We start from the raw sequence: 112,891 nt of genomic DNA, 5'->3' as shown, positions 1-112,891 counted from the left end.
CAGTTGGTGGTCGATTGAGGAATGAGGAAAGCAAAGTAATCGTTTTAGTTTGGCAAGGACAAGGAATCCATGTACTTCAAAGCCACGAAGGAGTCTTACGTTTGTGAGTAAGCATATTGGTCAGCCTGTTCACTACCATCTGCCTTGATGCATATAACAGAGATCATTAGACCCGGTATTAATTGTAATTTGCGTAAAGTGATTGAGCTTGTGCTACAAAAGGAAAAGTGTACCAGTACTAATGTTTAAGTATTGGTCCAGACAGTGTACTTGAGTGCAGATCTGAGACCGGCAGAATGACGGCTTTTATTTTAAGCAAATATTAATGTCGAGCCCTGCATCAAAATATACTTAAATAACTTTTTTATTGTCGTGTGCATGCCTCGATGATGACCCGCCCCAAGTACCTAACGGAGCCACCAGCGGATGTGTCAGCGACGCGCTATTATAACAATATCCTTTAAGCAACTGCTCTTCCGATGCGACCTCCACAGGCGAATATACTCTGACTATTGCCCAGTACTAACCAGAATCACAACCGAACTGAAGAGAAGAAATGATTGGATTTGACTAGAGTTTGAAACATAATAAATCCATGACAATTTCAACTATTAAAGGGTCAATTTTTTAAAGCGGAAATAATTTGAAACAAAATAATTCCATGAAAAGCTCAGCTAATAAAAATTCAATTTTTAAAGTGGAAAAGCTCCTGTAAAAGTAATTGCACGGATGTCACTGAATAGAAGCCCGTGCATACGTGTAGTTTTGCTAAAACCCTTCACATATTAGAAAAAAAGTGAGCTATTATGGTTTTATGCGTTTGGTAAGTCTGGTTGTTGTTAATATTATAAAATAAGGTTATTTTAAATTTCGAGATTAATAAAAAACAAATCGATCTAGGTAAAGTGGCTAATGGGGGTTATCACGGCTGGAAAGTATGTTTGACCGGCCAATCAAATCAAATATTCGCGTCCCGTTGTTTTCACTTCTTTAAAAAAAGTAGAAGGTTGCAAAACACCAGTAAAGGCACGCTGTGTGTGACGGGGTCACACAGCACCTTTCGCTAGAGGAAGCTGGCTTCCGATAGTATACAAACTCTCAGTGAACGGCAGTTCACAGGTCCCCTTTACCTAAAATGTGAAGTGACCAATGTTAGGTAAGTAAACTGAGTATATTTATAGGTAGGCTAAGCTTGAGTTAAATATACAAACTATAAGTCACCTATATAAAAGCAATGTCATCAGCCAATGGTTGGCCTCGGACGACCCTGGTACCGTGTACCAAATATCCCGAAGTATGACGTGTCACACTTGATAGAGGTCACGGGGTTTTAAGCAACGTCGGGCTTGTACGGAGCGAAGGGAAGGGTCACCACTCGGGGAGTAGACCGGAGCGAAGACACTTGAGGGGAAGAAGGGAGATTCCGAAGTGATTGATTTATCGGAGCTTACAGAGTCCTCACTACCCAGGTCATCCAATCAATTGGTGCATCCAATCACCAACACTCTGCACTCGTCCAATCATCCTACTCGTCTAATCAACGTACCGTAATTATCGCGGGATCGTGTTGGACCGGTTTGGCTACCGGTTTATGGGTACTTACCGCCTGAAACTGGTACCCCTCAATACGCCCCCTCAATGCGAACACGCGTTGACTCCGAGCGCCGCCGTAAGGTCCTTGTGACGTGGCCCCGGAAGCGGCTTCGTCATGATGTCCGCCAGCATCACAGAGGTCTCGCAGTACTCCAGCTTGACCTCACGCGCTTGACCTCATCACGAATGTGATGGTACTTGATGTCGATGTGCTTGGTCCGACCATGGTTTACTGGGTTCTTGGTCATCTTGAGGCATGACTGGTTGTCTTCGATGATCTTGAGCTCTGGTCCCGATTCCCCTGCTGCCGTCAAAATCTCGCAAAGTAGGCGGTGATCCCACTTGGCTTCTTGAATAGCTAAACTTAGCGCGATGTATTCTGCCTCGCTTGCTGACAACGACACACTTGACTGCTTTTTGCTCCCCCAACTCATGGGTGCGCTCATAAAAAGAAACGTGTAGCCCGAAGCTGACTTGCGATCGGAGTGGTCACCAGCCCAGTCTGCGTCAGAGTACCCGCGGAAATCCACTTTGTCACCAGGCTTGAAGCAGATTCCATGCGACTTAGTTCCTTGTAGATAGCGAAAGATGCGCTTTACAGCAGCCCAGTGCTCGACTTGTGGGTTCTCCATGAAGCGAGAAACGTATCCCACGGTGTCCGGTCGTGTCGCGGTTATCAAGTGCATGAGTGCACCTACAGCCTCGCGGAACGGAGCGTTCACCTTGGTCGATGCACTGCTTGGGACTAGTCGAGAGCTCAAATCAGCTGGACTCACCACCGCCTTGCACTCATCCATACCAAAACGCTTAAGGATGTCGTCGACATATCGGCGCTGGCACATCGTCACGCTCCCGTCAGCGTTGTACACCAATTCGATTCCCAGTACGAACGCACACTTGCCACTGTCGGTCATCTCGAAGCGCTTCTTGGGATCGCTCTTGGTGGTTGCAATAAGATCGGCCGAGCTACCAGTCACCAAAACGCTGTCTGCGTAGACCAGCAGAAGCACACAGTGACCATCCACAATCTTGATGTAGAGACACGGATCGTATGCTGAAACTTGAAAGCCGATGGAGCACACGTAGTCGTTGAAGGTCTCGTTCCACACGCGCGATGCTTGCTTGAGACCGGAGATCGCCTTCACCAGCTCCAGGCAGTCGAAGTCATCATCAAGTTCGACACCTTCTGGCACCATGCAGAACACCGCCTCTTTCATTATGCCATACAGGAATGATGTTACCACGTCCAGCTGGCCCAGGGCCCAGCCGAGGTACACGACCAAAGCAATGATCATGCGCAGCGTCACATACTTCACCACGGGCGAGAACGTTTCGGTGTAGTCAATGCCATACTTCTACTTGAAGCCTTTCGCCACAAGGCGCGCCTTGTACTTCTCGATTGAACCATCCGCTTTGTGTTTGATCTTGAACACCCACTTCGTACCGATGGCCCGTTGAGCGCTCGGTAACTTGGCAGCTCGGAACACACCGCGAAGTCGCATCGACTTAAGCTCGGCACGGATGGCCTTGCGCCAATGCACTTGATCAGACCCGTTTACCGCTTCTTAGAACGTTGCCGGCTCAGCTAAATCACCAGCTTCCACTGCGTTGGCACATGCTCGCCAAAATACAGGCGGAGTTGCGTCATCGTCGTCTTGATCCTCGACGTCTTTTTCTTCTTCATCGGCCACATCACAGTCATTTCGCACACCTGATCGGCGCTTTGTTTGACGCTCAAACGAGGTTTCTTGAGCATTTGTTTTTTTCCAAACCGGCAGCCTGCTGTGCATCGCGCGATCTCGTAGTCATGCCGTGAGCGTTACTTGTGCGGGACTTGCGTTTCCCCGCCTGCTTGAATTCCGTTGGGCCCGCAGTTTCGGTATCGTTGATACTGAGAGAGTCGAGGTCGAGATCAGAATCTGCGTCGTCGTCGCTTGGACTAGCCGTTGAAAACCCAAAGTTTGATTCGTCGAAATTGACATCGCGACTAATCACCACCTGCCCCGCCTCGATGTCATAAAATCGATACGCCTTTGACACTTCTTCATAGCCCATGAACAGCCCTTCTCGAGCCTTGGGGTCCCACTTGAGTCTCTTTTCCCTCGGAGTTAGGACGTACGTCCGACAATCAAACACACGCATGTGCTTCACACTTGGCTTGGCCTTGTACACGATCTCATATGGAGTCTTGCTTTCGATCTTGGGTGACGGTAGACGGTTCTTAGCGTAGATAGCGGCCATCGCCACTTCGCCCCAGAAACACTTCTCCAACTTGGCATGATGCAACATGCTGCGACCAATCGTGACGATAGTCCTGATAGCTCGTTCTGCAGTGCCGCTCGTCTGGTGCGCGTACGGAACCGTGGTCTGCTGTTCGATGTCTCGATCTTCGTAGAACACCTTGAGTGAGTTTGTCGCGAACTCACGAGCTCCGTCATGGCGTACGAACTTGACCCGCTTGCCCAATTGCGTCTGTACCTTCGTGATATAGCTCTTGAGGCATTCTTCAGCGACCGACTTGGCTCGTAAGCAGAAACCCTTCATGCATCCACTGGCTTCGTCAACGATGAGCAGCAAGTACTTGCTCCCACCCAACGATTCTTCTTCCATGGGGTCGCAGATGTCGAAATGAAGCAACTCGAACGTGTCGTAGCTGCGTTTGTCGCGGTTACTGGGGAACGACTTCTGGACCATTTTCCCTTGCTGACACCCGCGACAGACACTTTGCTCACTTGACTTCAAAGGTGCCTTGGCATCCTTGATCATGCCGTTGTTGACCATCTTGCGTAGCACGTCGATAGGAGCATGGCCCATGCGCGCGTGCAAGTCAACGTTCGACTTCGAAGTCACTGCGTTTATCGAGCATAGTGGTGTGCGCAGCCAGTTAAGACCGTCTACGAGATCTGCTGTAGCCACCACTTCCTTCGAATCCTTGTGCGCAACGTGCATGGTTTCACCGTCGAACACCACTTGAAATTTGCCGCTTTTGTTGATCTGTGGCACTGATAGCAAGCTCTTCTTCATCTTCGACACGTAGAGCGCGTTGTTGATCTCGATCTCGCGCTCATCGCCGTTGGGCAGAACCATGCGCTCGATGATGGTCCCCACACCCTTGATTGCAACGTTCGTGCCATCAGCGACCTTCAGCTCGCCTTCCTCTCGTTCGTTCAGCATGAAAAACTTAATCTTGTCATTGCAGATATGGTGTGTCGCACCGCTGTCGACTGCCCGCAGCCCGGACATACTCTTGCCCGTCAAAACTCCACATTCCAACGAAACCGCAAATGCCACGCGATCATAGCCGTGGTCGTAGTCGTCATTTCGCAACTGGACATTGTTGGCCCCGCGTCCACGACTGTTGCCGCCGCGTCGGCCTCCTCGATTCTCATCCTTCTGCTTGGTCCAGCACTTCTCAATCACGTGCCCCAATTTTCCGCAGTAAGTACACTGGCGAGACTCCGGCTCGGTACTGAATGCCTTCGCCGCGTCTTCAGTCTTCACCGCAGAGGTCTTCTCGCCTTGTCGTTTGATATGCTCTTTCGTGAGCACCTTCACAACGTCTTGCGTCTTCAGCTCAGCAGTACTTATCTCCAGGTGTAGCACGACATTCTCGTAGCTCTTGGGAGACTGCGCAACAAGCAGATCGCAACGTCCTCGTCCTCCATCTTGGCGCCGACGCTACTAAGCTTGGCGCTGATGTTGAGAACTTCATTGCAGTGATGCAATACATTCGCGCCTTCAGACATCTCCATGCTGAAGAGCTGTCGCTTCAGGTAGATACGACTAGCCTTCTGCGATCCACCGTACAACGTCTTCAAGCGCGCCCACGCGGTCCACGCTTCTTCGCAGTTGTCGACCACGTGGTGGTAGTCCGCATCCATGTGGAGCAGCATCAATCCGAACGCGATGTTGCTCGACTTGACATATTCGTCCTTCGTACGAGGTTCCGTGAAGCTTGGAGTCGTTCCTCGGTTCACGACATGCCATACTGACTTGGTCAAGAACACACCACGCATGTAGCGGCTCCACGCCGCGTAGTCGTCACCGCTGAGCTTGTCGATGGAGACCTTAGTTGAAACGTCTTGCACAGAGGACATGTTACTTGGGCTCATAACCTGATAGAGGTCACGGGTTCTTAGGCAATGTTGGGCTTGTACGGAGCGAAGGGAAGAGTCACCACTCGGGGAGTTGACCGGAGCGAAGACACTTAAGGGGAAGAAGGAAGATTCCGAAGTGATTGATTTATCGGAGCTTACAGAGTCCTCACTACCTAGGTCATCCAATCAATTGGTGCATCCAATCACCAACACTCTGCACTCGTCCAATCATCCTACTCGTCTAATCAACGTACCGTAATTATCGCGGGATCGTGTTGGACCGGTTTGGCTACTGGTTTATGGGTACTTATCGCCTGAAATCAGTACCCCTCAATAACACTTCATGTAACTAGGGGTACACTTAGGGCTACGTACCCCGTTACACCCTCCCCCACTTAGATTCGGTTTACCGACCAATCAGAATGAGGAAGTGTACGTCACAAACTTTCATGCTCAATATCGAAATACATCGACTTGGCTGCGCGAGCGCGGCGGAGGCTCACTTTACAGTTAGAGCCTCGAGCAGCGGTTGAACGCTCTTCCTCTAGGTCTCCACATCGACCGTTATCATGCCCCGTGGTACTTCGAAGAGCGGTGCGAAGACACGCTCCAAGGCTGTTGCCGGAAAGTCGCAAGCCAAGAGCGCTAAGCCTCACGGCAAAGTCTCAGGCTACTAAGGTGGCCTCGGAGGGGATCGACTCAGCTGGTGGCGCAGCAGCTGTGGGCAAGCGTGCGAGCAAGCGCTACAGTCCGTCACCCTCGGTCTTCCCAGACAACCGTCCGAGCCCTCGGTTCGCTGAACGTGGGTTCAACTCTGGCAGTGAGGACGAGGCCGAGTCCGGGAGCACTCACGAAGCTCCTGTGGGCTCATTGGGAGGGCACAGTCCAGTGCCCAGCAAGCACAAGGACGCCAGCGTGCAGTCGCTCGCTAGCGATCACGACGAGCACAGTCCCAGGACGGCTGTGCACTCTGAGAGTCCTGCCGTCAAGGCTGAGGGCACACCCAAAGCTGGCGACGACGAGGAGGAAAAACCTCGCAAACATCTCTCGCTTGCCGAGAGTCTTGCGCGTGCTAAGGCCGCTAAAGCCGAAAGCGCCAAGCTCTCTAAGAAGCGTACGGCTTCGAAGTCTCCACTCCGCGAGAAGAAGGAGACTGGGTACTCCTATCGGAACCTTGTCGGTTCCTCGGATGAAGAGGACGAGGGAGGGGGGGGGAGAGGAAGAGGGTGCAATTCCTGAGCCCCGGGAGATCACTAACGACCTCGACCAGCATCAGGAGGACTTCCAAGCTTTCCATTCCAGGATTTGTTTAGGCCATGATCCAGGAGCAGCGCCAGTCCAGTGTAGCCTTTATCACCCAGCTGGCCACAATGACAGCCACGGTTGCCTCCCTGCAGCAACAGGCACGAACCGCTCAGGCCCAGGGCCCGCCGTTCCCTGACCAGCTGAACGCGAGCGTTCTCGCCCGCTTTCCAGCTCACCTGGTGAGTCTCGTGGACGACGCCGGCGCCGATCCCCCACTCGCCACAGATCCGCCCGCTCGGTCAGCGTTCGCGATCTTGAAGCCGGCGGCCAGTCCGTTCCTGCTCTCGTAGCCCAGGGCCACCAGCTCGCCGATCGCGTTCGCGCAGCCCCACTCCTCGGTTTCGGAGACACTATCGTAGACGCCGTAGCCGCTCACGTTCTCGCGGACGCCGTTCTCGTTCCACCGGACGACGGTCCCGATCTCCTGATCCTCCCATATCCCCACTGGAACACATTTGTCTCGGCCCTCACCTAGTGAGGTGTCGGTCCATCAAGCCGCCCACGTCGGCCCGCGCTCCCCGGTTCCCAGTGCAGGTACGAACGATTTCTACTTCCGTTTTTCTAACGCGTCCTGACACGACAGAGTCTGCACCATCCACCACCAGGAAAGCTTTCGGGGACAATATCGTGTCACTAAAGCGATGGCAAAGATGCTATTTTCGGTGGATTTTTCAGTCGCCCATTCGACCATTTCCTGTCTTCCGAGCACACAGGAGGCTACCGCCACGACCGACCGTGATCCACGACGATTCACTGTGGAGCTGCTCTGAGCCGCCGCCCCCCCCATCACGATCCGCCGGGCGGACCAATTGCACCAGGTGCTTTATGTCCTCCAGGAGGCAGCTGCATTACGGTACCCGATCGATCTCACAGCCTTGTTTCGTGTCATACACGGGGACGCGACCCAGAACGTAGCTCTCTCAGCACCCACGCCGATGGTCAATTCCATGTGCCATTTGTACCAGGCTGTGTTTTCCAATTTTCCGACGACATTTTGAATGGCGTCGTTCTCAGCGATCTGAGCAGTCGAACATATCGTGCGCTACGCCGTGATTCCCCCGAGTATGAGCGTTGCGTCTTACGCGTGGTTAATGGTGCGGTCGTCCAGTCCGTCTTCCCGACTCAGATCACCGGGTCAGCCCGTGGACCACGGGCTGAGATACAACTCGACAAGGCAGCCGCCGCGCTGCTCGTCCGGCAGCTTCTACCTCAGGGCGTCCAGGACACGTCTCGACGATGATCCCAGAGAGCATTCGCTCCCAAATTCCCGTCGTTCACGGGGAGCAGGTTTGTATTCGGTTTCAGTCGGTGAAAGGATGCACGTTCACCAAGTGTAAACATCTCCACAAACTCTACCAGTTGCCGCCAGATGTGGTCCACTGGATCAATGCGATGCATATGGGTGTCAAGGCCGCGCACCCCCAACGCGAGTGAAATTGTGGGGGAGGACCGTGTATCACCTCATCCAAGTTTTTACTTAACATGGATCGTGCCGTTTTTTCTCCTCCCGTGCATTCTAATGCGTCTGATGCTTACCCTTTCTTGACACCAATGTCTGAAACTCGAGTCGCCCCTACCATCCGTACGCAGGCTTCGGAAGCCTGCTCATGCTACGTCGTTCCACCTGACGGGGCCATTGCGACGTCGGGCGTCACCATGCTTACCGTGAGGGTCCTTGCGTCAGACGCACACCCACATCGATTTGGTACACCAAATGTTCCTGCTTCGTCACCGGACGCTAGCATGACCGCTCAGAGCGTGTCTACTGAGAGATCCGTTGCGTCAGACGCCACCCACATCAATTTGGTTCACCAAGTGTTCCGACTTCGTCACCGGAGGTTGCTATCACCGATCAGATCGTGTTTAACGTGGGTCACGAGGCGTCAGACGCACACTCAGGTCGTTCTGGCTCACCAAGGTTCCTACTTCGTCACCGGACGTTGCTAGGACTGTTCAGAGCGTGTCTAACGTGGATCACGCGGCGTCAGACGCACATTAACATCGTTTCGGCTCATCAAGTGTTCCCGATCTACCATTCTTCGTTGATATGGCCGCTCAGAGCATGCCTCGTGTGGGCCCATTGGCGTCGGGCGCTGACTCACAACGCCCCAGTCTCCATCATTCCGTCATCTTTGCTTTCTTCGACGGGGGATGCCGGAGATCCGACAATCAAAGTGCTTACGCGTGGTGTGTCTGGTCCCGTTCAGGATCACTCCTCCGTTGGGAAGCTCGCACGTTCTCCACAGCAAGGACCAATAACGTCATGGAGGCCCAGGGTCTTCTTGCGTGTCTACTGTAGCTCCGATCTGCCTTTCAAGGACAGCACACCGTTGGGTTCGGGGACTCCAGTGTCATCATCGACCAGGATCTATAGATCAATGTGTGCCGGACACCTGGTCTCCGGCCCTGGATTTATGCTATTCGTGCCCTCGGCTCGACCAAGTCGTGCACGTTTCTTCAGCATGTCAGTCGTACATACAACATCGCTGCCGACGCCTTTTGCAACTGGATTATGGGTACTCATCCCAGCGAGGTCCTGGTCCTCACGGGCGCACTCTGGCCTTGTCCGACATTGTTTCCGCGAGCTCTGATGCCGGCGTGTATGAGCCAAGTCCCCACATCACCGTCGTTCCAGGAGGCCGCCTCGGAGGCTCACCAGAAGGCGACCTGGTCGCTTGTTCTCTGGGATTTTTAATGTTCACTCTGACCAGGGATTATATATGAGAAGACGGTGGCGCCGACGGCGAACCCGGCTCAAGCAGCACAATGGCTGTCCTGGTTTGATGGAGTGGAGGTAAATGAGCTGAGTGACGGCCAGTGGGCTATGCTCGCTTTTTACGCGACGGTTTTAATCATAGTGATCGCTCTTACACCATCAATGGTGAAGGATATCAACCACCATATGCGTGCTATTTACACGCTTATGCTCACCAGCCTACTGACCAACTGCTTGGTTGGAGCCATCGACCCCGCCGGGAGCTGCAGAGGCTACGCCCGGACAGCCCCTCCCCAGCAGACAGAGAAGTGGTCATGATACTGCTCTTCCAGCATTTCTGCTGAAGAGATCTAGGTCGGTGGATGCTGGGGTGTCCAGCTCGCTCTGGGCAGGCCCGCACGTTTTTCACATCTTTGCTCAGTATCTTCGACAACCCGTCACGGTGTTAGATGTGAGCACAGATGGGGATGCATACGCTCAACTCTACATCTACCAGGATTTTGAGGTTCCTCAGGCTGATGAAACCGAGCGACTCACTCATGAGACAGGCACCTACACTGTCTTGACAGACCAGGAGACGAACAGGTAATGAATGGAGCGGCCAAAGCTCTGCTGCCCGTTTGGAAAAGTCCATGTGGGCTTCGGTCCAAGCTGTCATGGCTGGGGTAGGAGGCTTGGAAACCTGACCGGATCAATTGCATGCGGTGAGGGCTCTGTACCAGTTAGCCACGCCCTTTGGGAACCTCTGCTGTCATTGACATGGCAGTGGACGTAGGGATGACGTCAACGCCAGTGATCTCAGGGCGTCAACGTGGTGGCTAATGGTAAGTACAGAAGCAGTAAAGTGGGTCGACAGTGTCTAGAATGGCTACCATACGCGAACCTGGCAGAGATCCACTTGTTCCACGGGAACCTCGGTCGGTATTTACTCGCTCCGACCATGGGCAGCTCGTCAAAACATGAAAGTGAATGAGGAACATCATTCACTGGAGGGCTCCAGGGAACGGGGTCCTGCACTGTACGGTCCTGATCAGACGGAATCTCCTGACACCTTGGATGCGGTCTCTGGTCGAGCGATTTCTGGTATGCCTGGTGACCAACTTTCCTCAACTGCTGAGAGTTCAGGTGCGCAGCGATGAGCTCAGGCTTCTCGTAGCCCCGACGATACACCCAGTGGTGGTAGAGATGGATCATGGACGGCCACTTAGAGCTGGTCTCTCCACGGAGCTCGGGACACTGGACATGGATCCCAACAGTTCAGAGCTGCAGGCAACTGACGCGACACGCTGCTGATGCTCAAGGGCCACAGGTGCAGGTAAGGGCTGCCCACCCATACTCGCGCGTGTGCCGTTTGGTGTGCCTCTGGATCGACCCGATAAAATGGCAGAGCAACTGGAAGCAGCTGAGAGCGGTATTGCATACTATGGCGGATAGGCGAAGCAACCCCAACTTAGCTCAGCGCCGCGGAAAATAGGCTAAAGCTAGCTCGGAAGCAGCAGCCGGACTGAGTCAGCTCAGCTGGAAGGCACTTTGTCGCATCGTGGGGGTGGGACCATGGATCGAGCAGCTTCTCTATCGGATCAAGATCAGCGCGATTTCGATCGATGACCCAACGACCGGTGTACGGTACACTGTACCTGACTGTTCACACGGGCGTGGAATGCTTCCACATTTTCTGGACCTGTCCCGCGGAGGTGCACCTTTGGTGAGGTTTTCTGCGTCCATGGACACGGGCTAGGCTAGAGCCGGTGTATCCGCGATTTTACACCCAGGTCGCAAAAGACGTCCCGAGATACACCTCTCGACACTTAAATCAGGCGACGCCCGCTTCTGGTCCGTCGCAGAAGTTCTGGAGCAGCGACACTAAATGTGGCAAGAAAATGGATTTTTGTGTGGTTTAATATTTCTATTTGTGGCATTAACAACTAGCGCAAAGATCACATACTGTCTACTGTATCACTAGCGACGTGTCCGTGAAATGCGCCTCGTGCAAGTACACGTAGCTCAGTACTGATCAGCGGGAGCCGTGAAGGATGTACCGGGAGGGCAGCTCTTGTCGAACGCGACGATAGACCACGCCAGCTTCGCGTCGTCCCAATACACCCGAGATCCCTTCATGACGTTGGTGCTTGCCACCCAACGGTACATGAGCACGTACGTGCCAACCGCTGTGGTACCGGGATCTTTGTCTGCCCACGACCACACCTAAGCCGCCATCTGCGGTGTCCAAGGCGATGAGGCCCACGACCCGTCGTTGATACTTGGGAAAACTGTCACCGTTTATATTGCGCGTAAGCCTCCTGTTGCAGCGAGCGAAACGTATTGACGCTATTCTGACCACGACCGGATCCAGTTTGTGTTGCTGTAAACGTGATGTCATTGATCAGACGCTTGGCGTCTTGATGAACTCAACCGTCAGCTGCTTCTTATCCATGCACATGTCGTACAGACTGTATGCAAACCCCCGTCTTGGTGCTTGTGAGGTCCAACACCTGGTGGCCAGCGCTACTAGACTCGTTGATGCTACCGCCTGCCCACATGCCCTTGGTCAGGACGTCGAGCGCCATCACTGGAGCTAGCAAGTCTCCAAATGTGTCGATGGCGTCGAACTTGTCCGATCGCTTGATGTCCGCACCAGTTTCCAAATACACCACTTTGAACTCCGTCGGATGCGCGCTCAGATACGCCTTGATCTCGTCCATGGAATCTTTTGTCAACGGCTGCTCGAACACTTTAATACCGAGATTCGACCGGAAGCGGCCCAACACCTCCGGCCCTCAATGCGTCTTGCCGAACGCTCCGAAGAGCCCCAATCACAGCGTCCGAGCGAAAGTTGCCGCAGTGAGATCGTTGAGGAAGAAGTGTGTGTCGGCCTCGATGAACCCTAATGCCGATATCGAGTTGGTCCGTCATACTCAGCACCTGGTCGTTCGTCTAGACGTAGGGATGCATTAAACTAACACTACGTGAACCTCGAATTGAACCTTTTCCATTTAGCTTGTATCCTCGGCCACGAAGAGAATACCCCTGATCGTGTCATCCTTTAGAGCACCATGTCGCTTGGTTACCGTGTTGCCTGCCGTGGAAAATGCACGTTCGGAAGGTATTGAAGTGGCTATACAACCCAGCCATTTACGAGCAAGAGGAGAAATTGTTGGAAACTGCGTGCGAATTTGTTTCCACCACGAAAGGGTCGACGGCAGCTTCTTCCCCACAGCTCTGCGAGATAGTCCAAAATTTGGACTCCAAATGGCAGTCGACTTGGAGCATGCTGTTGTGGTCTAACTAACTTCAACTTGCCGCAAATTATTGTTTCGATTTGATTGGCAATCCTAACTGATTTTAACAAATCAGCAGTAGCGATTTGTCTGGGTGTCGGCAAAGCATCGGCAGGACGTCCCTCGTAAATTTCGGACGTCCCTCTCGAGCGACGTCGAGTCGACATCCAAGACCGCGACGTCGACAGCTCTAGGCTAGGCTGAGTGGCGGGGACTTACTCCAAGGCATCTTCAGTTTTGCGCTTCCAATGTGCCTGGTGGGATCTGGACGATACTAGAGCAGGACCTTCGGGTACCGACAGGCTCACTTCTCGACCAATTTGACCCGGTCATCACGGCCTTTGCCGAAGGATGCTGGAGCGCCGGGGTGGCACTGAACTTCCATGGTGCTTGGCGCTGGTGGGTGGCCCACTTTACCCACCTGAACAACATCACAGAGGTTCGTCACGAAGCAGCCATTGAGGCTGGGCTCCGCCAAGGATACATTGCTGACAAATTTCATCCGAGGCGTCATCACAGCACTGCAGCCCACGCCATGGCAGCCAAGGTGCTGCGGAAAGTACTGAGCCTGAAGTGGGCTCTCCATCCACGCCACCGCACGCGATCGGTACCTGATATTCTTCGATGGCGGGTCACGTGGAAACCCTGACCCGGGCGGCAGTGGGGCGGTGTTAATGCGCATCGGGGAAGACGTTGCATCTGCATCGATTTTCTGGGTGGATAGTATGTGACTGGCGTCTCGCCGCACCACCAACAATACGGCGGAGCAACTGGGGTTTCTACACGGACTGCGGGCGTGTTGTCCATGGCTGGACATCCCTCCATGTGGTAGGGCACAGTCACCTGGTGGCTCAACAACAGCGACGACGCTGTCCTTCGGCCAAGCTCCTCGTGGGAACATTATGGCAGAGCCACCGGCTTGCGGACCAGCTGCCGGTACCTACGTGGAATTATCACTACAGGGCGCACAGCAAGAAGGCGGATTACCTTGCTAATCTCGCAATGGATATGCGCAAGGGCACACATACACGCATTGACCCAGGGCGTGCGACGGATGCGCGATGAGCTCCTTTACTAGGACTTGCTAAGAACGACGTCGGCCATTGGCTTCGTCAACACATGAATAAGGACCTTTTAGAGGTTCGTAACCTTCACACTTAATTATGGACCTTACTTCATTGATCTAAGGTCGGTCACGCCCATCACTAGCGCTGTTGCGCGCCCGCGATTCGCGCGTCTGACGCCAAAATTATGCATAAAATTGGCGTAAATTTTGTACTGAATTAACAAATAAAATATCAGTGCACCTAATTTGCGTCTGGTTTTTGCTTTACGTTGTGCACTTATGCCCTGGTCCGCCCTGCCGAATTGGAGGTTCACGACTGTACAACCATATTAATCCCGTTCAGCTACAGTTAAACGCCCACCCTGTGTGTTTCTGTTCGATCTAATTTATAGGTGGGAAAGCGCGATATTTCAGCAGAACCGCCTTAACTATCCTTTACCGGTAAGTACTACTCGACTCCCTCCACAATGTTGTCTAAGTCAGATTGTCTTGCACTGATGACTTGCAGCCTGCAGCTTACCATGGCTGACAACGTTAGTGCTATGGACGGCAAGTGCCACGAAGGCGCGTCATTGAAAGCTTTCACAGTGTGATACCGAGTTAGAACCAATTCCTTTGATTTCTTAAGCCCATAGTTTCCCCTCGTATCCGCAAAGATTGTGAATCAGCCACAAAGGCCACAAAAAGACAAACAGAAAAAACGCTCGTACGCGTGAGAAGAGGAAATACGAGAAGAGGAAATACCATCGGTCAGTAGAAAACTACTGATCTGTCCCCAACGCGGCGCTGCCTGCACAACTACTGATTTCACAGCTACTGGAGTGCTGTTAAGTTCGCATTTGCATTTTCTCTTAGTCCTGCCTCGTTTGGTGTTAAGTTCGCATTTGCATTTTCTCTTAGTCCTGCCTCGTTTGGTCTATCAGTCTCTGACTCCGGCGCGTTGGCTGCTCGCGACGCTGGGTTCGTCTTCCCCGCGTAGATTGATAGACCCAGACGAAATTGACTGACTCGTGCTCGAACACCATCTTTAGGCGCGCTGGCACGTTGGCACTTGGCTCCCGCGTCAACTCTGTGTACCCCACCCATTGAATAAGGTAGTATACGAAGTTATTGACCCACCGTTTGGCGAATATTCTTTCTACCTCGAAGAGCTGAGCATTGTCTCCTCTACGAGCTCGGCGCTCGTTTGCAAAAAGACCTCCTCCTCTACTGACAACGTCACGTAACCCACCACCTATGGACGATGCACGCACGGCGTCCAGCTCTCGGTCGACTTCGTTCGGTATGCTAACTTCTCTGCTTAGACAAAGCTGCCAAAAGGAGCCGTCCAAACGGCGCTGGATCGTTCGGGCGTGACGCTGTCGGAGGTTGAGCGGAGGCATCGACCAAAATGGCGAATGCCACCGACGTGCACTCCACAAAAACAACCATATAAATAAAGGCGTTTTGAGCAGCTAAAAAATAGTACACCGAAATAACATGTTGACGTTGAAGTAGCTGAGTACACGACGTATCCAACTGGTTACTCTAAGGGTACGTTAGTAGAGTTCTATCTACTCACAGAGATTGACTCCCCAGTCCGTTTGCTGCTGATATTTATTGAGAGTGAGGATCAGTAAGATAATGTATTGGAAAGAAATACCTTAATTATTAATCAGCAGTCAACGATTGCAATTGTTTGTGTCGTTAGCTTCCTTATTTGTGTTGGAAACTCAGTGTCTGCAATATTGGTTCGCGTCGCGTATGCTCCCCCATACTTTTGGCTAGAGCGGTCTGAGGTATCAACTTCTGCGTCCTCCCTCAAAACACCCATGCTTATAGCTGTAGCGATGTCAGAAAGATCTACCACGAAGGGAGAACTCCCATAATTCGGAGGCGGCTTTCGAGGTATGGTACGCTTAGGGCAAAAGCGGTTTTGCTGAAGGCAGCAGAAATGTAGCTATGATAGAGTTAGGTACGGATCGAACTTTATCATTTTCTACTGATTGCCGTCTTTTCTGCGCCGCGTTGGGGACAGATCAGTAGTTTTCTACTGACCGATGGTATTTCCTCGCGTGAGAAGCGTGATTCTCTCTCAACGGCGTTCTTCATTGATCTAAGGTCGGTCACGCCCATCACTAAATGACAACCATGTTTAAAAAAAAGTGATTCACACGAGCCGCATTTTTCTGGCGATAATTGCTAATTAATCTTGTCATTAGATATTGCAGAAGATTTTGTGATTATCAACATGCGAAACCGGGTATTCAATGGACTACGACACCCTATTTTTTCATCCACTCTGTGACTGTCGGCTGCTTGAGCAGCTCTGCGTGGTACAGCTCCTTATCGTAGCCGTAGTCAAAGAAAAGCTGTAAGATACCCGAGTTGAATGCGTCAGATGCAGAAATAGACCCATACAGTAATGCGGCGTACCTCCGTGTGTGGCTGAATGTCATGGATTGCAAATAACCCGATACGGAAATCACTGCTGACGTTCATTATCTTGCACGCACAGTTCGGATTTTTGGAGTGGTTAATAAACTAAAACCCAATGAGACGAGACGCTCGTTAGAAATGACCAGATCAGCATAAAGCAGGCAACAACACGAGACGTACTCTGGTCTTGTTGCCCTTCCGCGTTGAGTCGATAACCGTCTTGGTGTCCAGATTGAACAGATAACTAGGCACAGAGAACAGACCGTAAGAACATGACGCACATGCTGTTGCAATACTGGTGGGAAATATGTGGGCCGTACCTGCGGTCGACCTTGTCGTAGACAGCTCCACGTCTATCAGCCTCTTCTTGTGACACCATTTCGCCAATATACTCGATGATAAACTCGTCCTTCGCCACAAATTCCTCTACAAAGAGTCCCCAGCCAGCTGCGCTAAGCTTTGAGCGACCCATTCGCACATGTTTCTCCTTAGATAACGCGATACTGCGATTCTGGCAAGACGTTTGCTGCTTTTCGTCTTTGTTCATGTTGTCCGATTTGCCGTCATACGGTGCACCTCTCTCGCGCGCTGCGATTTCGTCTGCGCAGCACAACTTGCACAAGTCGATATCGCACTCACGACCCGCACAGAAGCAGGGACACGCCTTCGTACGACACCGACCACGCTGACACTGGCATCCGGGAAAGAAGATTTTGCAGTGCTCGTGGACGCAGTGGCAGAGCTTTGAGCAGAATATTCCATCTTCTACACAGGAGCAAACACCGGGCTCACAGGGCCCCTCGTGGGAACATGGCTCGATTCTATGGTATCAAGATCCACAGCTCATCAGTTAATCATATACGAAGTACACTGATAACGTGCATGGGGAATTATGTTTGCGTACTTGATTTGGACAGAGTTCACCACACCGTTTTGCGAGCCTGTCGCATCGTTTACAAGACATCGAACAGCAAGGTGAGCAGCGTAGTCAAACACAAGCTCGCAAAGGGTAATGTGCAGCCCAGCCACAGCCCGAGACCGGTGGTCTCTTCCGTCTCAGGAGGATCAAAAGGGGTGTGAGCAATGCTCAGTGTTTGTCACTACATGTGGCCGTGATGCTTTGATCTTGAAGCATCACAGCGTATCTTGGCGACAATTACATGCAGTTGAGCTCTACAGTTCAAACACGCACACGTACTCTGTAGATGGGAAATGGACATTCGTGAATTTTTCTTCTTCCTCGAGCGTCGACTCTTGGGTGGAGGACGAATCTGAGTGGTTGGAAGCACAGCATCAGCACATCGTTAGACCAGGCCTTCTAGCGTATCGTTTCTCACGCGTACGTACCTCTTTCGGCAGGCTGCGATCGTTGATATCGTAATGCGCACACATCTCCGCCACTTCCATGCAAGTTTTATCGCCGAGTATCTTCGCCATTTCACAAAAGTTGCCCGAGCACAGAAAGTAAACGCGCGCACAGAGAACCCGCGCCTTTGTGTTCCACCCAAAAGCGGCCGAGATAGCGCTGGCCTTGGAAAAGCCATTAGAGCTGGACGAGCTCATTTGCCCAAGGAAGCAGTGGTTCCCGCAGTTGCGTCCAGTGTTGATCATTGAATCCTTGCCCTTCAGATTCAGCGCCACAGCATTTTGCGCCGAGATTTTCTATGCGCCACAACAAACGTGTGACATATCAGCGCAATAAAAGGCACATAGTCAACTACTACGTCTCCTTACCAGCTTCGGCTGATCGATGCATCCATGGTAGTCGCAATCGTAGACGCAACAGCGTCGACAGAATAGACCTGAGCGCAGACATTGAGTGTATTAACGCCACAAACCAATAACCCAGCTAGTGACAGGATGCCACGTACTGCGATAGGAGTCCGCGGATTGTTCGTACAGCTCGAAATATTCCTCCATAGAGAGATCAGCAGAGTCCGACTCGCCGTTTATCCGCGTCGAGTTAGTCTGTGCACTTGCAGCAGCCATCGCCTCCGTGCGGCGCTTCTTCTTGGCTGCACGTTGCGACAGACGTAGATTCTTGTGTACCTCCACCAAAACCTCCTCTTCCACATGGATAACGCTGGCCACACGCTTGAGATCGCTCGGCGTGAGATCCCACGTGGACTGAAGGGTCTTGAGCACACCTTCACACATTTCCTTGGTGAATTCCACCTCGCACGCACTGGTTCTCTGCTGTCTAGACAATGACGCGCATCAATTTCGTCAGTCTCAGTCAGTGCCAACCAACCGCCTTCCACAAGCATAAAAATCTCCTCACTTGATCTGGTAGAACTCTGACACGACGTCCTCTTCGTCGTCGTCGCCGAAATACGGCAGAAACTTCAACGTTGGTTCGTCCTCCACCTCGTAGTTTTTGGTCAGTGCCGTCCACATTGTTGCCGTTGGGATTGACGGAATCTTCGGCAGAATCACCGCCCGCTTGTACATTGTCGTGCTGGGATTCGGCAAGCTGAACTTGACGGTGTCTTTCGCGTATAGGTCTGGTTCCACTGGCAGCTCCGATGCTGGCAAGCATAAGCAATAATCGTTAGCTCCTTTTCACTTCAAAATATTATTTTTGCAAATGTGGACGCACTCTGTGTTCTGATGCCTAGCAGCGCTTCGTCTGGCGGTGCCAGGTGCTGTTGTCGTCTACGTCGCTGCTCGACCATGTACAGCGAGCCCTTGAGGCGATTGCGCGCCACTTCAGTCTACTCAATAATTTTACAATAATTGTATCCATGTGACGACCATCGAAAAACAATAAAGTAGTCAACTCGAATCAATTCTGCTGCTTACGCTGGCGGCAATTTGATGCGAGCGGACGACATGATTGAACGCCTCAGCAGCCTGTGCACAAAGTTGCTCCTCCATCTCAGACTCCGAAGGTTCGGTGGCGTCTCCATCATCTGAGTCGTGTGGTAGCTTGTGGCTCTCATTTTGGTCGTCCCGCGGCATATTTGCAATTGCCGCCAAAATCTAATTGCGCTGGTAAAGTTGCGCCAAAGTTGCACAGGAATTGACCCACCATCAAAAATTGTGTTTTGCAACATTAAATTAGAGTGTGGGCTGGTGGCTGGCGGACACAAGCTCATAAGCGGACGAATGGCGGCCGGAGACAAGAAGGCGGCCTTCGCCACGCGCTCGGAGCGCGCGCTGGTGCTGAGCATCGTGCGTGAGGACTTTGGTGATGTAGCAGAGAAGGTGGTCGAGACGCTGCTGCGCGCCGAGGGCCTGAGACTGGCTGAGATCGCGCACAAGTTGCAGCGCCAGACAGCGGCTTCATCCTCGGCGCCTTCAGTGCATCAGGTGCGTAAAATGTGGCGGTTCAATGTCATTTCCTCAAGCGCTAACTTGGTGTTATGCTGCACATATGAAGATCAAGTGCGCGCTGCTCAAGTTGCTGCAACACAATGTGCTGGACGTGACTCCCGTGGCTACACCTCGAGGTGGTGCGCCTTCGGTCGCGTACAATGTGCGAATTGCAGTTATGTAATGTTTGTATTCATGGCAAGCTATTAATCTGCTTTATTTGTGGCAGATTAACGTGCAGGAAGCGCTGTACCGCCTGCGATTCCCGAAGTTTATCGAGTTAGCTAAAGAATTGTTCGGCTTGGAGGGCGAAGTGGTCATGGAAGAAGTGCTGGTGCAGGGGCGTGTGCGTATAGACCAGTCTGTCGAGACAATGGCCTATAGTTTGGCCGAACAGCGACGTCAGCAACAGAAAGTGAAGGCTCAGGAGGACAGAGAGCAGGCTACAGCTACAGAGGAGGAGGAAATCAGCGAGGAAGAACTGGATGAGTGCCGCCATTTGGTGCGTGAAACTTTCGTGGAAATGGCTAAGAAGCGCTACATCTCTCGCGTGCATCCGCTGGACTTAAAGGTGGCAGAACCGGAAGAAACCCCAGACTTCCCTGCCAGTATCATGCGCGGACAGGATAAGGGCCCTACCAGCAACTTGAACAGTAAATCTGCAGCTGCAACGGCTGCTAATGGCGCTACTGTGAACGGAAAAGTCGCAGCTGAGGACGGCATCACAGTGCGCGGTAAGAAGCGGAAGGCTCCGTCGCCGCCGTCTGGAAACGCTGTCCCTGTGGAGCTGCAAATGATGCTGGACGCTGATGAAGCGGCTCGAAAGGAAAAAGACGACTCGGAAGCTGAGTGGGAGCCTAGTTCGGCCTCATCGTCGACGTCTTCGCGTGGCTCCAAGCGCAAGAAAAACTCGAAGCGTGCTAAACTTCCCACACGCGGCACGTCCTCTGGAGACGGAACTACCGGTGGCGAGACCAGCGGCGAAGACGCCCCTGGTGGCTCTGGGGCTCACACGGACGAGCGTTCTTTGGTCTGGCGCTTCGGCGTGACTCAACTGCTACGTGATCTTCGACACAAAGCTTGCATTCGGTTTGCTACAGAGAACGTCAACGCTGTCGCCGGCGTCATTGTGACTGCCATGCTGCAGCACTCGGCCCCACGTGAACGCGAGAAAGACGAACCTACGTCAGCTCCAGTGTCAGCGCGTGATCTGTTCAACATGGAGAGCGTCAAGAACGCGCTGCCTGCTGAGGCGAACAATCCGTGGCGACTCTTACTCAATTACATTATGGTCATGTGTCGTGACAAGTCCGGAATGGTGATGAAGGTCGCTCAGGAGGCGTTCGACCCGACCCAGGCGCGCGCAGGTGACGGCGGCCAGTATGTGGTGCACATGCAGAAGATTATGGAGTTCTTGCAACAAGCCACGACTCACGCGTACATCCAGGACAAGTATGGCGTTGCGAGCGCGCGTATCGTACGTCTACTGGTGGAGAAACGTCAGTTAGAGCAGAAAACTATCGGCGAGCTGGCGCTGCTGCCGTCTAACGATGCGCGGCACCGGCTGTACGAGTTGTATACAGACAAGGTGCTCAAGATGCAGGAGATCCCCAAGCGCGCGGACCATAATCCGGCCTTCACGTTCTTCTGTTGGTCCGTGGACGTGCCGCAGATGCAGGCGCGTATCACGGAGCGCGTGCAGGACTCGCTGTGTCGTCTTCGTCGTCGACGTAAGTTCGAGGCGGAGGAGAACAAAGAGCTCATTGCGCGGTCGGAGCAGCTGGTTGAAGCCAACGATCTGGACAAATTCGACAAGCTCAGCCGCTCGCTCGACCGTCTCGACCGTGCCATTATCCACTTAGACGGTATGCTGATGCTCTACCGCGATTTCTAGATCGCCCAAGCAAGTCAAGAGTTGACACCAACTGCAGCCGGCAGACGTAATATATCCTGGTTTTGCCGTTCGTGCCGTCCCATCCCAGTGCTGCAACTGTGGTGCGGTCCCTGTGTTTGACGTTGTGGTCGTTGCTATGATGACCATATTTAGTAGTCGCCGACGGCTCGCTCCATTCCTTGAAACGATCTCGATCTTCCTGACCGATGGATTACTATGAGCTGCTCCAAGTCCCACGTGGCGCCAATGAGATGGAAATCAAGAAAGCGTAAGTGTGTCAGCTTCTCTGTTGTAAAGTAGCTGCCTCGTGTTGAGTCTTGTGTATTGATGGGCTGCAGCTATCGCAAACTGGCGATGAAATGGCACCCTGACAAGAACAAGAGCAACATGATGGAAGCTCAGTATCGCTTCCAGGAGATCTCCGAGGCTTACGACGTGTTGAGTGATCCGGAACGTCGTGCCATCTTCGACCAGTACGGCTATGACGGACTCAAGAACGGCATGCCGGACGAAAACGGCGACACGCGCGACGGCTACGCCTTCAACGAACGCGCGTCCGAAGACGTGTTCAACAAGTTCTTCGGGACAAATAACCCGTTCGGCGACTTTGGATTTGGCGACACCTTGCCGTTCGCGAGCTCTCTGCGTAAGAAAGGCCCCGAGAAAGCCGAACCCATTGTGTGTGAGCTGGTGTGCACGTTGGAAGAGCTTTTCCTGGGGACAGCCAAGTCCATCGTCATCGCGCGCATAAGGCTGCAGAAGGACGACCTGGTAGACGACGCTAAGACTTTTGTGGTCAAGGTGAAGCCTGGCTGGAAGGCTGGCACCAAGATCACATTCGATCGCGAAGGCAACGAGACTCGAGCCAATGAAGCGGGAGACGTGATCTTCCAAGTGGTGCAGCAAGAACACAATCTGTTCAAACGTGATGGCGCTCACCTGGTGTTCACGGCTAAGTTAAAGCTGAGTGAGGCTCTGGGTGACTACTGCGTGGAAGTGCCGACGCTGGATGGTCGTAAGCTGGCCATTTCGTGCAACGAAGTGGTGAGTCCCAGCTCCGAGAAGCTGGTGAAGAAAGAAGGCATGCCGATCTCCAACCAGCCAGGAGAACGCGGGGATCTGCGCATCAAATTCGACATCACCTTCCCTCGCCATCTCACGACTCTCCAGAAGACAGCGCTAGCAAAAATCTTAGGCTAACGTTAGTTGTCATTAATACACCCAGCTCGTAAGCTAAGCTAATAATTTATTCCTGTCGGAGGATATTTTAAGAGCTCGGATTACTACCGAAGGGTTCATCTGTAAGAGTTGCAAAGGTAATACTACGTAGTAGTACTAGCTTGAAGTTTCTACGTAGTACTACGGTAGTACTACGTAGAAACTTGAGGTATACATGTCAATTTAACCCATATAACCTATTACTTATTCGTGAAACGCGCTTTTGTCGCCAGTCAAAAACACAGAACGAGATGGCATCTGAGGTTGATGCTGCCAAGCCTAATGCCGCTACGGTCAAGGCGCTAGCCGATCTGTCGCGCGAAAAGATGGAGCAGTTCAAGGAGAAGGCGGAGCGCCGAGGAGTGGTGTACATAGCGCGTGTGCCACCCTTTATGAAGCCGGAGAAATTGCGCCACTTGCTGGGTAAGTACGGCGAGCTGAATCGCATCTACCTGGTACCGGAAGACAAGGCGCTGCACAAGAAACGCGTGAGTAGCGGCGGTAATCGCCGGCAAAAATACACGGAGGGATGGATCGAGTTTGAGAACAAGAAGGTGGCCAAACGTGTGGCGAAGATGCTCAACACGACGCAGATCGGTGGACGCAAGCGCGACTACTACCACGACGATATGTGGAATCTCAAGTACCTCAAGGGCTTTAAATGGGACCACTTGACCGAGAAGATAGCGTATGAGAATCGTATCCGCGATCAGAAATTGCGCATGGAGATTGCACAGGCGAAGAAGGAGAATGAGGCTTACTTGGAGCGCGTGGAACAGTCCAAGCAGTTCGAGAAGATGGAGGCACGCAAGGCCGACAAGAAGCAAGATGGACATGCAGCAAAAGATGCTATGCAGCACATACGTCGCACATTCCACCAGAAAGCTCCTGCAAGCAGCAAACAGAACCTGTCCCTTGGAGATGGAGAACTCGAGAAGGTCTTTGTCGCCAGCAGCAAGAACAAGAAACGCCGGGTGGAGTAAAGTACAACAGTAACTCATTCAAATAGATGCACACTTTTCGTAAAGAGGACACACGCAGTACGAACCAAGTTTCTCCTTTCATCTCTATAGTTCGTCCTTCGACTTGACTATCGCTGGCCTTGGCAGCGGTGCTCGCCTTCGGTGGTGCGACAGCATAGTGGGACGGTAACAGACTGCTGTACGCCATCCTCCGCATCGACCAGGTACTCCAGCATGACTTTTTCTCCATCCGTTATTTCCCACTGATGCCCCCCCTGAACCGAGCTGTACTCAATGCTGCCCTCGTTGGCTCCAAGCGTGGTCATAAACATTTAGACCAATACATTTCCACCTCGCGCGACGATTCGTCGTACCAATCGTATCTTTGATTGAATATTTACTACTTCAAGCCCCTAGACCGAAAGTGTTACTTCAAAAGGTCCTTACATGAGTTCACTGTACAATCACAAAAACAACAGACAACAGTCAGTAAGACGTTCTAGCAGCAGCATCCGTCACAGTATCCACTTACTAAGCAGGGCCGCCTCCGCCTTCAGGGACAGTCCAGTTAATGTACTCCTTGGGCATCTTGATAGAGCAGCATTTGCAGTGGACGCAGTTCTGGGCGTTGATCACAAGCTGCGGGACGCCATTGGCTTCGCTGCCGTCAGTGTATTCGTAGACGCGGGCAGGACAAAACCGCTGCTCTAGGCCAGCGTACACCGGGAACGATTCCTTCGAGGGAACCTCCGTGTGCTCCGGTTTAATACGCAGATGAGCTGGCTGGTCGTGGTTGTGGTTGGTACCGCTGCGTTGCAGATTAGAGAGCAGGTCGAATGTCAACTCGCCGTCCGGTTTCGGGTACTCAATGGGTGTGAAATCCTTTGCCGGACGCGTCTTGGCCGAGTCTGGCTCGGTGTTCGGAAGAGTCCACGGCTCCTTTCCTCTGAGGACGTGCGTCGCCACTCCAGCGTGCAGCAGCCCAGGTAGGAACCCCTTGTGGAAACCAGCGTGTACATTACGAACAGCCTTGAGCTCCTCGGCAATCCATGAATCTTCCACTGCAGCTTCGTAGCTCGAGATGTCAATAGCAGGTTCCTCAGCGTTGATCTCCGCCGTCTCAGCGACGGTATCCGCACCAGTGGCGGTTAGAGCCTCATAAGCAGCCTCAGCAGCAAGCATACCCGACTTCATAGCAGTGTGGGTGCCCTTGATCTTCACGCCGTTCAGGAAACCAGCCGAGCAACCAATCAAACCACCACCAGGGAACGTCAGCTTCGGGATAGCGTGGTAGCCGCCTTCGTTCAGGCAACGAGCACCGTACTGGACGCATTCACCGCCCTCCAGATACTTTCGGATCGCTGGATGAGTCTTAAACCGCTGGAACTCCTCGTACGGGTTGATATACGGATTCTCGTAGTCCAGACCAACAACCACACCGATCTGCACCAGATCGTCCTCCATGTGGTACATGAACGAGCCGCCGAAAGTCTTGTCCATCACCGATTGCTGCAACGGCCAGCCGAGTGTGTGCTGAACAAGGCCAGCCTGGTGCTTCTCCTTAGGGATACGCCACACCTCCTTCACGCCGAGACCATACGTCTGGGGCTGCACACCTTCGCGTAAGTTGTACTTCTCCATCACCTCCTCACTGCAAGAGCCACGGCAACCCTCACCAAAGAGCGTCTGTAGCAAACGTACATCAAATACCTGTCAGCACCTGTAGAATAAAACCTCCACCATAGTAATTATGTACGTACAACACGAGCACGGAGTTCCATGCCGCGAGCAAAAGTTCCCTTGGGCTTGCCGTCCTTGCCAACGCCTACATCGCGTGTGGCGATGCCGCCCACAGAGCCATCCTCACGGTACAGCACTTCGGACGCTGAGAAGCCCGGGTAGATCTCGACACCAGCCTCCTCGGCCTGCTCGCCCATCCAGCGAACGAACTTGCTCAGACTGATGATGTAGTTGCCTTCGTTGTGCTAAAAGATTGTCAAATCACAGAGGATATAAACGGTTGACGTCAGGAAAAAAATCTTTATCTCGCCACAACCAGAATTCAATGGAAAAGCCACAGCTCACCTCCTCACGAGGCAATAAGAAGTGCGGCAGACCAAGCGACTTGTCCTCGGTGAGCAGCAGGAACTTGTCTTTGGTCACGGGCGTGTCCAGAGGGGCGCCCAGATCCTTCCAATCGGGCAGCAACTCGTCTAGCGCGCGTGGCTCGAACACATTACCTGACACGATGTGCGAGCCCACCTCGGCGCCCTTCTCGACCACGCACACGGACAGATCCGTGCCCTTCTCGGCCGAGAGCTGCCTCATGCGGATCGCGGCCGCGAGACTCGCAGGACCGGCGCCCACCTGTCGGCAATAGCGCAACCGACCCAATTAGTATGACCATCACTCCGATTCCGCAATGACAATCACTCTGTAAGCTACGTACCAGCAACACGTCGTAGTCCATGGCCTCACGTGGCTCATTGAGCATCTCCTGCTCCTCTGGTGTGAGCCCGACGGACGACAGGAAGCGCGAATGCGCGGCGACCGGTTGCCGCTTGAGCGTCTGTAACTTTGTGCGCAGTGACAGCGAGCGGCGCCACATGATGCAACGCTCTCTACTTCGTTTCTTTGGACACTTGAGCGCAAGCTCGGGTTTTCTGCAATGGCTGTCTACATCGTCTGCACTCACCCGATCCAACCGCCACACCCTACAAAGCCGCGCTCCTGCATGTAGGTTGGCTAATTCCGATTTTAAATTCTCTGGTTGGTGGAAAATCCATTCTGGCATCTTTGTAAGTCGGTTACAAAATTTATAAAACCTAACTAAACTTAGCCTATCAGTTAAATGCTGCCTGACTCGCGTTCACTAAATGTGGGAGCTGTAAAATCTACAGAATTGAGCACCATTAATCAAGCAAATGCTGTAAATACTGCCACCAAACATCTCTTAAAAGGTAGCAGCACCAGTAATAATCGTCCGCGATTATCCAACCGTGTTTGTTTGCCCATCGTCCTCGCTGTGCCGAACTTCGAGCCCACTCTCTTATTATTAAAAGTGATCTCGACTTGAGAATCCCCATCGGTGCTTAGCGGCGCAGCTACGTAAGTTAGGTTGAAGCGGGAGAAGCCACGAGCGCTGCTCATTGTTGCATTCTCGTTTCTTCCAAACTGCAGATTGGATCGTAAGGGTATTGTAAATGCTTTACTGCATCCAATCATCTGATTAGACGAAACCAGGCATCCCGAAAAATAAATAATCTCGGAAAAGTATTCATATTTTGTGTTCCAATAATTTATTTTAGGAAGAAGTCGTAGGTGAACCCGATATTTATGTTCAGTACTCTAAAAAATCAATACCATATTTTCCCTCGTCCATCCAAACCCAGGAGACCCCGTAGCCATTCATCGCATTTATTCCTTACTGAAAGCTCGCTGTCGCATTTTCAAACCTGCTACCAGCCTCCCAACTTCTCCTATTCTCCCAGTCGCCACAATGACCGACAACCTGCTCTCTGCTCCGCCCACAAGGCCCACCTTCTCGCCCAGGCAAATCACCACCTTCTTCTTCTCGTCCTGCGCTGATTGAGAAGGTGTGCCAACGGGTGTGTATGCGTGCAAGTCTTGTGGGAAGTGTCGCAAGCTCACGCCGAAGACGGGCTACTCTAACCTGGTCTCGCATGTTCGGACTGCGCACCCGGACTTCGAGAGCGCCATGCGTGACGCGACTGTGGCCTCGACGGGAGCACTATTGCCCTGGGTGAGCCAAAAGGCATCCAATCGTTATGCCTGGCTGCGTTGGGTCATCACGGGCAACCTGCCGTTCTCATTCTGCGAGTCGAATGAGACCCGACGGTAAGTATTTCGGTATTTTATTTTAACATTTGTATTTGCACTCTAATTATTTTTTTACATAGGTATACAAAGCTTAACCCCATCTCCGAGGAGACACTGACAGCTATCATGGAGGCGGTGACAAAGGCCGTGGAGAAGGCTATTGGGGACGAGATGTCTGAGAACTTTGGTCTCGTTCTCGACGGTTGGACCCACGGTATGGAACACTATTTGGCGGTCTATGCATGCTACAAAACCTCGGCGGGCTTGCAGCTCCCACTATTGTCGCTAGCCCCTGTGATGGACGAGCCCGACGACCAACTCAATGCGGAGGGCCATCTCACGGCAATCAAGCGATTTCTGCCTTTCTTTGGTAAGTCAGTATCCGGCTGTCTATTTTTAGTCGGTGACAATTGCGCGGTAAACAAACGGCTGGCCGATTTGCTTGGTGTGCCGCTTGTCGGTTGCGCAAGTCACCGACTAAATCTTGCCGTGCGGGACTTCTTGGAGCCCAGCGAGGACGACCTCGAGGCGGTACAGCAGCTTATGCGTAAGCCCCGCACTCTTAAGCAGGCGGCGAAATTACGGTATGCTGAGAATCTGACTGTATGAGGCTTTTATGCAGTAATACAAATGTATGTGTAAACCGTTTTGCAAATTTACAAAAATAGCACCAAAACACCACTTCGGGCGGTTCTGGGACAAGATACACGCTGGTCATCGACTTTTTCGGATGCTGAAACGGTACTTTCGCATCGAGGAGTTATTTGCGCGACGATGACGAGCTCGCTGACTATCTACCATCGCGGAAAGCGCACAGAAGCTTGCCGCGCTACTCGCCAGCCTGGAGGACGTGGAAGTGTGACGGGGTCACACAGCACCTTGCACAGAGGAAGTGCTTAAGGGTATTAACTACCCGAGTGAACGCTAGTCCACGTGTTCCCGGCCTCAAAAGGAACGGTTTGCTACTTAGAAGAGTGGATTTAAGACTGATGTATTTATAAGTAAGATAAGCTTGGGTCACATACAAACTAGAGGTTACCTATAGTGGAGCAAAGTAGTCATGCACTGACTGGTTCCGAGAGCACCTGGTGCCGTGTACCAGGTGTCCACAAGACTGACGAGTCACTCTTTATGTAACATGGGGCACACTAGATTGTACCCCGTTACATCCTCCCGCACTTAACTGAGAATCACCTGATTCTCCAATCACAACTGATTCTCCAATCAGAAGTGAGAGAATTAAAACACCAAAAGGTGAATTCTCACACTGAGCAGCCACGAGACTGGCGCGGCTCTCAGTCACACCCACATTGACTTGTGCTACCAAAGCTCACTGGGATTTGCATCCCTATGCTCACAACTGTGTTGGCCGCAAAGCCTACACTCAGAGCTGCCTTAGCTCCTGTGCTAGCGCGCGTACAGTGCTTAGGCACAGGGTGCAATAGCATCCGAACGTGTGGCATTCGCCCACAGTTCGCACCAGAGGACACGACAGTCCTCGTGAACGCGTCCGGAGCATGGTGTCTCCCGCGATGGACGACACCGAGAAGGGCAGCACCTTCCCCAGCACTAGAGGGAGCTCTCAGCTCACTTCGGGCCATGCCTTTGGCTCCAGCAAGGATCCATCCTTGCGGGCGGGATTCTGCCACGCTCTCTTCGCGTCTTGGTAACCATACTAACGGCGCGTAGGTGTCCTTCATCGACACCGTGTACCGTGACGGTACACAACCGTGGTGTAGGTGTCTCCCATCGACACCATGTACCGTACGGTACTAACCTTTGGTGCGGTACACCCACCACAAGGTTGCCATGTTTGGCGGCAACAGCTTCTGCTGTGCTGTCGCCTGAACATATTGATGGCCAGTGCTCGCATCATGCACGACGCATGTGCAAGCACAGTGTACAGGTCCATGGGCCCGTACACGAGGTACGCTGTGTACGACACATACCACAGCTACCATAAGTGCTCCGTGTACGTCATGTGTGTCATGCACGACGAGTTCATTACGTGGAACTCCTGGCAGGCTGCTCGACAGCAGCCAGTGCCGATGCACGGTACGTGCGTTGACTAACAGCGTCCAGAGCGCATCGGGTCGTGGTATGGTGCATATCCTTTGCACCTATACCAGTGTCTTTCACAGACACCATGTACCTTGATGGTACTCGACCGCGGGGGGGCACATCTCACCACTATGCCACTGCGGCATTGGTGTCTGGCACTGACACCGAGTACTCACGGGTACCAACCCATGGTGAGGCAAGCAGCCATCACCACGGTGTCATGCTCGGCGCGGCACCAGTTACGACTGCGTGCGTTGCCTCGACCACCACCTGGTCAGTTGTGTGTGCACACTTGGGTTATGGCTCCACGGCCCATTATACCCGGCGCGTTGCGTACATCACGTACCGCAATCGCTTTGTCGGCGGGTGAGACGTTCCGTTCACCCAACTCGACAGGTCGTTCATGACCAAGGGACCAGTGCGTTGATTGCACTAGGCCCGCGCTTCGCCTCGTGTGTGGTTGCTTGCAACCCCAACACTACTGGTTCGCTCAGCGATTCCGAGGCACCTTGCGCCAGTGGCTTTCTTTGCCACTATGTCTTGTTCGGCTAGAGCTACCGCAGCTCTAGCGCGGCTGTTCGCCTCCAGTCTGCAGTCGATGTACATCGACGCCTGGTTCCGTAAGGAAAGGTATTTCCGAGCCTCTCCCCCGCTTACACTCGAGACTATTGAGTCTCTCGTGGCTTGTGATAGCCACTGGCAGCACGACGGCTACTTGCCTCTTGGAAAGTCAGGGAGGAAAGGTATTTCCGAGCCTCTCCCTCACTTAACCTCGAGACTACTGAGTCTCTCATGGCTTCTAATAGCCACTGGCAGGCGCAACGGCTCTCCGCCATGTGCACTGCGTCGGTATGGTCGACCGCGTCGGCCGTGTCGACCGAAGGCATTCAGCCTTCGCGTCAGCAGTTTGAGTCTGCGCGACTTGACGTCGAGCGAGTTGCTCACGTCTGGCGAGGCCAAGACTCGCGCCTCGAGCCAATGACTCTGTGTGCGGCGCTATGTTACTCGCCTTAGGTGTGGAGCTCTGTTACCCACCTTGGTTGTGTCGAACTCTGTTACCCACACCGGAAGCGCATACAGCGACTTCCTTATCAGCTATGGTCTGAGTAATCTTGCGTGGAACCTTGTTACCCACGCTCGGAGCACCGAATGTCGGTCTCCTTAAGCAGCTTCGCTGCTTGCGGAACTTGTTACCCGCAGTGTGGACCTATGTTACCCACCTGGTGAATGCCCTTCGGCACCACCACTGTCGAAGCGCATACGGCGCGACGACCTTTGGTGTTGGGGTCAGCTGACGTGGCAGACCCGCACACACACCGGACAGAGTTGATGTCCACCGACCGAGTCAGAGGAGTCCGGGCCCTGGACTCCGAGTCGCTTGAAGCGACGTCGGCCTGAACAAGGTTCAGACCCGACTTGCGGCGGCTGACGTGACGTGGCACTTCGTTACCCACGTCATGATGTCTCGTTGACGACATCAGAGGCACTCGAGACCTCGTGTGGCACTGTGTTACCCACACAGGAAGCATGGACAATGCCTTCCTCTTCAGTTATAGTCTGGGCGACTGCGTGTGGTACTGTGTTACCCACACAGGAAGCACGATCATGCCTTCCTCTTCAGTTATAGTCTGGGCGACTGCGTGTAGTACTGTGTTATCCACACAGGAAGCACGGTCATGCCTTCCTCTTCAGCTATAGTCTGGGCGACCGTGTGGTCCTAAGTTACCCACCTGGTTAGCGCTTAAAGGCATAACCACTGTCGAAGCCCGTATGGCGCGACGACCTTCAGCGTTGGACGCTGCTGGTGTAGCAGGTCCACACGCCGGGCAAAAGACCCACGCCCGTGGCATTGCCGCAGCGGAGCATGGTCTTGCTGTACGCAGAGCTGTCGGCGCGTTGACAGCTCCGTGACGCTTCTGCGTCCTGGCGGTCTGTATCAGACGCCCCAGTCATGACGGAGGTGGGAACATGACTCACCAATGCTCCGTCATAGACCTGGGCTGGTAGGCCCTTCTCAGCCTTGCCACACCAAAGTCCGGGCTATGCCTTATGTTCGGCACAGCCATGTTGTTCATGGCGAGAGCTGCGAGCGACACCGCTGTGCGCGAGCTCATCGAGCCGAAACGTTCAGGTCCGTTGAGAACCATTGATACTACCGTACCAAAGGCTAGTCCACCAAGGACCAGCCCACGACCGCCACTCTGACATAGAGTGCAGTCGGATGTCGCTATGCTAAGCGACGTTCCGGCGGCGTATCAACGCCCCAGAACTCATCAAACGCTCAAGGGGTACCGTACCCCCGTACACTGAGTGTACTACCAGCAGCCCATCACTGCCCTTCACCGGTTTGAGAGAACCACGTCTCTCTGGGCTAAATCCCGTGGTGTGCACAACCTGCACACCCATCACGAAGACTTAGCGCTCTTCAGTAGGGCATACTGCCTCTACTGGTGGCCGGGGAGTCTTCGTCCACCTGACCGTGGCCTGCGCCACCGGACTTGGGGCCCACGGGCCGTCTTCTTCCCGAGGACTAGCGAGGGACACACACGTTGGTAGTGTCCATGTCCGCCGCATCCATAGCAGCGGACCAAGCTCTCGGCTGAGCTTAAGTCCATGGGCTCAGGCTCGCTGTACGCACCGGTATCAACGTGCTGCGTAACAGCAGGAGCAACAGCGTCATTGCTGCGATGCTCCGCCTCCCGAGGAACGCCCATCTCATCGTGGCGATGTTCCTCTTCCCGAAGAGTACCAGCCTGTACTCTTCTTGGAGGGCGATTCGGATCGCCTCCTCCATAGTTGTCGCTTGCACCCGGAATAGCTGGGTGCGAGCAGGACCGAGATTCAGGCCGTCCATGAAGACTGTTGTCTTAATGTCACAGGCAGAGGATTCCGTGCCAGAGATGCCACCAACGTGCGCATCTCTAGCGCGTACTCCTGCAGCTCACGTTTACCTTGCTTACACGCGAGAAAGCGTGAGCGCTGGCGGAACGCGCTGTTCGCCGGTAGGAACGCGGCTCGAAGCTGCTCACACAGCTGAGCCCAGGAGGTAAAGCATCCAGGAGATGTCGTCTCTCTGGTGTATTCCCAGTGCTTGGCACGTCCGCCAAGGTTGGACAGGGCAAGCGCCACCCGAACTGGCTCGTCCGAGATGAGACCCGCCTTCATGGCGATCTCCACCTCACGGACCCAGAAGTGAAGGTTCTCTCCTTCCTTCCCCTCAAACGCGGGGACCTTCAGCCACACCGGCTTAGGCCTGGTTGCCTGGGGAGCGGCCATCGTGGCCTCCAAGCTCCCGCGGACGTGAGCGATGAGACCACGCTCGTAGGTCTCAAACGCGGTCACGCGTTCTTGTTGCTCGGCAGGCGTCGCCGCCGCCAAGCTGCGAAGGACATCTTGTCCAAAGCTGCCTCCCATCTTCCGAACAGACTCGTACTGTGAGTCGTTCAAGCGAGGAAACTCGCTTCGGTCCATCTTGGCTCAAACGTTGAGCGCACAGAGGATTCAGGTAGCTCAATCTACCCGCAATGATGTTGGATTGACTACGAGTGCTACCCAGTGTGACGGGGTCACACAGCACCTTTCACAGAGGAAGTGCTTAAGGGTATTAACTACCCGAGTGAACGTTAGTCCACGTGTTCCCGGCCTCAAAGGGAACGGTTTGCTACTTAGAAGAGTAGATTTAAGACTGATGTATTTATAAGTAAGATAAGCTTGGGTCACATACAAACTAGAGGTTACCTATAGTGGAGCAAAGTAGTCATGCACTGACTGGCTCCGAGAGCACCTGGTACCGTGTACCAGGTGTCCACAAGAGTGACGGGTCACTCTTTATGTAACATGGGGCACACTAGATTGTACCCCGTTACATGGAGTCAGTCTCCAAGCGTTTACAAGCTAACGGGCTCACCTTGCTCGATGCACGAGATCTGTTTGACGGTCTGATTGAAATTCAGCCGTCATTTGCGAAGTACATCGGTAAGTTAGCAAGATTTTGCCTCTTTCAACTTTTACCTGACATTTTGTTTCTCTAACTGTTATTTTGTGTGCTTCGTATAGCTCCCGACGCTAATATCGTTCATTCGCCCGACTTTAAGAAGGCTGCGGTAAAAGTTTTGGCAGGCCACACTGCCCTACTCACTGATGCCGAAAACGCCACGTTAGAGCCGTTCAAGCGTCGAGCTAGTATGGCGTTGGTATGTGAGCGTGCTGCGGTGACCAAGGAAGGATTCGCTTAGCGAATTCTCAAGCGCCGCAAAGCTCCTGCTGCACCGGCGACATACATGCTGTTGGGGGCGATTCCGGCGACTTCCAACATTGTAGAGCGATTGTATAGTATGACACGTGCAGTTCTGCGTCACGAGCGCCACCGGCTGTCGCCTATTATGCTTGAGATGATTCTGTTCTTGAAGGTGAACAGCTCTCGCTGGGATGTGACAACTGTCGAGCAGTGCCTTTAGGAAAGCTACTGATGACTAGCATGGCTGCAATAACTTACTGTGCTACTGCTTTGTTTCCAGTTATTTATTTTCTATTTTTTGTCTGTGAGCGCAAATACTTATTTTTCTTTCCAACCTGCAATAGATCTATATCGTATTTTCGGGATGTCTGGACAAAACTGAAGCTCAAAGTGACCGAGTGTACTTCGAAGTATATGTACGTACGTAGCAAAAGCAAGGTGTTTAAGCAAGACTGAGGAAGCAATCTTTCTGGACTCAAAAAAGCTTAAATTCCAGACATTTATTCGCAAACGGCGAATGGTGAATGGTCTTAGGTAGCGTCATGTCGTTACTTCCTCACACGTTATCCGTCGGCATGTGCGACGTTCTTACCACACTCAGACCCGGTCATGTTGTGTCTTATGGCAGCATGGATTGTGTGACGGGGTCACACAGCACCTTGCGCTAGAGGAAGCTATCTTCCGAGAGTATACAAACTCTCAGTGAACGGCAGCTCACAGGTCCCCTCTTTATTTAAAAGAGAGCGAAGTGACCTAAATAAGGTAGATTGTAAGCTGAGTATATTTATAGGTAGATTAAGTTTGGGTTTAATACAAACTATAAGTCACCTATAGAAATGCAATGTCGTTGACCAATGGTTGGCTTTGAACGACCTTGGTACTTTGTACCAAATATCCCGGAGTATAGCGTGTCATACTCCTGAAGTGTGAAGTGTCACACTTCATGTGACCAGGGTACACTTAGGGCTACGTACCCCGTTACATCCTCCCCCACTTAGGTTCGGTTTACCGACCAATCAGAATGAAGAGGTGTTCGTCACAAACTCTCATTCTCAAAGTCGAAAACCATCGACTTGGCTGCGCGAACGCGGCGGAGGCTCACGTCTAAGTTAGAGCCTCGAGCAGCAGTCTGTGCGCTCTTCTTCTGGGTCTCCACTTCGACCGTAAATAATGCCTCGTGGCACTGCTAAGAGCGGTGCTAAGACACGCTCCAAGGCTGCTGCTGGTAAGGCGCAAGCCAAGATCACTAAGCCTCACGGCAAAGGCTCAACACTCAAGGAGGCTACTCAGGTGGCCTCCGAGACGATCGGTTCCTCGGGTGACGCGGCTGTGAGCAAGCGAGCAAGCAAGCGCCGCAGTCCGTCGCCCTCGGCCTTAAACAATCGTCCGAACCCTCGGTTCGTGGAACGTGAGCTCAACTCTGGCAGTGAGGACGAAGCCGAGTCCGAGAGCACGCACGATGCTCCTGCGGGCTCTCATGGAGGGCACAGCCCAGTGTCCAGTGAGCACAAGGATGACAGCGTGCAGTCGCTTGCTAGTGATCAAGGTGATCACAGCCCCAGGACGTCTGTGCGCTCTGAGAGTCCGGCCGTCAAGGCTAAGGGCTCTCCCAAAGCCGGTGGCGATGAGGAAAAGAATCCTCGCAAACGTCTCTCGCTTGCCGAGGGTCTTGCGCGTGCTAAGGCCTCTAAAACCAAAGGCGTCAAGCCCTCAAAGAAGCGTACAGCCTCTAAGTCTCCACTCCGCGAGGAGAAGGAGACTCAACACTCCTATCATAGTATCTTCGACTCCTCGGATGAAGAGGAGGAGAAGGAGGTAGAAGAGGAGGAGGAGGGTGCTATCACTGAGCCCCGGGAGGTCTCGAATGACCTCATTAAGCAGCAGGAGGAATTCCAAGCTGCCCAGCGTGTGCGTGGGGGTTCGGTGGTGGCACCCGTCAGCCAGGGAGCTGCCATCAACTCAAGAGGGTATTGGCCTCCCGAGGAGAGCTCTGGGGCTGACCTCTTCTTAGAGCTTCTCGTCGCTCCTCGTGGTCTTGTGGGCGGCCACACTTCTAGGGGCATCTACGAACGTGCCCTTGTTCAGAAAGAACAGTTGTTTGTTGACAGCTTGGAGGCTGCTCGGTATGTGCTTCTCGCGCCACACCGCATCCCTCTTAAGGACTTCACGACTTGTCGTAAGAAGCCCGAGACCCGGGGTGGCCTCTATCCTCTTTGGGGATACCCCTGGGTTATGCCGGAGAGCTGTCCCACGTGGATTTCTTGTGAGGACATGTTCTGGGCATGGGTGGAGTCTCTTAAGTACTCACCCACGGAGTTACGGGAACTCCATGAAGATCGACTGCTGTCCCGCATCCTGGACCAGCGTGATCTTCGTGTGAGGTTTGCCCACTTGATCAGCAAGCGCATGCTGCCAAGGGACATCCTGAAGCGCGCGGCTTCTAGCGCTCACGATGAGCGCGGGTACGGAATGTATTCATCTTCCGTACCCCGTTCGGGCAAGAAGCCCCGGACTACTTATGAAGCTGCCGCCGCTTCTGTTCCCAGATTGCGACAGCCTTCGGGCAGTCAATCAGGAGCCGTTCAATCGGCTCCCACGAGTTCTCGGAGTGGGCATAACCCCTCCACTTCACGAGGAGCTGTCGCTTACCGCGACGCCGTTGCTCCTGGAGAATCCGCTCCACGTGGAAGTGGACTTCTCCATTCCGGTCAAGCAGGGGCGGAGGTGCCCTCGTACGAGTACGAGTACTCGGCGCCTCCCAAAAGCTTCTTTCGTCCAAATGCTCCGACTGCAGGTCCGACACAGGGCCCTGAGGTTGACCGCCTCCGTCAACGTGTCCTCGTGCTTGAGATTGCACTTGTCCTTGGGACTGGTGGTGATGCTGCCGCCCAGGTCGGGAATCAGGGCGAGCTCGCTCGCCTTGCGGGCCGCCTGGACCTGTTGGAGCGAGAGGTCGCGAGCCTGTACCTGCGGGTGGATCGCCGGGCCTCTTCGTCCGATCTGGACGAGGCCTTTCGCATGATCCGACGGATCGAGGCTCTGCTGCCACGTCCGGAGCCGCCTGCGGCACACTCCCAGACGTACACGTATGGTGCGTACCCGGCGTACTCAGCGTACTCGGCGTATGGCTCCGGGGTCCGTTCGTGCGGAGCCTCAGGCGTACAGTCTTGACCGCAGCCTTGCCGTTCCGACCGAGGCTTGGGTGCCTGCTCCGACGCCTTCGTCGACGTCTGTGGCCCGCCCTCGCTTTGAGGAGCTGGGCCAAGGTGGGTCTGCGAGTCAGCAACCCCCTGCGGATCAAAGTACCGCTTAAGACGTCCAACATAGAACGTCGGGTGCGTCGTCATTGACTTTGTCAGGTCGATGGTGTACGACGCACCATGTCTGGCCAGGACTGCAAATAGTCCGATGAAGCGGTGCTTCATCTTGTTGCTGCCGACAGAACTGACAGTGTCAAGAGGTAGGTTCCTCGTGTCTAGCAACACTAAGTCTCCCACCTTAATATATACTTAAGTTTCCTCTTCCATTTTTGTCGGAGTACTCCTTTTGTTTATCTTGGGCCGCTGCCATGGCATCGCGGACCCTGCTGACAACGCTCAGCTTGGTATCCATAAAGGATTCCACTTGTTTCCGCAGCGAAACTGGTCTCACATCCGAGACCTGGGAGGAAAGGGCTTTCCTAGCCTCTCCCCCACTTAGAACAGAGGAGTCAGTGTCTCCTCGAAGAGTGAGAGGCACTCTGGAATGACGGAAGCCGTTCAAGTAGAACGGCGTGAGCCCCGTGGACGCGTGCACCGCGTTGTTGAGCGCAAACTCAACAGCTGGAAGCTGCGTCGACCACGTACGTGGTGCTGCCGCGCACACATGTCCTCGAGCACTCGATTGACGCGCTCTGTCTGGCCGTCTGTATGCGGATGGTCCGCCGCAGGGGACATCTGCAGACGAGTTCTTAGTAAAGGAAACAGCGTTTTCCAAAACGCAGCCGTAAGCCGCGGGTCACGGTCCGGCTAACAGGTCTCCGGGAGACCGTGATAGCGGAACACGCCATCGACGAACAACCTTGCGGTTTGTTCGCCCGTAACAGGGACGGGAACCGGAGCAAGATATACCATCTTGCTCAGCCGACACACGAACACTAAAATTCCGGTGTTGCCGTGTCCGTCGAGCATGCCGCTTGGAGTGCTTACCGCGGTGAGCGGGATGTCGCTCTCGCGCATCAGGATTTGGTAGTATTTGTCTACCAAATCCAGCGCACTGTACAGTACGCTCCCGGCCACGTTGTTCAACAACACATCCTTTCGTGGGATTGGTGTTTGGGCCGGCACCGTTGCGTTGTTCAGCTTGTTATAAGCGTGAACCAGACGCCACTTTCCGTTCGGCTTCCGAACGCAGAAAGTTGGCGTCGAGTGCGGGGATTTCGACTCTCGCACCATGCCTGCCTTCGCTTTCGCGGCGAAGAAGGCATCAATGACCTCGCACTGTTCGCGCGGGAGAGGCCATTGCCTCGTGACACAATACTTTGTACCGGGCACGAGATCAATCTCGTGCCGTACGCCTCGATCCGGTGGGAGTTGGGTCGGTGGGTGTTTGTTCACCACGTCCGCATACTCCGTCACCAAAGGATACACCGGATCCTTGGGGTTCTTAAGGATCTTAGAACCCAAGCGCGTCTGACGCTGCTTGTTTAGGTCTTCCAGGACGCTCTCGTCCAAGACAGATGAGGAGTTCAGCTCCTCCTGAGTGGTCTCAGGTCTCATGAGCACCATCTCAGCAATCTATCCAGCCTTGAATTTGGCCAGGAAAGACTCAGCCGTCATTTCCTCGAGGTTCAGTATCTCTGCAACCTCTGGCAGCGGTTCCAAGTGGACACCAGATGCCTTGACGGGTAAACCGGTCTCGCCATCGAAGATGTGATAACACTCTTCCACCGGTCTTGTCGGAAGAGCCCGGGCCCTGGACTCCGAGTCGCTTGAAGCGACGTCGATCGGAACGAAGTTCGGATCCGACTTGAGGCGGCGGCGGCGTCGTTGACGACGGCGACCGTGACGTGGAGCTTTGCTGCCTACGTCTAGGGATGTCGTTGCTACGACATCCGAGGCACTCGTGGCCTCGTGTGGTACTGTGGTACCCACACAGGAAGCGTGTTCGACGCCTTCCTCTTCAGTTAAGGTCTGGGTGACCGCGTGTGGTACTGTGTTACCCACACAGGAAGCGTATCCGACGTCTTTCTCTTCAGTTAAGGTCTGGGTGACCGTGAGTGGAACTCTGTTACCCACTCTGAACACGCTGTTCTCAGTGTTCGTGACAGCTGCAGCTGTCTGCGGAACTAAGCTACCCGCCTGCTCGACCGGGAGCCGACAAGGAACTCCCAGGCCATGCTGAGGCCGGCGTACGCGCCTGGCGATGGCTGTACTCTTCTTGATGAGCCACTTGAATCGCCTCTTCAAGGGTGCTTGACTGCACCCGGAACAGCTGAGTGCGTGCGGGGCCCACTCGAAGGCCGTCCATGAACACAGTCATCTTGATGTGCTCGTTGAGTGGGTTTCCCACTAGGGACACCGTGAGCTCCCGTATCTCTTGCACATACTCGTGCAGTTCGCGCCTCCCTTGTTTACACGAGAGGAAGCGCGAACGCTGGTGGTACTCGTAGTTCGCCGGGAGGAACGCGGCTCGGAGCTGTTCACACAGCTGAGCCCAGGATGTGAAACATCCAGGGGATGTTGCTTCCCGTGTGTACACCCAACTCTTAGCACGGACGCTAAGGTTGGAGAGTGCAAAAGCAACACGCAGTTGCTCGGTCGAGATCAGAGCCGCGTTCATCGCGAGCTCTACTTCTCGGACCCAGAAGTGAAGGTTCTCGCCTTCCTTTCCTTCATACGGCTTAACCTTCAGCCGTATTGGCTTCGGGTGAGGCGGATTTGCTTCCGCCGCCGGAGCCTGCAGGTTCTCCCGCACATGCGCGATGAGGACCTGCTCGTACGCGTCGAACCCATTGACGCCCTCGAGCTGCTCAGCCGGTGTTGACACCACCAGGCTCTGCAGGGCCTCCATCATGAAGATGCCTGTCATCTTCCGAACCGACTCGAACTGAGAGTCGTTCATATGGGAGAAGTCGTTCCTATCCATGGCAACGAACTTCGGAGGTTCAGGTAGTCTACCCGCGATGGCGTGGATTGACTACAAGTGCTACCAAGTGTGACGGGGTCACACAGCACCTTGCGCTAGAGGAAGTTATCTTCCGAGAGTATACAAACTCTCAGTGAACGGCAGTTCACAGGTCCCCTCTTTAATTAAAGAGAGCGAAGTGACCTAAATAAGGTAGATTGTAAACTGAGTATATTTATAGGTAGGTTAAGTTTGAGGTTAATACAAACTATCAGTTACCTATAGAAATGCAATGTCATTTAACCAATGGTTGGTTTTGAATGACCTTGGTACCTTGTACCAAATATCCCGGAGTATGACATGTCATACTCCTGAAGTGTGAAGTGTCACACTTCATGTAACCAGGGTACACTTAGTGCTACGTACCCCGTTACAGCAACGAACTTCGGAGAGGTTCAGGTAGTCTACCCGCGGTGGCGTGGATTGACTACAAGTGCTACCAAGTGTGACGGGGTCACACAACACCTTGCGCTAGAGGAAGTTATCTTCCGATAGTATACAAACTCTCAGTGAACGGCAGCTCACAGGTCCCCTCTTTATTTAAAAGAGAGCGAAGTGACCTAAATAAGGTAGATTGTAAACTGAGTATATTTATAGGTAGATTAAGTTTGGGTTTAATACAAACTATAAGTCACCTTTAGAAATGCAATGTCGTTGACCAATGGTTGGCTTTGAACGACCTTGGTACTTTGTACCAAATATCCCGGAGTATGACGTGTCATACTAAGTCACACTTCATGTAACCAGGGTACACTTAGGGCGACGTAGCCCGTTACAGTTTGGCTCGCTCCTTTTGCTTTGACTTCAATTTCAGTGTTTTCAATTGCAACAAACTTTCGATCCCATAGAAATGAAGATTTAATCGGTTGATGCGAAAAGAGGCCCTCTTCGAGGAATACAATTCGCCAAAGGGGTACGTGAGGCTCTTATAGCGGACGCGAATCGTAGCCCGACAAGAAGCTCGCATTGAATCGCATTTCGCCTTCCGCAACCTACAGCTTTTGTGGTGGTGCTTTTACAGCAGGCAACAATTTGCATCGATTTATAGGATTACGCCTTATTCCTAAATTTAGTTTAGATTTTTGCAGGAGTGACCGCAATTGTAGTACCGGTACTGTACAGTATTCAAGTGGCTTGTTATGAGGAGATGACCCGGTAACATGAAACCAGCGCTGCATGTATGCAGTAAATCGGCTCGAGCCTACATACGCTCCAATCGAGAACATGATTAGGGCCGAGCTTCGGCTATCATGTTTAACTGATGGAGGTATTGCAATATCTCGCTTTCTATTCTTTCTTAGAGCAATTGGTTTATCCGCTGGATTATAATTGCAATTGTTTTTTTTTGCCTGCTTTGTCCTTCTGTTAATAACGGTGTTATGTTTTTTGGGTTTTGCTCCTGTTGCGCTTCATTCCCTCATGGGAATAAAATTCGAGCGCTCAGAGCCCTTCTACTTGCGGCCTGGAGCCCCGCGACTCTACAGTACATGAACAACTGAAATACAGCTATTTTTTTTATTCGACATGAAGAACTCAAACAGCTGCAGCTTTTATCTGGATGTCGGTCGGTCAGTTTGAGCTACTGGGTATAACATCGAGCCTACATGTAACTTGAGGCGATTTCTCTTCGTCACCAACTTTTGCTTCAGGCTTTTTGAACTTGGCGTGCAGCCAGACACGGTCCATGGTGACTCCCTTCTTACGATTGCGCAGGCGGACGGTGCAGTAATCGTTCTCCAGTATCTGGAATCTAGCCTGCTCGAACAGCTCCGCGAGGACTTCGCGCGAGAAAAAGTAGGCCAAGGTGCCGTCGCTGCGATAGTAGAGACTCGGACCCAGCTTTTTGGCATTGCGAAGCATGGCGAGGTCGTACAGCCCATAGTCCCGGAAGCAGACAATTCCTCCCGGCCGCAACACCGTGAAGATCTTTTGTACTGCTCGCGCGAACGATTTTGGTGGTAAGGCTGAGAGCACAAACACCATCAACACGATGTCGATGGATTCAGGAGCGACGCCAGTCAGCTCCTCCTGCGCAATATCGCAAACGAAAGCGCGGCATCGCGTAGCGTCATACTCAGGATTGTGTTGAAGGATATCAATGGCGTGTGCGCTAAAGTCGCAGACTTGCGCGTGGATATTTGGGCATTCAGCTAAAATGGGGAAGATGGCGCTACCGTAGCCACATCCGAGCTCCAGAACCTCCAGCTCCGCACGCTCTGGTGAATACAGCTCGGGGAACTCCTTGACGAGATAGTTGCGGGGTTTGTAGACCTTTCCTAAATTCAGCCACGACGTTTAGTCAGCTTCAATATACTTCGCTAACAATTCACCACTCTAAATTAGCAGCTAATGACCGACCGTTGTTCCGCTGGTGGAAGACATCCCACTTGTATTTGGCCTCCTTGGCTAGCTGCTTCGTCTCGAGAAGCCCTCCTTTTGTGTCGTCTTCGATCACTTCATCGCCTTCCTCCGTATGCACCTGGCATTCTCGAGCGAGGTCTTCCCACTCGAAGTCACACGAGTGTAGCTGCACTTCACGCTTTAGCTTGGGTTTCTGGTCTGTCATTGTGAATGGCAAATGAAAAGCACACATGACTCACTATTTTTATGTCGTTAAACACAGGTATAATTGCACAGTAAATTTATTCTGGCACTTTTGTTTAATGACATTTCTATTTTTGCAAGTTTCGCTTCATACCAATTGCGCAAAAACGAATGGCACCAGCGAAGGAGAAGCGGAAGAGGAAGAGCACAGGCCGCGTGAAGAATGACCCGGCCGCCGTCAAGGTTAGCGATAAAAATGCTGTTCGTAAAGGTCACGTAGTCTGCATCACCTGCGTGCCATCAGCGCTGTGCGCCAGTGAGCGCACAGTACGAGACTTTTTTGCCGAGTACGGAATGCTGTTATCTGTTACGGTGCGTCGTTCACTTGCCATATTGGCTGGCATTGAACTCATTGCCAAGTCTTATAAAGAAGTTTGCTACGTTTTCATTACGAAAATAGATCCACCACAATTTCTTGGATATGGAACCCGATGGATTCATGTACTTGGAATACGCTGAGAAAGAGGAAGCGGAAGCTGCAGTCGCCGCAGTCAAGGAAAGAAGCGTGGGGCTAGCAGCTCAAACCGACGTGCGGTTCAAGAGGGTGATAGATCCTGCTGAGATTACGGGGATGAAAGCGGCGTTGGCGCTGCCTCGAGGAGAACCAAACTTTCAAGTAGACGAAGGTATGAAGGACATTTTGTTGGGTAGACTGGAGGTCAATCGGTTCTCGCAGAGCCAACAGGAACAAGCCATGGACGAGGACGATCTCATTCTACAGAGTCTGTCGCAACATTCGTTTACCACCTCCCAACCGAAGAGGAAGAAGAAGCGTCAGAAAAGCTCGGACGTCGCCACGACTTCGGACAAACCCAAGAAGACAAAAAAGAAGCCGAGATTCAGTAAAGTGGCATTACCCACCGAATAATTACTAGTTGCACATATTATTAACAATAGTTGAGATCCATTTTGCTTACTGCAACGAGGACGAAGAACGCTTCTCCTTCATGCGCCGTAAGAGCAACTCCATTCGCTCACTGGACGAGCAGGTGCAAGTACTGTGGCCACAAGTCGGACAGTGCTGCAGCTTCGCCTTCTTATTAGGAAGTCCGTCACTCGAGCCAAATGCGTCGGGTGCCTCACGTCGAGGAGTTGTTGCCAACGGTACTGGCTTCGAAGTGTCCTCGTTGTCGTTGGTAGACGCCGCAGACCATTCTTCGTCTTCATCCGGCGCGAACTCATCGGAGCTTGAGGGTAGTTCGACAACTTCGAACTCCTCGTCTCCGGATCCGTTTTTCCAGTCATCGTCATCGTCTTCATCTCCATCGCTACCCGTCACTGTGACGGCTGTTTGTGCTCGCCCATCGGTATCTACTAGACACGCTCCGTTGTTGGTGGCACCAAGAGGTGCAACAAGCGTGGACGTCACTTTACGCTTTGCACGTTTACTTGGCCCAGATGTCGAGACCGAGGAAGAAGCGGTAGCACCATTCACGCTCTTACCGACAATTCGTCGCTCCAACGCAGCTAGAGCGCGTTTTATGCGTTCATTGCCAGGCTGGCTCAGGTTCTTCAGGTGAAGGGGATGTCGAATGCGCGGAGAGGACTTGGTGTTTTCATTTGATGCCACCTTCGACACGCCCAGAGATGGTGACAGTGGTGGAGATCGCGAAGCGGTCCAGAGTGAGTTAGCACTGCGAACAGATTGATCATCGGAGTCAGACACCAACGTTTCCGGCTCAAATGTATCACCACTGGCTTCGTTTTCTCCGTCCTCGCCACCTTCATCGTCGTCATCGGTAAATTCCATCTGCTCGAAATCCGAGTCGCTCCCTTCGTTCTCGGACGATAGCAATTCGTCATGCTCATAGTCACTGTCATCTTCCTCTTCTTCGCTCTCCTTCCGTGACATTCGAGCATCCATAAGAATTGTTGCCTGAGGCATTCGAGCCATGTCACTAGTCGACGTGGTCGCAAGATCGGACGGCATCGCAATCGGCATAAGCTCCTGCAGTTGTGCGCTCCCAAGAGCTGGGTCAGCTGGAGGCAATTCATCATCCACGACTCCACCGTCGCCCTGATTCTTCGGTATTTTATCCTTGGCATCATTGCCTTCATCCATAAAAGATGGCCAGTTGTGCTTGCAAGTTGAGTTCAGGAGTGTAGCGGGGCTTATAAACGACCACGACGAGAAGAACAGAGCTGGATGCAGGTTCTTCGTCCTGCAAGAAACATCCGTCTCCTTCTTCTGGGCAGCACTGATAAGAGACGATATCCCAGGAGCAAAGTCCAAGCCGAAGGAAGACGAGTCACCTGCAGATTGACCCATAATACTGCCCCGCATACCTTGACCAAGTTGCTGCAGCTGTAACGCAGCATCCAGCTTTGCCTTCTCTGCCTCCCCTCTCTGACGCAGCATCCGATGTCGTAACTTGTCTTCTAAATACTCCTTCATAGCTACTGCAAGATCAAGCGAGTCATCTTCGGGTGCCGTCAAACCGATTTCTGCCAGATCAGATCGGAATTTCGCCGCAAGCCGCTCCCATCGCTTCCTGATCTCGAGACGACTGCGATGCGGGAGGTAATTTGTAGCCAGACGAGCAAAGTGATGTTTTTCCTTGTGTAACTCAGCGAGACCACGCGCGATCCGGAGATCCTCTTCAAGTAGCCAGCTGTTGCTGTGATGTTGTGGCTGCGACTTCAAATGCAGCGCTTTGACAGCATTCATCGCAATCTTCGGGCTGGTCAAATACTTGTATCGATGTCGTATATTCTGTTTGGTTTTGGTCGGGAGGAAGTGCTTCTGGATCTTCTCCCACGCGTCCGCCTGCGTACCACATCGTTTGGCTCCGTGAGCCAGTAAAATATCTTCAGTCGTCGAGTAGCCTTTCTTGCTCTTCCGGCGTTTCTTCGCTGTCTGCAGGTGGGTGTCCAGTTGCAGCATTTGCTCCTGGATGGCACGATCACGTTCTTCAAGCGAGCAGCCTCGAGCAAAGCCAGCTGAGAGCTCATCAACCGTTTGCGATCCCACCAGCTCGAACATCGATGGATGGGCCACCGCAGCATGAGCTGCCGTCAGTGACCGCGTCACACGTCTCGCCGCCAAGAGATTCTCAGTGTTGGCACTGCTTCCTTCCGGTCCAGACGGGTCACTAGCTGACGGAGTATTAGCTCCACCAGAGCTCCCTGTCATCGCTGGATTCAATTTCGAGAGCAACTCGTTCTTGTACTTGAGCGCCTTCTCACCTCGCTGCTGCAGCTCCTCAATCATCGCTCGGCACTCCGCCAAGGCCGGTGAAGGTGCTTTGCTCGCCAATAGATGATAACTCTGCAGCAACAGCTGCAAATGCTTATGCATCTGAGATGCCAGTTGAATGCATTGCTCTTGTGTAACAGCTCCTGGTCTCCCACGCAGCACGGCAGGCATACTTTGGGAGAAATTCAACATCATTGGAGACTTGGTAGCAGCTGTGGTGTCCTTCCCTACGTCTCCAGCCACTGAAGCAGCATTCGGCACCACGCCTTCACTGGCATTATTAAAAGTCAAAGGTTCGTCTCGAGTTGAGTCGAAAGTTGGCACCGCTGAAATTGCAGTCGGTAGCTTTGGAAACGTCATGTGCGTCGAGTCCAGAAGCAGATCGGTCAGCTCCTTCTTGGAGATGCCTCGTCGAGTCTCTTCATCTTCGTGGTCGTCCTCTTCTTCTTCCGGTTTGTACTCCTCGTCTTCTTCGTCCAGGAACGATAAGTTCACCTGCTCATTGGGCAGCAAACTCGACAGAAATCGCTGGTATTCTCGGTCTTCCTCTGTCTCTGGTACCGCCTGCAGCAGTCATACGCCCTCGTTAGCTCTAGCTGCGCAGCAGACACACGCATGAACAGTGCGTCAACAATCGCACACTTTTTTTGGCGCCAAATCCAGAAATTGTGATTTGAGGCGAGCTATTTGGCGCCAAAACTTCGTACCAAGTCCAGCGGAGCGTCCGGAAGTGAGGCCTCTAGCGTGTCGATGGGCACGTCCACAAGCGAAAACTTGGTGCGGGTACGACCAGCGATGGTGTCCTCGTCTGTCTCAACGTTGAGAACGTGGGATTCTGTGGTTGGGCCGCTGGGCGCCGTGTCCGCCATAGTGAACTAACTAACCCGCGCTAATAAAGGCTTGGCGCGCGCAAAAGAAATCTGTGACGTGTGGGGAAGTCTGTTCCGAGTCTTTTTTTGTCAGTTATGTACACATTTGGGGGCACCAGCCAAGTACGTCAGCAAATTTGCACCGAAGCGACACAGACCAACATTCACTATGTCTTGTCACTTCAGCTTCGCCATTAATTCGGCCATTGTGCAATTTACCAGCAACTGGTAAAGTTGTTTTCCGAAATGGCCCCCACTACTTCCAACTCGACATCGTCCGCAACTGGCAAAGTCGTGGCGGGAACGCCAAAGGCAGCGAATGCCAAGCCCAGCATCAAATTAGAGACAACTGCTACGCCCATCGACACCAATTTTGAGTTTCGAACAGGCCCCGACTACAAACCTTTCACGCTTGACAGTGCATTCGTGGCCAGCTTGGAGAACCAGACGCCACCATTCGGCTTCAATGGTCTTGGAGAACTTGTGTACATGCGTACTTACTCCCGCGTCAAGGCGGACGGAACTAAAGAACGTTGGTTCGAGACTATCGAGCGTGTGATTAACGGCACCTTTAATATGCAAAAGAAGTGGCTGCAACAGCTGGGTCGGCCTTGGGACGAAGAAGAGATGAACCAGATCGCTCAGGAGATGTACACGCGTATCTTTCAGATGAAGTTCACGCCGCCTGGACGCGGTCTATGGGCCATGGGGTCACCGATCACGGAAGACCGAGGCCTGTACGCGGCACTGAACAACTGTGCCTTCGTGTCGACCGCAGACATACTCGAACTGGAGACCCCGTCCAAGCCTTTTTGCTTCTTGATGGAGGCTGCCATGCTTGGAGTTGGGGTGGGATTTGACACCAAAGGTGCCGGCAAACTGCTCGTACAAGGCTGTGACGAGAGTAAGACGAGTGTCTACGTCATTCCAGATTCTCGTGAAGGCTGGGTGGAGTCCGTGAAAATGCTGCTGGAGGCTCACTTCCTTCACCATCCTGCTTTAAAGCTCGATTACTCTTTGATCCGTCCTGCTGGTGCGCCGATCAAGGGCTTCGGTGGTATCAGATCAGGTGCTGGCTCACTGACTGCTCTGCATGTTGCTATCGAGTCGATCCTCAAGCCTCTCGTGGGAAAGCTGCTGACAGCGCGTGGCATCGTGGACATCATGAACCAGATGGGCGTCTGTGTCGTCTCAGGCAACGTCCGTCGTACTGCTGAAATTGCCTTCGGTGACTATAACGACGAAGAATACGTCGACTTAAAGAACTATGAAAAGAATCTGCGTTCGGCTGGACGTCTAACAACAGCATATTTGCTGATATCGGCATGGATTACCAACCTATAGCTGAGCAAATTGTGCGGAACGGTGAGCCCGGTTTCGCGTGGCTCGACAATATGCGTAACTTCGGTCGCATGAACGGCATCAAGGACGACCGCGATCGCAACGCGTCTGGCGGTAATCCGTGCCTGGAGCAGACGCTTGAGTCGTACGAGATGTGCTGCTTGGTGGAGACTTTCCCGTACAACCACGAAAACCTCGAGGACTTCCTGGAGACGCTCAAACACGCCTACATGTACGCCAAAACAGTGACTCTCGGCCAGACGCAGTGGCCACGAACGAACGAGGTGATGAAGCGGAATCGCCGCATTGGCTGTAGTATGTCTGGCATCGCTCAGTTCATCTCGAGCCGTGGTCTTAACGAGTTTCAGCGCTGGTGTGAGGCGGGTTACGACAGGATCCAGGAAGTGGATAAGCAGATCTCAACTCGGTTTGCCATTCCTCGGTCCATAAAGACCACGTCCATCAAGCCTAGCGGAACTGTATCGCTACTTGCAGGCGCCACTCCAGGCATGCATTACCCTGAAAGCCGCTTCTACATCCGTCGGATGCGTCTGGACAAGCATTCCGACCTTCTAATCTGCACTGCAGCGTGCTGGGTATGAGATCGAACCGGCCTACGAGGCTCCAGACTCCACGTTTGTTGTCTCCATCCCAGTTGATGTTGGTGAAGGGGTACGCACACTGTCGGATGTGTCTGCTTGGGAGCAATTCGCGCTTGCGTCCTTCCTGCAGCGCTACTGGGCAGACAACCAGGTGAGCTGTACAGTGACCTTCGACCCGAAGACAGAAGGGTCGCAGCTTGCACACCTGCTCGATTACTTCCAATACCAACTGAAGGGAATCAATCTGCTGCCGAAACTGGAGCTTGGCGCGTACAAGCAGATGCCGTACGAGGAAATCAATGGCCCCACCTACCACAAGATGAATAAGAGCATTGAACCTCTGCAATTCAGTGTGATCCAGTGCACTGAAACTGTTATGGACGTCCCCGACAAGTTTTGCGAGGCCTGTGTGACTTAATTATTAAACATTTTGACAGATGCAAGTCGTTATCCTGAGATAAACACGTAACCTGTATGACTCACGCTCACAGGATCCATCTTCGTGTGAGCATTTCATTGCGACTTCGAAGATGTCCCATGCTTAGGATCCTTTTCATCTTCAGTTTTATCTTCTCCTCTTGCAAACAGCAAAATGCATACCACGTACAAGCAGTCAATGCTCGACTCACTTCACTTGGCACAGACCGAAAAGCTCTTCAACGTTGCGCTCAACGACCTTCACCATCACGGAGGCAACAGATCACCCAATCACTTCCCCACCAACTCGCAGCTCATTCTTCAATTTGCAGCCTGCGCAGCAGTTGGGCGACTATCGGAACGAGTGCGTCATTTTAGAAGTTACAGCACTGTGCACCATGTCGCTAGTCGACCAGGTCAAGGATTGTCGGTCAAGACATTGCTGGCCAATGGAGTCCAAGCTTTCAACGATCATCTAGCGTCCAAGATTCAAGCAGGTCTGGGCCGTTCCCTGCCTCAGATGGAGGTGAGAGTCAAGAACCTCAGCGTCTCAGCCGACGTCGTTGTTGGTCGACACGAAGACGGACGAGAGCTGCCCACACTCACGCACACCATCAAGACGGCGGCACTCAAACTTTCGTCCTCGCAGCACGTGGTGCACAAGACCATCTTGCGCAACTTCAGCGGCGTGTTCGAGCCCGGTACAATCACGTTGGTACTCGGACAGCCGAGCTCTGGCAAGTCCTCGTTGATGAAAGTGTTGAGTGGTCGTTTCCCTCAGGACAAGCGAGTGACAGTGGAGGGTACAACGGAGTGCCGCAGCTTGAACTAAGCAGTCGACTACCGCAGTTTGTGTCGTACGTGGACCAACACGATGTACACTTCCCGTCGCTCACAGTGATGGAGACGCTCGAGTTCGCTCACGCTTTCACTGGTGGCGAGTTGATGCGTCGAGGTGACGAATTGCTGACGAATGGATCAACGGAGGAGAATTTGGAGGCTTTGAAGACGGTACAGACGCTCTTCCAGCACTACCCTGACATTGTGATCGAGCAACTGGGACTGCAGAATTGCCAGAACACCATAAAATTGGCAATGGAATGCTGCGTGGTGTGTCCGGTGGAGAACGCAAACGCGTGACGACTGGCGAGATGGAGTTTGGCATGAAGTACATGACGCTCATGGACGAGATCAGTACGGGACTGGACAGCGCCACGACCTTCGACATCATCACGACCCAACGCAGTATTGCTAAAACACTGGGCAAGACTGTGGTGATCTCTCTGTTACAGCCGTCGCCGGAGGTGTTTGAGCTCTTCGACAACGTGTTGATCCTAAACGCCGGTGAGGTCATGTACCATGGTCCTCGTGCCCAAGCTTTGCCGTACTTCGAGAGTTTGGGCTTCCGTTGTCCGCCGCACCGTGACACGGCAGATTTCCTGTTGGATCTCGGCACGAATCAGCAGGTAAAATATCAGGATGCTCTGCCTGGAGGAATGACCAGGCACCCTCGTCTTCCAGTCGACTTTGGGCAGGCTTTTCAGCGCTCAGATATTTACCGTGATACTTTAACTCGCTTGGACGAACCCTGGAAAGACGAGCTACTCTCTAACGTCGACGAGTTCATGAAGTTTACACCGGTATTTCAGCAGTCGTTTGTGGAAAATGCTATCACGGTCACGCGCCGTCAGATGATGATCGCGGTGCGAAACCAAGCTTTTATTCGCGTACGAGGCTTCATGGTGATCGTGATTGCTCTGATGTATGGCAGTTTGTTCTATCAGCTGAAGGCTACGAACGTCCAAGTGACAATGGGTGTCCTATTTCAGAGTTTGTTCTTCCTTGGACTCGGACAATACGCTCAGGTCCCAGGGTACTGCAGTATTCGCGGTATTTTTTATAAGCAGCGTCGGGCGAACCACGTTCGTACTTCTGCGTACGCTTTGGCGTGTCAGCTAGCCAAATCCCGTGGGCTGTGGGTGAGACGGTGGTGTTTGGCTCGATAGTATACTGGATGTGTGGCTTTGTTGCCACAGTGGGAAATTTTTTGCTGTATGAGCTGCTAGTGTTCCAGACGCTGATGGCGTTTGCAGCTTGGTATTTCTTCATGGCAGCCGTGACGCCAGATATGCACATGGCAAAGCCTGTGTCGATGATGTCCATCTTTACGTTTGTGGCGTTTGCTGGCTTCGTGATCCCGAAGAACCAGATACCAGACTACTTTGTGTGGATTTACTGGTTAGACCCTATCGCCTGGTGTCTGCGTGCTGTCGCTGTGAGTCAATATCACTCGTCTGCATTCGATTTGTGTGAATATGCTGGGATAAATTACTGTACGGACCACAAGATGCAAATGGGCGAGTACTTCTTGTCGCTGTATGACGTGCCATCCGATAAGAGCTGGATTTGGCTCGGAGTGGTGATGTTGTTTGTCATTTACGCTGGGTTTATGCTGTTGGGCTGGGTGGGCTACGCTTGAGTACAAGCGCTACGAAAGTCCCGAACATATCACCTTGACAACGGAGAGCACAGCACCGGTTGCGACTGATGAATATGCACTTGCCACGACGCCCACTAGCGGCAGAAAGACTCCAGCCATGGGTGTGCAGAGTAGTGAAGAAGTTCGAGCCCGTTGTTATCGCCTTCCAGGACTTGTGGTACTCAGTGCCAGATCCTCACAGCCCGAAGGAATCGCTAACGCTACTCAAGGGTATTAGCGGATACGCGATGCCAGGTTCCATCACGGCTCTCATGGGCTCTACGGGTGCTGGTAAGACGACGCTCATGGATGTGATTGCTGGTCGGAAGACTGGAGGCACCATTCAGGGCAAGATCCTGCTCAATGGCTACGAAGCGAATGATCTGGCCATTCGACGCTGCACAGGCTACTGCGAACAAATGGACATCCACTCGGACGCATCAACTATCCGCGAAGCATTGATCTTCAGCGCCTTCCTTCGCCAGGACAGCTCGGTACCCGACAGTCAAAAGTACGACTCGGTGAAGGAATGTCTTGAACTTCTGGATCTACAGAGTGTAGCGGACGAGATTGTACGTGGCAGTCCAACAGAACGCATGAAGCGTCTCACGATCGGTGTGGAGCTGGCTGCTGACCCGAAGGTGTTGTTCCTGGACGAGCCCACAAGTGGACTGGATGCACGCTCGGCCAAGCTCATCATGGACGGAGTACGCAAAGTTGCAGACACTGGTCGCACCATCGTGTGCACAATCCACCAACCTTCCACTGAGGTGCTTATGCTTTTCGACAAGCTCTTGCTGCTGAAACGTGGAGGTCAGACGGTGTTCTTTGGCGATCTGGGCAAGCGAGCGCAGAAGATGGTGGACTACTTCGAGGCGATTCCGGGCGTGACACCTCTTCGTGAAGGCTACAACCCGGCTACGTGGATGTTGGAGTGCATCGGTGCACGTGTGATCCACGTGCACGACAACCCGGTGGACTTCGTCGACGTGTTCAACTCTAGCAAGATGAAGCATGAGATGGATATGCAATTATCATCAGAGGGTAAGAGTGTGCCAGTACCCGGCTCAAGTGAAGTGACGTTTGGTAAAAAAACGAGCAGCAAGTTCTTTGATGCAGATAAAAGCTCTGGTGAAACGCTTCATGGATTTGTACTGGCGAACACCGTCCACGAATCTCACGAGACTGGCGATTATGCCTCTAGTTGCCTTGGTGTTTGGTCTTGTCTACGTCGGCACGGACTACACGTCGTATCAAGGGATCAATCAATGCTGGCGTGGGGATGGTTTTCCTCACTTCGTACCTCACTGGCGTGGTATCCTTTAACAGCGCCTTGCCAATTACGTCTGAAGATCGACCAGCATTCTATCGGGAACGTGAGGCGCAAACGTACAGCGCCTTTTGGTATTTTATTGGCTCCACTGTGGTCGAAATCCCTTACGTCTTCGGGTCGATGCTGCTTTACACGATCATTTTCTATTGGATGGTGGGCTTCAGTGGCTTCGGCACTGCAGTTCTCTACTGGATTAACACGTCGTTGATGGTGCTACTACAGACTTACATGGGCCAGTTACTCATCTATTCCATGCGCAGCATTGATGTCGCAGCGCTAGTGGGAGTGATGATTTACTCTATTACAATCCTGTTTTACGGCTTCAATCCGCCAGCGAGCGACATTCCTGCTGGTTATCAATGGTTGTACACGATCACCCCGCAACGCTACTCCGTTGCTATCCTCGCTGCTCTCGTGTTCAGCAAATGCGACAATCCCCCCACGTACGACACCGACGCGCAGCAGTATGTGAATGTTGGCGCTGATCGTGGCTGTCAGCCCATGTCGAATCCACCGACTAATATTGACCATATCACTATCAAGGAATACGTCGAGGCCACGTTCGAGTACAAGCACGACGAGATCTGGCGAAACTTTGGCATTGTGCTTGTCTTTTTTGTCATTCTGCGTGTGATGGCTCTACTTTCGTTGCGCTTTATCAACCATCAGAATAAGTAAAAACGCTACACCGTTGCTGACTTTTACATGTAGATGTACGAGCGATATCTATTGCGTTTGCAGACTATTCCTGCTCCAAAATGCTCGGCATCAACACGAAGTGTAGGTTAGGCAGTTGACTCCGTGCCACGCGCGCCCATCTCCCTCGGGAGTCAACCTTTTAGGTGGTCGAGCTCGATTACTCCTAATAACCTTTCACAATCCATATGTGATCATATGTATTATCGCAGCTATATCAAATACACAGACACAATGCAGTGATATCACCAATATCACGTCATCATTTATCACTTATACAATTACCAGCCAGAAAGAATGATGGTCACTCCAGTTGTGCTTCAACGTTAGTCTCTACTCATTCTTCAATTCTCTCCGTAGCTTACACATCGAGCGATGGATCCTTTAAAGCCGGACGACGCGTCGGCCAAGGCTCTTATGGCCAACGGGTCCCAGGCTTTCAACGACTATCTAGCGTCCAAGATCCAAGCAGGTCTGGGCCGTTCCCTGCCTCAGATGGAGGTGAGAGTCAAGAACCTCAGCGTCTCAGCCGACGTCGTTGTTGGTCGACACGAAGACGGACGAGAGCTGCCCACACTCACGCACACCATCAAGACGGCGGCACTCAAACTTTCGTCCTCGCAGCACGTGGTGCACAAGACCATCTTGCGCAACTTCAGCGGCGTGTTCGAGCCCGGTACAATCACGTTGGTACTCGGACAGCCGAGCTCCGGCAAGTCCTCGTTGATGAAAGTGTTGAGTGGTCGTTTCCCTCAGGACAAGAGAGTGACAGTGGAGGGAGACATCACGTACAACGGAGTGCCGCAGCTTGAACTAAGCAGTCGACTACCGCAGTTTGTGTCGTACGTGGACCAACACGACGTACACTTCCCGACGCTCACAGTGATGGAGACGCTCGAGTTCGCTCACGCTTTCACTGGTGGCGAGTTGATGCGTCGAGGTGACGAATTGCTGACGAATGGATCAACGGAGGAGAATTTGGAGGCTTTGAAGACGGTACAGACGCTCTTCCAGCACTACCCTGACATTGTGATCGAGCAACTGGGACTGCAGAATTGCCAGAACACCATAAAATTGGCAACGGAATGCTGCGTGGTGTGTCCGGTGGAGAACGCAAACGCGTGACGACTGGCGAGATGGAGTTTGGCATGAAGTACATGACGCTCATGGACGAGATCAGTACGGGACTGGACAGCGCCACGACCTTCGACATCATCACGACCCAACGCAGTATTGCTAAAACACTGGGCAAGACTGTGGTGATCTCTCTGTTACAGCCGTCGCCGGAGGTGTTTGAGCTCTTCGACAACGTGTTGATCCTAAACGCCGGTGAGGTCATGTACCATGGTCCTCGTGCCCAAGCTTTGCCGTACTTCGAGAGTTTAGGCTTCCATTGTCCGCCGCACCGTGACACGGCAGACTTCCTGTTGGATCTTGGTACGAACCAGCAGGGTAAGTATCAAGATACGCTGCCTACGGGCATGACGAAGCATCCTCGTTGGCCAGCCGAATTTGGAGAAATTTTCCAGGAGTCAAGGATTTATCACGATACGCTTGCGCGTCTTGATGAGTCATTGCAGCAGGACTTGACAGATAATGTCAAGACGCGCATGGACCCCATGCCAGAATTTCACCAGTCGTTCCAAGAGAACACGTTGACTATCTTCAAGCGGCAAATGATGGTCATGCTGCGCAATGTCGCCTTTATCCGAGGAAGAGGCTTCATGGTGATCTTGATTGGACTTCTGTACGGTAGTACGTTCTACCAGTTGAAGGCTACAGATGCTCAAGTTGTGATGGGAGTGTTGTTCCAAGCTGTTCTGTTCCTCGGACTGGGCCAAGCTGCTCAAATCCCCACGTACTGTGACGCTCGCCCCATTTTCTACAAGCAACGTGGCTCCAATTTCCTCCGTACTACCTCCTATGTCATTGCCAATTCGGCCAGTCAAATCCCATGGGCTGTAGCGGAGACGATCGTGTTCGGGTCGCTGGTCTACTGGATGTGCGGTCTCAAGTCGTCCGTGAAGGAGTTTGTGGTCTTTGAGGTCCTGCTACTGTTGACGATTCTAGCCTTTGCAGCCTGGTTCTTCTTCTTGGCAGCCATTTCTCCAAACCTCCACATCGCCAAGCCCTTGTCCATGGTATCTGTAATGTTCTTCGTGGTCTTTGCGGGATTTGTCGTCCCCAAGAGCGAGATGCCGGATTATTTCATCTGGATCTACTGGATCGATCCTATCTCGTGGTGTCTTCGCGGTATTGCCGTGAACCAGTACCGAGCGGATGAGTTTAACGTGTGCGTATACAATGGCGTTGACTACTGCAGCACGTACCAGATGCAAATGGGCGAGTACTTCTTGTCGTTGTACGATGTTCCGTCATCCAAGAGCTGGGTTTGGCTCGCTGTGGCCTTCCTGCTAGCGACCTATGTCGTGTTCCTGTTCTTCGGTGTCTTGGTGCTTGAATATAAGCGCTATGAGAGCCCGGAGCACATCACCTTGACAACTGAGAGCACAGAACCGGTTGCGACTGATGAATATGCACTTGCCACGACGCCCACTAGCGGCAGAAAGACTCCAGCCATGGGTGTGCAGAGTAGTGATAATGTCGCTCTCAATGTCCGAGCCACCACCAAGAAGTTCGAGCCCGTTGTAATCGCTTTCCAGGACTTGTGGTACTCAGTGCCAGATCCTCATAGCCCGAAGGAATCGCTAACGCTACTCAAGGGTATTAGCGGATACGCGATGCCAGGTTCCATCACGGCTCTCATGGGCTCTACGGGTGCTGGTAAGACGACGCTCATGGATGTGATTGCTGGTCGGAAGACTGGAGGCACCATTCAGGGCAAGATCCTGCTCAATGGCTACGAAGCGAATGATCTGGCCATTCGACGCTGCACAGGCTACTGCGAACAAATGGACATCCACTCGGACGCATCAACTATCCGCGAAGCATTGATCTTCAGCGCCTTCCTTCGCCAGGACAGCTCGGTACCCGACAGTCAAAAGTACGACTCGGTGGAGGAATGTCTTGAACTTCTGGATCTACAGAGTGTAGCGGACGAGATTGTACGTGGCAGTCCAACAGAACGCATGAAGCGTCTCACGATCGGTGTGGAGCTGGCTGCTGACCCGAAGGTGCTGTTCCTGGACGAGCCCACAAGTGGATTGGATGCACGCTCGGCCAAGCTCATCATGGACGGAGTACGCAAAGTTGCAGACACTGGTCGCACCATCGTGTGCACAATCCACCAACCTTCCACTGAGGTGTTTATGCTTTTCGACAAGCTCTTGCTGCTGAAGCGTGGAGGTCAAACGGTGTTCTTTGGCGATCTGGGCAAGCGAGCGCAGAAGATGGTGGACTACTTCGAGGCGATTCCGGGCGTGACACCTCTTCGTGAAGGCTACAACCCGGCTACGTGGATGTTGGAGTGCATCGGTGCAGGTGTGAGCCACGTGCACGACAACCCGGTGGACTTTGTCGACGTGTTCAACTCTAGCGAGATGAAGCACGAGATGGATATGCAATTATCATCAGAGGGTGTGAGTGTGCCAGTTCCGGGATCCACAGAGCTGGTGTTCGCGAAGAAACGTGCAGCCAACTCGTGGACGCAAATGACGGCGCTGGTTGAGCGATTCATGAACTTGTACTGGCGTACTCCATCGTACAACTTGACTCGATTTGCCATTGCGCCACTTCTTGGCTTGCTCTTCGGCTTGATCTACGTCAGCGTGTCGTACACCTCGTACCAAGGCGTCAACGCCGGTGTTGGAATGGTCTTCATGACGACGTTATTCAATGGTGTAGTTGCCTTCAACAGCGTTCTACCGATCTCGTCGCAAGACCGCGAGGCGTTCTACCGTGAAAGAGCAGCACAAACGTACAACTCGCTCTGGTACTTCGTTGGTTCTACCGTCGCTGAGGTCCCCTACGTCTTCGGCTCCATGCTGCTGTACACGGTCATCTTTTACTGGTTCGTTGGCTTTACTGGGTTCGGGACTGCAGTTCTCTACTGGATCAACACGTCGTTGTTGGTTCTACTGCAGACTTATCTCGGTCAACTGCTGGTGTACGCGCTGCCGAGTGTGGAGGTTGCAGCTCTGTTGGGAGTCATGCTCAACTCGATTCTCTTCCTCTTCATGGGCTTCAACCCGCCGGCCAACGCCATTCCGTCCGGCTACAAGTGGCTGTACACGATTACTCCCCAGCGCTACTCGCTTGCAATCCTTTCTGCCCTCGTGTTCAGCAAATGTGACGATCTCCCCACGTACGACACGGCCACGCAGCAATACGTGAATGTCGGCAGTGACGTTGGCTGTCAGCCGATGACAAACCCACCCGTGAGCATTGACCACATCACGATCAAGGAATACGTTGAATCCGTCTTCGAGTACAAACACGATGAGATCTGGCGCAACTTCGGGATCGTCCTCGCGTTTATTGTGGGCATTCGCTTCCTCTCTCTGCTTTCGCTGCGCTTCATCAACCACCAAAAGAGATAGGTACAGTACATTCTCTCATGGCGGACTTCACGTCGGTTATTACGTTCTTGATACACGTACGTCTGCACTACTACTACGACATACACCTTGCGTACTTGCTGTTGCTTCTGTGAATTGGCTTTTAGCTGAAACACAAAACTACAAGTGCGAAGCTCTACATGAACAAGATACGGCAACACGTGGCAGCGAAATACTCGCAGCTTGAGAGCCACGTTGCACTTTTTCACGGATCGGCAAGCACAGCTACCGTCGATATGGGGAACTGGTGGTCCAAGCGCGCTGTGTATCTAGGTTTGGCAGGTGGCTCGACCTCTTCCGCAGCCTCTCTAGTCGCTTCAGAACTTGAGCCTGCATCACCTCCCTCCTGATTCGTATGCTCGTGCTGACTTGCCTCAGTTGACGACACATTTGCAGGAGAAGCATCTTGTGTCACTGTGCGCGGCTGAGCCTCTGCGTCCACCTCATCCTGCTGTTTCTCGTGTTCTCGGCCGATAACTGAGCTATTGTCACTGCGTTGCTGTGGCTTCACTACAAAATCATATACCACCACAAATATTAGACCTCAAGACTACTACAGTGATATTCTCCACACCGAATCTTACAAAACGCATCCGTAGCAGCCTTGGCATCTTTTGGGAGATTAACGAAGCCCACGGACGAGCCGATTGTACCTCGACACACCGACGGCAAGCGATGCAAATACCCATGACCGACTTCAGCTCCTAGAACACCGTCACCTCCCCAGCGCTCAGTCGGTACGATCGACACGATGCGAACTTGATCGTCCAGCGAGCTACGCCATACATGTATATCCCATATTTTCAGTTAAGAACTCTCTCCCGAAAAACTCATTTCCCAAACATGCACCCACTTGTAGACGTAGCACTGAAAGGACCCATCCAAAGCGTCCAGGATCTCGTCATGCAGGTCCTCAGAATCCGCAAAGACGCGCTCAGGTGTGCCCAATAGATAGTCGGAATCTGCTCGAAGCCCCGCCCGCTCTGCCGGCGACGAATCTTCCACATTCTACACAGAACGATTAGAATTATTGTGGCAGCTTACAATTATTATGGCGAAATGGCTACTTACGAGGACGTGCAGCAGTTGGTCTTCCGCTCCTTCGTATGAGTCGAATCGAATAGTTACGCCTAGCAGGCCCTTTCCTGGCCACTTGCGACTGGGCGTGAGCTGCAGCTCCCGCGTGGTTTGTGCCTTGACGTTAAACACTCTAAGCTGCATAGGGCGATCTTCACTCTGCGCGATGAGCTCCATAAGCGTTGCATCTTTCGTGTCCTACATTATGCAGATGACTGGCATTAGGCATGATGGTCCAATAAGGCACAATAAATGCCCAGATTTTATTAACGCACGAGTCGGATGCCATTCGCTTCGAGGATGAAGTCGAAGAAGCTTACAAAGCCCACAGCAGACGACGGTGACTGCTCCTGAATGCCCAGCACACGGAATCCGCAGCACTCGCCACCTTCGGTGGTGCCGTCGTCTCTGCTGTCATGGCGTGGTTCCTCCTCCCCAGACAACGTAGAGTTCTCGTTTCCCATTTTGAGATTTAGGACTGTGAGCAACGTTTCTGAATTACGGGTTCATGGTACTATTTTAATACCGGTAATTGTACAGTACCTGTACTAAAGTATTTAAGTAATAATAAATTTATTAATACTACTGTAGTACTAAACTTCTAGTAGTACTAGCTGTAAATAGAAGTAGTACTACGTAGTACTAGTACTACTTAGGGGCGGTACAGTGCATCATATTTTGGTCTGATTGGAATGCTACGTATAATTGGATCGACAGGCAGCTTAGTTGTGCGCAGTTCTCGGATTAAAAATGTCTCCGCACGGTGTGCTAGGAAGAACGAAAGTTATTAGATAGATTTGTTGTTTCGTCACTGAACGTACGCGCTACTAGCTGTAGCAAAAGGTTTCTAGAACTAAGCGGATGGAAGATCAGAAAATAAAGCATAATTCTGCTCAACGCACGAAGGTACACGACCGCACGCGGTGCGAATCGCCATCCTCCGCACTCATACAAGAGGTGTCAGAATATAAAGCTATTCATCACTTATCCCAACGGCACTCAGCATTCGCTGGACATGCAAATAAACACTTGTGTGGACAGGAGAGTTCCTCAGAAAAAACAGCCAGTTTATATCCTCATTCTTCTTCGGACGGTAATTCCAAAACAAAGTTGGACATCACTGGAACCTCCTTGCGATATCGATAATCCCTGCACTCGAAACATGCCTGCTCGCCTGTAGTAATTGTGGGAATGCCGATCTAATTGGCGTGTCAGGTCAGCGCACACGTTCAACACCAGTGATTATCGCACACTCTGATTGGCTTGCGAAATGTAATTACGTCTGTAAAAACAAACGCAATGTGGTGTAGTGTACGCAATTAAAGTTTTGCGAACAGTACAGTACAGAGCAGTTCCTCACAATGGATTAATTAACCTTTCGTGGCGCAAAAATTGCTCCTCTTTAAAAAAACCTTCGTGTGTTAACGAGAGGAGCTCAATATGCCGGTTGGAACAAAACAGTATTGTTATATCACCTCATATTCGAGCGATACGCTGCCTACCGCTCGAATGCTGGAGTCAATGACGTAGCGAGTATCAAAGCACGCGCGACGACCACGCTTAGAATACCAGAGTCACGCTGCACTGTGCAAATTGCAAGCTGGAGCGCAGACGGCTATGAGGGCGTTCCAATGGCGACAGTCACGCTGCACTGTGCAAATTGTAAGCTGGACCGCAGACGGCTATGAGGGCGTTCCAATGGCGACGGGCGCAGGGATTCGAAGCGCCCGTCGCACTGCGAAAGGGCAAACGCCGTTTCGGTTCGTGCTGGTGCAAGATGATATGAGTTTCATGTTGCCATGTTTTCTTCTTTAGCCGAGAAGGCAAGAGCAATCCTGTGCGGGGCTTGCTAGGACAGTCGCTTGCATGTCTTGCTGCTTGGATCAATCTCATTGTGTTGAACACGGTCTTCAAACGCGCACAGTTGCTGTTCCCGTCGTGCAATCCAGCAATCGCACTCTCGTGACCTTGGCTGGACGTCTTATTCACGCTGATCGCGCATCTTGCTGCTCATGTCCATTGTCCAGTACTGTACCAGCACGCGACACGGAGTCTGCAAACCGACGCTGCCACTCGATTGAAGCGATTGAACTTCCACTGCGGGCAATCGTCTCAAGTCCGTACGGCTCGCGCGTGACAGCGTGCCCACCATCTGTGAGCCATTGCATCTTGTTGTGCGTTTGACGGAGGCCGGCATCAACACTTTACCGACACAGGGTTGGTACTGTACCGGTACGTTTGCACTCTGATGGTTCCAACTTGCGGCATTCCAAAGGTACCAACCTGGCACACTGTGCCGCACAGAACTTGCTTACAATGCCACAACGTACCCATTTGCTCGATTGTCTCTGTTTTGCTTCGTCTCCAGTCGCACAGCAACCAACGGCGGCATTCACGCAAATATTTTCAAATCGCGAGTCGAGCAAACAACTTGAATTCAGTATGGACAAGTTTTTCGCTGCGCATCGACAAACGGTGCCCAACTCCAAATTTCGCACTTCAAACTCGCGTTCCGCGAATTTGCCGATTAGCTTGCCTTCAACTCAGTGTGGACCTCTGAGTCGACAGCAACAGTTCCCATGCTGCCGCACCAAAGCAGCGTAAATTTTGATACATGTATTTTTGCGGAGAGAACAACGGCTCCAAACGAGGATCCGTTTCACACACGGCGCCCTGGCGATGAAAAGAGCAGGTTTCAGCCTTATTCGCTCGCCACGTCACACCACGGCAGCTCTTGACGCAGTATGAAGACTGCGACTGAAAAGTGAATGTAGTTGATGTGCTGGAGTTCTCTGCGGCAGCGAGGGCCAGCCATTCTTACAAACTCAGGGATGTACAAAAATGCAGGTGCACTGCCTTGATGTTCCATATACCGATCCCTCTGCCAATTTTCACTTGCACTCCAGATCGTCCGTTTGACCTTAAGGAGTGATGGTCAAGATCTGCGACGGCCGTTTCCCGTCGCCAACGGTACCCATCTAGTGAGAGCCGCTTTCCTTCCAGCATAGGCTCGCTCATTCATACATTTGCTCGCTTCCCCGTACGCAGGACGATCGATTCACACCGGACCAATATGATGGCAGCCAAGCTGGACGACTACGTGATCCAGCGGCGACTTGCGCCTGCACTGTTCGGCGATGTGCTGCTGTGCCAGCACAAGCCGACAGGCAACATGGTGGCTGTGAAGCGCGTACTTCAGAGCGCCGCCAACGCGCAGCTCACGCTTTCGAGCAATAAGAAGGTGCGCGAGAACGTGGCTCTCGAACGCGCTCTGTATCACCAACTTAACCGCGTCGGCGGCCACCGCAACCTTCTCAAATTACGCGATGAGATCGAGTTCGATGGATATCTGTATCTCGTTTCCGACTTCTGTGCACGTGGCGAATTGTACGAGCTCGTGAGCTCCACCGAGGACGGCAAGCTACCACTACCCGTCATTACGAAATACATGCGCCAGATCGCCAGTGGCGTTCAATTTTTACACGCCAATGGTTTCGCACATCGCGATTTGTCACTGGAGAACGTCTTGGTCACAGACGATGATCAATGCCAAGTGTGTGACTTCGGCCTCGCCGCCTCAACAGCCAAGCCCAGTCGCGAGACTGTAGGCAAACTCTTCTACATGGCACCAGAGGTGCTGGCTGGCGTGCAGTACGACGCCACAAAGGCCGACGTCTGGTCACTTGGCGTCATGCTGTTCATCATGCTTATCGGAGCTCCTCCCGTTGAAACGGCGTCGTCGTCGGACGCCAGATTCAGACTCATTACTAACAAGGGAATCAGGAAACTCATCGACCGCTGGGGGCTCACCAAGGAGCTGCCGGCCGCCTCTATTGACCTCATCGCCGATATGCTCGAAGTCGACCCGGAGCAGCGCATCTCGATGGCCGAGGTGGTGTCTCACCCGTTCTTGCTGCGATCCAGCTCCATCGCTTCGCCGCAGCGTGTCGTCGCGCCTAAGATACAGCAGACGCGTGTCGCCTCTCCGGCTAAGCAGACACCACAGCCAACGGCTTCGCATTCGTCGGCGTCCATGTACTCGACCCGTCCCGAGTCGGACGGCATCGAGCGCAGCGGCTGCCGGCTGCTATTTCACAAGATTCACCGCTTCTTCTCGCGTCGTCACAACAAACGCGTGATGGCTGTGCGCCGAGGCCCTGGCTCATCAAAGCGAGCGCATGCCAAGCGCTTCGCGAACGCCGCCTGAAGGTGGCTCGGCCGTCGTTTACGTGGGCTCGCCGAGCTCGTGGCTGGTATCAACCGGCCACATCGCAATAGCCTGTCCGATGGCCGCAGGAGGCTGGACGTTGTGTATTTATTCGGGGCTGGAGGAGTCCCTGTCCATCTGTAAAAGGAATTACCAACAAGTACTAAAAGTAGTCTAGATATACGTATGTAAGCATAAGCTCAAAATTCATCCAACTTAGAGTAACGCATGCCACAGTACTACCACGCATGTACTAATACATGTAGTACGTGTGTATGCTGCAGGACGTCCTGTCAGGAAATGTTCATGTGCTCTGTTGACGCTGTTTCGATCGACAGGGCTACTCCTAAAAAGCGTAAAAATGTCATGGTCTCTTTGAAATACCAGAGTGCTTAGTTCATGTAAGTTCTGTAGTAGCGTTGCATGTACTACGAAGGGAGGCGAAGCTTAATGAATAAAAAAGCTTTATACAACGATAGAATTAGTTTTAGTAGCAATGGGCACCGCGTTGTTCGCACTCCAGGGCTGAAAGGTTTGCGGCTGATGATAATAGCTGGCCTGATCGTCCTCGTGTTCGTACAGACGACTGCGTGCTTTACAGTAGCACGCGCAAACCGACACAACAGCGACCACGAAGATCAGCACACAGCAGCAAATTGCCAGCACAATCTGCCATGTACTCAGGAACCTTTCTTTTTCTACACAACAAACAATTAGCAAGTCTTGCCTTTAAGACTTAGCCGAGCCAGAGCCATATTTCCTCACCTTCGCTGTCCGCGTGACTGCCTGTTGCATCTCCCACGCCGTCTTTTGAGGTAGAGTTGCTGTTATCGGTAGATGTGGAGGTGCTGTTTGAGCCCGTTGTGGATGATGAAGTTGATGACGAGCCTGCACATGTGCACAAACAACAGAATTTAGTGCCAGGGAGCAGTCAAGTATTTGGTGTTCGTGTCCTACCTGCAGTGGGGGATGGCGCAGAGGTGGTTGGCACGGGAGCTGTTGTAACTGTACTGGGGGAAGGCGCAGTGGCCGGCGCGGGCGACGGCGTGACAGTCGCAGGTCTAGGAGTAGCGTTCGCCGATCCGCTAGTGCTAGTCGCCGATCCGGTCGAGTAGTCGCAGGTTCCACAGTCTGTGCCGTACGTGCACGTGCCGCTATTGTTAATGGCGAAGCCGTAGACGACGCCTTGTGTCTTCTCGTAGCATTGACCGCAGTTGCAGCCTCCTGCTCCTGTGCGCGCTCCCTGTTGCGAGCCACTACAGGTGCAGCCGGGTGTTCCACCGGGCCCGAATCCCGTCAGCACTGTCGAGTAGCAGATATCAGCGCACGCCGCTGCGTTCACTGCAGCCAGGAAAGCGACGCATTAGACCACCCGCGCACCCCGACTAGAGAGACACCCCGGGAACTTACCCTGCACAAACCACGTCGAGATCGCCACATTTGCGAGCAGTGCCGCGAAGATTGGCCACGACCGCATACTTCCAGGTGTGGCCTCGCCGGCTGTTGTCTTCTCGGGAGTTGCGATGCAGTCAAGGTTGAAGACGCGACTATCAACGGACAGCGCCACATTTCAGTCATCCTCGAGACCTTGTGGTGCTCGGTCGCACTTCCGCGATCTAACAGTAATGGACATTTATAGCCTACGCGGACAAGACCCAAATCTGAGCCAGATTAGGACCGGTCGTGCCACGACCACGACTGTCGGCACGCACATTTTCGACAAAGGCCACGCCCAACTAAGCCAATTTATCTAATGTACAGCTTTAAGGGCAAAGTGGCCCGATTCCTGGCGCGGTGCGCTGTGAGTGCGAGGTGAGTTAAGCCATTTTCAAGCAGCCATAGCAGCGCTTGTTTGTTATCGGCTATTCGCTGACGGCTGTCATACGAGAAGCTTAGGTGTGACGTCGTTTTCGCAGTGATCACGCCGGGCATGTTGTCGGTGCTGCGCAACAACTCGGATATTCGAGTTGTTCACGACCAGGTTATTTATGCTGCAAATTAAACACCGAACAAAGTATATGCATCCCCATGACTGGGAGCTACGACGACCTCTGAGCCATGCCGCTAAGGATCATATCTGGTGCGACGCAGCTAACAGTTGTAACACATAATTGCTTCGCATTATCCATCGCACGGATGCGCCATACAACATCGGCGCCTTGGTCGCGCATTTGGAAGGCGCAGGCCGCTTTGAGGTTTCTGGTAGCTCTTCCAGATTGAGAAATGAATGTTCCATTCCATTCTTAGCGCGCCAAAGCTGTCACAGTTACCACAGCTACTACAGTCCATGTATTACTCGAGGCACCGGCACTCCCACGCCATGTCACTCCCTCTTCAACAGAAACATTTTTTAGACATGCCCAATACTTCTGAAGTCATGAAGTCTCCCTCCATCCTCGCAGAAGAAGAACTCGGAGCTATCCAGTCGAACACTGCAAGCACTCCAGCTTGAAGCTTGCGTTTCGACAGTGACAAGTGTCGAACATCAACTACTGAAGTCTGAAACGTTAAGGCTTGAGGTGACTCGCGACGTGGCCAACGCGATCCAAGAGATAAAAGTGCGACTTTGGTACAAGTGGAGAATGCGCGCTGCGACGAAGCGAATACGCCGGCAATAACGTCTGAGGCTGTCAACCTCCCACTGTACGTGGCTGGTCACCAAAATCCGCTCCCACGTGCGCTTCGATGCTCTTCCAAGGAAGGTCATGCCGCTGATTTACACAGCTGCCGAAGCCGCCGAACTGCTAGGGGCCGTAGCTTTCACGCCCATTCATTCACCCAGCTCATTTCGGAAACCGTAGTGCCACCCCGAGAACGACCCTTTCTGAACTGTGCCCCTCCCGGAGACTTCAGTTCGAAGGCGTCCACCCATCAGCTATCTTCATTCCCCAATTGCCATCGCTAAGAACAAGGCTCTAAGTGCCAGAACCCAGCTACCCTGTTCATTGTCCTACGCATTGCGCACTAATTCCAACATGGGACTTCTCCGCACCTACATGGACGCGATGTTGACCGCCACCTTCTCGTCACGTGGATCCTCTGCGACCACACCCAAGAAGGGCGACAAGAAGACCCTGCAATCCCCTCAGTCCTCCCCAAGATCTACGAACTCTACACCTTCACCAGTCTCTACTATCATCCGATCACCGCCCAAACGGTTGTCCGACTTCAAGGTGATGGAGACTCTGGCACCGGCACTCTTCGGTGAAGTTCTCTTATGTCTCGACAGCAAAACCGGTCGCCAATTCGCCGTCAAGCGTGTGGATCTCCGCTGCGCTCGAGCTCAAGTGACCATTGGCAAACAGATCCGAGTGGTTGAAAGTCTGCAGCAGGAGCGTGCTGTCCACCACAAACTCATAGCTGCACAGACCACCAATCTGCTGCTACTGGAGGAGGAGGTGCAATACGGCGGCAGTTTGCACCTCATTTTCCCCTACTGCTCAGGTGGTGACCTCTTCGACGTGGTGCGACACAGTCTACTCGACGGTAGACTACCTGAAGCCACTGCACGTCGCTTCTTGGGCGATGTCGTGCGTGGTTTGCTGTGCTTGAAGCAAAATGGCTTGGCACACCGCGATATTTCGCTGGAAAATGTGGTGCTGGATGCCGAAGGCGTTTGTCACGTGTGCGATTTCGGTTTGGCCACGCAACATGGCAAGTTGCTGGCTCCCGGTAGAGTAGGCAAAGCTTGGTACATGGCCCCAGAGGTTTTCGCAGCCAAGGAGCCGTACGACCCGCTTCAGGCGGATATCTGGTCTCTTGGTGTACTGCTGGCAATTATGCTGGCAGGAGCCCCACTTGTGGAGAAACCCACAAGGGACGACCGTCAGTTCTGTATCCTGAGTCATGGTGGCGGTGTACGGAAGCTGCGTCGGGTTTTCCCTCGCAAACTGTCTGAAGAAGTCTGGGACCTCATGGAGAAGCTGCTCACTACGGATCCGCACAGGCGCCCGACACTGGAACAGGTGGCCCAACACCCCTTCCTATCGTCAGACTATCATCGCAGTGTCAACTACGGCAAGCGCATTTCCAGATAAAACACAACATGGACTTGTAAAGCCTGTCTTCATAATAAAACGTCGTATATTAGCAGGGGAAGAAAACGTTCAATACATGTCGGTCCATCGATGTCCTCGTTCTCTCTTTTTTTCTACCTCTTACAAGAGGTTCCATAGATTTTTTTTTGTCTCTATGTCTGTCTCGTAGCTGGAGGCTGCTGCGTCGATAGGAAGTACGCGAAAGCTAGGAACACCAGTGCCCGCCAGCCGAAGAAAGCCGTAAGTAGAGCCGCCACCGCCAGGTGGATCTTCTGCACGGGTCTAGCTGGCAGCCCGAGCACTGCAGGTATAGTCACAGTGCCCTCCAGCCCCACTTGTTGCGCCAATCCCTGCAATGGTGAGGCCCCAGCTGCCGGGGCTGCCCTACCTGGAGGCGGTGCAGCTGCTGACCCGCCGCCGTGTACGGAGCCAAAGCGTCTTTGAGGCTGCTGATTTTGCTGAGGCTGCTGACGAGCGCGCACCCGGGGGTCATCGTCCGGTACGATTTCTCCATTGATAATGTGCACCATGTTCGCTTGATGGCGGGGTGTGATCCTTGTTTGACAGTTGGCCCACGTGGCAAAAGAAAGCTGGAGATCTCCTAAGATGGAACAGGAGCTGTATGAGAGGACTAGGAGATAGAAATGGATCAGGATTGGCAGAAAAAACGTTTTTTTTACGTAACGATATTCGATTGGCGGGAAAAGGGCAAGTTGAAGTGAGCAACTGTTACAAGTGCACAGAGCGATGGGAAATGTGCTCGTTGGCGTATTGCAGCCCACGTTGACGTCGTTTAGCAGCGGAATCCGAGAGCGTAGCACTTGCACCTCGGACTCGAAAGGCTGGCAAAGTGTTGGCCCGACCTCGCTGGTCGAAAAACATTATTTTCTCCTGCATCAACACGTGGATGCCTTCTTTCGCCAGAATACTGCGACGGTGAGCAACGGGACTTCGAGGTGTTCCACATTGTGAAGATGAAGAAACAGGAGACGCTGGAGAGCTGTAGGACCTTGGAGACGCCCGTGGCGATCGATGCAGTTGTTTTTTGCCCGTGACAAGACTGGCGCGTCTAGGAATCTGAGGTGAGACCTCACTGGGTGTTGCTGGTGATAACTCTCGACGCGCTTTAAGTACAATGGCAGCGATATTACTACTTGTTAAGAGAGCGATTGGCTCAATGGATTCGTCCCTTTCGTTGGTGCTCAGCATTGCTCGACTGACTGCGTCACGGACTTTTTGCACCCCAACACGTCGTAATAACAACTGTAACATATCAATTGATACGAGTGCCCGCACGTAAGGCATATTCGTGGTCGAAGATTGGGCTTTACTCAGCGCTGCGTGGACTCGTTTCAGCTTGTGTACTGTAACATCGTCCGGTGTGAGAGCCAAAGAGTCAAATTGGCCCCGTGAAAGGTGCTTGAGCATTTCTATGAGCTCGAGGTCGTCACTATCTCGCTCTTCCAGTTCCTGTTCTTGCCGTACTGGAGCCATTTCAATACTTGATCTTGAGCTTGATAATTTGTCCACAAACGAGGTATTGATGGCATGGGGGATTGTTTTTGGGATCTTGCCATTGTCGGCATCTTCATGACCCTCAGCTTCTTCATTTAGCGTTGGAAGAGTGTTCCCTGGAGTTTTTGGGCTCCGCAGGTTATTTCGCATGGTCGCTTCGCTCTGGTCTAATGGCGCTACCCGTACCCCGTTTTCCGAGTCAAAATCGCTACTAGGCACGGCGGGAGGATCAGAAGTCATCGATATCTTCCTTGACGCCGCCAGAACCGCTGAAAAGCTGCTCAGTGCCCTTGTTGCGACTTGAGATTTGTCACGCGGTTCACCTTCGTCCACCTGGCTGTCGCCTTCCTCTTTAAAAGCCAAGGGAGATTCTGCAGCTTCGTTCATTGGCGACGCGATGGATGGAGCGGGGGAGTTGGGATCGGCACAAGTTAATAGCTGCAGCTCTACTAGCTGCTCCTGTGCTAATTGGAGACGATCCTCGGTACTGCTGCTAGGCTGAAGCTCCTCATCACTGCTTCTCTTGGAGTCTTTTGGAGTTCCCGTCAAGCCTTCCATCGTGACCAGTTCTATCAAAATGAAGCACTTTGCTTAGTCGTTGCCTAAACGAAGCGTCGGTTGGAGCTTCCATGTCGCCCATATTTGGACTTAGTTAACTGCTTTGAGACGGCGGATGAACTCGGGGATATTTTCCAACTTTTGCTTGACTGCCGAGGGCAAGAACGACGACATGCTACTCGTTGTGAGCAGTTCGAATACATCCTCCTTGACACTCGCACTGTTGCTGACATCACTCGCCCAAGACGGACGGAACCGTAGTTGCAATCCACTGGCAGCTAAAGTGAGCTGAGCTCCATCCAGGAACACAACTCTTAAGTCTCCAGTAGCGTCGATATATCCACACCCAACACCTGCAATCTCGACTCCCTTCTGAGCTCTAGTTGAGTGCTCGACAGATACTCCCAAGTCTTGATTTGGGCGAGAAACTTGATGGGGGACGGTGAGCAAGCTTGATCGGTATCGGAACGACTCCAGCAGCGACTCTGGCAGTGCATCGTAATGAATGAATGGGAGTTTACTTGCGTGACCACGTAGTGCAATTTGGCGCAGCTGCATGGCTCGCAATGCGAGACACTGGCAAAACCGAACCAACGGCGGCAAATACGCACGCTGCGTGATGCGGGTGGAAGAGCTTGAAGCTGCACTGGAACCTGCTCGCGCTCCACTCACACCTGGGATCTCGTAGCGCAGTGGATCACCTTCTGGAGTTGTGGCGGTGAGCACCCCGCTAGCTTGATCGTAGCACGCTTCCCACCCACTGGATACCTTTAACTCGAATGTCGGTGGTCTGCCCACTTCTGCTGGCTCCTTACAACTCCATTGCAACTGCACCTTCGAGTCGTTGGGATAAATTTCGTGGCTTTGAGGGATTCCGAGACACGATACATCTTGCAGTTCCAGATGCATCACAACCGATACGATCGGACCAGCATTTCTCGAAACGGCAAGAAGCGATTTCTCGTCAGTTTGATCCGGTCTCTCCTTTTCCTCATTCCTTTCTCTTGACTCGGCGTGGGCATTGAAGGTAGTGGGTAGTGATAGCTCGGACAGATCGCTGTAGTCATCGATGATCATACTGTCGTCTTCGGGACTGGAGCTGCTGTCGCTACTGCTATTAGCAAAAGCAGCCGACATCTGAGAATACCTCATCCTGTTTGCTGGAGCTTCTGGACGTCCACGCTGCTTAGACCCTGGACGACTGTGTTCAATTGTACGTCGTCTGGATATTGTCATTGCTGGGATGGACGAGCTGGAGGATGACAGCACGGACTCTTCCTCTCGCATCAACCGAATTCCCGCAGCTCTGCGACTTTCACGTATCTTTTCAGGAGATCGAGATGCTGCACGAGGGTGTGGAGGCACAGGTTGCGGTACATGTGGAAGAGATCTGCGTCTACCACTTGGCGCCCGCTTCTGAGTTTGCTCACGTAGCCAAGGGTGTAGCAGAATCTGTTGAGCAGAAGGACGACTGCGAGGATCCTTCAGAAATATAGTAAAATACAAGTAAGCCCCCAATAACCCCACAATCTCCAATGATGACTTGGGTACTTACCGATGTGAGCAATCGCTTGATCAAGTCGCTGGCAGACGATGAAAAACCATCGGGAAACTGGAGCGGGTTCTGTCCTGCGTTTGCCACATTTTCCAGCGTTTCACTCACTTTGCGTCCTTCGAATGGCGGCTTCCCCAGTAATAAACAGTACAGAATACACCCCAGCGACCACACATCCACTGCCTCGTCATACGGCTCGTCCTCGGCCATCAACACCTCGGGAGCAATGAAATTGGGCGTGCCACACATGGTCACGTGATCGTCCCTACATCAAGCAACGCAGCCATTCAATGTTAGCCCGTAACACTCTCGCGCCTCACACAAAGTCTCACCCGAGTCTCGCTGCTAGCCCAAAGTCTGAGATTTTCACCTCCCCATTGCCATTCAGTAACAAGTTGGCAAGCTTGAGGTCTCGGTGGATCACGCCGCTGGCGTGTAAATACGCGACACCCATCAGTACTTGACGAAATATTTTCTTGGCTGTATGCTCGTCCATCTTCCGACCCGGAAGAGCCTTGGTGACGGCTGAGAGGGACCTACGAGCGCAGTACTCAAGGACCATGTAGTAATTTCGAGCGTCCTCAAAGACGCCCTCCACGTGCAGCACATGCGGGTGTTGCAGCTCGGCGTGGAGCACCATCTCCTGACGGACTTTGCTCTCTAGTTGTGCACGCTGCACCAGCAGCTTGTCGATCACTTTGATGGCTACATGGGCCCCTGAAGTCTCGTGTTCGGCCAGATAGACTTGTGCTGTGGCGCCCTCCCCCAAGAACTCGAGCAAGGTGTACTCCTGTGATCCAAAATTCATAGCACAGTTAGAGAGCACTGGGTCCATGTATCTCTGATAAAAGTGGAATGGTATTAACGCACGGAGATCGAGCGTGGCGCGCCGGAAGTGGTGCCAGAGACATCCAAAGCTTGTTTCATGTTGGTTCCCGCGTTTTAAGTCGAAAATAAAAACGAAATTAAATAAGATTCGGTTTTGATGATCGTAGCTTAAATTCTGCCACTTCGACTTTTAAGTGGTCGTATTTTTTTTAATAAAGCTTCTAAAATCGTTTGGCGCGGCTGAATGTGATGTGGGGCCCTGTACGGTGATCTGTGTGGTACAAGTCGTAAATGGGTCCTGGCGTTTGCTGCGAGTTGGAAGATCTGAGACGCATTTCCTTGCCGAACGTCGGGGATACGGTTTGCTGGCACTCTTGGAACGAGCCTTTGAGCATAAGATTCGGTCCCGGACCGATGCTCTTGTTGTGCAGTGGAGGACGTAGTGACGTGCCTAGTTTGGGTGCAGAAGATCCTCGGCCCATGACTGGCGGAAGATCGTAAATTGGGCCTGGAGAGGGTGTCGAATTCTCTTGCAATGGCGTACGTGGGGCATTCTCGAAAGCCGACGATCCGGCAGACCGACACTCCGAACTCACTTGCTTACCGCACGACGTTGACGGTTCATATGAACCTGGACCTGCCCCTGGATCAACTCGCTTGCGAGCGAAATCCCAGTCCTCGCGTGTGCTGTTTCCAAAGCTCTTTTTCGGACTTGTGCCGATGCTGGTTGGAAGGCTGTAGAAAGCATCTGAAGCCGCAGCGCCTGCTTGCCATCGAAAGCGCTGCTCCGTGGGTATGTGCGCTGCGACTGTGTGATGTATGCCTCGCTTGGACGGTGATTCAAATAGAGGAGGGTGAGTGCTGCCACCGCCGCTGGTTCCATTTACAGTCCCGCCTTTTGTGCCGACTTGGATGTCTTGCGTCATTTTTGAAGAGCTGTTGGAGCGAAAAGACCAACCAGAGAGGTTGGGCACGTTTGGTGATATGACAAGTATGAGATCAACTCGTTCCAGTGCCCTACTATTTTTATGTCCCGTCCTCTAGCTGGCACGAATCATCGCTACTGATTCCTAGCAAGAACATTTTTCACTAAATATAATACAGCTGTATATTTGTATTATTGCACCGCGACCCCCAACCCGGAATTGATAGTAGAGTGATTTTTCGCAAAGATACTTTAGTAGTATCAGCTGTATTTGCTCGGCAAATTACTAAATGTTTCAGTAGTACTTTGGTTTTATTAATTACTAAAACATAAGAGCACTACATAATACCGAACAGCTATTAATTTCATTAATTTAAATATGGACCTCTCGAATCCCGAACTACTACTGAACCACAAAAGTAGTAAATAAAATATACCAAATAATATTATTTACAGAGCTACTACTGCCCATCCCTGCTTGTATAATAGATGAATCGTTATTTTTGCTCGACTTTCATTCTTCCGGTTGCCAAGTTGAAGTGAAACAAGTCAATGAAAGAGAACACAGTCCACGTGTCCCTGGATACGTCCAGCAATCTTTACTTTCGCCGAGATGAGATGCGAGTCGTCGTCTCCATCATCGACCTGCTTCATTACTCGCACTTCACGGCATTATAAGCTGGCACCGCACAGTCTGGTCTGCAATAAGCCGATATCCATACTTGGTACATGTACAATTGCTGCCTCTGTGGAACATCCACTGGAAGCATGCAACAATCTGATACTGCGAAGTTCCAAGGTTCACGTCGGACTATGTTGATACCAAGGTGTCATCTCTTGAATTCCCTTTTATCCAATCCACGAACGTTAATCACCCTTTCCACCAATAATATTCATTTCCACCGAGCCGCAGCTGCATTTCTCTCATGAGTCATTCCCGCATTTCTCCTCTTCACTCGTCGAGCTCACCACTAAAGGCGCCCCACCATGGCGGTGTTCCACCTGTACTCGGCGCTGAATCTGCTGTGGATCCTATGCAACAGCGCGTGTATCAATTTCCTGCAATTCTGTCTTTGGTGCCTTGTGCGGCCGTTTAACAAGGCACTTTATCGCCGACTTATGGGGTGCGTTCTTCCAGCGACCTTCACTCTGTTTGTATTTGCCAACTAACCAATGACCATCACTCTGCAGCTCCGTGGCACAATCACTCTGGGTAGACGTCACATCCACGAGCTTCCCACAGACCAAGCTCTCGGTCACTGGCGAGCTGCCGTCAGACCCCACGAAGCCCGTGATCATCATAGCGAACCACCAAGTTGACGCGGACTGGTGGTATATTTGGCAGGCCGCGCGTCACCAACACGCAGCTGGGAACATCAAGATCGTGCTCAAAGACCAACTCAAGTACCTGCCCATCATCGGCTGGGGCATGCGCCTCTTTCAGTTCCTCTTCCTACGACGCCGCATCGACCAGGATGCAGAGCACATCAAGAAGTACATGGGCGGACTCATCAGCGATAATTTCCCTTTTTGGCTCGTGTTATTCCCCGAGGGAACGACCATCCACCGTGAATACGTGGTCAAGTCACAGGCTTTTGCGGCTCGAGAAGCTCGTCCCAAGTTCGAGCGAGTGTTGCTGCCACGCACGACCGGGATGCGGATCATTCTGGACGCTGTGGCGGATGCCAAACCCGATATTTACGACCTCACTGTGGCCTTCCCGTCGTACTCGGGTGAAGTCCCGACGTTCGACATGGGATATGGACGCAGAGTTGACACCGAAGTGCCGTCGATGAAGTCGCTACTGGCAGGGAAGCAGCCTGTGGGCCGAGTGGCTTTACACTCAAGGAAGTTTAAGTACGAGGACGCTGCGACAGACTTGCAGGGATTCTTGGATGCTCGCTGGACGGAGAAGGAGGAGCGGATGAACTATTTCATCAAGCATCAGCAGTTCCCGGAAACGGAGAGCACAGTGGAGATGCAACTATCGGTGAATACGGCGTTTCTTAGGGGAAATTGGAGTGGGAAGGAGCTAACAACTCTTTTTTGTGCTGCTTTAGACCTCGATGGGAGCAGTTTTCCGGCTGTGGATGGGCATCTTGCTGTCGTGTGTTGTGCTTCCCGTCGTCATGATGCTCTTCTTCCCATGTACGTGTTGCAGCGTCTTGCTGCTAATGCCTGGTGCCTGATCATTGACGCTACTTTGTGCTTTTTTTTTGATACCGCTCAGTGTACTTCACGTGGGTCGTCTACTGCTTCGTGTACTCGGTGTACGACCGCACCACGAACTTCTGGTGGCCGTACATTTTCAATCTCTTCGTGGAGCGCGCCACTAAGACGCACGAACACTTTAAGCGTCACCAGGCTAAGTATCTGTGAGGTGGGTAAGAGCACTCAACCAGCCACGGATGCAAACTGAGGCAAATTGATAATGCGTGTTAAATTTTTGTTGTCGGTGCTGAAGTTAGACTCACTTTTTGTTCTGAAAGAGTGAAAATCAATTCGAAGCGTGGCGATCTTAGCCACACCAATTACTTTTAGAAGTGCTACGGCTCGTCTGGTATGGAATGCTGTATTGCTCTGTGACTACATGTAGTCTATTCATCGTCATCGTCAGAGCCAGCCCAGCGTTGGAAGGTGAGCACGAATTCCTGGAAGGTGATGGTGCCGTCTTGGTCGAAGTCGAGCTCCTTTATCCGCTCGTCGCGTATGGCTTTGGAGGAGAAACTGCTTTCCATGCGCTCCAGACGTCGTGGGGAGTTGGGGCCTGTCGGGTTCTGCCGCATTTGATCCAGCACTTCACTGGTCTGGATGGTGCCGCTGGCGTCGTTGTCGAAGAGCAGGTACGCTGAGATCATGAGGTCCAAGGCTTTGGCAATGAGTTTTGACGCGTTATTCCCTTGCTCGGCAGGCGGCTCGTCGGGTGGAGTGATCAACGTCACGTCCTCGGGGGCTTGCACGACTGAGGCTTTAATGGAGTCAAAATTGGTGATAAGACCCAGCAAGTGCGCGATGGCCAGCGATACGACGAATTCGTTTTGACTCAGCGAGTTGTCTCGCACCATGTCGGACTCGTAGAAGATCTCGGACACGTCGGACTCTTTGATATGAGCGCCCATGGCGTTGAGTGCCGCCTTGAGGCCTTCGAAGTCGAGACCGTCTTTCTCAGCCTGTACGCGGGACTCAAGTTTAGTTTTAAAAAGATCAAGAATTTTCAAGTACGACGACGAACTTACGTTGGCGAATTGACGGTAGATACTGCGGAGGGTGGTGAAGGCGTCTCGGACCAACGCGAACTGGAGAACGATACGCTCGAAGTGCATGGCTCGACCCTTTTTAGGGTCTGCACGTCGAGTGAGGTTGAGCTGACGCAGTGTGGCGATGATGCGGGCATCGATTGAAGTCGGCTGCTTGGTGGATTCACGACGACCTTCACTTGCCGGTCTCGCTTTATTGTCTACGGGGTGGCTAATGGCTGTGCGAACAGAGCTGATGCTGGCTCGGGCACTCCTCAGTGATCTCGTTATCGCGGGCTTTGACACACCACCGCCCATGGTTCGAGGATGAACTCGAGAGGGAAGATTGGGCCTGAGGAGTTCACGCCTTGTCCTTTGGACAGGTAGAGGAGCGCTGCGAAGAGGAACGTCCTCGGTGGAGAGAAGAACTCGATATAATTTTATTTTTAGCGGCAAGGACGTCATCTTGGTTGAGGAGCGGAAATAGCATCCACCGATCGACTACACAAAGGCGACTTCGATTTAGCAAGAATCAGCGCGCGGGGGTGGGGGATCTCAGCTTTGATTAACGTTGATTTACTTTATCACTGCGGTGGACCTTGAGGCATGATGGGGGCGAATCCAAGCGCCTTTATGGCTTTTGGAGCGTATTCACGTATCCTCGTGGTCGATGACGCTGGTCGTTGTGGCTGAGTTGCTCCTTTGAGGAGTGCAGGTATGTCGCTGCTCATGTTTTCGTTGAGCATGGCTTGCAACGCTGTTGGTCCACCACGCGCCACAATCGCATTCTTTAAGCTCACTACAGTAACAAGGTTAGAACTGGACCAACGACGTGTTTTAACGTAGAGTTCGCACCTTCCGAAGAAATATTAGACACGACCCACACAGCATACTCGGACTCTTTGAGCTCAACAGCCGTACCAGAGTGTCAACAGCTCTAGATAACTCGACAACAGCAGCCGCGTCGCTGACACCGCCTGTGGTCATGAGAGCTACGCCGAGTAGAGCAAGTTGAACAAGTTGATCGTCTTGCGTGGCCCCACCAGGAGACTGGATAATGCCAAGAAGAGCTTCCAGGGCTCCACAGCGAGCCATGCGGAGTCGACACTGATCAGATGAAGCGAAGTTCACCAGCAGGAATAATGCGTTTAACCGCATAGAAGTGGTGGATCCGCCCTCAGCTGCACTCAAACCTTGCAGAAGCTTTACAAGGGACTCGATACTACTGACCAGAGCTGCATCGGGACAGAGATCAGCCACTTGTCCAGCTTGAGTCATGGTCGTTAAAGCCTTGAGCGACTCACTTAGTACGCGCAGGTTGCTGCTCGTTGCAGAGATGGCTACAACAACTTGAAGCACAACGTCGTAGGTCGTCGGAGTGAGCTTCATCTTGAGTACTTCGTCAGCGAGCAGCATGTTTAACAAGGTCATCACCACAAGAAGCAGATCATTCTTGCCACGACCTGCTGTCGTGATCGAACGCGCTTCATCCGATAGAGCTCGTACTAGACTCAATAGAGCGTGAGAGCCGTCGTGTCCTTCTGACCCGAGAAGCAGTTCGCGTACCTCGTTAAGATCGGGATGATCCTCAACAAACTCTGACACCACACGGAAGGCTTCCAGTTTAATTCGAGGGTCTACAGCGCCAAGTAGGTCGAGAGCGGCCCGCACACCTTCACCTTGAAGCAAAATGCGTCGGACGTCCACTTCTTCATGGTCCACTGAACGACGTTGCCGACTCTGAGGTCGTCGGTGACGTTGTTGGCTGTGACGATTCTTCCCAGCTTTTAGGATGGCATTAAACACTGCTAACGCGTTGGTGACAGAGCGATGCGCGTCTGGTACGGGGACGTTGCGTCGGACACTCTCAACAATTTGGCGGATCAAAGACTGGAGAAATGCTGAATCCATATCAGCAACACTTGCAAGCCGACTCATCGCGCCTAGTGCCTTGCGTTGACTAGAACTCTGCTCGTACTCCAGTAGTTGATCACTCAGCGTTTCAAGGATGCTGTGTGCGACCAGCTTGGGGACAAGTTCGGCGTCTTTGGACAAGCTGTAGACTATCCACACAGCGTTATTGTGTACGCCAAACTCACGTTGGGTGTATTCGAACTGCTTCTCAACGACCAAGAGCTCACACAGTTTTGGCAGCAGATTCGAAGACACAATTCGGCGACTTACAATCTGGCTGCGGTCGCACATTTTACCGAGAAGAGCGAGCACGCACGCTTCAATCTCACAGCGACGAGGCGTCTCTACTAGCGGCGAGAAGAGAATCTGGGCCAGCACTGGCACCGTAGCGTTGCGTACAAGAGCATCCAGACAGAGTGAGAACGCGCAGAGGTGAGCTAGAGCCTGTAGTGCGTGTAATACCACAGGTAAATGCACCGACTCGAGGGATTCGATGAGTAGTGAAATGTTTTCTGGGGATACTAGTGAGGCTCGCAGGTCTTCCTGAGCTGCAATTCGTGCGATCAAGAGCGCAGCATGAGCTTGGACACCCGCGCTGTCCACCGGTAAAGTCTCTTTCGTGTTGGATTTCCGACTCGTGTCGGAATGTCCAACAGAAGTTGTTAGAGCTCCGTAGAGCACAGCGGCGATCCCAGGAGCTTCTCCAATCTTCAACAACACTTCGTCGTGCGTGTTTGCTGCACGTGCTAAACACTTGAGAGCTTCAGCTTGTCTGAAAGCCACTGCACGCTTCGAATGTCTCCAACTCCCTGAAGACGGCCGAGTCTCCTGTTTACTTAAATCGCAGCCACATTCGCGAAGCAGGACGGGGATAGCGTCGAGATTAAATAGCGAAGTGATAGCTGGATCTAATTCAGAGAGCGAGCTCAGAAGTTCCCAGCTGCATCGCGCTTGAAGTTCAGAGGCCGATGATGCGTGAATATGCCACAGAATCTGCTGTATTGCGCGTTCGTAGGCCACGCAAGCAGCTCGTCCAGCGTCTCCAGTACGTTGCAGGATGACGAGAACACAGAGCAGCAAGCGAGCACGCACATTTTGGAGTAAACCGTCTTCGACTTGAGCGTACAGAAACTTGAGTAGCTCAAGCAGCAGCTCTTCAATACTCGCAGTCGTCTCAGCTCCAGGCGTGGGCGTATTTACCGTCATTTCCACTAGACTTAAGAAGAGCTCCATCGCTTTTTCTCCGTTGACATCTCCGCAGAAAACCGGCATTAACGGCGTGAAGAAGACATGAAGCAAGGCAGCATTCCGACAAATATCGTCGAAACAGGTGGAGCTGTTCACTGCCAGCCAATGCACGAGCTCCAGCACTTGCTCAACAAGATTCAACGCACCATTTCGTGCTTGTGAACTTCGATCGGATGGGTCCATCTCACTCACTAACATAAAGGCGTTGCAGAGCCATCGGGCGTCAATTTGACCGACGACGACAACGCCGCTGCCTCCCGTTCGAGCGTTCTCCTCCAACTGAGCCCTAACAAGCCCAGCTAACTCTAAAACGTGCGCTATTTGAGTACTTTCCAGCCGAGGTCTCTCCTGGAAGTCATTGTCTTCATCCCCACGTTGTCGTGCAAAAGCTACCGCCAGCAGGGCGTTGAGATCCCAGCGAGCAAGATACAATTCTCCAAAGCTGCTCAAAGTCGACGATATACTTCGATCAGGCGGACTCCAGCCAGAGATCTTGACCAGAGACGCCACACAATCGCTTGCAATGATCGATGCCAGTTTACTCGCTGATGAGAATTCATCCTTCGTCACTTCTGGCTCATGTTCAGTCGCCATGGCAACGTTTTGAGCCTTTTCAGCATCGGCCACAAGGTAACTCGTGAAGGAATCGATGGCTTGCTCTTTCGTCGGCGCGTGAGTTAGCACGTAGCGTTCGAGGAAACGCAACAGATACGCCACACGCTCTCGCCGCTCCTCTTCAGACCTGGCAGCGTCGAATTGTTGTAGCGCTCTAGCAAACTCTTCGTTGAGATCGGCACTGTATCCAAGCATTCCCAAAAGTGCAACCGGCAGCGCCTTGTCACCAGGTGCAATCAACGGATTGTTCTCCAACGCGCTGCGCGTTCCAGCAGCTTTCATCTCTTCGATTAAGTGTCCTGTACTTGCTAATAGCAGCAAGAGCTGGAGCACCAAATGGCGCGATAGATTGGCTTCACGCTCGGGTACTTGGAACACATGAAGAAGCTTGGGTAGCAACGCTGCTGTGCCTTTGAATGTGCTGCAACCAGTAAGGACGAGCGCATCTCCCCAAGCTTCACGGACATCCAGCATTGCTTGCAACGCTCCCTCAATTACACGAGGTGGTAAACTATCTCCTCCGCAGCTCAACACTACAAGACACTGGCAGCATAAATTACTTCGCTGTTCAGCTACCTGTTCCTCTGGTTCGTCAGACAAGGGCAAGTGCGCGACTACAGACAACATTCGACACGAATTCCTCAGCAATTCTTCGTCTGGTTTCTCTGTTTTTTCCACCATGTGCAACCAGTCTCGAAGAAAGCACATCCAAGTGGAAGTTGATGCTTGAGACAAGAGTGTCGAAGCTAGTGCTGGGGTTAATGGACTCACGCTTTCGACGATACAAGTCCACAGCATTGCATCCTCTGGATCTAACGATACCTTGGAAGGGTGAGCAGATAAACACACAGAGGGATGAACCAGCAGCAGTTGGTGAAGCAAAACAGTCAGTGCTCGACGTGAATCTCCCTCAGAGCGCAACATGTCGGATATCCCCGACCTCATGGCTGATTCTGGCGGACAACTCGAGTGCACGAAGCTGAGGTAAACACTCAACGCTATCTTCAACGGTTGATTAGCATCGTCGCTCTCGAAGGAACCGCAGTACAATGCCAGCAGCGCCGGTAACTTCGCAAGGAATCGCTGACTGACGACAAATCCTCGAGAGATGGACACGTATAGCACTTGAGTGAGGACCACAGCCAACTCGGACGCATCGGTACCTGGTTGCGTGAATACAATCAGAAGTTGTTCCAGAATTTGGTTGTCGCCGACGGACTCACGAGCGCGCTCGGGGTCGTTCTGGAAGGCTGACACCACGATGCGCTCGGCCATTTCACGATGCTGACGTGATGCACTAACGAGCAGAACGGTGAGCAGTTCAGCGAGTAGTTTGGGTGTCAACGGGTAGTAGAATTTCTTGCTAGTGTCTGCCGTTGTTAGTGAGAATGCACCACGAAGAACACGTAAGGCTGGAAGCTGTCGCTTGGGTGTTTGATGTGCCGCCACACGGGCTTCAAGTAGAGCTGCCAGATCCAACAATTTCTGTGGATGCCACTTGACTTTGGCCTCCTGTTCGTGCGCCACATCTAACAGATTAGCGAGTAACGTTAACCCACGTGCCACTTCCACTGGAGTGAACTCCTCATCCTGCAAGTCGTCGCCTTCTTTGTGGAGAGTCAAGCTTTGAAGAATGATAGCGCATATGCGAGATAGTATATCTCTTGAGGAGTGATTGACCAAACCGACACAGCCAGCAGTACTCATCAAGTAGACAAGCTGCAGTGCGTCGCGAGATACTGTAATGGGCGTACTCTGGTCTGAATTCTGTAGCAGACTTTCGAGTAATACGACGAGAGGTTTGTTCTGAGCGAGTGTAGCTCGTAGTTCGCGGTTTGCTTTCGCTAGAGCGACCAACCCGGTCAATGCCAGTTGTCGTTTACCTGGTAACGCATGTGTCTCGTTCAGTTTTGATGGTTCTTGGTCATCCGCGAGTACACACGACAGAAAGTGTGATGGTAATTTGGACGCAGCGAGGCCTGAAGCCACGGTCAAGCCAGCAATAGCGAGGTTCGTGAGGATTTCAACTGTCCTTCGGGCTCCTAAGATATCGCGCTCTTGCTGCTGGATACTCAACGCGAGCATCGGTAAATGTCCACTCACTTCCACGATTCGTTCTGGTCCGTAAAGTGCACGGGATAACTCGGTCAATAGTGTACACGTCAATTTGAGTCGTTCATCGAGACTTTGGTTGATCTCTTTGTTGTCGTTTGCTGCGTGAATGTCCACCGATTCTTGTACGAATCCCACGAGACGTGCCACACAATGTGGATCGGTCAACAGCAGTGCCTGCACCTCTGTATCTCCTCGAGATAAGTCGAGGACCAGAGTCAATAACAAGTTCTGCACCTTGATGTTGCTCGCTTGACACAGCGCTGCTACGAGAGCTGGTATACCGTCCGCCACGATCAAAGCAACACGTACATCGCGCTGCTTTAGCACTGCAAGCAACAATTGTGCAGACGGGATTGCAACCTCTTCACTTGATGATCCAACTAGCTTAAGCAGCGCTGGGATATCTTCTCCACTGTTAAACAGCGTTGCGTATGGAGAAGAGAGCTCTCCATTGCCAACGAAAGCACGGATCAGCTCGATTATCAATCGACCCAACGTAGGGAAGAAATCGACAGCAGACAGCCATCGTTTCAGAGGTAAAAGCTGAGGAAGAAGAGCGTTTTTTCCTTGTGCAAGGGTCTCGACTGGCGTCTTGAAGTTGCTTCCGAAAGGACAGCCAAACACGTTAAACAGGATCGACAGCAGCATCTCACACCACCGTCCGGTGAGCTTTGCTGGGCCACTTTCACCATCTAGAAGACGGCAAATTCGAGGCAGTAACTCCAGAAAACGCACGTGTACAGCAGGGACTGCTGAGACTTTGACGAGTACACTTAATAGCAAATGAAGCAGCTCTGGTACCTCTGCAGTGTCATCTCTCGATGCGATGCCAGTAGCAGTCATTGTCTCCACGATACCGAAGAGTTTCGGCACCACTTGAGCCACATCAAACGCGAGGACGATGCCTTCTACTTGAGAGAAAACCATGTGTAACATTGTACACGAGTCTTCGAAGACACGACGATCGAAAGTGGGAGCTGTGTTGGCTCCAGTCGTTGTTAGGATCCCACCTGCCGAGCTACTGACAGCGAGGTCAGACAAGATGAGGACGCCGTCCATGCTGCACAATCCTGGCAACGTGGGCATGTTTGCTGCCATGAGAGACAAGATGGGTGTGATGCGAGCTTGTAATGGTCTGGACTCGCTCTGAAGCAAGCCTTTCAGTCGAGCTACAGTGCGGTCGGAAGAGAACAACAGCTCCGTCTCCTCACCATGTAGCGTTGCGAGATGAAGCATACAGCGCAGAGCTTCATCCAATATCTGGCGATCATGAAGCAGTACAAGACTATCAAGTGCACGAGGTACGTGCAGCTCGAGAGCATCTTCACTCAGTTTAGTTGAGAACGATATGAGACGGCGACACACTCGCAGTACATGCAGCACGGTCGCAAACTGCAGCGACCAGTTCAACCGAGTTCGCTCTGCTGTGTCAGTAGCTTCTGGACTTGATTCTTCGCTGTAAGTCGACTCTCGTCGAATGAGCACAAGACTTTCAGGTCGGCTGGGCAGGCGTTTACCGCCGAAATGATGCAGTGAAGTCGCTACTAAGTTAATGAGACCCCTAGGAGCTTCTCCTTTCTGGAATTGAGCTGCAATCTCGTTGTGCGATGTCAATACGCTCAGACAGCTGAAGGCATCTCGCAGCTCACTTAGCGGTATAGATTGAGGATCCTGAGCGTAAATGTGCAGCCATTCGGCCAGATGCAGTAGGACGGCACTCCAGCGTTCGTCACTGGGTTCTTTCTCGGCTTTCGTTGGACTACATGTAGTCAACGGCTCGTTCGATGCCCATACTTGTTTGTTAAGTATACGCGCGAGAAGTTGCAATGCTGGGCGGCGAACGTTTGGCTCTACCGCTTCAAGTAGAGCAGCAACCGGTGTACATACTTGCTTGTGAACAAGTAGAGCGAGCACGGTCTCAGCTTCCGGCTCCTTCTCCGTCGCAGTTCTGAGCACACTCAACACATGCGAGACGACGGATCTGGGTAGATTCAAACAGTCAGGAGCACGCAGACCACAGCTAATTAGGACGTCGAGCCCACGAGGCTCTTCCCATATCCAGCTACGCACACAGCTCGCGGTAGTTTCCATTTTTTCAGGTTCATTTGAGCTGGACACTTGTGGTGTTGCTAGAAGCGTCAAAGTCCAGATAGTCGTTGCGACGTTTTCAGGCTTCACGCTTTCATCTTTAGTGTAGTCCGCTTGAGCCAGCAACCGTGCAATTGCCGAACGTTCAAGACGAAGTTGTGGGGCGTGACCAAAGAAGGCCAAATAGCCCAAAGTCTCGGTAGCCATGAGCTGTACAATCTCCAGTCGGTCGTCGTAGCTTGGAAGAGGTAGCACTTGAGATAGCAATCTCCCAATAGATGGAAGATCATCAAGAGATGCCAAGATTCGAGCTGTGGCTTCGTCCATAACCAAACGCTGAATCGACCGCATAGTGTGGAGCAGCCTCACGATACTGTCATCCGTAGCAGAAATACTTGAGCTTTGTAGACATGACAGCAAGAAAGGAAGCGGCTGGACGGTACCGCCTGTGATCTCCAATACATACGAACGACTCGCCGGCGACACTTCCATGACGTCGGCAAATGCGCGCAGCGATAGTAGAAGCAAGTGCGTCAGTTGTTGCGTATGAGGCGCCACCATGAAGCGGAACATTGGAGCCACTAGATCAGGAGAAGCCTCGAGGTACGGCACCATGATCGGCAAGGAACTTAACCCAGCAAGTGCTTCTGCAAGCTGCTCACGTTGTGGATTTGGTAGCTCTGGTGTGCCAAGAGCAAGTGCCTTCAAGACGAGAGGGAATCCTCCAGCATGTACCAGCAGTTCACGGTAGGGAGTTTGTGCTGAAAGCGTACGGATGATCGCAGAGAGCGACACTGTCAGCGCCAGTATGAGAGATTCGCCTTCTGACGGGAGCAAATCGGGTGCAACACCCAAAGTCACGGACAACCACAGCTCGAAGTACGCGACTATAACTTCAACACCACCTTCCTCCACGATGACTTGCTCGTCGTAAGGAAGCGAGCACAATTGCCGCAAGACGTCAAGACACTCCCACACCAACTGCGAAAGCCTCGTAGGGCTAGCTGTAAAGTACAACGCTGCGTCTTCACTTTCAGCTTCAGGTAATTGTGGATCGATAATCCTAACACGCAGCAAATCTAACAACAAACTCGTGAATTCCAGCTCGGATAGTCGACGCACAGCCTGGTCACCCAGTGACTTACAAAGCCGAGCAGCAGTTTGAACCGAATGAAGACGGCGAGTTTGCAGCGTCTTGTCGGCATTCTCAGACTCCATCATGTCTCGTTCTGACACTAAAATATACGGCGGTAACCTCACGTAGACGTCATTTTCATGGAGAAGTACAGCGATTTTCCTTGTCCCTGCGATGCACGCAAGAAGGCCTAGAACAGTCTCGTCGTTCTCACCCAGGACTCCTTCGTTGCCCCTCAGTTCTTGTACAATACGTCCAAGTGCTTCACCGCTGTCTTCTAGAGTGATCGTCGTCTTGTGCTCTTCCACTGTAACGAGCAGTGCGAACACACGAAGCACGTTACGAATCGTCTTCGCGCTTGTACCTTGATGAACGAAGCAGACTCGTAGCAATGACACCGTCTTTTTCGGCAAGAAGAACTTGAGCGAATCGTCCGCTAGCAGCGCTAGTACTAGACGGCTGATGTTCTTGCCCAGCGTCTGAGTGTGTAGCTGTAGCAAAGGCGTGAGTACATCCGCAATGATCTCTTCACCTTTAAGTCCCTGCCGAACGCGTGAGAATTGTACCAATGTACCTAGCAGTCTTACAGCACGGTCAAGTACGCGATCGTGCGGCACGTTAGCCGGTTTCCTCAGAATGCCGTGCACTAGTGTGGCTGGAACGTCAAGTGCTACCAGCTTCATCGGATTATCACCACGCGCTGCGAGTTTGGACAACACGTAGGCAGCAGCTTCCACGACCACAAGGCTAGTAGAGGTCAGCAGCTTGGACAGTGTCTGCAGCGCCCCACGTTTGGTAGCTGCGTCTTGAAGCGTAGTATTCTGCTTTAGCCAACAGGCCAAAGTGTAGCATCCACATCTCGCGACGAGTTCGCTGGAATGTTGTAGAGCCTGGCATAACACAGCCACAGAGAGGGTATCAACAACCTCAAGCGTGCGATATTGTTCGGCGCAGTTGCTTAGAAGCAGCAACGTTTGCTCCAGCACAGCTGTCTGTAGACTTGGAAAGGCAATGAAGTCCAGCATTGCAGCGCGAGACCCAAGCTCAGCTCGACGAGGTTCATCACTCTTGATAACTCCCTTCTTGAAGGAATCTCTGGCCATACTCTGGTACATTTCTTCGTCGTCTTTCAAGCACGAGTCATTATTATCCTCTTGTTGAGCCTGAATAGACGATGAAGCGCTAGACAAGGCTTCCTTATCCATTTCGTCACTTTGAGACACTAGACGAGATACTTCTCTCTCCGACAGATAATCCTTCACTGCAGCAGGTAAAGCGGACGTCGTAAGCTGTAGCAGAAGCAATAACGAGTCGCCTCGTTCAGCGATACGTGAGGCATTTCTGGGGGCGAAAGACAAGTTGGCAAGACAAGTGACCGTCAGCTCCACCATCTCCAGCTCATCAGCACCACTCGCGCCACTCAGACCAAGTCTCAACCGAGCTAAAAGAGCCTCTACGCACTCACGAAATCCGAAGCGAGTCTTGTTGAAGGACTCACGAGTGAGATGCCGGACGACGAGCAACGCTGCACGTGCGATACGTGGATTGATGTGGGAAACCAACTTGACTACTGCCAGTACATCAATGCAGCGTGATAATTCGAGTGCTTGTGCTGGCATCGGAGCCAGCTCTCCCAGTACAAGCATGGTACTCTCCACGATAGAACCATTCGAGCCTTTGAGCAACGCACTTAACTCTGCGACGACAGGAGCTTCACACTGAAGAAGGAACTTCTTGTTGGCGTCGTTGCCCACCACAATCACTGCGAGAGCTCTGGCCGCACCTTTAGCCACTTCGAGGACTTCGTGATGGACGAGAGATAATAATTTCTCGAAACACACTTTTCCTCCTAGCTTGACTTTGTTTCCAGCGTGAGATCCAAGCTTCACGACAGCTAGCAAGACATTCTCCAGAACATTTCTCCGTTGGGAAGATAGTCGATCTACCAGCGGAGACGCAGCACCCGCAGCTCCCAATCGCACTTTATTCGCTTCATGTCGAGTGGCTAGATTGGCTACCAAGAGAGCTGCGTAGCGCTGTAATCCAGGAAGTTCAGACTGTAAACTTGCAATGATCCCTGATAGTAGAACTTCTCCACCTTCGTTCAGAATAACTCCACGGTTCTCTTGAGCTTCAGCCAAGTAGGCAAGGAGTTGAGCTGTTGGAACGCGCACAAAGCCACTGGGATGACGCAACAACTTGGTAAGTAGAGGGACAAGTCCAGCTGATACCAGACGGCGTTGGTTGTTGCTACTTGCAAATGTCCCCATGGCTAGTGCACGCGTCCACGCCGCACAAAGCCGTTCATCGTCGTCAGCGCTCACAATTCGTACAAGCGCTGCGGATTGATCACATTCGAGTAATTCTTTCTTTGACGCCCTAGCTGCAGGACTTGAGCCTTCACACAACGCCGCAAGCGCCTGAAGTCCTTTGATCTGCAACTTTCGAGACGTATCTTGGTCTTCTGAAGTCTTTGTTACGAGTTCTACCAGGAAGCTCGTTGCGCCTAATTCCTCGAAATGTTGACGATTCCCGTCGTGTCGATGAACCAGGTGACGCACAAGTCCACACGCTCGACGTCGTACAGCGTATTCAGGACGTTGTTGCAGTGCTCGCATCACTACTGAAGCTCCATTAGCGTCGTATACAAACCGAGGAACTCCGGGCTGTTCACACGCAAGTCGTTGGAGTAGATGAAGACTGGCATGAGCCACAGGGGCAAGAGCTGAGTCGACATGGCGCAGTGTAAAGTCCACCATCTTGGACGTAGCCACGACTCTTCTAGCGGGTACTTCTGCTTGTAGCGTCTCGACTTCTGCTTCGTCGTCAATCTCAGCTTGCGCTTCGACATGTGCAGGGGACCTAGCAGCACTGCAGACCCAAGCTAGAGCATCCAGAGTCTCAGCAAGGAGCTCAGAGTTTAGAGCGGTGGATGGAGAGTGCAGCAGAAGTAGCAAAGCCTCTAGTAGTCTACGCTCCACAACGAGGTGCTGGATCGTTGCATCTCTTCGAGCCAACAGTCCGAGAAAGCGAAGCACGTGACGTTGTGGGAGCACACCACGGCCAGTAGATGCACGTTCACGATCAAGAAGAAGCTGCTGAATGGCGTTCAGCACAACTGGCACAGCTAAAGTGCGACGTAAACCTGGAGTCTTCGATCTTGCTAGCTCACTCATTGTGTCGATTGCAAGTCGAGCGATGGGATCGCAGAAATGAGGGAATAAATCCATAATACATAGGAAATGGGGCGCCACAATGAGAGCTTGCTTGGTCGTCTCGCAGCACGCTGTCCGGAATACACTTCGAATTACCCAGTACAGAGGCTTTAGACCTGATAGGACGACCTTCTTTTCTTCAGCTTCCAAGTCACTGGAGACTTGAATCGTCGCTGGATCAAACGCTGGTTGGTTACCGATGCATCGCTGTAACAATTGGAGAAGACCCGACACTGAATCTGGGATCTGAGCGAAAGCGACACATTTGTCTTCGTACTGGAAAAGGTTTCCCCACACTCGACACGCAGCAACAGCCACTGCGATATCCACACTGGAAGTTGCTAACAGTTTCGCCAAATGACGCTGCGTTACGGTGGAGGGAATATCAATCGAGTTAAGTCGCTTGAATAGCCGTCGCAGCAGTGTAGCCCCCAACAACTGAGCTCGTGTGTTGAGTGATGCTTGCAGTAAATTGGCGATGCGATCGGGATCACTGGCGAAAATCTGCTCCAGCGCCCGTGTGTTTTTATGAGCAGTGAGGCCTTCCAGGAAGCCTAAAACTTGTTCGTGAAGGGCTTCATGATCCACTCGTGAAGCAACATTCAACGCCTGGTCTACAAAAAAGGTTGACGAGCTGATGTGTTCATTGATCAGTGCTGAATGTCCCGCAAGAGCGCCGAGTAAGGGGGTCAAGCCGAACAGATGCTCTGGTTGATGCTTCTGGAAGAGCGCGCCGAGTATCTGCAGTGCATCAGGCGTAGTCTCCAATAACTTACAGAAAGATAAACTGCAGTCATCGCCGTTGCTGCAGCATTCGAGAAAGAGAACCAATAAACTGGGGAGGAAGTCAGCGCTTGCACCTCGAAGGTATTCCAGCATTCTGACCACGCTTTCTGCTTCGCACAAGTATTTTTTGACGTGAGACGCTGTACTGAGAGCTGCCAGCAACTTCAGCGCGTAGGTCGACCCAATGCCGAGTCTCTCAATCGCACGAGCATACACAAGCGTCAAAACGTCATTCCCCTGCATGCCTTCGCAGCTTGCAATAGTGCTGACACGCAGTGGGTGTAATGCTCCCGACGACGACGAGAGTTCCGGACGCACTAATGGGCCTGTGCGAGAAACCAACGCCTCATTTGTGACTGTTGCTAGTGCAAATATCGCGAGTCTTGCCACTTTCTCGTCACGTCCAGGACCTGATAGAGTCACCAACTGCACGAGATTCTGTGGAGCATCAACTTGAAACAGTGTCTGTCGTACGCGATCATTCGCGTGGAGAGCGACGATACCCAGCGCGTATGCAGTGGATACAAGGACTTCAGGCGAGCCACCGACCAGCAGCTTCGCGAGGATACCCAAATTGGTCTCGGAACAGATCGAGGAGTGAAAAATACTGGACTTGGCTAGACTCGCGAACAGGAAACTCGTTGCACTCGCGGCGGGAGATCTCTTTGCTGCACCTCGAAGCGTCTCGAGCATACGTCCTAGTGCCGCTGTGGTTTGCTCTCGTGGAAAAATCGTGTCGGTCTCGTCAGCGATGAGGGATAATGCGAAGATGACAACGTCGACATTCGGGTTTGTAGGCGACATAAGACGCAGGAAAGTGTCGATACAACCAAGTCGCAACAGCTCCACTAAGTTCTCGGCTGTACGTGCCCAGGCGTCAGTAATCGGTCAGAATAGCAGAAACAACAGCAGCTATCTTGTCGTACTGTTTGGAAGGGAAAGTCCAATGGAGGCGACGGCAGTCCTGGCTATTGCAGGGTGTGGCGAGTGTACTAAATCCATCAGCACCCCAAGTGTCTTATAAGTCGATAGCTCGGCTTTCACAGCATCTGCAACACAGAAACAAACTGGGAGGTCAATCCACAGGCACTTGACTTGCGATCGAGGCAGCAATTGCTCTCACTCTGTCGCAGCGTTAGTCGTAGAGCCTTGAGCGAAGCCAATACGAGCTCCTCATTATCTCGTTTAATCAGTTCTGTTAGACGTCCGATGAGCCCAGCCTCACAGAGTGGTCGAATCACGTTTGCTTCACAGCAGGAATCTCCAATTAGACTAAAAAAGGCTGTAGAATTTCTTAAGCTGCAGACGAACTCACAGCTGCCGGCACAGAGAGCAAAAATGACTTCGAGTGCCAGATGCGTCGCTTGCTGATCTTGACTGTCGAGCAGAGCCATGACCTTGTCCATTCCCTTTACAGCGAGAAAGATCTTGGCCACCGACGCTGACCAAAAATCCATCAGTATGAACTCTACCTTGTCAGCTCCAACACTTCGACCTACCTCGCTGAACAATCCTCGATAGTAATGCAAGCCCCGCACTCCTTGCAATTGGATCCACACAATCCACCAGCGCGACTAGTGGGGAAACCCACGTCTCGTCCAGCATCGTTGAAATGGCGCAAAGAGCTTCGCTTGGAGTCTACACACATCGCTCGTTAGACACTCTTAAGCCTCGAATGACTGCAATCGCTACGAACCATTTTCTTAAAGGGGTCTCGATGTGTTGCCTCAAGGTTGGTGGGGCTTGAGGTTCTCGATTCTACAGACTCGACGTCGCTTTCGCTCCAAAAGGGACCCGTGACCCACAGTGTTTTTTCGACGCGACGTAGATACTGGTACACATCTGCCTGCTCCGAGCTACTGGGGATGTGTGGAGACCCGAAAACCGCATCCAGCGATTGCGACGCACCCATGCTGCGTCTGATGAACTATTAGTGACCCAGGTTGAAGCCGGTGTAGCAAAACCGGTTTTACTGGTAGTGCTCCGGCTCAAGGTAAAAGTGTTTTACACACAGTTTCATGCTGGGAAAACTACCGGTATACCAGCAGTAAAAAGTAAGAAGTAAAGTATGACGGCTATTGACAGTGAAAGAAGTTAAACTCATAGCTCGAGGAATGTTTCTGAGCTGGAGTAATAAAGTGCAGGATGGAGGGCTGTGTGACGGGGTCACACAGCACCTTGCGCTTCAGGAAGTCGGCTTCCGAGAGTTTACAAACTCTCAGTAAACAGCAGTTCACAGGTCCCTTTGTCGAAGTAACCAGCTACAGATAAGATGCAAACTGGATGTATGTATAGGTAGGCTAAGCTTAAGTTAAATAAACAGCTTAAAAGTCACCTATAGTGAAGCTAATTCAGCCAATGGTTGGCCTCTGACGACCCTGGTGCCATGTACTACTAGTACGTAGTAGCAGGTATGTGACGTGTCACACTTCATGTAAACAGGGGTACACTTGAAATTACGTGCCCCGTTACATCCTCTCCCACTTAGGTTTGGTTTACCGACCACTAAGAATGAGGAAGAGTACCTCAGAAACTCTCAGTCTCAAAGTCGAAACACATCGACTTTGGCTGCGAGAACGCGGCGGAGGCTCACTTCATTGTTAGATCCTCGAGCATCACCAAAGCGTTCGCATTCTCGGTCCCCACTTTGACCTTAAGTATGCCCTGTGGCACAGCAAAAAGCTGCACGAAAGCACACATCAAGGCGGCTGCCGGAAAGATGCAAGTCAAGAGCGCAGATCCTCGCGTCAAAGACTTTGCACTTCAGAAGGCTACTAAGGTGGCCTCCGAGGCGATCGGTACGACCGGTGACACGACTGCGAGCAAGCGCACAAGCAAACGCCGCAGTCCGTCACCTTCGGTCTCTCCAGGCAATCGTCCGAATCTGCGGCTCGTTGAACGTGCGCTCAGTCCAGTCAGTGAGGACGTGGTCGAGGCCGGAAGCCTCCACAGCGTTCCTGTGGGCTCAGTGGAAAATCCAGTTTGGACTCCATTTTATTTACGGGGCCCGGGTTCCCGCCAAATGTTTCATACAATATAAACGTCTTATTTAAGATATTAAATTAGAAAGGAAATTCGGTTTAGTGGTGTCGCGCATCTATCATTATTCCAAGAACGAGTTTGCCAGGGCGGTAGTGAGCTCACCGACGTCAGCGTCTTCAGGATATTTTGGGTCATCATCGGCGTTGTCGAAGCGCTTCGGCAAAATGATCCCTGTGTGGCGGAAGCAGGTCGCAATTGTGTTGGGTGCCATCTCGTTCCAGATATGATCGGCCCATTACATCGCTACGAGCTGATTAACAGCGTAAACGTCACCTTCGTAGACTTCGTTATTGTTCGCCAAGCTGAGCGCACGTTCCATCTGATTTTTCTTGAAGGCTCCTTTTAGCGTAGCTGGAGAAATTTTGTCGTGCTAGGAAGCAGCATGTGAGGCCTCACCTTCATTAGCTCCAGGTTCTACGCTGTGCGTGATAAAGCGTTATTAAGCAGGAGGATGATCTTGCGATTGACTGCTCGCATTGCTCGGTCAACACGAAGCAGCCACTGGTTGAGCGCGATGCCTGGTCTCCAACAATTACACACATCTGCACTATCAAATGGTACGACGTTTTGCAAACGTACCTGTCATCCAGGTCTTGGTATTGTTAGCGTACTGGAAGCCAAGCTGAGCTGGATTTTTTTCTCGAATCAGCAATGACTCTTTGTACGTCCGATGAAGAGAGACGGTAGTTTGATGTCGCTGCAGGCGTTCGCAGTAAGCGCCAATGTGATTCGAGTCTTCTTCGTTTTTTTACCATTTTTGGGGTACATATGGTACACGTAGGGGCCATTGCGTAGCGCAGTACAGTCTCATCTATGTACAATCCAAGCAATGTCAACGTTACTTGGATTGTACAACGCCAACACTGTTTGAAGTGCGCGTCGATATGATTCAACGGCAGCTGGATCCACAAAGCCAGATTCACCGTGGAGCTGACAAAATTGGAGATCGTGGTGACGCAAGACCTTTGTCATCCAGCCGTTCGAGAGATCGAGCCCTTGCTTAGTCACATTGAGACCATCTAGCATTCGCGCGGCCTTTTTTTTATGAGTCCACGGGACAGCCGAATTTGCTTAGCCTCCATCTTCTCCACCCAATCGCGGAGAACCTTCAAGGATATTCGACAGTGGTGATAGCAAAAGTGGGGGCAGAATCTGTACAAATTTCCGCAAAGCGGCGCACCCAACTCGCACAAATGTGTTTCTCAGGTCTTCCCTCCATAAATTGCGACGTTTCGGTTTGTTTTCTGGGGTGAAGCTGTTTTTAACTCACCCTGGACCAGCCGTGGATCTTATCATAAACACAACAGAAACAATTTCGTATTATTTTGAATTGCACCGACAAATACTGTTTCCTTGATAAACATGCTGTAGTTGGAATTACCGTCGCTAAGACGTGTAGTGATCTCGGGGCTATCTCAATTCACTAATCGGCTCTGGTATTTTATCTATTAATAGACAATATTATCTGCTTAAGTAGCCTCTCTAGCCATGGCTGGCTGAAAGGCGTATTTTCCCACAACATTACGTAAAAAAGTATTCGCTTTTCAGAATTTATACCTGTTAGGATCCCTCTTTTGAGATTTATAAACCGATTTCTTGCAGCTAAAAAGTCTAAATTATATTGATATTAGTATTGCATCCAGTCAGAAGGTCGGATTAAGTGACCTGACGGACAGACGGACATTCATCTTACTTACTAGAACCCTGGGGGCTCGCTACGCGGGCGCCAGGACATGATTGGTTGGTGTAGTGTGAGCCTGCCACCTCCGCTACGCTGCGGTGGCTTAACCCCTCCGTTACCAGAAAATCCGAGTTAAAACAGCCTATTTATAGGTCGAAACTTACGACTTCGCTTTAATATTACTATTTGTAAGTGCGTGTCTTGCCACGTCGATACCTCATCGATTCCCGCTATTAACCCCCAGAGGTTTTTGAAATCTAAGTCGTAAGTGCTACGACATTGTGAACAAATCATAATTCGAAAAGCCAAAACTCACGACTTTCAGACTGCAATGCGCATTTTTTGTTAGCAACAGATCCCTCCTTGCTAATCCATAAAGCTCTGGGCGCTTCAAAAACTGTACGAAGACCAAGTAAATGCAGTGCTACCTAATCTATTTATACGATTGCTGACTGTAGAGCATCCTGGTCGACAAGCTCTTCCACCTCATTATCAGCGTCGCCATCTTTACAAATCAGCTCTCGTCGCGTGGGCTTACGTGTACCCACCTTGCCTGAGCGACGCAAGACGACCCGTTTCTCGAGGGATGCTGGGATGGAGACGCCACTCTCGAAGTCTTCATGCCAAATTTGGTAGCATGCCTTTCGTACACCCCCGTATATATACCGCGACTTGGGGCACAGGAAGCACTTCGCACCAGGCTGTGAACAGTCTTCACAGTAGTAAGTGGTCTGAAATGACTTCTTTCGTTCGCCGCGGAGAGGAGCGCAAACTTTACAGGAACGTTGACGGCGTTTCAGGACGCCTGATACGATGACCCAGTCGTCAAACTGCACATGCGCGTGACCATCTAGTTGGCGGCGCTTTCTGGAGCGCGCCATAGGAGAAAGAGTAGGAGCAGAAGCGTCGACAAAGTCGTCTGCCGTGAGCTGCAGCAGTTGTTTGTGCAGGAGGATATACCAGTCTCCACGGTCTCTAGGTACGAGTCGCTTGGGCCGACACGTTTCCTTCTGTGTGAGGTATGCATTCACCGGTGCCATGTCTACCAAACCCATGAACAGTGATTTGTAGTATTTCTGGAATCGGAACGCTGTCTGAATCGAATACGACTGGAGGCGGAGTTGATCATGGACATCAGTCGGTAACGAGCTTTGGGCACTTAAATGTTGATGGTCCTACCATCTTGATGTTTCTTTGGATTGAGTCTTCTACCATGATCGAGCCCGTTGCTAGGTCGTGTACTGGCTTCCTGTCCCACCAATGGCAGGCAATCACGGTCGGAATAGAATATGACCGCGAGAACGCGAAGGACCCCCGTTCTATCACACGCGGTCTTGTTTTGCATGTCTTAATGACTTGCTTATCAAACCCCAGCCGGTTAATCATGATCGTCCCTAGCACGTAGATCGACATCGATAAAAGCTGTATGACCAGCGGTACCGAGGAATAGAACCGGTCGATTACAACTAATCGAAATCCCCGAGATGCTCCACTCAGAACAGCCTTCATGTTTCGTATCACTGCTGCTGCCTCCGTCTTGTTGTCGACCTCTTGTTGGTCCCTATCTTCGGTATCTCGTTTCCCGACGTATACCTCAAAACTGTAGTCGCAAGTTACGACATATAACAAATCAAATAGGGAATTAATGTCAATAGTTACGACTTTTTATTTTTTTTCATAAAACATCACCGATGACAGGACGCACTCCTGGAATCACACACCATGAATAATTTTGTTCCGTAGCGGTGGGGCTTGTCGGGCATGAACGTGTTGTGTGTCGCTTCGATGTCGCCAATAGAGTGCCTTTATCAAAGGAGAACGTGCTACCAAGTGTCCATCCCGAGTGAATAAAAAGACTGCAACACGTCCACAACCGGCCATAACTTCCACATCTTATCGCGAACACGCGGGGCCTCGTTGTTCACGACGTGAAAGTCGCGAAGGATCGAAGTGCACCGGTTGCGAGCCATGAACTTGCCAAAGTTACCGGCTGATAGTGCGCCATCATCGGCCACCGCCCAATGTCGTGAGAAACGCCGCGTGATCGGGCTCAGCATTCTTGCCACTAAAAGGCTCATCACATGTAAGATCTCATGCGTTTGGTACGCAGGTTCGGCACGAAGACGCCTTTCAATATGCTAGACAGTCTCTGGCGTCGCAGCATGACGCTTCCGTTGCTTTGTTCGAAATCGTTTTGCTCTTATCGCGAACGCGCGGGGCCTCGTTGTTCACGACGTGAAAGTCGCGAAGGATCGAAGTGCACCGGTTGCGAGCCATGAACTTGCCAAAGTTACCGGCTGATAGTGCGCCATCATCGGCCATCGCCCAATGTCGTGAGAAACGCCGCGTGATCGGGCTCAGCATTCTTGCCACTAAAAGGCTCATCACATGTAAGATCTCATGCGTTTGGTACGCAGGCTCGGCACGAAGACGCCTTTCAATATGCTAGACAGTCTCTGGCGTCGCAGCATGACGCTTCCGTTGCTTTGTTCGAAATCGTTTTGCTCTGGCGTGTGCAGTTTGTCGCTTGTAGCGGTTGGTCTCCTTCGCAATGCTAACCCACAGCGACTTTGGCAGGTAATAAAAATAGCAGCATCGGCGAGTCTGCGATGGCTTGGATCTCTGGCGTAGGGGTAGCAACATCAGTAGCCAGATGCGCATATGCTTCACAATCACGTTCAAACTCGGAAGAGGGTGCACTCCACGAGAATTGCCGAAGCGCGTTGTTGTCGATATCTTTAAGGGTAAGCTTTCCACCCATCGCGTCCATTAGGGCGACATCTTCGTCAGGCTCCAGTAAGTCGTCGGGATATTCGCGCCGCTCAATGACCTCATCTCCACTATTATCGCTGTTGTCACTACCGCTCGAATCGATAGCCTCATTGGCGTCCAACACTTCTCCATCCGCCATGATGCTCACGTCGTCTTCCACTACGGCAACACGGCCATCCGGAGCGTCCTCCACACTCTCATAATCATCCACACTGGCACCGTCACTCGCGTTATCATTATATAGCTGTTAGACTCGGCGCCCGACAAGAGGCGCTGAAAGGCACCGACGACCAGCTCGTGATCTGCCTGACCCAGACGATCCGACTGGGAACCGCTCTCCGATCCGAACATCACTGCTATTGTGTTGGCTGATAGCACAATGGATGCGTCGATCTGTGACGCCGTCACCGACTCCTTCGCTGGCAAGCCCTCATCGACACTCGCCTACCCCCCACTCTCGCTACTTTTTTCTCCAATAAGCTTTGATTCGATAGCAAACGTCGTCACTGCACAAACAACAATTCATTTAGATACCTGTGTTGTGCTTCGTTCACGCGTTACGTACCGACAAGCAAGATCCCGGTCGGTGACGTATACATTTACTCCTTCACGAGTCCGGAGCCTGACGGCCTCTTCGATGTCCACCCCACTCCAAGGAGCTGCCGCCACAAGTGCTTGAAGTCGACCGCTCGAACCCCAAGCGTGTCTTGAACTACCGACTGCCTGGTTCTCGTACTGGATTGTACTCTTGCCATTGTGGCAAATTCTGGAATGAGGCACCGCTGCTTCGAGTCGGCACCCTCGACCACTCAATCAAGTGTCCGGACTGACCATATTGCTGCAGCACATCTACCCTTCCCCCACGCTTTCTTTGGCATTTTCTTTTTTGACCTCTTCTAGTCTATATTTTTTGGCAGCGAAAATTGACTTGATTAAAGTATCGTGTTCACTTTGTTCGAGCCATTTCATGTCTAGAGATTTCAGTTACGTCGTAACTTAAGACTTATGTCCTCCTTGAAGCCGTAAGTTACGACGTTGGTAACGGAGGGGTTAAAACAAGATACCGAAATCAAAGCTAAATGTATTATATGTAATGTGTGGCCTACCAATTTAGCGTCCCAAAGTTTGCTCTGTACATATTTTTCTTGATGTGTACGTTGTCTCCCTCATCAATGGTCTTTGGATCAACAGCAATATTGATCGCCTTCCTTGATGTCACACTTGACAACACCACATCGTGTTGAGTATGTGCGACGACTGGCTGGTCTAGGTAGATAACCGCATGATAGATTGAGCGCCGATGATTTTTGTTAATCATCAGGCTAAAGATAGACATGACTCTGAATCATTGCGAAGAGGATGTCTTTGTCGCCGCCACCCAGGTCTAACGTGAGATTTGTTCCTAGCGATCTACCGACTATAGTGGTGTCAGATGCAGAGCGTCATGTGATTATTTTTCCCAGAGATCGCGGACTCGGAGCAAAAAAAAGTGAATAATGTTTGGCAGACTTAAATGAAAAAAAGGTTGCGTATCAATTCTATTTTGTAAATAAATATAAGATGTTTCCTTCGTCTCGGATAGTAAACAAAATGAGAAACTATTTTTAACGATTCCATATTAGAAGAATTATGACGCATTTCACATCAGCACTCAATTTTTTTTAGTAAAACGCTGCGGTGAACGCTTCTGCCCGTGCTCTAATTCGTAAACGAATGCATACATAGGGCCCATAATAGGCGGGGTTTCCGGTTTCGGTCGCACAGAACCAATCCGTTTTTATGTTTCGGCTGTCCGCACCCGTTCGTTTAGGGGATGTTTCATTCCGGGGGGGGGGGGAGGTTAAGTAGGGCAACTTCTCAGCCAATCAAAATCATCCAAATTTGCCCTGGCTGCCCTGAGCTGCAACTTTAAGGATAAAAAATTACCTGTATCGCTCCTCTGGAATGAAACATTCCCTTGAGTATATAACCGGCCGAAGCTTGCCCGAACGGTTACGGCTAACTGCTTACGACCTCTGTTTTACAGTAAATTGATGTACCCTATCCCTTAATTTGATTTATATCTACTAAACCTTTTAAGAGCATTTCCACCAGCTGCGACAATACAAAAGCTACAATTGGTCAATAATGTTCATACTCAAATTTGATCGACATGCCACACCAGCCGAAGACAATCCACAACAGATCTCACAAAAAGAAGCCCATGTCGGTGAACTCGTTTAGCGCAGCGTCGAGATGCCCCCAGGCTTATCTCGACATTGAAGACGAAGACGAGGAGGAGGATCTTGTCATTCAGCAGCTCCTATATCCTGATCCTCATGCTGTCGCCCAGCGACGCGGAGGGTCACGCCCCGGCAAACGTGCCAACAAGAACCGAGACTTTCAGACGCGTTACCAGCGCTTCGTAGAGCAGTATTTTGCGCCGATTCCAGTCTATGATGATGATGACTTTAGAATTCGAAATCGCATGAGCAAGACTATGTTTTATCGCGTTTTGAACGGTGTACTTGATGCAGATTCCGCGTATTTTGAGCAGCGACCGAATGCAGCAAAGAAAATGGGCATTCACCCTCTTATGAAGGTGACATCTGCCTTAAGGGTTCTAGCTTACGCAATGTCCGCTGATTCTATAGACGAGAATCTGGAGATGTCCAAGACGGCTATCTACAATAACGTCTGTCATTTCGTGGATGCCGTGGACAAGCAGTTTGGTGACGAGTATCTACGATCTCCTACGGAATCAGATATGAAGCGGCTACTCGAATTACGCGGCGTGGATTTGTCGGAATGTGGTGCAGCATCGACTGCATGCACTGGGAGTGGCAAAACTGCCCGACCGGTTGGGCTGGGCTGCTTAAAGGCAAGGAGAAAAAACCTACGGTTGTTCTGGAGGCGTGCGCAGATAAGGAGCTTTGGATTTGGCACGCTAGCTTTGGCTGGCTTGGAGCGCTAAACGATCTTAATATTCTCGATAGATCTCCCGTGTTCGATGAATTAATGAAAGGAAACGCACCTCAAGTGAATTTCGAAGCTAATGGACATTCGTATGACATGGCGTATTGCCTAGCAGATGGAATATATCCTGACTGGGCTGCATTTGTTAAAACATTATCAGAACCGCGTGGTAACAAGTAAAAGTGCTATGCAAAAGCACAGGAAGCGCTCAGAAAAGATGTCGAACGCGCATTTGGCGTCCTGCAGGCCCGATGGAGGATTTTAGCCTTACCGTGCAAACTACTTTCACGGCTGAACATGAATAAGGTTATGCGAGCCTGCATTATCCTGCACAATATGGTACGTGAAGAGAATCGTTTCTCTTCAGTTGATGAGCACGGATATTTGTTTGACGACGAGCAAGAAAATCCTCTGTACAAGCTTCGCGTTTCACGACCAGTTGGATATCGACCTAGATCGCTTGGTGAGCTCACAGCACGCATTAATACGATCGAGAACGCTTCACGTCACGCTCAGCTGCAGGTCGACTTAGCTGAACATGTATGGAAGTGTTTTGGTGAAACAGACGATTAAAATAAAACAAAGATCGTGAGCTGACAAGACTTTTTTTATTAACGTTAATTCTTGAATGAATTTGCTAGCTTTCTGATAAAAAACAGAGTAGTCACGTGAAAAACATCCTAGTCAGTGAACTCGATCGACGAAGCTGGAGTATCAGATAATGGAGTTAGTGGTGGAAAACTTGCCGTCGTGAACGAAGACGATAGCGTGGATGAAATGTCCGATGACGATGGTAGATTGTAGTCCTGTGAAGCGAAAGTCGCTAGAGATGAATTGTCACCGGTCGATGATGTGCTTTGAGGTGAGGTCGTGCTCACAGTATCAAGGCGACGCAGCAAGTTGGCACGACGGTTTTCTAGGTACGTAGCATGCCCACGGCTTGCTGGCACAGTACTAAAGAGCTCGTTGAGCATTGTGTGTAGCACTTGCTCTTCTTGGAGGCGCTACTGGGCTTAATTGATGTGAAGCTGCTCCTTTAGTACTTTCACCTTTAGGGTCATCGACGATGCAAGTGTTTCCTGGGCTTTTACTGCTCGAAGTGGAATCAACCTCTCTACTTTAGTTCGTTTTGCAGCTTTAACCCCGACGTTGGGACGCTCGTTTTCTGTGTTATCGCTGGTAGGTGGACCGGCCAGTGTTTGCCCAATGTTTGTAGTCTCAGTTTCCTCTTCAGACACAGAACGCTTCCCAGAGCATAAAGATTGCCCGCGACCTGAAACTCTATCAAGCCCCTTCTCAAACTTTGGGCACCTGGACAGCAAGTCGTAGCACTCTACATAAGCAAAATGCTGGTTGTAGCGCTCTTTATACAACGCCAACGCCTGCTTCATCATATCCCTCTCAGTTGACCCAGACGTTCTCAGAGACTCAACGTGAGTCGAGCAGCCAACATACTTTGCAATTGACTTTTGAATTTGACTAAAATGCGCCTGGAGGCTTGAACACATACGACTTGGCATCTTTCCTGATGCTAGAGCAACCGATATGAGCTCCGAACTCTCCATAATATCCTTTACTCGACACCAAAAGTCCTTGGCGGTCTGGTTAATTCCGACTAATGCGTCGGTAAACACCTGTACCCATGCTCGCGCTAGCTCCAAATCTTCAGCTACAGCATAGTTACGCCCTTGCGCTACCTTCTCTCGTGCCGAGAACATTTCGTTCGTACACTGAGCGCTGAAGGGTCGCACAAGGTAGTGTTTTGTCAGCGATCATCGGTGTGTTATATCTTGTCGAAGGATGACCGGAGGATGGTCGATGGGCAAATTTAGTCCGTGTTTTGTCGAACTGGTGCGAGCCCAAAAAGTCATCCGTTGGTTAAATTTTGTTTTTGTCGATGTTTTGTGGAAATGCTCTAACTACTGAGTAACAAAAGCTTCAACTGATCCAATTGTCTCACAAAATCGTATTTCTCGTTGTAAAACCGGTTTGACAGCAGTATCGAAACAAAAATCGAGCACATTATTTCGAGCCGGTCGATTTCTAACGTCATTTCTAACATGGCAACGCATACAAACGCTTAGTCAACACGCAAACAGCCAAAAAACAAACCGAAGAACACTCCGCTATCGTACCGGTCCGTACAGCCAGCTGCGCGCGCATTGACTCGCCTGCCGATCGCCGATCGCTCCTGCCCTCGACCATCTTCTGGTCACTTGGTGTCGCCCCCTGCGCCTCCGCCTCTCTCGCCTCGCTACTGCCGAGTGTGTAAGGTGCCACTTTGTCTGCTTGCCCCCGGTTGCCCCCCCCCCTCACTGCGTTTATCTCTCCCTGTCTCTGCTTTAGCGACATCCTCGTCGTGTTGCTTGACCTGCCGTCGTAGCCGACACGCGAGCGACCGACAGACCACCGGTCAACACGAAAGCGCGCGCCCCCAGTTCCGACAGCCAGCGTCCCTCCCGCACACGCGCATTCGACCGGTTTCGATCGTGGGCGGGCGGACTACTCGGTAAAAGCTCCACTAGAGACCGAGCAGCCACCGAACCAGTGCGGGCACCTCATAGGGACCCAGCCAGAAAGGCAGCGACTCCAAATCGCTCTAAACGTGTAAAATCTATCGCTGAACAGCCCAGCAGCAGCAGTAACGAGGTCACTGAAGTGGCCAGTGACTCAGCAGCGAGAAAAGAAGAGGAAGCGATGCAGGAGGTCTCGGCTGAACTACAGCAGCAGCTACAGGCATTGGGCATCAACCCGTCAGATGACGTTTTCCGTACAGGCTCGGAAGAGTTTGACCACAATGGACTGAGCTCTCCAATCCCGCAGGAAGTGCGCTTCATGAATGCTGAGCTGCGACGTTGTCCTGTGGAAGGTGTCGGTATGGTGCTGGCAATATTTTCTGGATCTGGAGCTGTGTACGAATTCGTGCGTACGCTGCGTAAGTGTATCTATGGCAAGGTGAAACACGCCGTGCGTCTGCAGATGACACCCAATGGCACCTTCGTGCGCACGCAATTCGAAGTGGCCATCAAGGTCATGAGTAAGGTGCGTATATCAATGAAGTATTAATACTGGTAGGTGGCTGGATTATCTCATGTGTTATCCGATTTTCAGGTTATTATAGAGGAGGGCAAGCTTCAAGAGAACCCACTTGTTGAGCTTGCAGCGCAGCAGTTCCTTTCAGTACCAGGCCACGAGAACGTACTCACGCTGGTAAGTTATCTTGAAGGGATAATTGCCTTGACTCTTATGTCATCTCACGCATAACCCTATCTTGTGTTGTGTTTCCACCATGCAGATCGAGTGTTTGCACGACGCCGACTTCATCTATGCTGTTCTTCCGTTTTGTAATGGTGGCGAGTTGTTTTCGGTTGTGGAGAGCGGTGGTGCAATGGAGGAAGCCGAGTGCCGCCATTGGTTTACTCAAGTTCTCGCGGGCTTGTCTTACCTGCAGAGTCGCTACATTTGCCATCGTGACATGTCCTTAGAAAATGTGCTACTGGATGGCGATACCTCGAAGGTACGGGAAGCTCGACTGTATATGTCATGAGGTTACGCAGGTTTGACTTTACTTTTGCCTTGTATGGGATAGATCATCGACTTCGGTCTGTCAATTGGCATTCCTGTTGACGCCCATGGCATGACATATTCACTGCCGCCTGCTGGCGCAGTTGGAAAAATCTTTTACATGCCTCCCGAGGTACGACCGCGGCTTCACACTTGCTTGTCATGAGAACGGATTCTGACAAGAATATTTTATGCTCAGATTTACCGCAACCAAGTCCCCTTCAACGGCTTCTCGGCGGATATTTGGTCAACTGGTGTAATGCTATTCATCATGGTTACCGGGGCACCTCCCTTCGAGCGTCCGGATGACGCCGATCCGCGCTTCCAGATGATTGCACAGGGTCTAATGAGTGACATGTTAGACTCGTGGGGCATGAACCACGTGTCTGCGAGTGTGCGTGACTTGATGTCCAAAATGCTGATCGTGGACGATCCGTCTCGGCGTCTGACAGTAGAGCAGATCGCCATGCATCCGTGGATCCAGGGCGGATAGGCCGAGTACTTGCTGCCGCGCAAGAATGAACCGTTGTCTCAAAAGGAAGCGTTCCTGATTGTACATGGTTAGCATTGTTGAATGTGCAAAACGTCGATAGTTTGGGACCTTGCCTGCTGGTCGTACATGTATTTCTTCAGCCCCAATCGGATCGACAGTAGTAGAAAGCGCCAGGTGGAGCAGGATGCATCGAAGGTGGCAGGTTCTGCAGCGCAAATGTCGGTTTCTGAGCGCTATTTGCTGGAGGGTTCTCTAGTGTCCATGCAGGAGAGTCCTGACCAACAATTCCAGCTGCAGCTGCATGCCGCTCTTGATCTGGTAAAAAAAGCGTTGAAAATGAGTGATGAGGAATATGTACTCATAGCCTAGCCAAGACGTTCTTGCGCATACCTGTGAAGCTATCGTACCAGAGCTTGACGTTGGCCTTGTGGTTGCGTCCGCGGTTGTGTCGTTGGCGCGCCTCGTGCGAGTCCTCAAACGACTTGTTACAGTACTCGCAGACGAAGCGCGGCTTCCCCATGTTGTCCTGGTCGTTTAGGTTTTATTTTAGCTGTTTGCCTTCCATTATCTGAACCCCTATGTGCCTTCTTTATTTTCATAAATCTATGTTTAATTTAGACCAGTCGCTACAAAATGCAGAGTTCAGTAAGCAACTTTTTTTTTTACAGTCCCTACCATCATACTTACCGTGTTTAAAAAAAAATTATTCTAGTAATCATGACACAGTCTATTTATAATTATCGTGTCAATTTCAGCTAATTACAGGTAGTCCACGCGGGTATTTAATGCAAGCTGGACAGGCCATTACTATCCTTTGCATTGATTGATGCGATAGCGGCTCAGAAACCGCCCATGACATCGAGCTCGACGCTTAACTAAATATATCGTATAGCGATTGCAGACATGCAATTTGAAGTGCAGGTGACTCTGATCACTTCTCATACCAAACTCAATGAAAGCTAAAAAAAATCAAACTGTAGCATTTTTAATGCATTGAAGTGCGTTCATTTTGTGCTAATTCAAAATTAGTCATTAGACACTCGAATCTGCCAAAACATTTGGATATTGAGTCGCAAAACGCCTTGTTGACGGGGGTGTTTTTTATTTGATAGATGATTAAACGTCATTTAGGCTCCAATTTTCCAAACGTTTCTTTATGCAACCAACTTTAATTTACACCTCTCGTTTTGTGCTGTTGTCTTACCGCTCCCGTTAAAATCGTAACCTACGTTCTTGTCGGCGACACGTCTGCCCGTTAAGTAGTATCGGATTTTGCTGTCTAAACAACTCTTTGAAACAATGGCTTCAAAAGGAACTCGTAATATGAGCTCCTTTTGTTCAATCTAAAATTATCTATCTCTATGGCTCAAGTGACAACGTTTATTAACACCGCGTTGTTCTGTTCTTACGGCCAGCTTCTGTTGTACATGTACTACGATTTGGTAGGTCAGTCAGTTACCCCACACTCAGATAACTCATTAATATTTTTTACAACAAAACAGTTGTTGTTTTAGTTCTAGTCATTGCAACTTGCAGAAACAATTGAGTACAGAGTATTACGTATATGTCCTAGGAAACACATGTCACGCTAAGCACCTTGCAGCATTGGAAGCAAGCCCTCAGTTTAGCACTCAAATATGAGTAACAACATTTGCTGTTAAAATAGTAAATGATAGTAGAACGATGCCGCCTTCGGATAATGGATAGCACTGTGCAAATCACACTGGGAAACAAATCATATAGGCTACACAATCCAGTTTTGGACCAATTGGAGCCGCCTTCGCTGCGCTCGGCAGCCAGTAGAAATCTTAAAACTAGGCTGTCCAATTATTTGTCCGGAAAAGAGTGACAGGCACGACAAGTTAAGTGTGACGGACAGACAGGTTGCTGCAATAGCTGTTTAAGACAAGCGCTCTGGGCTCCGGCTCCGCGGACGCTAGGGCATGGTTGGTTGGTGTAGAGAAGGCTGCTCACCTCCGCTGTGCTGCGGTGGACTTCGAGTTTCTAACTCAAAGCAGAGCTACTTCTATCAAACGCATACCGTGTCCTACAAATGCTGTATTAACAAAGACTCTGCCCACAACACTCTTATCCATCGCCGGTGTCACCGACCTACAGCATTTCCTGATCTCTGAAAAAATGTTACCGTTTACAGCCCTATATAGAGTTGAATGTGCCCGATAGCAGGCAGGCCCAGATCATCATCTAAAGGTGGACATATAACTCCAAATCATTGCGAAGCAAAATTCGTTGTCGCCAGGGCTTAACGTGACCCGCAAGATGAATGCCATCTACCCTGAAAGGCTTTGTCTCAGTTATCGTTTAAGCGCGTCCTTTCCGAAATGACACCACTCCGAGGCACACTTCATTGCAAAGTCAATATCGTTTGCTCAGAAGGCGAATCACTATCATTGGTGCTCCAAAACCTACATATAAATTGATGAGGAAATCGAGCATAATCTTAGCGTGCTTAACCCTATTGCTGCCGGAAATTTACTTGGATTTTGTATGGTAAATATCCCACAGTCCAATGTAAAACATGCATATATGCTGGGTTTTACTCCGAACCCCGCAGCATATTATATCATATTGCGTGGGTTTACCAATACTTATTGCAATTATTGTAGTAAAACCAAGCAATATGCTTGGTTTTCCGCAAACCACATGATTCGTTCAAAATGAAATCCTCACATTTTGGTTGAGTAAAAAGTGTAAAACCAAGCATATGGCAGGGTTTTAGTGGCAACGGTAGCAATAGGGTTAGTACATCTACGCAAACATACTACGCCATCGGGTGAATTGAGCGTACTTTTGTCGCAATTCGTGATATGGTAACGAATGCCTCGTCTTGCTGTGAGGCATTCGTTACCATATCACGGATTGCGACAATCTGTTAAAGTAAGATTTGAGCTCATATCCATATGTGTAGTGTCTTTTAGAACCGCTAGTATTTGTCGATGATCACCACAAATATTAAAATCTTAACTCCAAATGGCTTTACGGAGATCTTTTTTGTATCACCGAATGATCTGTCTTCCTCCTTAAAGTAAGGTCACGATTGTAGGTGGCTCATCATAATGAATCGGATTGTCATTTAAAATCAACTTCGCTTTCTATGGTGACATGATAGGATGAACGTCATTGACTTACTTTCCGGCTTAAATGCATAGCTACTGACTGACATAGTGGCGTAGATCCTTTCTGACTGACATTATACTGTCCCCGATATGTATGACAAACATACGAAGCTATATGGCGGTATTGGATCGTAGTGATGTTTAGACTTGAAGTGAATAAGCGTTCATGCACATTAGATGAAGTACTTTCGCTGCCTATTTATCAGCTCTGCGTGCTAGCTGATGTGTCCATCCATCTATCGCAAGGTCATTAATGAGTGTATATGCCACGCGCTCGTGATAGCCAAAACCTTTGCATAGGACCACTGTCACGTTCTCGGTACTTTGGCGTCGTCGTGCTGGCTTACTGTGCTTACGTTTCTGATGTATTATTGTGCCTTTCCAAAGTTTTGGCCAATCTGACCTTTAAAGGCTGGTCCTAAGCAAGGGTGGGTAGGGCTAAAGGTGGGATTTGAGGACGAACTGGAGTTGAGTTGCTAAGCCAGACCAATAACTAATATAATATAATATATGACCAATAACACTGTTTGATTTTGCCGACTGCAATCCAATAATACTTGATTGTGGAGGTCCTACGTAAGGGCTCCGATTTGGTCTAAAGGGTACCTTTTTACAAATTAAGGGCTGAATGGCAAGGATTTGCCGGCCATTTACCCTTACGTAAGGTATCCACAGCAGATTGATTTTAAATGAAATATGGGCTACTCATCAGACATACGCTGGCGAGGCGTTGTCTTGCAGTATGTCTACAATATTGAGATCAGCGTAGTTGCCGGTGTACTGGGCGTCTCGACCAGAAGCCTTCGAAAATGAAAAAAAAAACCATCAACAGAAAATGCCGACAACACCCCAAAGAATGAGCGGTCATCTAAATGCATACTAATATTTTAATGAAATTTTGTCAGATATGGTCAAATATGTCTTTCGTCTTTTTTTTCGTCAAAGGGTTAGGCTAAATTTTAGTCGGAAGGACCCGATCAGATAGTAGGTCTTCCGTAAGGGTCATCCTCCTACGTAGGACCATACAACTGAGGGCGTTTGGCAGAAAGGTACAATAGTCGATATGACCAGGCGCGTCACTAACTGGGCACAGGTCATACCGCCGAGATACAGGCTAGCTGACCGTGTGTCTGATAGCTATATATACGCGCGCGGCGGAAACACCTTATAACCAACAGATCTCTTATTTCGACCATTATGGACAGGGCACTAAGTACAGTACTGCGTACCGACACATCGACTTGCCACGCCCATATGTATGGTCAGCACTACCGCACACGGGCACACGAGCGTCTGTAGATAGCAACTTATTCGTCGCGCGGAGTGCTAACTTAATACTGTATTTTTTATTTGCGAGCACGCATGAGTGAAATATACGTTGTATGCGTTGATGGAACAGAAAGCATGGATTTGCATGTGTCCAAGTGAGCGAGTGTACTTTCCATCTACGATGACGCGTATGTAGATAGGGCGCTTGCAAGGGCACACAGTTTTTATCATGTGCTAATTATTATATGAAACGCGCTACGCTCTGTAGGTGCGTCAGCACAATTGACAGTGCCGGAGTCAGTTTACCATATGTGCGGCTCCAAGTTCGCACTGTCCGCCAGTATACTAAATACAAAAACAGGTAGGAAAATGAGGGCCTAAAGGGTATATTTATCAACTACTTACTCTTCTTCTGCTTCTTTTGCTTGATGTACTTAGCGCTTCGGGCAGTCAGCTTACGAGGGCGGCTGCTCCTCTTTTCCTTCTTAGGGTACAAGTCAGGACCCATCGCCTTCTTGACTTTCAACAGGCTATCCCGGCGGCACACTTCGACCAAATCAGGTGGTTGGGGCTTTTCCTTCTGGAGCTTAACCGCTTTGAGCTGTTCTCGCAGGCTATGCTGCGCCGCGCGATGTCTCGTCCGCTGATAGTCTGGAGCGTGTACCCGTACTGCAGCTTCCTACAGCAGGCGCAGCGCGCCGGTGGGTTCATCGTAGACCGCTTCGGATTCACCAGTAGCAGGTCAATATTGGCCTTGAGCGTGGACCTCGCCATGCTGCAAACGGCGAGCAGCCTATTATAATTACTAACGTGCATAAAAATATGTGGTATTCTAACGGTCATTTACTGCTTGGTGTATTAACAGAACGAAATAATAAATAACGTTGTATTATTATATCAAAAGCATGATATAGTCTAAAACAATAAATACCTCTAAATAGTAGCCAATAAACCACCATTTAATGCTGTTAGACAAACTGTATTTTTAAATTTTGCAATTGCTTAAATATTGCTATGTTTTTGCAAAACATACGTTTTAAGCAATAAAAATGACTTCAAATACTACTTCATCTGTAGAGCGGTCATATTTAATTTATTCATCGGAATATGTTAAACTGACATCTCATTGGTCTAAAATAATATTTGGATAACGGTGAATTTTCTGGTCGAAATTTGAATCAAATCGGTCACTTGGTCGCAACTATATGATGACGCAAAGTTTGTGATGCCGAATTGGAAATTGAAAAGTCTTCGCTTGACCGTCATTTTTAATTTAGGTGGCGTGAAAACTTGTAGAGACGTAAAACTTGCCATCGAATAATGCTACTGATAGCGCGTAGCTCGGCTTTGACTCGGGCCAGTAGTGGTTGCCAACAACAACAGCAATTCTAAAGGCGTACTTAGCCAAAATACAACGGTATTTTTAAGTGACTTGAATTTGTAAGGAAGCCGCTTATATTTTTGGACACGGTTTAGATAGGTAGCCCGCTTATATTTCCGGACAGAGGAAGTACCACGTAGGTACCATGCGCGCATCCAGTGCGATGTCCGGGTGCAGCTAACGCAAAGGTTGTAAAACTTCCTTCAATATTAGCAATAATACTATCGGCTCTACTTTACAAGGTGTGAGGAAAAAACATTGCAGAGCTCTTACAGACAAGGTGTTTACTGTGCCCGATTTGCAGTACATACGACAGGTTTTGAGTAGCAAAATGTACTAATGTAATCGTTAACACAACCCACCAGGTTGCTTGCATCCAATAGGTGCGCTTCGTTCTCGGCAGAAATGTTTACCTCACGTCCAATCGCGAAGGCGAGAGACGGTCCGATCGTGCGACAGATCCAGTAGGTGTCGCAGGTCGGCAAATATCGCCCAATCAGGGCGCCTCTTAATTGTAAAACGTTTTTTAATATTTTTGTAATTTTGGCTTAGCTAGGTCGGGTCGGAAAGATATGCGCAGCTGATAGGATGGGAAGGAAATGCATTAGACCGGTCGAGTGTAACCATGCGAAAAGGTAGATAAAAGCAGGAGGGCAGGGAAGCGACGGATAGATTGACAGACGGACAGGTATATCGGTAATGGGGCGAGAAACTAACGCAAGGGCATGGTTGGTTGGTGTAGAGAGGGTTGACCACCTCCGCTGCGCTGCGGTGAACTAATTTTTTTTATTCAAAGCAAAGCTACATATAATATATGTATACCGTGTTCTAATATTTTTACGCTCCAAAAAACATTGTAGACAATATTCTCAGTACTCACATGTTCTGTCTCACTAAGCGGCTTTCGACCTACCTTTTGTATTTTTTAAGCCACTTTTCACAGCATCAGTTATGTATGCGTGACAACTGGCTGTTACAGACAGATACCCGCGTGATAGATTTAGCTCGGATAAATATTGTTAATCGTCGTGGTAAAGGCATCACTGTAAATCATTGCGAAGAGGAACTATTCGTCGTCACCACCAGGGTTTGAGGTGATCTGCATGATGAACACCATCTTAATGTTGTCTTAATTCTCGATTGAGCGCTTCGCTCCTCAAATGGCACCACTTTGAGGTGCGCTCGCTGCAAAGTCACTCTCTGTTATTCAGAATATGGGTCATTAGAGAACTTTAGTTTCTGGAATATATCGTCACCTTGGAATAAAATGTTGCAATAAAATCGTACTTAAAACGTAACTTGCATATTTATATACCAAAAGCTTGTTCCAGTGGAATACAGGAGGGTCGAGATATTCCAGTGCCATAGCTCAGCGGATTCCTGTAAAACCATATAACCCGAAAAACTCGACGTCAGTCTAGGTGATATCGCACCAATTGCGTGCGGCAACCTTGGGCAAAGGGAGTCAACCAACCTGCAAAATCTCGGCGCCAGCCACGACCCCCCGCGCGACTCCAGGTAAAAGCCGACAGAAGCCCCAGAGCATTGGACAAACGCGCTAATCAGCTCCTTACCTGGATACCTTCAGAGACTACAGTACGTGTTCATTCTGATGGTGTCACCGGACAACGTGTCGCTAACTACTACGATAATGCAGTCAGACGTCGAGTTGGACGGTGACGAGCCACAAGTCTTGCAAGTCGTGGCAGCGCCACCCGTACGCAGTGGTGGAGGCGATGACGAGACGCTCTGCTCAAGCGACTGTGTCAAGTAAACAAGAGCGAGAAAGCCCGCAAAAAGCGCATCACGTACTCGGTGAAAGTAGACTGCATGCTCATGAACGAGGTGGTTGGTGATGACGGGACCTTCTAGCTTCATAGCGCCTCGAAGCCGGAGCGGTGGGTCGAAATTACGGAGCGTCTGGGCTCAGCGCTGAGCAAGGAGCTGTCTGCTGGCGGTGTACGCAAGCACGTTGACAAGTTGAAAAAAAGAGTACCGATCGAAGCGCGCAAAGGAGCGAGCCATGTCAGGTATGACTTATGCTACGGAATTTTGTTCGCTGGTTGTGTGTAGACTACACCTATGTATACCGCAGGCCAAGAACCACATAAGTCTGTCGACGAAAACGAGCTGGAGCGCTTGGTGGAGGTTTACGTTCAGAAGAAGAACGATGAAACCTTGGTACAAAGCAAGCGCACCGAATCCAAGACCAAAAAGGTTGCCATGACAGGTCCTAGTGATGCATGAACTCTGCTGCGTACAGCGCGGCGGCTTCGGCTTCATATCCCATCGCGTACAGCGCTAAGATGCGGAAGCGCGCTTCCTTCTCGTCGGCATCGCATTTCTCCCCTGTTCAATTTTGTAGTGACTTACCCTAGCCTCTACGGCTAGGGCACAGTGTACGGCAACCTGCCTAAACTTCAAAGTGTACCTTTGGAATATCACTCGAGCAAGAAACTGGTCCCATATTCCAGTAGAGTTTATTCCAGAAACTAAAGTTCTCTATTATCGATTGCGCGGCAAACCTCAACCTAAATCGGTGAGGATATTGCAGATTAGCTTAGCGATTAGAAATACGTCTACCACAGCGTATTGGGATCCCACGCCATAGCGGAGTTATTCATAATATCAAAGTATCATTGAAGGGCTCGTCTCAATAAATCAGATTGACAGTAATAAGTAATTTCGTCTTCTTACTCTGGCATGATAAGATGTACGTCATTTACTATTTATCGACTTTTTGCATAATTACTGACTGACAGAGTGGTGTCGAGTGACGTTCACTGGCTCCGATACGTATAACAAACATATGACCGTAGGCAGATTATCATATCGTAGTGATGTTGAGACACAAATCGAATAGCAGTTTATGCACATCAGATAAAATATTTTCGCTGCCTTCTTATCAGCTCGGCGTGCAATTCGATATGTCCGTGTATATCATGAAGGTCGCCTTGATGTGCGAGGCCGTATGAAGCACCATGACACACGAGGTCGTATGAAGGCACGTGTCGTGCGAGGCGGTATAGGCGCGTGTGCTGAAGTCGTGATGTGCGAAACCGTATGAAGCTCCATGACATACGAGGCCGTATGAAATCCCATGTTGTGTGAGGCGGTATAGGCGCGTGCGCTGAAGAACACATATAGTAATAGCACGCTTTGAGAAGACTTACTATAATTCTGCTCTAATATAATATGTGATGAGCTTTTCACCCCATCTCGATAAATGGCCATGGAGAGAAGTCACACCTTCGGCGCGGCAGATCCGACGCGTCTCATGATAGCATGCGAGATATCTAGATCATAGACAGGTGGAAGCTCTGC

General features: G+C 51.4%; 27 protein-coding genes across 27 annotated transcripts; 13 read left to right on the top strand and 14 right to left on the bottom strand.

Moving 5' to 3' along the window:
- Nucleotides 1–12,764: 12,764 nt before the first annotated feature.
- Nucleotides 12,765–15,411, top strand: PITG_02097 (uncharacterized protein; the record flags this gene model as incomplete). Its single annotated transcript, XM_002907021.1, has 8 exons — nucleotides 12,765–12,814; nucleotides 13,069–13,114; nucleotides 13,225–13,428; nucleotides 13,509–13,596; nucleotides 14,068–14,129; nucleotides 14,470–14,496; nucleotides 15,087–15,277; nucleotides 15,360–15,411. The coding sequence occupies 8 exons, from the start codon at nucleotides 12,765–12,767 to the stop codon at nucleotides 15,409–15,411; spliced, it is 720 nt and encodes a 239-aa protein (XP_002907067.1).
- Nucleotides 15,412–16,431: 1,020 nt separating this feature from the next.
- PITG_02096 (polycomb-like protein) lies at nucleotides 16,432–18,393 on the bottom strand (the record flags this gene model as incomplete). The annotated part of the gene is made up of 9 exons (XM_002907020.1): nucleotides 16,432–16,578; nucleotides 16,654–16,717; nucleotides 16,794–17,294; nucleotides 17,378–17,414; nucleotides 17,468–17,521; nucleotides 17,672–17,744; nucleotides 17,821–18,135; nucleotides 18,208–18,275; nucleotides 18,345–18,393. The coding sequence occupies 9 exons, from the start codon at nucleotides 18,391–18,393 to the stop codon at nucleotides 16,432–16,434; spliced, it is 1,308 nt and encodes a 435-aa protein (XP_002907066.1).
- A 29-nt stretch (nucleotides 18,394–18,422) lies between these two features.
- PITG_02095 (uncharacterized protein) lies at nucleotides 18,423–19,571 on the bottom strand (the record flags this gene model as incomplete). The annotated part of the gene is made up of 6 exons (XM_002907019.1): nucleotides 18,423–18,488; nucleotides 18,547–18,673; nucleotides 18,755–19,001; nucleotides 19,073–19,187; nucleotides 19,276–19,408; nucleotides 19,564–19,571. The coding sequence occupies 6 exons, from the start codon at nucleotides 19,569–19,571 to the stop codon at nucleotides 18,423–18,425; spliced, it is 696 nt and encodes a 231-aa protein (XP_002907065.1).
- A 2,317-nt stretch (nucleotides 19,572–21,888) lies between these two features.
- Nucleotides 21,889–22,882, top strand: PITG_02094 (dnaJ heat shock protein; the record flags this gene model as incomplete). Its single annotated transcript, XM_002907018.1, has 2 exons — nucleotides 21,889–21,950; nucleotides 22,021–22,882. The coding sequence occupies 2 exons, from the start codon at nucleotides 21,889–21,891 to the stop codon at nucleotides 22,880–22,882; spliced, it is 924 nt and encodes a 307-aa protein (XP_002907064.1).
- A 269-nt stretch (nucleotides 22,883–23,151) lies between these two features.
- PITG_02093 (pre-rRNA-processing protein ESF2) lies at nucleotides 23,152–23,883 on the top strand (the record flags this gene model as incomplete). The annotated part of the gene is made up of 1 exon (XM_002907017.1): nucleotides 23,152–23,883. The coding sequence occupies one exon, from the start codon at nucleotides 23,152–23,154 to the stop codon at nucleotides 23,881–23,883; it is 732 nt and encodes a 243-aa protein (XP_002907063.1).
- Nucleotides 23,884–23,897: 14 nt separating this feature from the next.
- Nucleotides 23,898–26,470, bottom strand: PITG_02092 (electron transfer flavoprotein-ubiquinone oxidoreductase, putative; the record flags this gene model as incomplete). The annotated part of the gene is made up of 5 exons (XM_002907016.1): nucleotides 23,898–24,318; nucleotides 24,395–25,548; nucleotides 25,623–25,847; nucleotides 25,948–26,229; nucleotides 26,312–26,470. The coding sequence occupies 5 exons, from the start codon at nucleotides 26,468–26,470 to the stop codon at nucleotides 24,306–24,308; spliced, it is 1,833 nt and encodes a 610-aa protein (XP_002907062.1).
- A 15,264-nt stretch (nucleotides 26,471–41,734) lies between these two features.
- PITG_02090 (methyltransferase domain-containing protein, putative) lies at nucleotides 41,735–42,731 on the bottom strand (the record flags this gene model as incomplete). Its single annotated transcript, XM_002907015.1, has 3 exons — nucleotides 41,735–42,441; nucleotides 42,524–42,578; nucleotides 42,645–42,731. 3 exons carry the CDS (start codon nucleotides 42,729–42,731, stop codon nucleotides 41,735–41,737), a joined length of 849 nt encoding a protein of 282 aa, XP_002907061.1.
- A 149-nt stretch (nucleotides 42,732–42,880) lies between these two features.
- On the top strand, nucleotides 42,881–43,637 carry PITG_02089 (uncharacterized protein; the record flags this gene model as incomplete). Its single annotated transcript, XM_002907014.1, has 3 exons — nucleotides 42,881–43,081; nucleotides 43,170–43,274; nucleotides 43,332–43,637. The coding sequence occupies 3 exons, from the start codon at nucleotides 42,881–42,883 to the stop codon at nucleotides 43,635–43,637; spliced, it is 612 nt and encodes a 203-aa protein (XP_002907060.1).
- Nucleotides 43,638–43,682: 45 nt separating this feature from the next.
- PITG_02088 (uncharacterized protein) lies at nucleotides 43,683–46,834 on the bottom strand (the record flags this gene model as incomplete). Its single annotated transcript, XM_002907013.1, has 9 exons — nucleotides 43,683–43,802; nucleotides 43,974–44,056; nucleotides 44,111–44,279; nucleotides 44,412–44,604; nucleotides 44,677–44,714; nucleotides 44,775–44,931; nucleotides 45,016–46,166; nucleotides 46,290–46,529; nucleotides 46,724–46,834. 9 exons carry the CDS (start codon nucleotides 46,832–46,834, stop codon nucleotides 43,683–43,685), a joined length of 2,262 nt encoding a protein of 753 aa, XP_002907059.1.
- A 246-nt stretch (nucleotides 46,835–47,080) lies between these two features.
- PITG_02087 (uncharacterized protein) lies at nucleotides 47,081–49,195 on the top strand (the record flags this gene model as incomplete). The annotated part of the gene is made up of 3 exons (XM_002907012.1): nucleotides 47,081–48,062; nucleotides 48,110–48,724; nucleotides 48,804–49,195. 3 exons carry the CDS (start codon nucleotides 47,081–47,083, stop codon nucleotides 49,193–49,195), a joined length of 1,989 nt encoding a protein of 662 aa, XP_002907058.1.
- Nucleotides 49,196–49,714: 519 nt separating this feature from the next.
- PITG_02086 (ATP-binding Cassette (ABC) Superfamily) lies at nucleotides 49,715–53,684 on the top strand (the record flags this gene model as incomplete). The annotated part of the gene is made up of 8 exons (XM_002907011.1): nucleotides 49,715–49,964; nucleotides 50,009–50,304; nucleotides 50,346–51,102; nucleotides 51,150–51,625; nucleotides 51,675–51,731; nucleotides 51,790–52,759; nucleotides 52,800–52,885; nucleotides 52,932–53,684. The coding sequence occupies 8 exons, from the start codon at nucleotides 49,715–49,717 to the stop codon at nucleotides 53,682–53,684; spliced, it is 3,645 nt and encodes a 1,214-aa protein (XP_002907057.1).
- Nucleotides 53,685–54,077: 393 nt separating this feature from the next.
- Nucleotides 54,078–58,201, top strand: PITG_02085 (ATP-binding Cassette (ABC) Superfamily; the record flags this gene model as incomplete). The annotated part of the gene is made up of 2 exons (XM_002907010.1): nucleotides 54,078–54,797; nucleotides 54,845–58,201. The coding sequence occupies 2 exons, from the start codon at nucleotides 54,078–54,080 to the stop codon at nucleotides 58,199–58,201; spliced, it is 4,077 nt and encodes a 1,358-aa protein (XP_002907056.1).
- A 506-nt stretch (nucleotides 58,202–58,707) lies between these two features.
- PITG_02084 (golgi reassembly-stacking protein, putative) lies at nucleotides 58,708–59,760 on the bottom strand (the record flags this gene model as incomplete). The annotated part of the gene is made up of 5 exons (XM_002907009.1): nucleotides 58,708–58,729; nucleotides 58,905–58,994; nucleotides 59,073–59,227; nucleotides 59,291–59,494; nucleotides 59,572–59,760. 5 exons carry the CDS (start codon nucleotides 59,758–59,760, stop codon nucleotides 58,708–58,710), a joined length of 660 nt encoding a protein of 219 aa, XP_002907055.1.
- A 1,517-nt stretch (nucleotides 59,761–61,277) lies between these two features.
- Nucleotides 61,278–61,493, bottom strand: PITG_02083 (uncharacterized protein; the record flags this gene model as incomplete). Its single annotated transcript, XM_002907008.1, has 1 exon — nucleotides 61,278–61,493. One exon carries the CDS (start codon nucleotides 61,491–61,493, stop codon nucleotides 61,278–61,280), a length of 216 nt encoding a protein of 71 aa, XP_002907054.1.
- An 876-nt stretch (nucleotides 61,494–62,369) lies between these two features.
- Nucleotides 62,370–63,503, top strand: PITG_02082 (protein kinase, putative; the record flags this gene model as incomplete). The annotated part of the gene is made up of 1 exon (XM_002907007.1): nucleotides 62,370–63,503. The coding sequence occupies one exon, from the start codon at nucleotides 62,370–62,372 to the stop codon at nucleotides 63,501–63,503; it is 1,134 nt and encodes a 377-aa protein (XP_002907053.1).
- A 465-nt stretch (nucleotides 63,504–63,968) lies between these two features.
- On the bottom strand, nucleotides 63,969–65,674 carry PITG_02081 (uncharacterized protein; the record flags this gene model as incomplete). Its single annotated transcript, XM_002907006.1, has 6 exons — nucleotides 63,969–64,201; nucleotides 64,269–64,391; nucleotides 64,461–64,844; nucleotides 64,914–65,050; nucleotides 65,148–65,239; nucleotides 65,651–65,674. The coding sequence occupies 6 exons, from the start codon at nucleotides 65,672–65,674 to the stop codon at nucleotides 63,969–63,971; spliced, it is 993 nt and encodes a 330-aa protein (XP_002907052.1).
- Nucleotides 65,675–66,478: 804 nt separating this feature from the next.
- Nucleotides 66,479–67,540, top strand: PITG_02080 (protein kinase; the record flags this gene model as incomplete). The annotated part of the gene is made up of 1 exon (XM_002907005.1): nucleotides 66,479–67,540. One exon carries the CDS (start codon nucleotides 66,479–66,481, stop codon nucleotides 67,538–67,540), a length of 1,062 nt encoding a protein of 353 aa, XP_002907051.1.
- Nucleotides 67,541–67,632: 92 nt separating this feature from the next.
- PITG_02079 (uncharacterized protein) lies at nucleotides 67,633–68,090 on the bottom strand (the record flags this gene model as incomplete). Its single annotated transcript, XM_002907004.1, has 1 exon — nucleotides 67,633–68,090. The coding sequence occupies one exon, from the start codon at nucleotides 68,068–68,070 to the stop codon at nucleotides 67,693–67,695; it is 378 nt and encodes a 125-aa protein (XP_002907050.1).
- A 179-nt stretch (nucleotides 68,091–68,269) lies between these two features.
- On the bottom strand, nucleotides 68,270–68,968 carry PITG_02078 (uncharacterized protein; the record flags this gene model as incomplete). Its single annotated transcript, XM_002907003.1, has 2 exons — nucleotides 68,270–68,532; nucleotides 68,635–68,968. 2 exons carry the CDS (start codon nucleotides 68,966–68,968, stop codon nucleotides 68,270–68,272), a joined length of 597 nt encoding a protein of 198 aa, XP_002907049.1.
- Nucleotides 68,969–69,703: 735 nt separating this feature from the next.
- PITG_02077 (protein kinase, putative) lies at nucleotides 69,704–72,095 on the bottom strand (the record flags this gene model as incomplete). Its single annotated transcript, XM_002907002.1, has 4 exons — nucleotides 69,704–71,095; nucleotides 71,169–71,433; nucleotides 71,501–71,940; nucleotides 72,039–72,095. The coding sequence occupies 4 exons, from the start codon at nucleotides 72,093–72,095 to the stop codon at nucleotides 69,704–69,706; spliced, it is 2,154 nt and encodes a 717-aa protein (XP_002907048.1).
- Nucleotides 72,096–72,148: 53 nt separating this feature from the next.
- On the bottom strand, nucleotides 72,149–72,951 carry PITG_02076 (uncharacterized protein; the record flags this gene model as incomplete). The annotated part of the gene is made up of 1 exon (XM_002907001.1): nucleotides 72,149–72,951. The coding sequence occupies one exon, from the start codon at nucleotides 72,920–72,922 to the stop codon at nucleotides 72,218–72,220; it is 705 nt and encodes a 234-aa protein (XP_002907047.1).
- Nucleotides 72,952–73,908: 957 nt separating this feature from the next.
- PITG_02075 (1-acyl-sn-glycerol-3-phosphate acyltransferase, putative) lies at nucleotides 73,909–75,452 on the top strand (the record flags this gene model as incomplete). Its single annotated transcript, XM_002907000.1, has 4 exons — nucleotides 73,909–74,045; nucleotides 74,113–74,911; nucleotides 74,982–75,069; nucleotides 75,152–75,452. The coding sequence occupies 4 exons, from the start codon at nucleotides 73,909–73,911 to the stop codon at nucleotides 75,298–75,300; spliced, it is 1,173 nt and encodes a 390-aa protein (XP_002907046.1).
- A 66-nt stretch (nucleotides 75,453–75,518) lies between these two features.
- PITG_02074 (uncharacterized protein) lies at nucleotides 75,519–76,493 on the bottom strand (the record flags this gene model as incomplete). Its single annotated transcript, XM_002906999.1, has 2 exons — nucleotides 75,519–76,091; nucleotides 76,158–76,493. The coding sequence occupies 2 exons, from the start codon at nucleotides 76,473–76,475 to the stop codon at nucleotides 75,519–75,521; spliced, it is 891 nt and encodes a 296-aa protein (XP_002907045.1).
- Nucleotides 76,494–76,741: 248 nt separating this feature from the next.
- PITG_02073 (uncharacterized protein) lies at nucleotides 76,742–91,185 on the bottom strand (the record flags this gene model as incomplete). The annotated part of the gene is made up of 16 exons (XM_002906998.1): nucleotides 76,742–76,952; nucleotides 77,044–77,836; nucleotides 77,897–78,683; nucleotides 78,753–79,445; nucleotides 79,512–80,493; nucleotides 80,557–83,781; nucleotides 83,824–85,156; nucleotides 85,208–85,331; nucleotides 85,374–86,398; nucleotides 86,486–87,707; nucleotides 87,753–90,133; nucleotides 90,200–90,322; nucleotides 90,397–90,519; nucleotides 90,589–90,714; nucleotides 90,773–90,911; nucleotides 90,970–91,185. The coding sequence occupies 16 exons, from the start codon at nucleotides 91,183–91,185 to the stop codon at nucleotides 76,742–76,744; spliced, it is 13,503 nt and encodes a 4,500-aa protein (XP_002907044.1).
- A 7,735-nt stretch (nucleotides 91,186–98,920) lies between these two features.
- PITG_02072 (uncharacterized protein) lies at nucleotides 98,921–99,721 on the top strand (the record flags this gene model as incomplete). The annotated part of the gene is made up of 2 exons (XM_002906997.1): nucleotides 98,921–99,349; nucleotides 99,416–99,721. The coding sequence occupies 2 exons, from the start codon at nucleotides 98,921–98,923 to the stop codon at nucleotides 99,719–99,721; spliced, it is 735 nt and encodes a 244-aa protein (XP_002907043.1).
- A 2,699-nt stretch (nucleotides 99,722–102,420) lies between these two features.
- Nucleotides 102,421–103,780, top strand: PITG_02071 (protein kinase, putative; the record flags this gene model as incomplete). Its single annotated transcript, XM_002906996.1, has 5 exons — nucleotides 102,421–102,765; nucleotides 102,835–102,933; nucleotides 103,019–103,240; nucleotides 103,313–103,420; nucleotides 103,487–103,780. 5 exons carry the CDS (start codon nucleotides 102,421–102,423, stop codon nucleotides 103,778–103,780), a joined length of 1,068 nt encoding a protein of 355 aa, XP_002907042.1.
- Nucleotides 103,781–111,179: 7,399 nt separating this feature from the next.
- PITG_02070 (uncharacterized protein) lies at nucleotides 111,180–111,814 on the top strand (the record flags this gene model as incomplete). Its single annotated transcript, XM_002906995.1, has 3 exons — nucleotides 111,180–111,337; nucleotides 111,448–111,526; nucleotides 111,641–111,814. 3 exons carry the CDS (start codon nucleotides 111,180–111,182, stop codon nucleotides 111,812–111,814), a joined length of 411 nt encoding a protein of 136 aa, XP_002907041.1.
- Between the last annotated feature and the right edge of the window lie 1,077 nt (nucleotides 111,815–112,891).

The sequence above is a fragment of the Phytophthora infestans genome, genomic scaffold, assembly GCF_000142945.1.
Source record: "Phytophthora infestans T30-4 supercont1.3 genomic scaffold, whole genome shotgun sequence".
Classification (NCBI taxonomy): Eukaryota; Oomycota; class Peronosporomycetes; order Peronosporales; family Peronosporaceae; genus Phytophthora; species Phytophthora infestans.
This window is presented reverse-complemented; position numbering and strand designations above follow the sequence as displayed.